This window comes from Amblyraja radiata, chromosome 3, assembly GCF_010909765.2.
Source record: "Amblyraja radiata isolate CabotCenter1 chromosome 3, sAmbRad1.1.pri, whole genome shotgun sequence".
NCBI lineage: Eukaryota > Metazoa > Chordata > Chondrichthyes > Rajiformes > Rajidae > Amblyraja > Amblyraja radiata.
Genome location: NC_045958.1, coordinates 15,249,852 through 15,394,030, shown reverse-complemented (window position 1 = coordinate 15,394,030; position 144,179 = coordinate 15,249,852). Strand labels below are relative to the sequence as shown.

At 42.9% G+C, this 144,179-nt stretch overlaps 1 protein-coding gene across 1 annotated transcript; it reads left to right on the top strand.

The window, feature by feature from the left end:
• Window positions 1-57,064: 57,064 nt before the first annotated feature.
• Window positions 57,065-128,530, top strand: st8sia4 (ST8 alpha-N-acetyl-neuraminide alpha-2,8-sialyltransferase 4). Its single transcript, XM_033017366.1, has 5 exons — window positions 57,065-57,385; window positions 58,768-58,899; window positions 84,425-84,682; window positions 94,719-95,012; window positions 127,426-128,530. Exons 1-5 carry the CDS (start codon window positions 57,276-57,278, stop codon window positions 127,706-127,708), a joined length of 1,077 nt encoding a protein of 358 aa, XP_032873257.1. The 5' UTR covers window positions 57,065-57,275; the 3' UTR covers window positions 127,709-128,530.
• The last annotated feature ends 15,649 nt before the right edge of the window (window positions 128,531-144,179 follow it).

Sequence of the window (144,179 nt, the reverse complement as noted above, 5' to 3'; positions counted from 1 at the left end):
ACAGCTGAAGCCACAGGTGTTTAAACCAGCTCTGGTCCAGAAGCGCATTCTGTCTAAGGAACCCCACTCTTACCTTGTCAATGCCGATGGTGTCCTGTACAGACGGAGCCGCCAGCATTTGCTGCTCGTAAACGAACCTCGACCACCTCCAACCGATCCATATGCTCCACCCCTGCCGTTTAAACCCTTTGCTGCTCCTGCTACCACTAGTCCTAGCATGCGCTCTCCGCCTCGGCCGGCTACCCCATCTAACAACGTTACCATTCCCGCATGCTCACCCCACCAGTCGCCTCAAGTGTCCCCAGCTGCTTTCTCCTTTTTGGGTTCACTGCCTCCCTCCCCCACTAACATTTCTAGTACGGAGGGAGAGGGGTTTGTCCGCACGCATGCGGGTCGTATTAGTAGACCGCCTGACAGATACAGCGAGTACGTTTAAATCCGTGTGTTTAACATTTGCCTAACAATCTCCTCTCTTTACGGGGAAGGATGTAGATTGGTTATTGCATGTGAACCAATCTGAATAGTGTAGCATCATTAACTCCACCTTACTGCACACTATATATTAACACCCATTTCCTACATTAATTAGTCTTGGAGCCGGTAGTGATGAACTAACAACCTGCTACTATATGTTATGATTAAAGATGAATTAAACTTCAGACCTGTGTACATTAAGTCATTTACAATGACCATGACACTTAATCACATTCTGCAAGGTTTTTTTGACAATTGAATTGAGTACAAAATTGATCACATGCCTTTCGTGTGAAATGGGACTGAATATACAATTCCCAGAATGTAATGTGCCTACGCACGAAGGCAGTAGACATGCAGCAGTGATATCAAGCCACGTTGAGCATTGTTGTTGGAACATTGGTGCATGAATACAAGACTATAGAACAACCTTGACGAGGAAAACACACTGGAATATAACAAAGTAAGCCTGCTCAAGGACTCAATATAAGGATGAGCATTACTGTACCGTTGCTTGGGAAACATTGCAGGAGATAACCATGGAGTCGGCTCATACACTGGACTAAATCTGTCAACGTTTTCTACGCAAAGAATTCTATCCTTTTGCAGGAATCCCCTTCGTAAGTGTCCAACTCTGCCACCACAATATTTAGTTCAGTGTCATTGAAGTCAAGTGCTTAGTTCTGTGTCTCCGTGCTTGATTTGCGTTCAGCTTAAGCCTTCCCACTTCTTTCAGTGGCAGATCCAGTTGCGAACCTCCACTGTAAGACCATCATTCATCATCGGACATCAATGATAGGCACATAATGCTGGAGTAGTCAACGGGACAGGCAGCTTCTCTGGAAAGAAGGAATGGGTCTATCTTTGGTTTAAACTAGCATCTGCAGTTCCTTCATACACCATAGGACATCATATTTACCAGTGAGCAATTTACACTAGAATCTGAAAATCGCATACAGTTGATGTTCATAATTTTCCCAAAAAGCTGCAAATCACACCGTCTGCCAAGCATATGCAATGTACCTGGAAATTACTCCCCCGAGGTCCAAAAAGAAACAAGAAGCAATTTTAACGCCCATTTTCTCACAAGGTACCATTTCTCAGCCTTATATTTAGACTTCCTGGTGGCGGCGCGACTCGTTGCAGCGGCTCCTACAGCCTGTCTGTCTTTTTTTTTTTTTTGTCTTGTTAAATGTAGTGTTTGGTGTTTTTTAAATACTGGTTTTTAAATGTGTATATGTGGGGGGCGGGGGGTGGGAGGGGGAAACCGTTTAAAATCTCTTCCCTGTCCGGGAGACCTGACTTTTTCCCTGTCGGGTCTCCGTTGTCGTTGGGGCCTAGCACCGTGGAGCGGCCTCCAGCCTGAACGACCCGGGGGCTCGGGAGACTGCGGACTACTCACCATCGTGGGGCTGGCCGGCCTCGGAACGTGGGGTGCGGTGGTGACTCGCTGCTGCGACTCGACTCCTGGGGCTCGGAGGCTCCAGCAACGCAGCCGCAGGTCCGGTGGACTGGGACATCGGGAGCTCGCTGGTCCGGGGGGAGAGAGAGACCGCTTCCCGGAGCTCCCGCAACGCGACTTCTCCAGCCCGTGTCGCGGGGTTTGGAACGACCCGGAGCGGGGTCATACATCACCCGGCACGGCTTCATGGCCGTGGGACATTACAGCGCCCGCCGGGGGCTCCAACTTCGAGACTTCTAGACCGGGAGCGGGGCCGTAAATCGCCCGGCACGGCCTAAAATGGCCGTGGGACTTATCATCGCCCGCCTGGGGCTTGGACATCGGGAGAGACATGGAGAGCAGGGGAGAGAAAAATACTTTTACCTTCCATCACAGTGGGTTCACTGTGATGGATGTTTGTGTGAACTTAATTGTGTGTATGTCTGTAGGACATTGTTTTTGTTTGTATGGCTGTGGAAACAAAATTTCGTTTGAGTCTCACTGGGGCTCAAATGACAATAAATTTGTATTGTATTGTATTGTATCTTATATTTCGACAGTTGGCTTTGTGCCCATTTTCATACCCATACCAAACATATAAAATTATAAAAGGACTGGACAAGCTACATGCAGGAAAAATGTTCCCAATGTTGGGCGAGTCCAGAACCAGGGGCCACAGTCTTAGAATAAAGGGGAAGCCATTTAAGACTGAGGTGAGAGTAAACTTTTCACCCAGAGAGTTGTGAGTTTGTGGAATTCCCTGCCACAGAGGGCAGTGGAAGCCAAGTCACTGGATGTATTTACGAGAGAGTTAGATAGAGCTCTAGGGGCTAGTGGAATCAAGGGATATGGGAGAAGGCAGGCACGGATTATTGATTGGGGACGATCAGCCATGATCACAATGAATGGCGGTGCTGGCTCGAAGGGCCGAATGGCCTCCTCCTGCATCAATTTTCTATGTTTCTAGGTTTCAATATTGTCCTGATTTAATTTCAATGCAAAGGAATATATATTAGGAGGCTCATCTGCCATCATTGGTTTTACAGAAGTTTAAGTTATTCTTGTTATTCTTATGTTTGGTAAATAATGAAGGTCCGATATTTGCGAAATATAGTGGAACGCAGGAGGGCCAGGTTTTATTTCTCATATTCCAATATTGCTCTAATATGTTTGTGGGATTAACATATCTCTGCTGTAGCACATTTGGTCAGACTCAGCTCAATCCACAATGTAAAAATATTTCCACACCTAATTCACAGGAAAGGAGAACAAATTGTTTCTGCAAGTCATGTTGCAATTTTCGTGTGAAAATGAATAAGGGACAATTCAATAGACATTAGACTATAGGTAATAGAAACATAGAAACATAGAAAATAGGTGCAGGAGTAGGCCATTCGGCCCTTCGAGCCTGCACCGCCATTCAATATGATCATGGCTGATCTTCCAACTCAGTATCCTGTACCTGCCTTCTCTCCATACCCCCTGATCCCTTTAGCCACAAGGGCCACATCTAACTCCCTCTTAAATTTAGCCAATGAACTGGCCTCAACTACCTTCTGTGGCAGAGAGTTCCAGAGATTCACCACTCTCTGTGTGAAAAATGTTTTTCTCATCTCGGTCCTAAAGGATTTCCCCCTTATCCTTAAACCGTGTCCCCTTGTCCTGGACTTCCCCAACATCGGGAACAATCTTCCTGCATCTAGCCTGTCCAACCCCTTAAGAATTTTGTAAGTTTCTATAAGATCCCCCCTCAATCTTCTAAATTCTAGCGAGTACAAGTCAAGTCTATCCAGTCTTTCTTCATATGAAAGTCCTGACATCCTAGGAATCAGTCTGGTGAACCTTCTCTGCATTCCCTCTATGGCAATAATGTCCTTCCTCAGATTTGGAGACCAAAACTGTACGCAACACTCCAGGTGTGGTCTCACCAAGACCCTGTACAACTGCAGTAGAACCTCCCTGCTCCTATACTCAAATCCTTTTGCTATGAATGCGAACATACCACTCGTTTTCTTCACTGCCTGCTGCACCTGCATGCCTACTTTCAATGACTGGTGTACCATGACACCCAGGTGCATCTCCCCTTTTCCTAATTGGCCACCATTTAGATAATAATCTACTTTCCTGTGTTTGCCACCAAAGTGGATAACCTCACATTTATCCACATTATACTGCATCTGCCATGCATTTGCCCACTGACCCAGCCTATCTAAGTCACCTTGCAGCCTCCTAGCATCCTCCTCACAGCTAACACTGCCCCCCAGCTTCGTGTCATCCGTAAACTTGGAGATGTTGCATTCAATTCCCTCATCCAAATCATTAATATATATTGTAAATAGCTGGAGTCCCAGCACTGAGCCTTGCGGTACCCCACTAGTCACTGCCCACCATTGTGAAAAGGACCCGTTTACTCCTACTCTTTGCTTCCTGTTTGTCAGTCAGTTCTCTATCCACATCAATACTGAACCCCCAATACCGTGTGCTTTAAGTTTGTATACTAATCTCTTATGTGGGTCCTTGTCGAAAGCCCTCTGAAAGTCCAGATACACCACATCCACTGGTTTTCCCCTATCCACGCTACTAGTTACATCCTCGAAAAATTCTATAAGATTCGTCGGACATGATTTACCTTTCGTAAATCCATGCTGACTTTGTCCAATGATTTCACCACTTTCCAAATGTGCTGCTATCCCATCTTTAATAACTGACTCTAGCAGTTTCCCCACTACCGATGTTATACTAACTGGTCTGTAATTCCCCGTTTTCTCTTTCCCTCCCTTTTTAAAAAGTGGAGTTACATTAGCTACCCTCCAATCCTCAGGAACTACTCCAGAATCTAAGGAGCTTTGAAAAATTATCACCAATGCATCCACTACTTCTGGGGCTACCTCCTTAAGTACTCTGGGATGCAGCCTATCTGGCCCTGGGGATTTATCGGCCTTTAATCCATTCAATTTACCTAACACCACTTCCCGGCTAACCTGGATTTCACTCAGTTCCTCCAACTCATTTGACCCGTGGTCCCCTGCTATTTCCGGCAGATTATTTATGTTTTCCTTAGTGAAGACAGAACCAAAGTAGTTATTCAATTGGTCTGCCATGTCCTTGTTCCCCATGACCAATTCACCTGTTTCTGACTGCAAGGGACCTACATTTGTTTTTAACTAATCTCTTTCTCTTCACATATCTATAAAAACATTTGCAGTCTGTTTTTATGTTCCCTGCCAGTTTTCTTTCATAATCTATTTTAACTTTCATAATTAAGCCCTTTGTCAGGTGCATCAGCCCTTCGAGCCAGCACCGCCATTCAACGTGATCATGGCAGATCATCCCCAATCAGTACCCCGTTCCTGCCTTCTCCCCGTGTCCCCTGACTCCGCTATCTTTAAGAGCCCTATCTAGCTCTGCCATGAAAGTATCCAGCGAACTGGCCTCCACTGCCCTCTGAGGCAGAAAATTCCACACTCACACACTCTGTGTGAAAAAGTGTTTTGATGCTGCATGATCAGATAAAAACTGGTGTGAGCATGCTGTTTTCAAAAGGAACCTGTTCAACATATTAAGACTGAAAAAAAGTATTTGGCGCAAGAAGTATTTGGACCTGCTGACATCCTCCGGCACTTTGTATTTTGCTCAAGATGCCAAATTCATGACCAGGACTTGATTTAATGTTCTCTTCAATGATATGGGAATAGGTAAGTAAGTTTTATTTTCATTTTGACCATTGTCCTCCCCAATCTTTACACATCGCCCAAGCCTTTCCACTCATCACTTTAATTTCATGTTTCATGTATTTTGTGTTTTTATGACGGTTGGCAGATCAATTTACCTCCCGGGATCAATAAAGTTCTATCGTATCGTATTGTTTAAATCGCATGAGCTCCAGATTTGATCTAAAATAATAATAATTCAATTTCTCTTCCCATAGACACTGAGTTTCCTGAAATTTCTGTTTTTATTCAAAGGGGCATCACTTTTTTACATACGCTTGCTGCTGGAGGTTTGAGGAATTGTAAATTACTGTACCTCCTGGGACATTTCTTCAAGACTTCCCAACATTTAATCAAAATATATCTAGAAATCCAATTAGGGCTTTATCATGAAATTGGGAGAATTGGGTCAATGTATCTCATTGTAAAACTTCTAACTTACCAGAAGTAAGGGGGCACTTGCTAATTGGCTGGGGGCATCAGTAAGCTTCGGGAGGAAGAGGAGAACACTTGGGCAGGAAGAGAAGAGAGGGACAGAAGGTCTAAGTGGACTCCTGTGGAGTGGAGTGGGTTGTCTTAAAGCAAGGGTTCCCAACCTGGGGTAAATTTCACCAACCCAGTGGGTAAATTTGTTGATTCTGGATTTGTACATTTTTTTTCTCAGTGAATGACTGTGTTTGGTTCTGGTATACTGTTTTGCAACATGTATTATTGTTTAACATTTTAAACAGCAAATACAGAGCTGTGTCGCAGTTGTTTGCGAACTGGACACGATATGCCGCAGATCCTTCTATGCATGACACTGTGGTTTAAAACAGCAGCTGTTCAAATCATCGAGAGTTTGTCAGGCTATCTCTATGTTGTGTCTACATGGCCTTGGTATTGTATTGTACACGTCCTTGGGATTGTATAGGATTTTAGACTGTGTTTTTTTTTTGTCGAGTTCCTCAATCTGTATAACCTTTGTACAGCTAAGTTTTAGGTAAATTGCTACAGCCAGGAAATTGTGGTTTTTGAACAGACTTTAAATTTAAAAAAAAGAGGGACACGATGGCGGTGTCCACGGGCTACATCGGAAACCTTGGCTCTTTCGACACAAGTAGAGAGCCGTTCAGCTCCTATATGAAGAGAGTGAACATGTTCTTCACGGCAAACTACATAATGGAGATTAGCGGTGAGGTTATGATTGAAACAAATAAGGCCGTTTGCGAGCACATGAAAGCTATTCTGCTCACGGAGATCGGTCCTGAAGTGTACGGCACACTCGTGGATCTCCTTGCGCCCATAAAGGCAAAAGACGTGCCATTCAATTACATTATGAAGAAGCTGGAGGAGCACTTCAACCCAAAGCCTCTGGAAATTGCAGAAAGCTATAAATTTGGCACTAGAAACCAGAAGCAGAATGAGACAATCAATGAGTACATTGTGGCCTTGAAAAACTTAACTGTGCACTGTAACTTTGGAACCTTTCTCGGACGTGCACTACGTGACATATTTGTTTGTGGTCTAGTGGATGAACAAATTCAGTCCAAACTCATGAACACTCCAGATCTCACATTCGAGAAAGCATGCAAGATTGCTACCACAATGGAGATGGCGTCAAAGAATGCTCATGGACTGCAGTGGCCGTTTACAGTCACAAGGCAGTGCCTATGGCCAAAACCACAAGGCGCTAAACCAAAACCAAAGTATGGCTGGGAGCCGAGTTCAGCCCGTTGTTGTCGTTGCAACGGTAATCACTTATCCCAATTTTGTCAGTTCAAAATGGCCAAGTGCTACAACTGCCAGAAGAAAGGCCATATCGCCTCAGCATGTCGGGCCAAGCTTAAAACAGGAAACCAACAATCTGCTGGAAACAAGCGACAACACCAGAAAATAATTCACAACTTGGAGATGAACCCAGATGTAAACGAACTTGGGTTGTACACCATTTATGCAACCAACATCGATAAGCCTCCAACCAGCCAAGTCAAGAACTTTCGAACTAAACTATTGATTAATGAACAGTTAATCGATATGTGTATTGACACGGCAGCAAATTGTTCGGTCATGAGCAAAGACCTGTACAAAACAAAGTTCCCACAGACACCATTGTTTGAGAGTAAGGTCAAGCTGAGAACCTACTCGGGCGAAGGTTTGGAGACATGTGGACAAATGAACTGTAAAGTTCAGCATAATGGTCAGTCAGTAAAGGGCCTGTCCCACGAGCATGCGACTGCATGTGGCAAGCGCGACCAAACCGGAAGCAGGGGCCGCGCGGAGGTCTACAGAAGACTACAAAAAGTAGTAAACACTGCCCAGTCCATCATCGGCTCTGACCTTCCTTCCATCGAGGGGATTTATCGCAGTCGCTGCCTCAAAAAGGCTGGCAGTATCATCAAAGACCCACACCATCCTGGCCACACACTCATCTCCCTGCTACCTTCACGTAGAAGGTACAGGAGCCTGAAGACTGCAACAACCAGGTTCAGGAATAGCTACTTCCCCTCAGCCATCAGGCTATTAAACCTGGCTCGGACAAAACTCTGATTATTAGCAACCACTTTCTGTTATTTGCACTACCAGTTTATTTATTCATGTGTGTATATATTTATATCATGGTATATGGAAACATTTATCTGTTTTGTAGTAAATGCCTACTATTTTCTGTGTGCTTAAGCAAAGCAACAATTTCATTGTCCTATACAGGGACACATGACAATAAACTCACTTGAACTTGAACTTGACTTGAGTGATCCCCGTACAGGGCCTGTCCCACCAGCATGCGGCTGCATGCGGCGAGCGTGACCAAACCGGAAGCGGGGGCCACGTGCAGGTCGAGTGATCCCGTACAAGTTGACGGGAAGTCCGCGGGAAGTTTGCGTGTGACATACGGCGTCAAGGCGCTGCGTACGGCGTCGAGACGTTGCGCACGCCCATCGAGGCGGTGCGTATGGCCTCAATGCGGCTGTGGGCCGGTAGGCCGTTGCTGCGCGGAATTTTTGGACAGTGTCAGTTTTTCGGAGCCCCGCGCGATGTCGGGACCAGCTCCGCACAACCCCATACGGCTCCGGCGATCGAAGTGGGACCGGCCCCGCAAGGCCTTACGGCTCAAGCGACCACGTTAGGTCGCGCTTGCCGCATGCAGTTGCATGCTCGTGGGACAGGCCCTTTACACTGCCCATCATAGTGGCCAGCTACAGAAATAAACCAACCCTCCTTGGAAAGGATTGGCTGAGTAGAATCGAGTTAGACTGGAAGAACATTTTCAGTGTCAATTTGTCCAAATCACATCTTGAAAACGTCATAAATAAACATGCAGAAATATTTGCCGACAGTTACACGGGAATAACAGGGTACTCTGCACACATTCGACTTAAGCAAGATGTGAAATCTGTGTATTGTCGACCAAGACCTGTACCATATGCACTAATGCAACAAGTGGAGGAAGAACTCGACAGGTTAGAGCGGAATGGAGTACTCGTGAAGACAGACCAGAGTAACTGGGCAACGCCAATTGTGGCCGTACCCAAGGCCAACAAAACTGTTCCACTATGCGCTGACTACAAAGTCACAATCAACCAAGCAGTTGACGATGAACAATATCCGTTACCAACCTTGCAACATCTGTACGCAGAACTTAGCGGAGCAAGTCTTCGGTAAACTGGATTTGTCTCACGCTTACGCCCAACTCAATGTCGACAAGGAAAGTCAGCGATACTTGATTATCAACAAACATGAAATCCTCCCCAAAAATCTTCCAGTCTGTCATAGACAAAATGTTACAAGGCATTCCGCACTTTGTGTGCAACCAGGATGACCTACTGATATTCACAGAGGGCACGGTAGAACATCTGGAAATCCTTGAGCAAGTTCTCACACGACTGAACTGCCACAATGTTAAACTACGACAAAGTAAATGTGCATTTGCGCAATTAGAGGTGGTATACCGTGGACTTAAAGTAGACGCCAACGGACTTCACCCTGTGAACGCGAAAGTGGAAGCAATAGTGGAAGCTCCAAAACCCAACAATGTGTCAGAGCTACCATCATTCCTTGGGATGGTACAGTTCTAAGCACGACTCCTTCCAGATTTAGCAACTGTGCTAAAGCCAGTACATCATCTGCTACAAAAAGATTTGAAATGGACGTGGGAAAAGGAACAGCAATGTGCATATGACATCTGCAAGGAAAACTTGACAAATGACAAACTCCTTGTTCACTACGACATGACACGCGAGATGAAACTTGCTGTGATGCTTCAAGTTATGGTGTAGGTGCAGTGTGCTGCCACGTAATGAATGATGGACAGGAAAAGCCTATTGCTTTTGCATCCCGCACCCTATCACCGAGTGAGCGCAATTATGCACAGATAGAAAAGGAAGCACTCAGCATCGTGTTCGGAATCAAGAAATTCCATCAGTTTCTTCTTGGCAGACCATTCACCCTAGTGACTGATCACAAGCCACTACTAGTGATACTGGGTCCCAAGTCAACTATACCTATCAAGGATGCAGCGCTGGGCAATTTTGTTATCCCAGTATGACTACAAGGTGGAGTACAGAAGCTCCAAGTGCAACGCAGTTGCAGATGCATTGTCCCGGTTGCCCCATGAGAACTCTGACGTGGGAAGTGAGAACTCAATCTACACACTGCGAGTTGTAGGTGAAGACTTTCCAGTGACTGCAACCGAAATTGCAGCAGAAACAGGGAAAGACACTGTGCTGAAGAGGGTCTATGAACAGACATTGAACGGTTGGACTGAAATCGATAGTGGATTGAACTCAGTTCTGAACTCAGAGCTGAAGCCTTTCCATAATCGACACCATGAATTATCATGTGAGCAGGGATGCATTAAGTGGGATTACAGATTGGTTGTACCAGAGTCTTTGAGAAACAATATTATGAACGAACTTCATGCTGAACATCCTGGCATAGTAAACATGAAGTCAATTGTCAGAGGTTTTGTGTATTGGCCTGGTATTGACAGTGACATCGAGTCACTGGTGAGCAAATGTAGCATCTGCTAAAATTGCCAGAGTAAACCACCATAAACACCACTGCAACCCTGGTCGTGGCCAAGTAGACCTTTTCAGAGAGTTCATGTAGATTTTTGTGGAAAGGGTAATGATCACTTTCTGGTGCTAGTAGATAGTCATTCTAAATGGATTGAGGTTAAGCCTATGGGGTCAAGCACTACTACTGAGTGTACCATAGATGAGTTGAGATCATGCTATGCTATGGTTTACCGGAATAACTTTTCTGATAACAGGCCTCAGTTTCATTCAGAACAGTTCAAAGAGTTCATGCAGCGGAATGGTGTAAAACACACACTTGTTCCCCCATACCATCCAGCCTCCAACTGGGTGACGGAAAGGTCTGTTAGAGTTGTCAAAGATGCTCTCAAGAAACAGGTTTTGCAGGGTAGTTCAAAGCTCAGCATGAAACATCGTTTGGCTAGTTTCTTGTTGAAGTACAGAACCACACAACACACAATGGGTTACTCACCTGCATAACTGTTGATGAAGAGAAGGCTAAGAATACGTCTAGTTCAACCCAATTGGCCTTGAGAGTTGAGCAAAAACAGATGTCAAACACGCCATTTTGAATCCCACAAAAAGAAGAGGAACATCCAGCCAGATGAGCAAGTTTGTGTTCTCAGTCCTCACAACAAGTCCGGTCGAGACAAATGCGATGTTGGGAAAATAGTGGAAGTGTGTGGAACAAAAATATACTTAGTTGAAGTTGGAGAAAGGATCAAAAGTGTTCATGTAGATGAAATGATTCCAGCCAAAGATGAACCAAAAACTGAGCATGAAGTCCTAATCCCTGAGTTTTTATCTGAAAGTGAGTTGGAAGAGACCACTGTGATTGAAACACAAAGTTCAGTTAGAACAGACAAAGAAACAGATTCCTCTGGTCAAAGTCAGGGTCCTAAAACAGAGCCAAACAAGCCTACAGTTGAGTCAACACCTGAACCTGTCACACCTGTTACTGTCAGACGATCAGGCAGGATCCGTAAACTAGTAATCAGGTTAGATTTATAAATTAAATAACTCACTGCACAAGTAAAACAAAAATGTGTAGATATGTAAAATAAATACAAGTATCACAACAACAAAATTGTAACTGAGTACCTAGATTTAATACTTAAAAAAAGGAGAGCAGTGCAATGTATTCATACATATTCATGTATATGTTAATGAGTTGGTGCTCAATATAAACAGGGAATGCTGGGTAATAAATCTCTCTCTCGTGATCCAGGCAACCAGTGTGTAAGTCTTGTTCTTCATTCTGCCATATAATAAGTGTCAAAGAAGTTTCACGTTTTGGCTGCTGCTATCAAAAACAACTAGTGGACTGGTGCGGCAAAAATAATCTAGAATTAAATGTCGACAAAACGAAGGAGATGGTTGTCGACTTCAGGAGGGCGCAGTCAAAGCATACACCCCTCAACATCAGTGGCACTACAGTGGAGAGAGTGGAGAGCATAAAGTTCCTCGGTGTGCAAATTACAGACAGCCTCACCTGGTCCAGGAACACCACTGGGACCGTCAAACGGGCACATCAGCGACTGCACTTCCTGAGGAAACTAAAACAGGCCTCACTCCCCACCAACATCCTCAGGACTTTCTACAGGGGTACGGTGGAGTCTGTACTCACGTACTGCATAAATACGTGGTACTCCACCTGCAACTGCTCGGACAGGAAGGCTCTGCAGAGGGTAGTGAGGGGAGCAGAGAGGATCATTGGCGTCTCCCTACCCTCGGTACAAGAACTGTTCCAGAGCCGCTGTCTGAAAAAAGCTCAGAGAATTGCTAAGGACAAACTGCACCCCCTCCACATACACCTGGATCTCCTGCCATCAGGTAAGAGATATCGAAGCATCAAAGCCTGGACTACAAGACTGCTAAACAGCTTCCTACCACAGGCTGTGAGGCTGCTAAACAGTCACTCTGTACTCACAGTCACTTGATTCTGTGGCTTGGCACGGACACTTTAATAACTGGCACTGGCCACTCAAATCAGCTGCCCCGGACATTTTATGATTGGTTTATTGTATTTTAACGTTGTGTTTTACCTGCTTTTAACTATTTATACTGTTCCATCAGGGACTGGATTGTTTTTAGTATTATGTGTGAAATGTTTTAAATTTCATGTGCGATGCTCCGCTATTCCCTGGGAAACGTCTTTTCATTTTGCACTGTACAACTGTTGCTTGCAAGATGACAATAAAGGTTGATTGATTGATTGATTGATTGAAATGCTTAATCCTTTTGTTTCATATCAGCCAGCTTGAATACCATGACTGTGTGTCATCTAGGTCATTCCAAGCCTTCACTGGAAAAGTTTGAAGGCTTCAGAAAAAATTAAACTAATCAATCCTTCTGAATAATTTACTATTTGTACAATGCCAGCTGGTTTGTTTAAATCATGATAATCATTAATTATCCTAACAATTGTGTCCATACTGCCAAACAGGTGTATCTTAATAGCACATCATCAATTTACTGTCTTCATTTACCTTTCAGTCAAAATAACTCCAAATGTCTATCGCATGTGAAAAATTAAAGGATTTAAATTGAAATCGCCAAATCTGCAGTTTGGGACCTATCTCTGATTTGGACCTGAACCTGTAATGTTGCTGGTGCTCAAATTATAACAAGAACATACTGAGCGTGGAAGTCAGATGCAAAATGACGATTTCTCCTCCAGGCAAGATTGAAAGTTTAGCAAAATAAATGCTGCAAATTGCTGATGCTTCTGATCTTTTGGCAAAGGCCCCTTAATATTACCACTTCTTAGTGCATTAATGGTAAATATTTAATCTGTGCAGTATAATAAAGAGTGTTAGCCAAGAAAACTTATTTTATGCAGTCACTACCTTTTCTGTTCAAACCCAGCAGTACTACTTTTGATAGAATGTTTCAAAGTGAACAATTGTATGGATTCAAACATTTTGAAAGTTCCTTATTAAACATTTTGAAAGTGCTTTTGAGCAAGATTGTTCATTGAACAAGATGTTGATCCTTAATTTGGTGGAATATCCATTTGCGTTTCACGGTGATTCCAGTGGGAAACCATCCACTGAAAATGTCGGCATTATTTTTTAAGAGTCCAAGTTATGGCATAAAATCGATAGAATTCCGGAAGAAATTAAAGCTTCGGAGTTGGAAATAAGTCTCCTTCTATGGATTTTGCTTTTAAACAGGAAAACTTTATCACACCAACCATCACTCTCCTGTTCACACACTAGTTCTATGTTGTCCTGCTTTCCCACATTAAGGGGAATTTACAGAGTCCAATTAACGTGGCTTTGTGGATGTGGCCATGTGGCTTTGGGATGTGGGAGGAAACCGGAGTATCCAAAGGAATGGTCACATGGAAAACATACAAATCTATATAGACAGCACCCAAGGTCAGGATTGAAGCCGGTTCTCTTGTGGGGGAATAGGACAGAAAAGTGGAAATGAGGCCAAACTGAAATTGGCGCCAGTCTTAGTGAATGGAAAGGCAGTCAAGTTGGGTTCTAAAGCTATGCCTGTTCCTATTTTTTAATTCTTACATATTATTCAGTGCAAACTCACCCACTGAGATGAAAGATGAGGATGGCAAGTTTCAGATAAATTACATTTTAATTCACTGAATTAAATTAATTCTTTATGGATATTTTCTATTAATTACAAGCATATCAATTTGCTTATTATTTTTATAAGAAAGATTGAAAGCATAACCTTTTTCAGTTGCTTTTAAATACCTGTGCAAATTGCTAAACATTCAGTTTGGTAGCCATTAAGCCCGAGGCCACAAGTTAACTAGCTGCAAAAGCTTTTTCTTCAGCCCAGGCTTGCTGTTTACAAGATGCACAGGCCTTTTTGCATCATTCGTGAATTTTTTTATCATTTATTCACAGGATGTGTATATATTTTGAATGTTGGTATTCATTTCATCTCTATTTCCCCTTGCACCAAGAAGGCAGCAAAAGTATATTGAAGAGTTAGAAGTCACATAGGGGCCAGACTGGTCGGAGGGTAAAGGACAAAGTGCTGGAGGAACTCAGTGGATCAGGCAGCATCTGTCAAGAGAAATGGGCAGACGACGTTTCAGGTCGAGACTCTTCTTCAGAATGAGGAAGTGTTCCGACCTGAAACGTTCTGTGTCCATTTCCCTCCACAGTTGCTGACTGACTGAAGAAGAGTCCTGATCTGAAACGTCTCCTGTGCATCTCTCCCCCACAAATGGTGCCTGATCTGCTGAATTCTTCCACCAATTTGATAATTGCTCATGGCCGCAGCATCTGCAGTCACTTGTATCTCTAGTCGGCATGGCAGATTTTCATTCCTGATTTACATTAATTAACCAGATGGGTTTTTACACCAAGTTTATCGTTTAAGAAAATATATTTATTTAATTATTTACCTATTCAATTATCCAATTATTCGAGTAATTATTTAATTATTTGAATTTCAATTCTCTAGTTTCCGCAAGGAGATTTGAACAAACAGTGAGTCCAGAAATCCAATAACCTAACTACAATATTACTGATGTTGCTGTGAGAAGATTAGCTCCAGTAAACTAGAGCTCACAATCAGGGAAATCAAAGGTCACTGCACCTTGACTTCCGTGAAATAGAAACATAGAAACATAGAAAATAGGTGCAGGAGTAGGCCATTCGGCCCTTCGAGCCTGCACCGCCATTCAATATGATTCAATATAATCATGGCTGATTCGGTATCTCAATTTAATGGTGACTTTCTGACCATCAGATAAAATCATTCTTATTCACTTGCATTGAACTCAGTTTAGTAGCAGCTGTCTATCATGCTTCCAAAATTCAGTTCCATCAGACTTTGATAGCGAATGCAATTAATAAATTCCACAAATAAATCTTTGATGACCTTTACTCCGAAGACCACTTGCTAGTGGGCTCCATAGACAGCACTGCCTTTAAATCAGAATAGCGTGACAACTTCTGGCACAAACTCCGGTTTGATAGTAGTACAGGTAGGATTTGGTCAGTTACATGGAGTTAAATACATCCACATGGCAGTAAATACGCACACTGAGAAAAAAGGCTACTTTTGGTAAATAAGCCAATGTAGTATTAACTGTGTTCACCATTCCCAAAATAAGTAGGAAGGAACTGCAGATGCTGGTTTAAATTGAAGATAGACCCGAAATGCTGGAGTAACAGTGGGGCAGGCAGCATCTCTGGAGAGAAGGAATGGGTGACGTTTCGGGTTGAGACTATTCTTCGAACTGATTTCCGTTATTTCAGCATTTTGTGTCTATCTTCTATTTCCAAAATTAGGGTCCATTGACTGCAGTGGAATTTCAAAGTTCACGTTACTGTATAGGCAAACTTTTTACAAATGACAGAGGATACATTTCTGCCCTTCTGACTTAGTAATTCAAACACAATGAGCGCAAGTTTAAAAAAAACCTATGCAAATAATTTCCAGTGTAAAGGCAATCTCAATTGTGATCAGAATCTTAAAGCGTCCCGAATGCTTTCCTTAAAGCACAGGTGAATGTGCATCAACCAATGGGACAGTAATGATTTCCTAACGAACCTCTTGAACAGAGGTGTAATCCAGACCCACATGTGTAGCAGTCTGAGCTTGCTGCCATAAACCAGTGCTTCAAGGGAACGTGGGGTTGTTTCCTCCTGTGTTACTGTGAAGCTCAAGTGAGCCTCTAGAACCTCATATGCTATGCCTTGGTTGGGCCCAAGGGTGGAAAACCCAGGGAGGCCAGAGGGGACACGTCCCCCCCATGTTTTGAGAGGTGGGCGACATCCCCGCCAGGTGAACCTGCCTGGACTTGCGGAAAATATGGCCAGCGCGGAGAAGCAGCGCTGGTATCCCGTCAGTCCAGACAGGGCTGTAGTTAACCCGGTGAGACAGGCAGAGTTGAGCTGCATTTAGCGCTGGATTGAACCTCCGAAGCCTCGCGCACGTGTGTGAGTGTGCGCATGCGCGCGCGGCCGCCAAAAAATTGTGTCCCCCGTCCCCTCCATGTTTTGATAGTGAGTTCCGTTCATGGTTGGGCCCATCAACTGTGGGAAAGATTCATGCTAGAAAAGATGAATTCCAGACTCCATGCCAGGGCATGTATTGTAGCCAGACTCTTCCATGATTCTGGACATCTCAAATGTGACTTTGTTGGACCAGATAAGGCCAAACATTTCCACTTGCATAAGCAAAATACTCAAATCACCCAAAAGATCAAGCACAATCTGTGGAACGGGAATCTGAGTTGACTTTCTGGTTGATAACCTGTAGTCAGAAGGGATGAAGAAGCCAGAATGACTCTGGGTGGGCAATTTCAATGTCTTTAGATGGTTGAAATCTGAAATGAGAAAAGATTGAGGAACTGATTCATTCCTTGCGAGGAAGTGGAATTTGACCAGATGCATGAAACCTCATGGAGTCTGGGGTCAAGTCTGGGAGCTTCCAGTCTGTCTCCTTCCTTATTATATGTCGCTGTGGTCTTGCCTCTTCTTCATTTGAATTAACAATGGGACAGGACGTAGCCAAGAATTGTGATGGAGGAGGCTTGGACATTGGCGGTGCTTTATTGATTCTGTGAATATGCATCGTCACAATTGGCTCATTAGTTGGCAGGACAGTGCTGTTAATTTAGACAGCTTAATTTTGGAGATTTTCATCAAGTCTGAATCTGACCCTGAGGGTGATGTTGTGCGCTTCATCTGGCTTAGAAAGTAGCAATATATAATTTGTATTGGCCTTCAGCAAAACACGGGTAGATTCCGTTGGAAATCTGAAAAACCATTCTCTTGTAAGCATGTTCTTTCAAATACTGAACACTCATTTAATAGACTTTTTGAAGTTAATAATGTACAAATTAGAAGCTACATGTATTGCATTTGGTAGCCACTGTATTCTCCACTGCACACACACCGTGTACACGCACACACAGTCTTTCCATCATTATACAAGGTACAGTGTATTGATAACACAATCCAAATTTAACTCAAGACGTACAGCTCTAGGAAAAGGTATCAGCTTTTAGCTGAGAACCAAGTTTTGAAAAGTATGAGATATTCAAATGGAAACGTCAATGAGGCCATTAAAATGCACAACAGTTGATTCTGTAAATGTGTAGCATAATAACTAGTATGTATTCGTGATATTTTGAAATTTCATTAAGTAATTATTTTTGACACTAGAAGTTTCTAGTTTTTAGAAGCATGAGGGGGGACCTCATTGAAACGTTCCCAAAAGTGAAAGGCCTGGATAAAGTGTATGTGGAGAGTATGTTTCCGCTAATGGGAGGGTCTAGGACTAGAGGCTTTCGCCTCAGAATAAAAGAAGCTACCTTTAGAAAGGAATCAGTCTGAAGAAGGATTTCGTCCCGAAACGTTGCCTTCAGTCTGAAGAAGGGTTTCGGCCTGAAACGTTGCCTATTTCCTTCGCTCCATAGATGCTGCTGCACCCGCTGAGTTTCTCCAGCATTTTTGTGTACTTTAGAAAGGAAGAATTTGTTTAGTCAGAGGATGGTGAATCTGTGGGATTCATTGCCACACACAGCTGTGGAGGACGTCAATGGATATTTTTAAGGTTAAGATTGATTAGTAAGGGTGTCAAAGGTTTTGGGGAGACGGCAGGAGAATGGGGTTGAGAGGGAAAGATAAACCAGCCATAATTGAATGGCGGAGTAGACTTAATGGGCCGAATGCCTAACTCTGCTCCTAGAACTTATGAACTTAATAAAAATTGTTGGGCTTAAAAATTATTTTGCATCAGGATAGCTGCATTGATTCAGCAGCATATGCAGGGCCGATGCTTATTATCGTGTAAAAGCCCGCAGCTACAAAATGGACCCTTGTATCTTGTAACCCGCATGGGGCCTTTTTCATGTTAGCTATATTGTGGGGTCCAGTGTAGCAGGCAGAAGTGAGGCTGGGGCGAGATTAGTGGAAAGTGACAGGGGAATGTGAGACACTAAAATTAAATCACCCAGTGTTAGATCAGACCATCAATGGTGGGTGGCAGATACAATAACAACATTTAAAAGACATTTGGACAAATACATGGATAGGAGTGGTCTAGAGGGATATGGGCCAGGCATCCGCAAATGGAACTAGATTAGATGGAGTATCTTGGTTACCATGTGGGGCCAAAGAGCCTGTTTCTATGAATCTATTCACAGAGGCTCAGAATGGAATTCTAATGACTTTACAATAGACTATTTTGTTTTGTACAACGTTTTTGTAATGTTTTAACGTTACACATAAAGGGTAAGGGTAAGCACCTTTCCGAATCAAAGACCCTGGGTGGACAGGTCCGTTTATGTTGCCTTGAATGCTCGCACCGCTGCCTACAACTCGGGCCTGGCATCCGGAAATATGGACGTCTACAAGGTAGAGTCCCACCGACTGCGAAGGGCGGTGAAGGACGCAAAAAGGAGGTACAGGGACAAGATGGAGTAACAGATGGAGCAGCAGGACACCAGACGCCTGTGGCAGGGGCTACGGACTATAACCAACTACCGGAGCAGCCCCCCCTCAACTGGAAGTGCCGGCACCTCCCTAGCTGATGACCTGAACTCTTTCTACGCTCGTTTTGAGACGATCATCACCCAGGCTTGCCGGCTAACGACAACACCGCCAGCGCGCTGGCTAACGAAGCTGAAGGGAGGTCCATCGCTGGGGATGGGTACACACTCTCGTTGTCCGAGCACGACGTGAGGAGGGCTCTGACACGTGTGAACACGAGGAAAGCTGCAGGCCCAAATGGCATCTCGGGGCGAGTACTTAAGTCTTGTGTTACGCAGCTAGCTCCAGTGCTCACGAAAATATCCAACCTCTCCCTGGCCAAGTCCATGGTCCATGGTCCCTGCCTGCTTCAAAAGATCCATCATTGGCCCTCATCTCGGTAGTCATGAAATGCTTTGAGAGGCTGGTGAAGAAACACATCTGCACCTTCCTCCCTCGCAACATGGACCCGCTACAATTCGCACACCACGGACGATGCGGTCTACCAGGTTCTGCACACCGCTCTCTCTCACCTTGACAGCCATAAAGGGGGCTATGTGAGGATGCTGTTCATAGACTTCAGTTCAGCCCTCGACACGATAGTCCCCACCAGACTTGCTGAGAAACTGCAATTGGGGCCCAAAACCCCCCTGTGTGCCTGGGTCCTGGACTTTCTCACCGCCAGGCCCCAGGTAGTCAAGATGGGAGGAAATACATCAAAGTCCCTCACCCTGAGCACAGAATCCCCCCAGGGTTGCGTCCTCAGCCCCCTACTGTACTCCCTGTACGCACATGACTGTGTGGCTAGGTTCAGCTCCAACTCAATAATCAAGTTTGCTGATGACAATGTGGTGGTGGGCCTGATCTCCGATAACGATGAGAAGGCCTCCAGAGTATGAGGAGGAGGTGCTCTGTGGCCAGGACAACAGCCTCCTCTTGAATGTCAAAAAAACCAAGGAGCTGATCGTGGACTTTAAGAGGGCACAACATCCGAGGACGTACACACCATTGAAGATAAATGGGAATACTGTGGATAGGGTGAGCTGCTTCAAATACCTGGGAGTCCACATCTCAGAGGATCTGACATGGACATCACACGCTGCAGCACTGGTGAGTAAGGCAAGGCAGCGACTTTACCACCTCAGGCAATTGAGGAAATTCAGAATGTCTCTGAGGATCCTCCAGTGCTTCTACTCAGCGGCTGTGGAAAGCATCTTGTCCGAAGACATTACAATCTGGTTTGGGAACTGCTCTGCCCAGGACAAGAAGGCTCTGCAGAGAGTAGTGCGTTTGGCCGAACGCACTATGGGAATTACACTCGCCCCCCCTGCAGGAACTATACATCAGAAGGTGCAGATCCAGAGCCAACAAGATCATAGGGGACCCCTTCCACCCCAGCAACAGACTGTTCCAGCTGCTATGATCAGGCAAACGCCTCCGTTGCCATGCTCTGAAAACAGAGAGGATAAGAAGGTGTTTCTTCCCAGAGGCCATTAGGACTGTAAACTCCTATCTCACCAGGGACTAACTTATCAAGTCAAGTTTATTCGTCACATACACATACGAGATGTGCAGTGAAATGAAAAGTGGCAATGCTCGCGGATTGTGCAAAAAAACAAACAAACTACAAACAGAATCACATATTCACATCTATATTACTAAATCTCTGATCTTGACCGCTTTTTGCCCACTGTGCTGCGATTTCCGAGGGAACGCCGCCACCTACGGCCATCATTTTTGGCCACCTCGCTCAGAGCCCCCCTCCGCCGTATGAGTGCTGAGGATTTTTTCCGTCGATGAAAAATGAGAGAGATATTAATGTTTTTACAAAATTCCCCATTCTCTCTGCTGCCCCCTGGAAGTGTCGTGCCTCACTCAGTCTCTGCCAGACCCAGGAAGTGATAGGGTCACGGCTCTCTGAGCTGCGACTAACACTGAACGCACGTCTACTCCACGGTGAGTCCCCTCGATGCGGCTGTAAAGTGGCTGCAGCCATTGTTAAGAAGTTGGTGTTCACAAAATGAATTTTGGTTGTCAGGTGGCTGCAGCCCAATTGTTTGCCTTGGCTTGGCTTTTAAAATCGTTGCAACAGTTGGATGCCTGGCCTGGCCTGCCCTGCCCTGCCCTGCCCTTTTTAATTTTTACCCTGGGTTTGTCTGCCTGCCACATTTTACCTTGCTACCCATTGTTTCTACCCTCATTTTACACCCCTCTGTCTCTACGCTCACACATTTAAGAAACCCTTTCCCTTTAACTCCATCCTCGACTATCCCATTTGACACCCCACCCCCCTTATTCAGTTTAAAACCACCCGTGTAGCAGTGGCAAACCTGCCTGCCAGAATGCTGGTCCCCTTTCGTCCCTTTTGTACAGTTCCCCCTTACTCCAAAACAGATCCCAGTGATCTAAGAATCTAAATCCCTGCCCCGTGCACCAGTTCCTCAGCCACACATTCAGGTCCTGTATCTCCCTGTTCCTGCTCTCGCCAGCACGAGGAACTGGAAACAAACCGGAGATAACAACCCTGGATGTCCTGCTTTTCAGCATTTTTCCGAGCTCTCTCGAGTCCTTTCTTTTTCTGAGCCTGCTGACAAAAAATGACCATGATGTTTTGGTCCAACAATGTCCTTTAGGGAAGAAACCTAGCCTGGCCCACATGTGGCCACATTTTCAAATCATTGTCCTTCACTTTTATTTGCCTGAGGGAAACTAAGTTGCATTAACTCATTTCAAAAACCAATACGGCCACATACTCTGATGGTTTCAAATGCTCCAACAACTTTTCAGGATAAATGGTTATGGGTAATCATAGGGCCATACTGCATGGAAACAAGCCCTTTGGCACAGCTTGCCCATGCCGACCATGATGCTCCAACTACACCAGTGCCACCTGCTCAAGTCTGGCCCATATAAACCTCTAATTCTTCCCTATCCATATATCTGTTTAAATGCCTTTTAAATGTTGTCATCAACAAAACAGATGAACATAAATACTTAAGAAAGAACTGCAGATGCTGGAAAAATCAAAGGGAGACAAAAATGCTGGAGGAACTCAGCGGGTGAGGCAGCATCTATGGTTAGAAGGATAGATGCTCCATAGATGCAGCCTCACCCGCTGAGTTCCTCCAGTATTTTTGTCTACCTATGAACATAAATGCGATCAGTAGCAGACTTGACTTTGCCTTTCCTGTGAATGAAGGAACACACTGAATATTTTATTTACATTTTCTCGTGCATGATAAACTCAAATAATGAACTTATTTCTGCAAAATATAAGTGATCTGAAAATCCTGGTTTTCAGTTCAGTGATGCATCTAGGAAGCCAATGGTGTTGCCTGCCGTGGGTCATTAATAAAAAGTTGGGGAAGAAACCACATTGAGAGATGAGAGGACTCTGCCAGTGAGAAATGATGAACCACTTCAATTTTATGTCGGCCTGATTTATCTTTTCCACCTTACTAATTTGCAGAATGTGCATTGATTAGCTGTTTGTGGTCTGGGGAGAAGTGAGCATCTTACACTGCAATCCTCGGCTCCTCAGAGGTCATTTGGGGGAGATTTTATTCAGCAAAGTGCTCGGCAATTGTGAAACATTCTCGGCAAAAATGCAGCACTTAAAGGTCATTAGCAAAATGGAACACAACCAGAAGAGACCGATGGGTTAGAGGGGATAGAAACAAAAGCAGTCAGAGAGTAACAAAGAGGGAATGGGAAAAAAAAGGTTAATCAATTTGTAGGTGAAAAGATAAAGAGCTTGCAGTGCCCAAGTCACTGGATGAGAACTCAAAGAAAGGGAGACAAAGGAAGAAAGATGCAATGGTAAAGTAGGCAAGAGTGCTTTAGAGTCACTGTGAAAAATATAAGGAGATAAATGTAAAGTAGCAAATACACAGAGTGTCGGTGAGAGAAGCTTAAAGGATCAAACAAGAGTATAAATACACCAATGTAGAATTCAATAAAATTCATCAATGATGCATGGAGCCTGTCTGAAATATAATGGGAAGCCCTTTCTGGTATGTGTTGTGACTTAACCCAATCAATCATCCAATCAATGGACCAGGTAACTGCATCATTTTAAAGATAGAAGCTTGACATTTTGAAGGGGTGTATACTTTGCACCAGCCAGAACAACAACTTAGTCTTCTGAGCCATTCTTGTTTGAGATTCTTTTGGGCCAGAGAATGTGTAATGGTATCTAGTTCAGTGAAGTAATGTATTATGTATGAAGAGGAAGATGAAGATAGCTTGCATAATTATATAAAAATGTTTCCAACATTAACCTTAATCAGGATGTCTGTACGACTAAGCTATCTGTAATTTGACCTGAAATGACTCATCGCATTTAGAAAAGCTTTAGGATGTGGGATGCACGAAGGAGAAATATCCCAGTGGTGCAGTACTTTTTCCATCTAGGTTGTTACAAGTATATTGGTGGAAAGAATTTTAACAGGCTGTAGAATAGTAACCTACAGCCTGGCATTTGGTCTGGGCTCTCGTCAGCAGCGGCCTCTGCAGTCCGTCTGTGTTTTTATTAATTTTTGTCTTGTTTTTATGTAGCTTTTATTTATTTTTTTGTTGGGGTATGTGTGTGTGTGGGGGGGGGGGGTGGGGGTGGGGTGGGGTAACTTTAAAATCTTTCCCCTGCACGGGAGACCCGACCTTTTCTTTGTCGGGTCTCCGTTGTCGTTGGGGCTGCAACGTGGAGCGGCCTCCAACAGGAATGACCTGGGGCTCCAGTTGCGGAGCTGCGGACTACTCACCGTCGCGGAGCTGGCCGAGTCCGGAGCGGGTGGAGCGGTGGTGGAGCGCTGCTGCCACCCGACCCCCGGAGTTTCGGAGGCTGCAACTGCGGGTCTGGCGGACGGCAACACCGGGAGCCCGCGGGTCCCTGGTGGGAGACCGCTTTTCGGGGCTTCCGCAGCGGCGACTTCTCCCGCCCGAGTTGCGGGGTTGAAGAGCACCTGGAGCGGGGACACTTACCATCGCCCCGCGCTGCTTGGAATGGCCGCGGGACTTTGCGAGCGCCCGCCGGGGGCTCTAACAACTAGACCCGGTGCGCGGCCTTGCATCACCCGGCGTGGCTTTAATGGCCGCGGGACAATCACCATCGCCAGTCGGGGGCTTTGACTTTGACTCTGACATCGGGGGGGGAGTGCAGTGGAGAGATAAGTTTTTTTGCCTTCCATCACAGCGATGTGATGGATGTTTGTGTAAACTGTGTTGTGTCTCGGGTCTTTTGTTTTGTAATGTATGGCTGCAGAAACGTCATTTCGTTTGGACCTCAAGGGGTCCAAATGACAAATAAATTGTATTGTATTGTATTGTATTGTATAATAACCGACATCTAGTCTCAATAAATTGCATTTGTTTAATCCCAGTTTGCTCTCCATTTGAAAAAGTTGTTGGAGGGAAAGATATGGGATGGCAATATTTTTTCCTGGCCTAGCGGGGTGAGGAGATTGTGGTGTTCAGATACTGTATCATTAATGCGAATGCCATTTGCCTATTCTTAACTTGAGGATGAATAACCGAGCGAGTGGGTACATCTAATATTTTGCTACTTGCCCATTTCACTTGTTTTGGAATCTGAGTATATTAAGAACGGATAGTTTAGTATAATGGTATAGATTATTCCAATTTTTAATCAATTTCAGTATCAACCACTGCAGATGTTGTACAATATTGTTAAAGTGTAAAATATCTTAATTGGAAATCATAAAATCTCAATGAGACTAATAATTAACTGAAAGGTTATGATTTGTAATGAATAAGAATTGTGAAGATAGACACAAAGTGCTGGAGTAACTCAGCGGGTCAGGCAGCATCTCTGGATAAATAGGATGGGCGACGATTCGGGTCGGGACCCTTCTTCAGACTGTCTGAGTTACTCCAGCACTTTGTGTCTATCTTCAGTATGTACCAGTATCTGCAGTTTCTTTCTACACATAATAAGTGTGTTTCTCTGTCTCAAGTTATTTCTCTTCAAAACACTTAATGATGACTCATGTCCAAAATTGATTCAGTTCATGATCCAGAAGTGTAATGTTTAGGCGAAAACCCATTACAATATCCCACATACACTGGGAATGCATCTTATTCAGTGTAAACAACCATTTATTGAGATATTCAATCAAATATCTAACAACCATGTCCTTGCTAGCAGTGATTCCTCTTCTTTTAATTACTCGGTGAAAGAAAATCAATTTTTTAGTCCTTTATTTATGTCTGTACAGCTGATGCATAGTGAACTCTTGGACAATGTTAATACGGAAAAGCAACAAAAATATATTCCTAAACTTCTCTGGCGCTAGTTAATAGTCTTCAACTGAATGCGTAAAAGTAACAAGCATGGCTAGATAAAATAAAAGCTTTAATAATGAGCCATTGTGCACCACACAATACATGACAGTATACAGTATGTGCATGTGTGCAATCTAAAGAGGAACAAACATTTTCAAACTAGAATCCTGAAAATGAGAGACTTGATAATAGACTTTTCAAATATTAACATACGTTCTCTTTACATACTTACGCTAAATCCTGTTATGTATTACATTTATGCGAGTTCTGACCCCTAGCAAATAAATATGTTAATGCTCCAGTTAAAGTAGAGGACATAAGAATCTGATATAAATGTATTAGCATTCGTATGTTAATATTCAAAACTAATAATTTCAGGCAATCCAAACATTAAAAAACAGGACTACATTTTGTTGAAAGATTATGTATATATGTGACTGAGAATTCATTGCTATATTCATCTGCAAACGGAGTCAACCCCTCATTTAACAGAACATTAAAAATGATGGTCATTTATTTAAATATTAGTTCATATTATTTCTATGGTTATAATTAATGTTCTAGTGCATTGTACAAAGGACCCAGGCATTGAAAGCTGATTAAGATGACACTGGTGTAGTCTTGATAATCAATCAGCGATCTGTTCCTTTGCCCATCGTAAATTAAGCTGCCGTCTCCATTAATGGATAGAAAGCTATGTAACTGTTAAACTGCACTTTTGTTCCAGGAATACAGCTTTTCCATTGACTAATGACCTCTATATAGGCCAATAATATTTCCGAAATTCAATAAAACATCTTCTAATAGACACTAAAAAACAGTAATTTAAATCTGTTGTTGACAGGCTAAAATTGATTCATATTCTATCAAATATGGACATAACCATCATCCGGACCTTTTAATTTAATGTGTTTATTTAATGATTAAAAGGAAACAATGACACTCTTTCACATAAATATGTCAACTGGGCAAGTTAAATTATATTGAGCAACTATTGGTGATCAATAAAATAAACAAATTTTGGCTTAATTTTATGTCCATAAAACTGAAGAACGTCAGTGAATGGAATGTCGTTCTGGTTACATCAACTTAGACTCCCACTTGTGAATTGAAATTGATATAAGTCACTGTCTGTCCCAAACATAAACCATCAAATGCTGTCCATCATCACCACCCAAAGCTCCTATCCCCGCCAATACCAACACCACAATTGCCACACACCTCTCTAGTTACACCCACTCCAACACTGCTCCCCCAAACTTCCTTTATCAGAGACCATTGCCCATTTATCTAGAATGAACTTTTTAATCTTTCAACCAAGTATTCATATCGCAGTCTTATACACTTGAAACAACCCATTACCTTTTTTTTCACACTTAAATAACACATTCATTTTAACCATCTTACTCTTTTGATAGTTTTAGCATTGTCTTCGAATGCGGAACTATTCAAGGTTTTAGGATGATTAATGCAAAATTGAATGACAATTAGCTATTAAAATAAGAATAAGAAATTGAAATTTATTAGAAAAATATGGAAATTCACAGCATTCATCAGTATCTGAAAGCAATTATTATCTTGAGTTAAGTCCCTTCATTGTCATAATTCTGGGAATGGAATTATGATTAAAAGTTTAACCTATTATTCTTTACAAGTTAGCTGGTTGTACATTTACGGGAGCTTCCATATAATTTCTTTATATAACCAAAGTATGATGGAGTCATTTTCTGAACATGCTAAATGGTAATAAAATGGTGCTCGGTATATGTTTTCAGCTCCAATTTCTACCACAAATGAAATAATCGAACAGCAGGGCAATTTTGGAAAAATGCAGATCCAGAAACCAATTTGCTCTCAAATTGGAGAATTAAAAGAACATTGTGCTTTTCCTTAGAACCGTTTTCAAAAACTTGCCAAAGGTTCAGATTCATTGCAATCTCAGTGCAAAAGAAAAGGTGCAGCTGTTCATTTTTCAATTCTGCTTTATTTGGCCACTGATATGGCCGATCAGTTTAGTCTTTTTTACTTTAGTTTAGTTTATTATTGTCATATGTTCCAAGGTGCCGCAAAAAGCTTTTTGTTGCATACTAACCAGTCAGCAAACAGACTATACGTGTTTACAATCAAGTGGTCTGCAGTGTACAGATACAGGATAAAAGGTATAACATTTAGTACAAGATAAAGTCCAATAAAGTCTGAGTAAAGATAGTTCGGTCTCCAATTAAGTTGATGGAACATCCAATGCTTTTAAAGCCTCTTGTGCATTAGGCTGTACAGAAGTGATGTGTGGAATCTGATTTTTAAAGAAACCTGCATGAGCCACTGTTGCAACTTAGTCAGTTAGTTAGTTTAGTGACAACATACTAAACAAACTATCTAACTAACTAAATTGCAAGAGTGGCTTATGCAAGTCTCTAAAAAAAACTTGTAACTAGTCCTAAATTGACAGAGAGGTTGCCAGGCCAATGAAGGAGCAAGCCTTTAGATACATGGGCAGAGACCAGGACATTGTCCCTGAGAAAATCAATAACAGGAAGGTCAAGAGGCTGTCCAGGAAACAACTGGGGTTGTTTGACATGAGATGATAGTGCAACTAACCTTAAGGATAACACATCATGTAACAGTGGAAGAAAACAAGTATCCTGACCACTTCAGATAAGTGAAGATGAGATCTCTATGATCTACATACCATAAACTTCAATGCCATGCCCACTAAGACATCAGATATTCTGTGCTTACTATTCAATGGGATTTGTTGTCTGAGAATACACAAGAAATTAAGAATAGGCTACTCAGCCCATGAAGCTTGTCCAACCATTCAAACATGGTTACAGTTGATTAATGCTGGCCTCATCTCCCCTTCTGTGCCAGTTCCATCATTATTTATTCCTCAATCTTTCACATATTTTATGTATCTCCACCTTAAATGTATCTAACGATCCAGCCATCACCACACCAGGTCAGAGAATTCCAGAGATTCACAAGGCTCTGAGGGAAGACATTTCTACATGCCGCAGATTTAAATGAACCTCTCATTATTTTGTAGCTCTGCCCCCTTGTCTGTGACTCTCCCACTAGTGGAAAACCTCAACGTCTACCTGTCAAGGCCACCATGGTAGAATAGAGGGCAGCTAAGAATTCAATGTAGCATCTGCTCTGAAAGTCATGACAGCACAAACTGCCTCTACGATGCACCTTAATGCATTAGCCTATATTTTTTGCTTGTCTGAGGAATGAGCTTTGAACATACTTCCTGGGTCCAAGGTGCAAACCCTGACATGTAGGAACGGAGCAGAAGAAAACACGAGTAGAATGCATAGATAGCTAAACAGGATTTGTGTGTTGAATAATCCTACTAAAATCTAGACAGGACAGCAGAATATTTACACATAACATGTAGCAGCTTTCTAGAGGAGTAAGTACTAAAAATATCCTTCAATTGGGCCCCAATAATGAATGCTAAATAAAATACTGAAGCATTTTTGACCATGTTCAGACCCAATGCCTAACAGAGGATCCATGTCAGCTGCCTTCAGAAATCCTTACCGATGCCAATCTCCACCCAGTTCAACTCACTCCATGTAATATCAAGAAATGGTTGACAGCACTGTTTCTGGGACCAGGCAACATTCCAGCTGCAGTGGAGAAAATATTCATTTCAGAACTGGCTGCACCTCTAGCTAAGCATTTCCAGTATATTTATAACTGGCATTCATCCAACAATGTGAAAATTGCCCAGTTGTGTCCTGTTCACAAGAGCAGGACAAAATCAATCTGGTTACCCACTGCTCAATCAGTGTACATTCAGTCATCTACAAAGTAACAGACGGCGTCATTAACAGTGCTATTAACTAGGTCTAACTCACCCAAACCCTCTTCAATGGTCCAGTTTAAGGTTCTGCTGGGATCACTTGATTCTTTACTTTATCGTAGCTGACATCCAGATGTGTACCAAAGGATTGAATCCCGTGGTGCGGTGAGACTGACTGACCTTGTCACCAGGTCAGCACTAAACTAAGTGTGACATCAAAGCATCTCAAAAAAATTTCAATTGATTAGTGGGTGTCAAATAACACACAATCATCCCAGACCTAGAATTCTCTGAGCATTTCTCAAGGCAAAATTCTAGGTCCATCCATTTTCATCAAAGACTTTCCTTCCATTATTTGGCCAGAAGTGAGGATTTTTGTTAATGATTGCACAATGTGCAGTGTCATTCACTGCTCCTCAGCAATAAGCCAGTTCGGTATTCCGAAAAACGCAAGGAATCATGGGATTTGTCAAAGGTCAAACGATATAAATAAAAATCAAAGGAAGCGCTGTAAATTCAGCGAGTATAGTTTGGATCCGATTATTTGTCTTTATTCAAGTTTGTATTTGTCAGGGGGCGGATCGAGGGGGCAGATGTGAGTGGGAGACCGGGGGGGGGGGGGGGGGTGAGACTGTACTGGCTCTCGGCAGCTGCACGCACACAGATCCGCTGCCAGGGTCGAACCCGTCTCCCCGGCTCCACAAGCACTGCCAAACCACCACTGGACCATCCCCGGTGCCCCCCCCCCCTCTCGAGACGTCCGGACCGACGGGACACCGGCCCCCAGACCCACAGCCAGCGCAGAGAAGCGCCAACTCCAGCCCAACCCACGCCAACTCTAGAGGAACCCGCTCCACGATGGGCCGCTATGGCGACAAGTGCCAGTTCGCCCACGGCCTGGCCGAGCTGCGCTCCCTCAGCCGCTACCCCAAATACAAGACGGAGCCATGCCGCACCTTCCACGCCATTGGCTTCTGCCCCTATGGTACTCGCTGCCACTTCATGCACAACCCCGAGGAAGAGCGAGGGCTACAGTCTCGCCTGCGCAAGAGGGCCAGCCTGGGCTCGGCTTCCTCCGGCCCGGCACTCGATTGTGCCACGCAGCGGGCGGCCTTCAGCGCTGACCTGGAGTTGGAGCTGGCCCGGACTCTGGGCTTGGGGCTGAGCAAGGGAGGGGGCGGAGGTTGCTGCTGCCGCCAGCATCACCAACAGCAGCAGCAGCTCCAGCAGGCGCCCAGCCTGCCCATGCTGGCAGGAGCCCGTCCGCAGATTCTCTCTCTGACCAGCAGCAGCGGTTCCGAGTCGCCCGTCCTGCAGGCTACACTCATGCAGGCAAGTGGAGGGTATTATATCTCAAGGTGAATGATTCACCAAACTCTGAACTCTGAGGAAGGGTTTCAGCCAGAAACGTTGCCTATTTCCTTCGCTCCATAGATGCTGTTGCACCTGCTGAGTATCTCCAGCATTTTTGTCTACCTTCGATTTTCCAGCAATTGCAGTTCCTTCTTAAACACTCTGAACTATTCTTTATTTATTTGGTAGGTCCAGTTATAGTCATAGAATGATACAGTGTGGAAACAGGCAGTTCGGCCCAACTCGCCTACACCGGCCAACAATGTCCCAGCTACCCTAGTCCCGCACTTGGTCCATAACCCTCCAAACCTGTCCTATCCATGTGCCTGTCCAACTATTTCTTAAACGATGGGATAGTCCCAGCCCCAACTACCTCCTCTGGCAGCTTGTTCCATACACCCACACTGTGGGAAAAAGTTACCCCTCGGATTCCTATTAAATCTTTTCTACTTCACCTTGAACCTATAGAAACATAGAAAATAGGTGCAGGAGTAGGCCATTCGGCCCTTCGAGCCTGCACCTCCATTCAATATGATCATGGCTGATCATCCAACTCAGTATCCCGTACCTGCCTTTGTCCTATGTCCTCTGGCCTTCGATTCCCCTACTTTGAGTAAAATACTCTGTGCATCTACCTGATCTATTCCTCTCATGATTTTATATACCTCTATAAGATCTCCCCTCATCTTCCTATGATCCATGAAAATGAGACACAACCTACTTAACCTCTCCCTATAGCTCACACTCTATGTTAGTTCTATGTATAGTTCTATGTTATCCCACTTTCACATCCACTCCCTACACATTATGGGCAATTTTACAATTAACCTCCAAACCCACACGTCTTTGAGAAGTGGGGGGGGGAAACTGAAGCACCCGCAGGAAACCTTTGTGGCAAAATGTCCCAACTCCAGACAGCACCCAAGGACAGGATTGAACCCGGCTTTATGGCGCTGTGAGGCAGCAGCTCTACCAGCTACACCACTGTGCCGTCCTATCACAGATTCTTAATTGTTACTGGGTCTAAATCCTGGAACTCCCCACACGCAGAACTGCACAAATGAAAAATTCCAAATGCTGTAAATTTGAAATAAAAACTGAAGGGAGCCAAGATCACCCAAGCAACTGTAGATTAGAGGCCCCCAACAGCGGGGGAACAAAGAAGGGAAGAGATTGAACTTTTTTTCGCCTTCCATCACAGTGAGGAATGTGGAGGAGTCACTGTGGTGGATGTTTATGTTAAAAAGTATTTTGTGTGTTCTGTTACTTTTTATTGGTATGACTGTATGAAAATTTAAATTCCTCGTATCGTGTAAAACATACTTGGCTAATAAAGTATTATTATGATTAAGATTACAAAATTGTTGGAAAGATTCAGCAGGTCAGGCAGCATCAGTGGATAGAGAAACAAAAGTAACTAGACTAAGTGGGATCCGTTGGGTCCCAGTCACACGGGAGACCTGGTCCCCCAACACAACCCATTCCCCAACGCAATATTCCACCACTCACCCGTTCCTCCAACGCAACCCCTTCCCCAACGCAATATTCCACCACTCACCCATAGCCCCTAACTGCGCAGGCATGGCTCAATTCCCATATCCCCCAGCACTCCCTCCCCCTCCTCTTCATGTGTGGGAGGGGAGGAGGGGAGGGAGTGTGTGTGGGGGAGGGGATGTGTGGGGAGGGAGTGTGTGTGGGCGGGGGGGGAGGATTTGTGGACGGGTGTGTGGGAGGGAGGGAATGTTTGGGCGGGAGGGTGTGTGGGCGAGGTGGGGGTTTTGGGGGGGGTGTGTCTGTGGCCAGGGGGGTTGTGGGGGGAGGGAAGGTGGTGTGGGGCGGTGGGGGTTGTGGTGGAAGGTGGTGTGTGGGCATGGTGGGTTGGGGGGGAGGGGAGGGAGGTGTGTGTGGCAAGGAGGTGAAGGTGGGGGGGAGAGGTTGTGAGAGGGAGGGTGGGTGTGGGGTGGGCGGGGAGGTGTATATGTGGGCAGGAGGGGTGAGGGAGGGGGTGGTGTGTGTACCGTTCGCGTACCGTGTTTGCGCAAATAGAAAAACCGCACAAACTGGAAGATAACAAGATCAGAGTTTTAGTTATGTATAGAAACACAGGTAGATACTTCAAGTCTAAGATCCTTAATCAGAACTGGGAGAGAAGCAATACACTTACTCTCTTTTTCCACAAATGCTGTCTGACCTACTGAGGTTTTGATAATTTTATGTTTTTATTTTAACTCTCTGAGAGTGGTTCAAAGAGGGACTTCCTCACCACTTCTCTATTATTGTTAGACATACAGTCAAAAAAGGCCCTTCTGCCCACCGACTGGCGATTCCTGCACACTGACACTATCCTACACACACTAGGAACAATTTACATTTATACCAAGCCAATTAACCTACAAACCTGTACGTCTTTGGAAGGAAGGAAACCGAAGATCTCGGAGAAAACCCACAAGGTCACGGGGAGAACATACAAACACTGTACAGACAGCACCCGTAGTTGGGATCGAACCCGGGTCTCCGGCGCTATAAGCGCTGTAAGTCAATAACTCTACCACTGCGCCACTGTGCAGCCCCATTCTTATCATTCTTTTCTCATAACACAAAGTTGTTATCTTTGGAACCACTGGAGCAAATCTCTAATGTATTCCTTTTTTCAGGTTAAGAGGCCAAATTAGTGTATACTTCCACATGACTGATCTCACCAAGGCTGTTTATAACAATAGTTGGACACCTTTAGTGTTGTAATCAAATTATCTCATTATAATCTCCAAATTCCTAATTTCAGCTGCATGATGGTTTTTATTAACATGAGTATAAGGATACCAATTTCCCTTTAGAACGTCAACATTAGTAAGCTCTTCTATTATTATTAATCCCGGATTTGGGAGCTGTATATTTTTTATAAACAAAGCAGGCATAAGATGAAATCAACCATCTAGATTTCAGAAAAGGATCAAAACATTGAAGTACTGTATATAAGTAGAAGTCGAGCATGCAGCGCATTGAGCCTGCCCCGTCATCTATATAACTAAAAGTCTCATCTTGATCACTTCCAGTCTGCGCTGTATATTGATTTTAGAAAAAACGTTAACATATATCGCTATGATTTTTGGCCATCTTACTCACAGTCCTCCTCCGCTGAGGCAGTCCTGGAGATTTTTCCGATCGATGAAAAATAAAAAAGTTATGAGTGTTTAAAAAATCTTGAGATCAGCTGATTGGTCCTTTCGCCTGTCAATCATCACGATGAAGGTAATACACCTTCGGGGGGGGGGGGTGGGCAGGACTGTAAAACCCCGGATGCCTGGACGTGAGTCAGTTACTCTGGATGATCGTGAGGGAGAGGACACAACTGTCATACTAAGCTGTGAATCAACTGAACTGTGTCTGCCATGTTCTTGCAATAAATGATTTGTTAGCCCTTAATGAAAATGCAATGAGTTGTTTGGCAATTTGGTGGCCTGCACTCTGCTTGAAATGCTGTGAAATTGAATTTGGTGGCCTGCACTCTGCTTCAAATGCTGTGGAATTGAATTTGGTGGCCTGCACTCTGCTTCAAATGCTGAGAAGTTGAATTTGGTGGCCTGCACTTCGCTTGAAATGCCATGAAATTGAATTTGGTGGCCTGCACTCTGCTTCAAATGCTGAGAAGTGGAATTTGGTGGCCTGCACTTTGCTTGAAATGCCATGAAATTGAATTTGGTGGCCTGCACTCTGCTTGAAATGCTGTGAAATTGAATTTGGTGGCATTCTGCTTGAAATGCTGTAAAATTGAATTTGGTGGCCTGCATTCTGCTTGAAATGCTATGAAATTGAATTTGGTGGCCTGCACTCTGCTTGAAATGGAATTTCAAGGAATAGCCGTGAGTGAACTGCCAGCCCACCAGCCCTGAGTGACTGATCTGCCAACCCACTAGCCCTGAGTAATGGGCTCTAACATCTACAGGTGCACAGTCGAGAGCATGCTGACCGGTTGCATCGTGGCTTGGTTCGGCAATTTGAGCGCCCTGGAGAGGAAAAGACTACAAAAAGTAGTAAACACTGCCCAGTCCATCATCGGCTCTGACCTTCCTTCCATTGAGGGGATTTATCGCAGTCGCTGCCTCAAAAAGGCTGGCAGTATCATCAAAGACCCACACCATCCTGGCCACACACTCATCTCCCTGCTACCTTCAGGTAGAAGGTACAGGAGCCTGAAGACTGCAACAACCAGGTTCAGGAATAGTTACTTCCCCTCAGCCATCAGGCTATTAAACCTGGCTCGGACAAAACTCTGATTATTACCAACCACTTTCTGTTATTTGCACTATCAGTTTATTTATTCATGTGTGTATATATTTATATCATGGTATATGGACACATTTATCTGTTTTGTAGTAAATGCCTACTATTTTCTGTGTGCTTAAGCAAAGCAAGAATTTCATTGTCCTATACAGGGACACATGACAATAAACTCACTTGAACTTGAACTTGAACTAACTGAGCTGCCAGCCCACCAGCCCTGAGTGACTGAGCTGCCAGCCCACCAGCCCTGAGTGACTGAGCTGCCAGCCCACCAGGCCTGAGTGACTGAGCTGCCAGCCCACCAGGCCTGAGTGACTGAGCTGCCAGACCAAGAATCCATTCAGCCCACAATGTCCATACTAGCCCTCTGAAAACTAGTCCCTTCAGCCCACAACACCCATACTAGCACTCCAAAAAGCCCCCCCCCCCTCCCCACTGGCCACCAATATTGGAATTGGTGTAGAGGTAGAATATTGCGTTGGGGGACCAGCCCTCCCATGTGAACAGCCCTCCCGGGGGACCAGCCCTCTCATGTCCCACTTAGTCTAGTTCAACATTATTACCTACCTACTCTCTACCTGAACCCCATTAAAACAATATCTGTTTCCTTCATAAAAATGTTCATTAATTTGTTCTTCATAGAACTCGGTTGAAATAAATTCCATAGGTCATCACCCTCTGAGCTAAAAATTCTCCTTATCTCAGACTTGAATGTTTATCCCATGTCTTGAAACTGTCATCCATTATTCTAAATACTTTAGAAAGGGGAAACATCCTCTCTGCACCGTCTGTACGGCATGGTTAAATGCTGGAGTAATTCATCGGGTCAGGTGACATTTTGGGTCAGGAGCTTTCTTCAGACTGGTTGTATTAGGGAATAGAAAGCTGGAAGAGAGGTATGGGTGGGACAAAGCCAGCCAAGTGATAAGTGGATACGGGTGAAGTTGGTCGATTGGCAGATGGGTGGACAAGGGCCAGAGATGATAAAGGAGACAAAAGGCTGTGAGATAAGGTCAAAAGAGTTGTTACATTTAAAGCCAGAGGAAAGAATGTAGGTGGCAGGTCCCCCTGTCCGGTGGGAGGAAGGGGAAAGGTGGGTGGGATAGTGGGAGAATGGGTGCACATCCATGTGGGGCCCAGGGAAGATGGGGATGGGGGTGAGTGAATGTTGAATAGTGACCTAACATTGGCGAATTCAATATTCATAGACCTAACGGCAAATGCTGTCACTTTCACAGCACAGAAAAACACTGTCAACCTCATTAATCCAAAAATCCTCCAGACCTTAGGGATTTTAGCTTGATTACAAATCCCATCAAGCTTATCAACTCCGAACAATCCAATATTTTCCTGTTGTAAAAGTAAATTATGTATTGTCTTACATCAAGTGGCTAGAACAATAAGTGAATTCCTATTAGCGGGGCTCCAACTATCACTAATTCAATGCCGTTATGCCATTATAATTCCTAGGAAACATGTTTCTGGGATTCTTTCAAATTCACTTAATGGAAAGAATTTCATTAGCTCTATCCGATTTGAACATTTATCCTTTTTATTCTAAACAAGCAATATTTGGCCAATGTACTTACACAGGAACAATGAATGCATTCCATATTAATTCATTCATAACATAATATATATGTCCTTAGCAACATGATAGCCTGCAATGTAAATTCCTATAAAAAAAAAAAAAATCCTTGCATCATGAAATATTGAACCGTCATCAGGAAGAACGATCATAATGGCGAAGAAAGGCAAATCTACTGATATTCCCACTTAATAATTTTTGAAATCCATCATGATTTAATGGCTCAATTATTTAGAAGCTAATTAACAATTGGAATGATTACATTATCTATTAAATCAACAATTCCATTTCAGTCGTAGAGTCATAGAACATTAAAAAGATCACAGGAATAACCCTTTGGCCTACAATGTTTATGCTGATCATGCTGCCAAGCTAATCTGATTTTATCGGCCTAATCATGATTCCTTCATATCCTTGTGCATATTGAAAAGCCTCTAAAACTATCGCATCTGCCTCCATCAGCATCTTTGGCAGCACGTTCCAAGCACTCACTGCCCTCTATGTAAAAAATCTGTCCCTTATGTCTCCATTACAGTTTGCCCCTCTCGCCTTCAAGCGATGCCCTCTAATCTTTGACTACCCTGTCTACCCTCTCTATGCCTCTCAGAATTGTATGTACTTCTATCTGGTCTACCCTCAACCTCTGGTGTTCCAGAGAAAACCAGTTTAACTTCTCCTTGTAGCTTGTACAACCTAATCCAGGCAGCATGTCAGTAAACGTTGTACACTCTCTCTCCAAGTCCCCACATTGTTCCTGTATTAGGGTGACCTTCATAGTGCTGTAGAGCACAGAAACAGATTCTTTAGCCGAACTTATCCATGCCAACTGGCCTAATTCTATGTTTAGGAAAGAACTGCAGATGGTGGAACAATGGAAGGTAGACAAAAAATGCTGGAGAAACTCAGCGGGTGAGGCAGCATCTATGGGGAGAAAGAATAGGCGACGTTTCGGGTCGAGACCCTTCTTCAGACTGATGTTGGGCGGGGGGGGGGGGGGGTGGGGGGGGGGGTTGGGAAAGAGAAAGGAAGTAGGCGGAGACAGTAGGACTTGTGGGAGATCTGGGAAGGGGAAGGGGAAGGAGGGAGAAAGCAAGGGCTATCTAAAATTAGAGGTCTATATATTTGCATTTGGCCCGTATCGCTCCAAATCCGCCCTATCCATATATCTGTCCAAATGCCTTTGCGTAACTCCTAATTGTACCTGCTTCTATAGTTTCCTCTGGCAACTCCATCAAGATATTGACTACACTCGGAGTGAAAATAGTTGCCCCTGACTGAGGTCCTTCTGAAATCTCTCCCCTCTGACCTTAAGCCTATACCCTCTAGTTTTAGAATCCTCTTCCTCAGGAAAAGGACTGTGAGTGTTCACATTATCCATGCCCCTCATGATCTTGTTCACCTCAGGCCCAGACTATCCAACCTCCCTACAACCCAAGCCTGCATCCCCAAGTAACATCTCTGTGAAACTCTCTTGTACCCATTCCAAGTTAATGATATCCTTCCTATATCTGGGTGAGGAGAACTTCACACAGTACTCCAAGTATGGTCTTACCCAGGACTTGTACAGCTGCACCGTGATGTCCAAATCTTTGTTTTCAATACCCTTCCTAATGAAGGTAACTGTTCCAAATCCTGTTAACTAATTGTCATCCAAATCATTAATGTATATAGCATAGAACAGGCACCAACCCTTGCATCACTCCACTTGTCACAGGCCTACAATTAGAAAAACAACCCTCCACAACTTTGACTCCTTCCATCAAGTCAATTTGTGCCAATATCTATTGCATCCGCTGATCTAGATGCCAGCTGATCTACATCGGTGAGACCAAGCGTAGGCTTGCCGATCGTTTCGCCGAATACCTCCGCTCGGTCCGCCTTAACCAACCTGACCTCCCGGTGGCTCAGCACTTCAACTCCCCCTCCCATTCCCAATCCGACCTCTCTGTCCTGGGTCTCCTCCATGGCCAGAGTGAGCACCACCGGAAATTGGAGGAGCAGCACCTCATATTCCGCTTGGGCAGTCAGCACCCTAGCGGCATAAACATTGAATTCTCCAATTTCCGGTAGCCTTTGCTGTCTCCTCCCCTTCTCAGCTCTCCCTCAGTCCTCGGGCTCCTTGGCTTCCTTTTTTCCTTTTTTCTCCCTGCCCCCCCCCCCCCCTCCATCAGTCTGAAGAAGGGTTCTCCCCCCCCCCCCTCCATCAGTCTGCGGAAGGGTTTCAGCCCGAAACGTTGCCTATTTCCTTCGCTCCATAGATGCTGCTGCACCCGCTGAGTTTCTCCAGCACTTTTGTCTAAGCAAATTTGGTATTCAATTGACTAGCAGACCTTGGATTCCATACAATCTAACCAGCCTGGCCGACGGGGGTGGAAGATTGCAACTTTCACATGGTCCACCCTGTTTCGACTAATGCAATCAACTTGACGTGCACAAACGGAAGATCAAATAGTACAAGTTGTCAAACAACTTTAGGCTGTGCACGCCACACGAAAGAATAAGCCTAGCCGATCATGCAGGACCTTGTCTAAGGCTTGGCTAAGGTCCAGATAGATAACATCCATTGCCCTGGCCTCATCAATCCTCTTGGTGACCTCTTCAAAATACTCTTTCAGATTTGTGCGACACAATTTCCTATGCACAAAGCAATGCTGACTATCTCTAGTCAGACCATGCCTATCCAAACGCTGGTAGATCCTGTCCATGTGAAACAACTCTCCTGCCACTGACGTCGGGGTCACCAGCATATCTTGTAGATTGTGTGTTGTAGATTTTGAATACATAGAGATGATCCTTAAAAGCATGACATTTCCAATAAACATATTTAAAGGCGGACTGAAAAGCAAGAAATTGACCATTGAGATGAAAAACGCTTGAAAAATGTGTAGATACAAAAATTTGAGAGCACATTCCACTTGACTTAGAAACAGCTTCTCCCTGTTATCGTTTGAACCATTCTTTCATAAGATAGGGTACAGTTCTGATTTTCCAAACCTGCTCCCTGCAAGACTTTTTCTATGAAACTGTTACACTACAGTACTGTGAAACTATTTTCTGCGTCTCTGGTATTTCTCTCTTTGCTCTACCTGTTGTATTTGTTTTTGGCTCGAATGTAGTCATGTTTAGTTTTAACATTATCCGATGCAAACAAAACCCTTCCACTGTATCGCTGTACATATATACGGCAATAATAAGCCTAAACCTACAATGCATTTTAGCCAGTACTTAAACAAGAATTGAAGCTTCAGTTTCAGTCTGCTATGACTGTTTCAACTAATAATAAATTTAAGAAAGCAATAGTTCACAGGGAACCTCACGCAATTTATAAATTTAAAACATAACCAGCTGAAACATTTAATACACATCCACTACAGCGCATTTAATGACAAAGGATTTTTACCTTCTGCTTTCAAGATCAGTCCAATTGGTGGTACGAATATTTCTGTGAATGTTTTGCAATTATATCCAGTGGGAACAGTGCCACAATGCCATCTTGCGCTACTTTAACATTCCCTAGTATTAGGGGGTATGAGACTCCTGCAGAAACATTAAGGATTTAAGAAAAGATTATACACTATGTCTTTAACTTGGGTCATGAAGTAAATGTGGCTTTTCAATGGAAATCTCTCTTAAATGACCCTTTACATTTTGGTAATCTTGCTCGATGATTCTGAAAGTTGAATTTGGATGGTGAATGGAAATGTCATCCTTGGACTGCAAGGAGACGATCTGAAAGGTATGTTATTGGAATGAAGTTACTGAAGCAGCATTTACTAACTGGCCGCAATATACCAGGAATTAGTGGCTACAGTATTTCCCATTGTACATTCATGTATGTTTTTCTATCAGTGATCTAGTTGTCTATTGAAAATTATCTTGTGGGTATAGTTCATGAAATATTAAATGGCTTCATAAACTGCACAATATCTGTAGACGTATTTGAATGAGGTCTGATGAGGAAAGCAAAGGCCTGCAAGGGAAATTTATTAGGATTTAAATTTCTTAAGCTGACTGCCCTGCATTGGTTCCTGATTGACCTCTGCTTCAACCAAACTATTCCTACTTGTATTCCAATCCTTTCATCCTGCACTCCTCTCCTATCTCTACAACGTTCCCTTATATTGTTCAAGAAACCTGCTTTCAACAAACGCTGCCCTTTTAGATGCCTACCTTGACCTTAACCATTACTTGTGGCCATCCTAAAATTCCCAAGCTGTGAAATTTCCTACGTAAATGTTTCTGCTTTATTCCCTCTCTCCTTTCCATCTGTGCCTACAGGCTGCATCTCTGGAGAGAAGGAATGGGTGACTGTCTGAAAAAGGGTCTCGACCCGAAGTGTCACCCATTCCTTCTCTCCAGAGATGCTGCCTGTCCCGCTGAGTTACTCCAGCTTTCTGTGTCTATCTTCAGTTTAAACCAGCATCTGCAGTTCCTTCCTAAACATGTTCCTTTTTACTTATGTTTTATCTTCCTTTGTGAGCTTTACAGATAAATGAAATCATTGGCATCTATCTATATAACTAAAAGTCTCATCTTGACCACTTCCTGTCTATGCTGTATATTGATTTTAGAAAAAACACTACCATATATTGCTATGATTTTTGGCTATCTTACAGCAGCCCTGAGGATTTTTCTGATCGATGAAAAATAAAAAAAGTTATGAATTTGTTAAAAAAATCTTGAGATCAGCTAATCAGTCCTCTCGCCTGTCAATCACCATGATGAAGGTAACGCCCGGGGGGGGGGGGGGGGGGGGGGGGGGGGGGGAGTCAGTCACTCTGGAAGATGGCGAGGGAGAGTCCATAAATTTGATTCTGCTGTGAGTCTACCCTTTATGTGGTTATGTGCTTTATGTGGTTAACCCTTCATGTGCTTGCAATAAATGATTTGTTAGCCAGCAATGTACTTGCAATGAATGATGCTTTGTTAACCCTTAATGTGCTTGCAATAAATGATTTGTTAGCCAGCAATGTGCTTGCAGTGAATGATTTGTTAACCCTTAATGTGCTTTCAATAAATGATTTGTTAGCCTGCAATGTGCTTGCAATAAATGATGATTTGTTAACCCTTAATGTGCTTGCAATAAATAATTTGTTAGCCCTTAATGAAATGTGTTGTTGGCCTGCCCTGTGCTTGAAATTGAAGTGGAAATGGAAATGGAATGAGTTGTTTGGCTTGCCCTATGCTTTTGCTTTTGCTTTCCTTTGCTTTGCTTGAGCTCACCTGAAATGAAAGCAAATGGATTGTATTGTTGGCTGGCCCCGACTGCCCTGTGCTTTTGCTTTCCCTTTCTTTGCTTGAGCTCACCTGAAATGAAAGCAAATGGATTGTATTGTTGGCTGGCCCCGACTACCCTGTGCTTTTGCTTTCCCTTTCTTTGCTTGAGCTCACCTGAAATGAAAGCAAATGGAGTGTGTTGTTGGCTGGCCCCGCGTGCTCTGTGCTTGACTTGAAATGGATTGACTTGACATGAAATGGATTGTTGGCTCTGCACTCACTGTGCTTGACTTACAACGCCCATGCTAGCGCTCCAGAACCACCCTGCCCCCCCGCCCCCCACTGGCACCTATATTGGAATTGGTGGAGAGGTGGAATATTGCGTTGGGGGACCTGCCCTCCCATGTGAACCTGGGACCCAACGGGTCCCACGTATTCTAGTTTATCATAAATTTGCTGGAAGATCATTGAACAAAGGAAGAATAGTTGAAATTCAACCCACACCAGGTGTACATTCTAACCATTTACTACTCTCTGTGCACAGACCAAAACATTTTAATACATGAATTATGATTGAAGTAGGCAGTTTTATAACTCATTGAAGGAGAAAATAATTCCAAACAATCGTGTGATAAATATAAATCACTTTAATTAAAGTTATTGCACATTGTACGAACCTGCATCATTGGTTTCAGTTGGTATTCATAATCCTTTATAAGAACGAGTCATAAAAGGCATCTGGTTCGAAAGGACTTTGGTGCCCGTCTAGCTGAAATCACCAGTGCAATGCTGCAGGAATGAATATATTGTAAACCCTGTCTAATTACTAGAAACAGGTACTTCAGAAATTTACTTGGGATATGAGCACTGACTTAGAAGACAACCAACATGACCGTCACAGGCCTGTATATTCAGATCACCCTTTTAGATAAATCCTACATGAATCCGACTTGTTATTTTACTTCGGTGTCACGTAAGTGACTACATGAAGAACCCCGCCAGGACGCATGCGTGTCATATCGCTACACGCATTGCAACGAGTCACAGCAGGGGGAACGGCGTTCCCCTTAGCGGCAGAATTTGAAAGCCGGGAACAGCAGGTAAGGAGACTCTGCGTTCCTTCCACTTACCTTACAGGTGGAGACAGGTGGAGGCTGCGAAAAAGCTGGCGGGTGAGAAACGCGGAGTTGCGGGCAGCCAGCAGCAGCAGCCAACGGCACGCTAATCTCCCGAAATGGGAACAGCTGTGCCCGACTTCGCTCCCGCACCGGCCACGGCCGGGCGGTAGAGCGAAGCAAAAAACTAACAGAGTCGTTGACTCCGATGAGTCCGACTCTGAATAGCCGCGAGCGGCCAGTGCCCGTGAGCATTGGGGCCGGTTGGAGCGGCTTCAGGAGCAGCCGCGAGCGGCCAGTGCCCATGCGCATTGGAGCCGGTTGGAGCGGCTGGGTGTGGGGAACAAGAGCAGCCGCGACGGCCAGTGCCCGTAAGCATTAGAGCCGGTTGGAGCGGCTGCAGGAACTGGAGCAGGAGCGGCTTCAGGAGCAGCCGCGACGACCAGTGCCCGTGAGCATTGGAGCCGGTTGGAGCGGCTGCAGGAACTGGAGCAGGAGCGGCTTCAGGAGCAGCCGCGACGACCAGTGCCCGTGAGCATTGGAGCCGGTTGGAGCGGCTGCAGGAACTGAAGCAGGAGCGACTTCAGGAGCAGCCGCGACGGCCAGTGCCCGTGAGCATTGGAGCCGGTTGGAGCGGCTGCAGGAACTGGAGCAGCCGCGAGTGGCCAGTGCCTGAGAGCATTGGAGCCAGTTGGAGCGGCTGTTGGAGCAAGTACTCCAAAGTGACAGGCTCTGGGAGATGGAGACTAGTCACAGTGGGCAGCTAGTAAGTCCTACAGCAGTAGCTCTTGTAGGGCTGCACAGTGTTTCTCCCTCATCAGAGGGGAGTACAGGGGGTCAATTCTGGGCCGACCCTGAAGAGGGGTGCAGAACATACCCCTAGTGCACATGGGGTGCAAGAAAACCTATTGGATATGGTGTCCCAGTTTATTCAACCCGACCCAACTGGCCAAAACCTGGAACCTAAAATAGCTACAAGTATCGACTACTTGTCATTCAACCAGCTATAAGGACAGGCATTATTGGACACCACAGCAAGACACTTACCACCATGGAACTGCAAAACACTGAATGTTCCCAGTGTCCACCAGTGTATTTGAAAACATGTCGGAGCCTCAATCAGAGTCAGCGACTTGAAACTACAGAAAGTTCTGAAAGTCCTAACAGCGGGAATTACGGGTTTCGCCCGCACAATAAACAAAAAAGACATGACACAAGATCACCAGGATGCACTGGCTTTATTTTGCAACTACCAATACGAGTAAACAGCATTAGGAAGAAGTGCCATCCAACCGGCTTTAGACCCTAATTTGCAGGCCTATGCAAACCTGGAACCTCCAAACCACCAATATTACTATTTGGAGGCAACTTATCAAAACAGGTAAAAGAACTTGACGAAGAGGGTAAAAGCCTGGGGCTCATTAAAGCAACGTCTAAAAACTACGTGGGCCAGAAAAAGCACCCCTACGCACCACCAGTCAGCCAAGACAAACTGGTGAAAGCTCAAAGGCCAGGAACACTCAACATCGGTCTTTTTAGGCCATGGCCCAGACCGGCCTTCCTGGGGAATGCGCTAACCCTCAACACCGACCCAACTACAGATCCAGACACCGGCACCTCAACGTCCACGGAGGATGCCGAAAAAGTAACAAACCTACCAATAGTAACCATGGAGGTAGGTGGGTCTGGTTCCTTACGAGGTTGGTGGGAGATTATAATTCTATCTGGATGCATGGAATAAATTAACTACTGACACTTATATTTTCAGAAGTATAGGGTTATACCATAGAATTTATACAAAAACATAATCCTCCAGTTCAGCATGTACCGAACCGAATGTTCGTGCTTACAGGCAAAGAAAAATCAAACGCGCATGCTGAACTACAGTGGCCATATAAAAAAGGAGTAATGGAGGAAACCCAACACGAATCACAGGAATTCGTGTCCAAAATCTTTATCATAAACAAGGTGGTGGTTGCCGCATCATCATAGATTTGACTAATTTGAATACTTTCGTACTATATATTCATTACTAGATGGAAACCTTTGTTACTGCTAAACAATTAATTTCCTGGTGTACTACATGGCAAGCATCGATTTAAAAGATGCTTACTATACAGTACCCATTAGAGGTGACCACAGATGTTATTTAACACAATGGATCATCTGGGGTTCACCCTTAACTCAGTTCACATGTCAGTGACTTTGCCGAAAGAAAAGGTTACAGCCTTAATGGAGGCTTGCAGCAAAATCATTGACATCACAAAACCATCCATCAGAATGGTAGCAAGAATAATTGGCATAATAGTGGCTGCGTTTCCAGCCACACAAATCGGACCTTTACATTATCAAAAATTACAGAGGGCTAAAATACGAGCACTCAAAAATTATGGTGGTCATTTTGACAGACCAATGAAGCTACCAACAGAGGCCATAATGGAACTAAAATGGTGGAAAGATAACGTTAGGCATTGTTCCAATCCAAACATTATCAGCTACCCGTCTATGGAACTACAAACTGATGCCAGTGCACTTGGATGGAGTGCTACCAATTCCATCTCCAGCTGTGGGGAAGATGGAATGCACAGGAGGCATCATTATCACAAACACTGGGCATAAACTACCTGGGAATGTTAAGTGCATTCCATGGCCTTAAGTCATATTGTTCTGGGTTATATCACCAGCATGTTAGACTACAAATTGACAACACCACCATGGTAGCATATATCAACCATATGGGTGGAAACAAATCGACATTATGTGACAATCTGGCCAACACAATTTGGCAATAGTGTATCCAGAGAGATATTTGGATATCAGCTACCTACTTACCAGGTAAACTAAATTTAGTGGCAGACAACAGGTCACGCAAATTCAATGAAAACACTGAATGGATGTTGGATAAAAATGTATTTGCTGAAATTACAGCACGGTATGGAACACCAGATATCGACATATTCGCTTCCAGGCTCACACCAGTTATCGAATTATGTTCATGGGAACCAGAACCTGGGGCAGTGGCAACAGATGCATTTTCGCTGCATTGGGGGATTGTTTATTTATGCATTCCCTCCTTTCTGCCTCATCAGTCGGGTATTTAGGAATATACAGCAAGACTCCGCGTCTGGTATTTTGATAGTACCCGATTGGCCTACTCAACCATGGGTCCCGGTGATACTCGACATTGTATTAGAACCATGCATCACCATCCATCATAGACCTAATTTACTGGTTCATCCCGCAACAAGGGGAAGTTACCCATGTCATAATTATATAAACCTATTAATTTGTAGAGTTTGAAGCACCTCTACTACACCTGGGACTGACGGACCGAACAGTGGATATTATTTCAGCGGCCCACAGACAGTCGACCAAAAAACAGTACTTGGTGTCTTCAAGAAATGGGAAGTACTGTCACAACAATAAACATCACCCACAGATCTATGAACATCCCGTCTGTTCTGGAATTCCTGGCAAGCCTCCATTACGATGAGAGGCTCAGTCATAGTGCCATCAACTGCGCCAGAAGTGCTCTGTCAACATACCTGTGGCAAGGAACAGAGCGGCATTCTGTTGGGACACACCCTGGTAACCAAACTCATGAGGGGCATTTTTAATGTTAGTCCCCCAAGAACCAGGTACTCCCAAATATGGGATGTGAGCATTTTACTGACCATGTTAAGAAACTGGTCTCCAGCTACAGCTCTGTCCCTACAGAAACTGACTATGAAAACAGTCATGCTGATGGCCTTGGTCACGGCACAAAGGGCCCAGCCACTACAGAAACTAAGGCTGGACAACATGACTATTTCATCTGGAAATTTAACTTTTCACATCAATGAATTAGTCAAACAGAACAGACAGGGGTCAGCAGGCCTAAAAACAGAATTCAGGGCCTACCCGACAGATGATCGTCTCTGTATTGTAACACACTTGCTATTATAGATGGAGTATACTAAGATCATCAGAGGGAAAGAAATGTCACTTTTAATCAGCTACAAACAGCCACTCAAAACAGTGACAGTCCAGACCATCTCTAGATGGCTGAAACAGGTCCTAATAAAGGCTGGAGTAGACGCTAGCATTTTAAAATCTCACTCCACCAGGGCTGCAGCTACATCGGCAGCTATGAAGTTGGATGTTCCTATGGACCAAATCCTCAAGACAGCAGGATGGTCAACGGAGAAAACTTTCCAACGATTTTATAACAAACCAGTCATTGAACCTGGAACATTTCCAGAAACAATTTTAAGTTCTGTAATATAATTTACCCCATAAATAGGGGCTATAATTTGGTGTTAATATATTTATCGTTGGGTTTTTCAATATCGTATTGATGTCTAATGATGTTAACTCTATTCTCCTCATAATCAAGGCAGATGTGATGCATGGACTCGTTTCCACGGCATGAAATCACAGAGCTTTAAAATCTTCACGTAGTCACTCACGTGACTCCGAAGTAAAATAGTAAGATTAAACGAGAACTTACCAGTTTGAAGTTTGATCGTTATTTTATGAGGAGTAACATTGAGGGATTACGTGCCCTCCGCTCCCACCCTTGATCATATACTCAACTGGTATCTCTTCTCTAATCTTACTATGTTTAGTCATTACAGTTATCTGTGATTTCACACCGCTGCTTTGAAGAATGACACGCATGCGTCCTGGCGGGGTTCTTCACGTAATCCCTCAACGTTACTCCTCATAAAATAACGATCAAACTTCAAACTGGTAAGTTCTCGTTTAATCTTACTATTCTCCCCTTATTCTCATGAACTCTCCTCAAGTTCTATAATTCACGTAATCACTGTTAACTCAGACTGTAGCAGCTCATTGCAAGTCAAGGCAGTAACACTCTAAACTATTCAGTGGTTGATTTGCTCACAATCCTCTAAAACATTCATTTACAGCCCCCTCTTCTGGAAGGGAGCACCCATCTGGCACTTTGGTTTTAGTCACTATGAAGGCACTGAATATCAGTGGTAGTTCAGGCAAAGACCCGTGGATAGGAGATACCAGAAGAATGTGCAAAAGTGATTAGTGAACCACGATATAGTTTTGCACCTGACTTGGAACTCCAGTAATATTTCACGCTGTGGCTTCCTCGATTTGTGCAATCACTGAATGACCAGATGACGTGGGGTTCGATCGTCGGGCACGGGGGAGCTGACATCCCCCCCCCCCCGATGCGGGAGCTGATCACCTCGTCGCAGAGGGCCCGCCGCCGGCTACGGGAGTCAACATCATCCCGTCAACGGAGGGTTCGAGGCCTCCGACCGCGGGAGAGCAAAGGGAAGAGATTGAACATTTTTTCGCCTTCCATCATAGTGAGGAATGTGGAAGAGTCACTGCGATGGATGTTTATGTTAAAATGTGTTTTGTGTGTTCTGTTGCTTTTTATTGGTGCGACTGACTTGGCAAAATAAATTCCTCCTAAATGTTGCAAAACAATAATTGGCTGATAAAGTATTATTGTGATTGTGATTGATAGACAGGTAGGAACGTTGGAACTGGGTCACTGTGAGGACTTTCTTATTACTTATTACAGTTGGGGAATGGGTGTCACAAAGAGGTCAACACATACCACTCATCCCTATTTATGATTAATGTTTGGGAGGTGACTTACTGATCTTCTGAATTGCTGGTGGCTTGGGAACTCCAGCACTGCTGTCAGAGGAGCAATTCTAGCATATTGAGTTAGTCAATGCACGTGAATGGGAGAATTTATTTATTCAAGATGTTGCAGTACCTGAAACCTATTTTGCAAAATGCCTGAATGACAGCAGTTTTTGTCTATTAATGTGGTGCAGGTCAATGAGTTTCCTTTAATGGGAAGAAAGCTTTGACACTTTGCTCCATTTGTTTTTTGACCAATTCTGTAAGCACTTTACAGCACTGTAAAGGTGGTTTGCAGTGAGTTCAAAGTGCTTTATGGGAATGGCAGTGGAGCAGGCTACATTGTATTTAACGAGACAAAGAATGTTCATCGTTTTTGGAGCTGCACTTGCAGAGACAACTAGAGAGCATTCTTCATCGCGTTTAAAACTGCAGAGAATTGCCTCACGACCCTAACATGAATTGTAGATGGTGGAATGGGTCTGCAAAGTGAGGAGTTGAATTCTCTCACAAGCTTTTAACATAGTTATAGTGCACAAGTGCCTGGTTGTTGTCATTTTCTGGTCAATAGTTCTTACCTGGCACAATATGAAAGGCATAGAGTGAATGTGGAAAGGATGTTTCCTATGTGAGAGTCTAGGACCAGCGGTCATAGCCTCAGAATTAAAGGGTGCTCTTTTAGAAAGGAGGGGAGAATGGACTTATTTAGTCAGAGGGTAGTTAATTTGAGGAACCCATTGCCGCAGAGAGCATTGGAGGCCGTCAGTGAATATTTTTAAAGCAGAGATAGAAAAATTATTGATTTGAACGGGTGTCAATAGTTATGGGGAGAAGGCAGGAAAATGGGATTAGGAGGCAGAGATCAGCCATGATTGAATGGCAGAGTAGACTCAATGGGCCGAATGGCCTAATTCTACTCCTATAACTTGTGAACAATAATAGTGTCGTCCAAAATGCTTAGAAATCTCTAGAACCACAGCTGGGCTTTGCTCCAGGTATGAAACACACCAAAAAAAGGATATTTTCTCTACTACAGTTGCAAGGCCTATGAAGTGGGCGCATGTGCGGGCTTTTCCAGAGTGGGCGCAAGTGTGGGGCTTTTCCAGCAACACCATATCATCCTATTTTAAACAACACCATATCATCCTATCGGAAATGGTCAGGTTGAGAGGTATAACGGAATAACGGAATCATTTGGAAAGCAGTGAAACTGACTTTAAAGAAATACCAGATCAGCAGTGGGAATGTGTTCTACCAGATGCATTACATTCCATCAGATCTCTACTGTCAACTGCTACCAATACTACTCCACACGAGCGGTTCTTTAACTTCAAACGCCGTTCTTCTAGTGGTACTTCTCTGCCATCATGGTTGATTAGCCCAGGGCCTATGTTGCTTCGTCGTTATGTCCGATCAATTTAGATTGAGCCTTTTGTTGATGAAGTTGAACTGACTGATGTCAACCCTTCTTATGCAACTATCAAGTATCGGGATGGACGTCAGTCAACTGTCTCACTTCGAGACCTTGCACCATGTCCATCTTCTCCATCAGCTCCGTCACTTCCTGATAACACTAATTGAGAACTTCCTCCATCAGCTCCGTCACTTCTTGATAACACTAATCGAGAACTTCCTCCAACACTCCCAACATGGAAAATTCTATAAGAAATTCTAAAATTGTAAATCTAACTAACAATATGAGTGAAGTTAATGACCAAGCAATGTATGTACAACCAGCTATTGAAACACCATTATCTCCTAAAGCTCCAGTGCTGCGACGGTCATCAAGATGTACTAAACCTCCTGACCGTCTCAACTTATAAATAGGAGGGGAGAATGAAGTGGGTGCATGTGCGGGACTTTTCCGGAGTGTGCGCATGTGCAGGGTATTTCGGGCGGGAAAGGCCTGCGGAATCAGCCATGTTTGCCAGACATTTCTGAGTTTATGTATTACAGAAATTAGTTGCTTAAAGCTTAAATAAAGTTAAGTAAATTATGAGTTGTGTAAAGTTTCATTTGCCTATTTTTGCTGTTACGATGTGATTTCTGTCTATAATTGTTATGTGTGTATATATATATATGAATTGATTTCACTTGGGAGATGTCAAATTTATATTGTACAATGACTGTAGCGAGCCTTGCATATCAACATGCTGCAGAGGAGCATAGATGACATTAACAGGGAAGTGACACCAAATAATTAATCCTACACAAGTTGGACAACCAATTATGATCCACACTTGGTTTTATACTAAAGTTGCTCTTAAAATAAAAATCAGCTAAGTGAGTAAAAACAAACACACGGTTTGAGTTTGACTACTTATTCCTTTACAACTTCTATTGCACTCAGTGGATCAGGCCACAAAGCCATACACAAAATCAAGTAACCATTTATTAAACCAGGGTTTTACCCAGAGCAGGCAGTTGGCATTTGCAGAATAAAACTAGTAGACCTTCAAATCTCTCATTACTCCCATAATCTAGCATATCTCCATTGTAAGTCAAATCAAGTCAACTTTTTTTGTCACGTACACATACAAGATGTGCAGTGAAATGAAAGTGGCAATGCCTGTGGATTGTGCAAAAACAACAGAACAGAATAGAACTGAACCAGTATTTACATTATAGAAAGTGATTTAATGCCACTCATGGTTCCCCGAGAAGGAAGTATCAAATATTTTTGGACTATTACAGGGTTCTTTGAATAATGAAATAAACTTAATAGAAATGGGAGCCTGGAATGGAACATGATGAACTTGTTATCAGAGAAATTTATCAAGAACTGCGCGCTCAGTATGCAACATTTAAACATGAATAACAGGTACAATTCAGGAGAAATTACAGGATTTGTATTGGAGGCAGTATGGTGCTAGAGTCAACTGTAAGTGAAAATAACAGTGAGAAGAATATATCATGCATCAACAATTTAAGGATAACAGGAAGGTGATAACATGTGTTAAAGGGGCAAAGGGAAATGGCAGCTTCAATTGTGTGCAAGGAAGTGAAGAATGAGATTGGAAAAAGGAAGACACAAGTTCCTCAGCTTCATTGTGAGAAAACAAATTAACCATACGAATTACTGTTAATTCATATCCATACTTTCCAAAATCTTCTCCACAATATTCTCCAGCTTTTTTTGTGACGTAATGACAGATGTGATTCGCATTTGCATCTGTCTTACAGCTGTACCTCATTAAGGTTCCATATCACGTCCTTCAACTTGAATTTGCTCCTGCAATTAATTAAATTTGAATCCATGCATCTGTCCAAAAAATAACATTTCCTAATCTTTCTTTTAGCTCTGATGTTTTAATCAGAGATTTGTTATTTCTTTCTCTTGATTTAATTACTTTGAATCCTTTTGTTTACACCTGTGATACTAAATCATAATTTCTGCCTCTTCTCACTCTTATTTACTTTCCCTTCACTGCCACACCCTCCCCCCCTCCAAATATCTACGTGCTAAATCCTAGTGATGGCCCTATTTAGACTTTACACTAGTTTTGTTTAGAGATACAGCGCGGAAACAGGCACATCGGTCCACCGAGTCTGCACCGACCAGTGATCCCCACACACGCTATTAGCAAACTACGGACAGTTTACAATTATACCAAGCCAATTAACTTACAAACCTGTACGTCTTTGGATTGTGGGAGGAAACCAGAGATCCCAGAGAAAGCCCATGCAAATCAAGGGGATAACGTATCAACTCCATGCAGACAGGACCCATTATTAGGATCAAACCCGGTTCTCTGGCATTGTAAGGCAGCAACTCTACCGCTGCACCACCATGCCACCCTACGACTTTGATTTTTCTGCCATTCAGATCGAATAAATCACATCATTTCTGTCCCTACCTGCCCCAGTTCTAGAGCCATTTTCCAAAGAAATTTTGAGGCAATCTGTGGAGAATTTAAAAATAGAAAATAACTTAATACTGCAACCTCCCTTTCCTCTCCATAATCCTTGAACATGCTGTCGCTTTCCATATCTTATTTGTTTAAGTGAGTTTTGATTTATCTGTCCTTGTGTGTATAAATGCCAATTTTAGTTTGATTAGTTTTGGTGAAATAATTCAACTAAAGGTGATTACAAACTAAGCTTAGGATATATTTTACTTTGTTAAAGGCTCTACATAAGTAAAGCATGCTGTTGGTCATCACCACAGTACTAGGTTCAACTTTTATGTAAGATTAAATCCAAAAACTTTTTTTCCTTGCTGAAAATGCATGAGGTTGCCACCTATAGCTATCTGTTCCTTTAGTTTTAATTCTGTGAGATTTTTGAATGTTTAATGTAGAAACTACTGCCAGAAGCTACCATGTCTAGACATCTTACTTTGATGCCACTGTTTCAGAATGATTTTTGTGAGGAAAGTATTACCTTTGTATATTCACACTTCATTTTTCAGAAGCCTACCCTTCACAAAGGTTATGTCACACTTGAAAATCACGCACAATTGTTTTAAGTTCTACAGAATATTTTGTGTGGTTCAGCATTTTTGAAAAGATGACATATGCTGCAGTCTGTTATCTATTCTGTGTTTATATTATTTTCTTGAGAACTCTGTAACCATACAAATTTTACAACAATTACCTTTCTGCCCATCGTGTTCATGTCATCCTAGTTTGCAGTCCATAGTCTTCATGATCACTTTCGAGAGCAAACCAAATACGTTTTCAATGTGTTGAGAGTATCTACTTCCACTTTTTGTGAGATCTATCTCTGTCTAGTTCTCTCTCCAAGTATTAAAAAAATCCCTACATCTCTTCTAATCCTTTTACATGATAATTTAAATCAGTGGTTCCCAATCTTTTTTAGTTCATGGCCCCCTTGGGCTCTTTAATTTTTCTGTGGCCCCCTCCTGACATTATTAGCAGAAAAAATGTGGCCCCCTTCATTGAACCTGTGGCCCCTAAATCCACAAATTTTTCTGTGCCCCCCCTGAAATTTGCCCTGAAATATGGCCCCAGGTTGGGAATCACTGATTTAAATGATGTTCCTTGGTTATTTCTACCAAGAAAGATAGCTTCTTTAGTTGTTGGAAACAACTCTATCCCAGTCCTTATAATTAAAAGAATTCAACCTGACAATATCCTTGCAAATCTCCAAACTTCTGAAGTATGATTAGGTCCTTTCAGCAGTTTGGTGTACACACATTCTCTAGCCTAAGGTGCCTGTGGATACCAGACCCAAAGCGTGTGCTTTGTTAGGTGTACAGTCCATTGCTGTTCTCAAGCATTTAGTGTTAAGAAAAAATGTCATTCTGACTTACTGTTTATGCCCTTGGGAAAAATAAATTCAAGATAAAAGAAAACTTCCTCTCATTTTGCTTCCATTTCTTTGAATGAAAATGTTAGCTTGGCACAGTACTAGTAAACCAGAGTTTCAAGTACTAATCCTGCCCCTAAAATATAAAATCTAATTTGCCATTCCCAGATATAGGTATCATCTAAACGCACACAGATAATGGACCTAACATAATTGTAATGAGCTTTGGCAAGTCCTCGGTACACAAAAATGCTGGAGAAACTCAGCGGGGGCAGCAGCATCTATGGAGCAAAGGAGATTCGGGCCGAAACCCTTCTTCAAACTGATAGAGGGTGGGGGGAGGTGGGGAGAAGAAAGGAACAAGGAGGGCTGAGGTAGGAAGGGGAGGAGACAGCAAGGGTTAACAGAATTGTGAGAATTCAATGTTCATGCCACCAGGATGCAGACTCCCCAAGCGGAATATGAGGTGCTGTTCCTCCAATTTCCGATGTTGCTCACTCTGGCCGTGGAGGAGGCCCAGGACAGAGAGGTCGGATACGGAATGGGAGGGGGAGTTGAAGTGCTGAGCCACCGGGAGCTCAGGTTGGTTATTGCGGACTGAGCAGAGGTGTTCGGCAAGTCCTCACCTGGAAAACTGAGTACTTTTTTGCTCTGCTTATCTGAAATAAATCATATTTACGACAGAGGACTTCAAACCAAGACCTACCAGAGTGATTCCTCAAATGTGAGGGAAAGTTTTATAGGCCAAGCCTCTATTCTCTGGAGTTTTGAAGACTTAAAGTTAAGCTGATTGAATCACACAATATACTTACGGGTCTCGATAGAAGCATGGTTTCTTTGGCTATGAATCGGGAACCAGATGTCACAGTACCAAAGGCTATTGTTTGCAAACAAAATACAGTGTCTTCACTCAGGGTACAGGAAATCTTTGAAATTCTGTAGACAAAAGGCTGTGGAGACGCGGTGATTGAGCATATTTAAAGCAAATATTTGCATATTTCTGGACATTGAAGGTATTAACGGATATGGGAATAGTGCAGGAACACAGCGTTTGAGACTTGAGGTTTAGCCATGATCAATGGTGGAGCAAACCTCAAGAGACCAAACACCTGTTCTTATCTCTCATTTTATAGGCCTTATGATAACAAGTGATGTTGCCTTCCTAAAATGACTGGCTGGGCGCTTAACAAAAAGGCAGTCAAAAGGTCCAAGATATTCCATTGACATTCCTGTGGGGGTAGGATCTGAGTGAACTATGGCTTTTTTTAAAAAAAAGAGGTGAGGTTTTAGAAAAGCTAGTTTGGTGAAACATTTAAAAAATGAATTAAAAACTCAAATGGTTCTTCTGGAAGCTCCAAGTCCAAATTCCATAGAACTTAGAAAAGTACAGGAACAGGCCCTTCGGCCCATGTCTGTGCCACCAATGATGCCAAGATAAACTAGTATCATCTACCTGCACATGACCCATATCACCCTATTTTGCTGGATTTACCTTACACTAAACGTTATTTCCTTATCATGTATATGCTGTAAATGGATTGATTGTAATCATGTATTGTCTTTCTGCCTACTGGTTAGCACACAACAAAAGCTTTTCGCTGTACCTCGGTACACGTGACAATAAACTAAAGTGCAAACATTCCCTGCATATCCATGTGCTTATCTAATAACCTCTTAAACGCCATTATCGTATTTGCCCCCAGCACCGATCCTGGCAATTTGTGTCCATGGTCCTGCCCTGTCCGTGATCCTGCCAAAGCTGCTAACTTTCAAACGAGAAATACAATAATGTGTCTGTAGGTATGTTACAATACTTACCTTCAGCGGCGCTGCAATTCTGCCACTGGCCGCGTGCGCGATTTTGGCGCCTTTGAGGAGTGGGTGCGGGGTTAACCCGCGTTTTTTTCCTACCTTGTCCTGGAATATATTTGGTTGGAATGCAAGCTTTTGCTGAAAAATCGTTCCGACAGGCGTTCTGTGTTTTTTTTTTTTAATTGCCCGACAAGTTCAGCGCTGAAGTAATTTTAAAATCAGCTTCTAAAGCCGTCAACGCCGACAACGGGGACGGATTTCAGGTACAGGACAGATAAAAGAAAGCCGTTTATTTTATGTATAAAAGTGCTCCTTACGATGCCTTTAATTCACATTTTAAGTTGCGAAACAGTGATTTTTTCCCCATACGAACCGGCAGTATTTTTCCTGCCGATATGGGGTATAAATTCACCGCAAACCGCAACGTTCCATATGATCGCGTTCCAGAAAAACCCACTCGCAAGATGAGTTAAGTGGCCATTAATTTACAGGTATTAAACATTAAATTCCTTCCATTTGGCCTATAAATCCATGACAATGAGATTTAAAAATTATGTTATATTGTGAATTCTTGTGTGAATGTTATTTGGACACTTAGGCTATTTCAAAATGGTAATCTATTCTTAAGAAATTGATAGATATTTAGATCTAGTAATTGAATGTTGTAATTAGCTACAATTAGGTAACTAACTAATGATATGCTTTAATTTCAAGTCATCTAAGTAAGATTGTTTCATATTTGTTTCAGAATGCTTCAATCTATAATAACTGAACATTTCTTTCAGTTCTCTTAATTTTTAAGAAAGTTATGGCCTTTTGACTGTCCTCAATCACAGCTTTTGTGTTAAGTCAATGGAAAAGCAATAGGGAACGAGATGCTAATTTCCGAGTATGAAAATGGCCATAACTTTTTTAATACTGAAGATATGAAAGTGAATTAGGTGTCAAATTAAACATATTTTTATGCTTTATCTGATGGGATAAATTGCAGACTTGATTTTTAAAATCTCAAAATTTTGTGACATTGTTGCTGTCTGGTGAGAAACCCAAAAATAAATATGAGGGGAATGTCCCAGATAGAAAGGTTGAGTTAGAGAACTAATTTCAAAGCAGGAAACCACTAAAACAGAAGATAACATCAGAAATAACATATGCTGTATTTACTTGTCCAGGCAGCGTCCCCACATACAAATAAACACTTGGGTTTGGGTTGATTTCTGCACTCAGTACTAACTGCTGCCACTTCCCCACCGCGGAGACAACCCACCCACGTCGCTTGTACAAATGGAAATCAACGGTGGGGGCGCACGGAATTGGCTTCTAGCAACATTTGCGATGCACCGCTCAGCTGAAAGTTTACTTTCAACTTTAACATTAACCCAGTTCTTTTTTACACAGATAAGAAAGCCGCCGCCTTTATCAAAATGCAACACCGCCTCCCTGCCCCCGGCTCCCCCTCTCTACCTGCCAGACACCCGCTCGCTATCTTAAAGCCACAAGGCTCCGTCACTCATTGCTGCTCGCCACACCGCAGTTTCCATTTCCTATTGGCGAAAATAAAACGATCGGGGCGAGGCCATGCATTGAGCGAGCTGCCATTGGCGCCAGGCCATGTCAGTCTTCCGGCACCGTGCTTAGTTCTTTCCCGCTGAGAGGTTGAACTGAGAGAGAAAGGGGAGCGGACGGTGAAGTGTCTGTCTCCATCTCACGGACAGAAACCTTTGCGCCTTACTTATTTCTCAGACTGGAAGGGAAGTCGACTGGGCTGATCTCCACATATAACGAGATAAACATATATATAAAACAATGCGCCTCCCTCGAAAATGTTGGACCTTATGCACCACCATAAGTATCATTGTGATATGTTTTAAAACAAAGGACATAACAAGATCGGAGCACCATCATACGCAACTGGGGTAATGTGCATTATTCCTATGTTAAATTAAAAAGTGGTGGCATATTTTTTTTAGGAGTTTGCAAATCTGTATTTGGAATAATTTCGATGTGTTGATGTTTAATTTTCTCCTGATGAAAGGCAATTGACATTTGTAATCCACAAGTGATTTTTGTTACCTTTTAGAGGTGCTTTGGAAATAGTTTTATGCACATTTTACAATCTAGCTAGTGGTAGTTTTATTGCATTATTGTGAAGATGTGACTTAAAGGCGTTTTTTTTCCCAAGTGTTGGAATTAACTGGAGAATGTTCGTGGAAGTGGATCGGTGGTAAAGGCATGTGTCTGATGCCCGACCCCAGATCAACCTACTCCCCACCACTCCTTACCCCTCCCCCGACAAACTCGCGTGAAAGAAACGGAGCAGAAATGTGTAGCGATGCTGAGACACGCTCTGTTTTCGCCTGTTAAAACCGAGCTGTGGTTTCTTTTCAGAAACTAAAACCCTCCAAATCACTGCCGTCTTTGTGTTGCGTTTTATTCAGTTGCCACCTCGCTCTGTTTTTCTCCAGTAGGTGGGATTACGCCTGCTCTTTACATGTGGTTTACACGCCAGTGTTTGGTATGGTACACACACTGACTGGATGGTTGTGATTTAAGTGATCTGTTCGGAGCTCCGAACACACATTGAGCCCAGCACTGAAGCAAACCACACCGGTTCTTTGTGCAATCAGTATGTCTCTTTCAATGGACTTTGGAAGGGCACAGATTGCAACTATTTCCGATTCCCCGGTTGATACTAGTTTGGAATCTCACCTCGGGGGTTCTATTTGTGAAACTGTCATTACGGTGTTAATGTTTGCTGATTCAATAACGGTGGCGCTTTGGATTGTCACCGATTAGTCTGCTTTTTATTTGCCGGTAGTGAGCTGCAGGCATCTCCGACCAAGAGATATCGCAGCTCTATCTTTTGCAGATTTGGTGGAAACAAAACATAAAAGAAGGATTTTTATTTTGGTTGCGAGTGCAGGTCATACATAGTTGGACGGTGCATGAGATGACACCGAGCTCTGGGGTCTGTCCTTCATTGGGGGTTGTACCTGTGGTGAAGGCTCAGGCGAGTGATCAGTCATAAGTCACAAGTTTAATCTGTGTTCCATCGCGTCCGTTTGCAAAGCTAGAAGATGCATTTATTTGTTTTGTAAACAGGAAAACCGCCGTATGTGCGCGGAACATAGGCTGAACCATTTGGTCTTTGTGAACACAGGATGGACAGTTGAGTAATTTCCTGCAACATGCACCATGTACCTTCGGTGCATCACGCGAGCTGCGGTTGATATATTGTTAAAGTAATGTCTGTGGCATGTCCTCCCCCCCCCCCCCCTGGGAAACTTAACTCTTTTAGGGATGGAGAAGCGAGTCCGACACGACTGATGGTCAACGCCTCCAATCCAGCAAATGGGAAGAATCTGCTTCCACGCTTCGAACACTCATTGAAGGGGTGGAAAAACAACGCGTCCCTCGTTATGAAGATCAGGTATAAAGTTTTATTTTAAAAACGATATCATCCTATGTTATCGATATTGTGCGCTTGTGCCTTGGGTATGCAAGCAAAGAATGTCACTGCCTTGTCACAAGTGACAATAAAGTATTCCATTCCATTCCTGGACTATAATTAACACAATAAAGCGATCAAATGTACTCGATATTCAGAATTTTCAGTAACTACTGGGAGTAAAGTGGGGATTTTGGTTTGTTTATTGAAGCAGAACAGATTGAGCCTCGCTGCATACAGTTCGTCAGTTCCTTACTGTGTTTTAAGGTCCCATTTTACACTCTTTAACGGATTCAGTATGATTGAGAATCCTAGACCTGTTTGCTCCCAACCCACCCACCTGGTCCGTCAAGAGGGAGCCAATGGTGCTTTATTGTCATATGTCCCGAAACGGAACAATGAAACTCTTACTTGCAGCAGCACGACAGACATGTAAAAATATTAGACACCATAGTAAACAACAAAAGGAAGTTCTGTATATAAAAATAAACATTCAAAATAACAACTCCATGGGTTTTGGGTAGGATTCTCTGGCTCTTCAAACTCGGGTAACTGGCATGGAAACGCAACAGCCTCAAGCCCTGGCACCTCTGAGAAAAAAACCTCACTGTTTTATCAACTTTGCAGCCATTTGGGATGATCACTGTTCAATGTAGAAAAATAACCTGAACTGAAATAAAGCATTTGCTGCACCTCATCTATCTGATCATCATACTTGCTCCTCCTCCAGACGCCTGACATTTAACTGCACATTTTAACTGGTGGGCAGCCCTGATATTATGATCTACATAATCGAGCACTAATGATAGAAATGTTTAATGAACCATGGGTATTCCTCAGACAATTGTTGATATTAATAGAGTCGTGCCTACAGGCCTGCAGTTCCTATGTAGCTAAACCTGTGAAGAAGACACAACAGTTTATATAATCAAAATCTGATACGGTAATGTGGTAGGTTTAACCAACTATTTGTCAGCTAAGAAGACAATAGATGCTGCTGCACCCGCTGAATTTTTCCAGCATTTTTGTCTACCTTCGATTTTCCCGCATCTGCAGTTCCTTCTTAAAAACTATTTGTCAGCTAAATTATCAACTTATTTACATGCCCATTGGATCATATGTAACATATTTCAGTGTGGACAGCCAGGCAGTAGTTGTGTGTGGAGCGACAATAGAAAATAGAAAATACAGGAGGTCAGGCAGAATCTGTCAGTCCAAAAGAATAAGGTAACTGCTTCCAATGAAAGGTCATTGACCTGAAACATTAATGAAACACAAAAAGTGCTGGAGTAACTCACTGAGCCAGGCAGCATCTATGGAGGGAATGAATAGGCAATAATTTGGGTCAGGACCCTTATTTAGATGGAATGTGGTAAGGGGGAGAAAGCTGGAAAAGAGGTGGAGGCAGGACAAAGTCTGGCCATTGATAAATGGATAGAGGCAAGAGGGGTTTGGCAGATGGGTGACCAAAGGCTAGAAATGAAAAGGAGACAAAAGATGTCAGATATGGAGAGAAGACGAATAGAGTGTAAAGCCGGTGGGCCAAGGACGGGTGGGTTGTGGGGGAGGTTGGTGCGCGTGGGGTTGGGGTGGGCCTGAAGGGGGTTGGGTGGGTTTGTGAGGGGGGGAGGGGGGAAGCTCTTTACAGATGTCGATTAGCTATTGTGTGATTCACGAATTTTCCATTTTTGCTTCACATTTCTAGCATCTGCGGGTTTTTGTTTTTGTAGTAGCACCAGAAGGTACATTGACTAAATTTAAGCTCAAGAAATACAGGCCGCTTTCTGAGCTGCACTGACTCATATTTGCGGCTGTTTATATGCATAAGATGGCGGATTTTGTTTTTAGTGTTATTACCTTAATGTTATGGTGTATTTCAGTTGCTCTTTGAGGAAGCCATGTGACAAAGTGAACCAGAAGGATTATTGACTTTACGGCTCATATCCTGCAGGAATATTGAATTTGTGACAGAATCTTGAGACATATTGAATTAGGGACAAGGGACAAGTAATTGGTGTAGATATTATTTTGACACTGAATTGGAGGAAGAATCTATTTCGTTGAGCTGGCAGTGAAATCTGAATATTTATGTCTGAATAAGAACATCTAACATAGAAACATAGAAAATAGGTGCAGGAGTAGGCCATTCGGCCCTTCGAGCCTGCACCGCCATTCAATATGATCATGGCTGATCATCCAGCTCAGTATCCTGTACCTGCCTTCTCTCCATACCCCCTGATCCCTTTAGCCACAAGGGCCACATCTCTCCCACTTAAATATAGCCAATGAACTGGCCTCAACTACCTTCTGTGGCAGAGAATTCCAGAGATTCACCACTCTGTGTGAAAAATGTTTTTCTCATCACGGTCCTAAAGGCTTTCCCCTTTATCCTTAAACTGTGACCCCTTGTCCTGGACTTCCCCAACATCGGGAACAATCTTGGGAACAATCCTGCATCTAGCCTGTCCAACCCCTTAAGAATTTCGTAAGTTTCTATAAGAGCCTCCCTCAATCTTCTAAATTTTAGCGAATACAAGCTGAGTCTATCCAGTCTTTCTTCATATGAAAGTCCTGACATCCCAGGAATCAGTCTGGTGAACCTTCTCTGTACTCCCTCTATGGCAAGAATGTATTTCCTCAGATTTGGAGACCAAAACTGTACACAATACTTCAGGTGTGGTCTCACCAAGACCCTGTACAACTGCAGTAGAACCTCCCTGCTCCTATACTCAAATCACCTATAACTTCTTATCAATTGCAACAAACATTGGCATTACAATGTTAATCTGTTTTTTCTTGTTTAGTTTCTTCTAGGTATAGTCATGTTTAGAACTCATTATTCTCTCCATCCCTCTCCTGACAAAGTATAGGTATATCTTGCTCCTTGGGTACTGCATTACTTTTTCAAAATGGCATTCGTAATGGTTGAGACTACAAATAAAGTTGACATATGATTGACTGTCAGATGGCTCTCGCCTATAAGAAAGTGAAAACCACAGAAATAGGAGCAGGTGTAGATCCATTTGGCCTTTTGAGCCATTCATCAAGATCATGGCTGATCATCTATCTCATTGCCCTTTTCAATAGACAATAGGTGCAGGAGTAGGCTATTCGGCCCTTCGAACCCGCACCGCCATTTAATGTGATCATGGTTGATCATCCCCAATCAGCACCCCATTCCTGCTTTCTCACCATATCTCCTGACTCCACTATCTTTAAGAGCCATATCTAGCTCTCTCTTGAAAGTATCCAGAGAACCGGCCTCCACCGCCCTCTGATGCAGAGAATTCCACAGTCTCACAACTCTCTGTGAGAAAAAGTGTTTCCTCGTCTCCATTCTAAATGGCTTACCCTTATTCTTAAACTGTGGCCCCTGGTTCTGGATTCCCCCAACATCGGGAAACATGTTTCCTGCCTATAGCGTCCAAACCCTTTATAATCTTATATGTTTCAATAAGATAACCTCTCATCCTTCTAAACCTCAGAGTATACAAGCCCAGCCGCTCCATTTTCTCAGCATATGACAGTTCCGCCATCCCGAGAATTAACCTTGTAAACCTACGCTGTACTAGCAATAGCAAGATGTCCTTACAATATTCCAGGTGTGGTCTCACTAGGACCTTATACAACTGCAGAAGGACCTCTTTGTTCCTATACTCAACTCCTCTTGTTCTAAAGGCCAACATGCCATTTGCTTTCTTCACTGCCTGCTGTACCCGCATGCTTACTTTCATTGACTGATGAACAAGGAACCCCAGATCTCGTTGTACTTCCCCTTTTCCCAACGACACAATTTAGATAGTAATCTGCCGTTCTGTTTTTGCTACCAAAGTGGATAACCTCACATTTGTTCACATTAAACTGCATCTGCCATGCCTCTGCCCACTCACCCAACTTGTCCAAGTCGCCCTGACTGTCCAACATTATCCCACTACCTCTTCATTCTATTAATATCCCGAAATCTATTAATCCCTGTTTTGAGTGATATAGCCTCTGCAGTTGTCCATGGTGGAGAATTCTATAGATTCACTACCTTCTTCATTAGTTCATACATTCTAGAAGCAGAATTAGGCCATTTGGCCCTATAAGTATATGCTGCCATTCAATCATGGCTTATCTATCGTTCCCTCTCAACCCCATTCTCTGGCCTTCTCCTCATAACCCCTGACACCCTTACTATCTGTCAATCTCTACCTTAAAAATCTCTATTAATCTACCTCAACAGCCATCTGTGGCAATGAATTCCACAGATTCACCACCTTCTGACTAAATAAATTTCCCCTCATCTCATTTCTAAAGGTACTCCTTTTATTCTGGGGCTATAGCCTCTGGCTATAGACTCTCCCACCAGTGGAAACGCCCTCTCCACATTCACTCTATCCAGGTCATTCACAATTCAATTTTCAATGAGGTTCCCCCCTCATCCTAACTTCCAGCGAGCACAGGCCCACTGCCGCCAAACACTGATCATATGTAAATGCAATAATTCCTGGGATCATCTCGTAAAAATCCCACCATCCCAAAAACCAGTTTAATGGATCTTTGCTGCAGTTTCTCGATGACACATATGTTCTTTTTTAGATAAGCAAAAGAAGCCTGTAGAAATTAAATTTGTACTCACAATTTTACACACTCCTGTACTTAAATCCTATTGTAATAAAGCCTAACTCGTCCCTAATTGTATTTCATTTACCCCTCTGACCATTTGCATCCCTAATCATTTGTTGCATCTGCTTCTTGCCATTCAGAGATTTAATCCACAACAACATCCAGGTCCATTTGAACACTAATGTTACCTAATCCCCACCATTTCAGAAAAAAACTCAGTCTTTCCCTTTTGTGCACCTAGGTGAATAGTTTGACATTTTTCCACATTATATTGTATGTACCATGTTCTTGCTCACACATTCAATTTGTGTACATTTCCTTGCATACATTTTTACATCTTCCTCCCTTCCCGCAAACTACATACTGTTGTACTTTTGTTTGTATCATCAGCAAACTTGGCAATATGACTTTTTGTCCTCGGATAAATCCTCGATACATCTTGTGATTAGTTTCTGCCTGGGCACTGATCCCTGTGGTGACCCACAGGTCACAGACTGTCAGGCTGAGGGGAAAAATAAACATTTATTCAGACTCTTTGCTTGCTGTTCAATAATAAGTTCTCAATCAATATTACTCCTGACCATATATGCTCTCGCCTTGTTGACTATATTCCAGTTGTGGACTATATCGAAAGCCTATTAAAATCCAAATATTCTGCATCCACTGGTCCCTGTTTAACCATTTTACTGGTCACATCCACAAAGAACAGTAGATGAATCAAACATGATTCTCCTTGCAGAAATCCACGTTGACTTCGTTCAATCCTATCAATCTTTTAAAGTTGTCTAGGAAGGAACTGCCAATGCTGGTTTATAGTTAAGATAGACAGACACATGTGCTGGAGTAGCTCAGTGGATGAAGCAGCATCTCTGGGAAAAAAAGGATGGGTAAAGTTTTGGGTCGGAACCCTGCTTCTGTCTGAAGAAGGAGTCAGACCCTAAACATCGCCCAATCTTTTTAAATAGTTCTGCTTCTACGTACTTCAATCTTGATTCAAGCATTTTTCCATTTTCGTATAACTCTTCTTAGACTAGTTACTCCCCTTTTTCCTTTCTTCTATCTAAAATAAAGGTGAACCATTTGCTACACTCCAACTGACATGAATATTTCCAGAATCAATAGAATTTTATGAAATCACATGTAAAGTATTAACTACTTACACCTCTTTTCAAACTCTGATGTAATCATTGATATGGTATTTAGTCTCAAATTAAACCATCATTATGTCATACCCATGGACATGCACTTTCCAAATAGGATTGGAAGGGGGAGCAGAAGAGGTGAATTACAGTGCGATTGTCGAATGGAATTTCTTTATTTATCCTTGCTTCATCCCAGTTAATTGCAACCAATAACGTGGTTACATAACTATACATAACTAACGTGGATCATACTCACCTGCCTGTACGAATCCATATTAGGCAAGCCATCAACATTTGGTTTCTAGTGACTTCTTTGGAAAGTGCACCTATGTGAATGCCATGCATTGAAGGGGTCATGTATAAATGGCAAATTCCTAACCTGTGTTCAGGATGATGATCACAGCATTGTGCTCATGCAACAGGATTGATAAGGAGACACAAGGAACTGCAGATGCTGAAATATTGAGCAAAACACAAAGTGGTGGAGTAACTCATTGGGTCAGGCAGTATTTGTGGAGGGAATGGTCAGGTGATGCTTTGGGTCGGGACCCTTCTTCAGGCTGGCAAACAAGATATGAGGATGATAACCAGCCTCAAACGTTCATCAACTCCACTCTGATTCTCCTCACATCCACCTACAGCAGTAATTTACAGCAGCCAATTAACCTACCAACGTGGAGGGAATTAGAGCATTCAGGAGAAACTATAGAGAGAGCATGTAAACATGCAGACGGCTCTGAAGGTCACGGACAACCTTGGTTGCTTAAGTGGTGAGGCTGCACCTCTAGCTGTTCCACCACAGTGCTCCCCTATCCATCCTTTCCATCAGCCTGTATACATCTTCCTGACGTTTGTTATTATTGTCTTCACAGTTTACTCTGTCTCGAGTTTTGTGTCATTCATACATTTGGAAATTACATATCAATGTATAGGACATTTATTTATTTGATAAAAAACTGTGTTTATGGTACTGATCCTGAGAGAATCCCACAGTACACTTGGATTCAGTCAAAAACATCCTTGCACTAGATATAAATATGAACTACATGAATTACATTCTCCTTAGCAAGCCTCTTAGTAACATTCATAACACAATAGAATCATAGAGTGTGGAAACAGGCCCATCGGCCTAGCTTGCCCATACCGACCAACATGTCCCATCTACATTAGTCCCACCTGCCTGCGTTTGCCCCTTATCTATCTAAACCTATCCTATCCATAGACCCATCTAAATGTTGCAATAGTACCTGCCTCAACAACCTTCTTTGGCAGCTCATTCCATATACCCACCACTCTTTGTGAAAATGTTACCACTCAGGTTCCTATTAAATTTTTCCTACCTCAACTTAAACATATGTCCTCTGGTTCTCGATTCCCCTACTCTGAGCAAGAGACTCTGTGCATTTACACGATCTATTCCTATCACAATTTTGTACCTTTCTATAAGATCACCCCTCATCCTCCTGCGCTTCAAGAAATCAAGTCGTAGACTACTCAACCACTTCCAATAGCTCAAGCACTTGAATCCTTACTGAGTTGGATGATCAGCCATGATCATATTGAATGGCGGTGCAGGCTCGAAGGGCCGAATGGCCTACTCCTGCACCTAATTTCTATGTTTCTATCCTTTAAATCTTCTTTGTTAGACAACATCTTTCCTATAACATGGTGCCCAAAACTGAACACAATACTCTAGATGTGGTTTGACCAACATCTTATATAACTGCAACATGACCCCCCTAACTTCTATGTTAAAATAATTTCAAACAATTAACAAGCTTATTTCACAAGTGCTTTTACAATTGATTATTCAAAGAAAGCTAGAGGGGAGAAAATCTTAGACACAATTTATCTTCAACAAATCCATGCTAGCTTTTTTCAAGTAAAAATGACCGCTGGTTCGATCGTTGAAGAGTATGTTTAAAACTTAGGTCAAATTGAATGGTCTGCAGTTACTGTGTTTATTGGCCCCTTTTTGAAGGATGGAAAAGGTGCAGTTCCCAAGCATCACTCCTGAACCAGTAGAGATTTGGTAGATTATGGCCAGGGACTCACCAACTCTCAGTCAATAATCTCAGACGTGGCACATCTGGACCTGGTAATTTATTCACTTTGCATTCTGTTAGCCTCTACAGTGCCTCCTCTATCAGTTGTTTAGCTGTTCAAAAATCTAAGTTTATCTTCCTTTGTTGAGACTCCAGTAACAAGATATTTTTCAGTGAAACCCATACAATGCACATTTACTGCCTCGAGCAGTCTCTTTGCCTCTGGGCGAAATTGTCTTCTTGGTTTCTGATGCCTCTACTTCTCCTTGCAACCTTATTCTGTTCAAATACCCTCTGAAGTGTTTTAAATAATTTGATTTTAATAAAAATTTTGAGACCAGTTGTTTCTCACGCTCTCTCTTCCTCCTTTACTTCCTGGCTGAACTTTCTTAAATAGACAATAGGTGGAGGAGTAGGCCATTCGGCCCTTCGAGCCAGCACCGCCATTCAATATGATCATGGGTGATCATCCATAATCAGTACCCCGTTCCTGCCTTCTCCCCATATCCCCTGACTCCATTATCTTTAAGAGCTCTAACTAACTCTCTCTTGAAAGCATCCAGAGAATTGGCCTCCACTGCCTTCTGAGGCAGAGAATTCCACTGATTCACAACTCTCTGAGTGAAAAGGTTTCTCCTCATATCTGTTCTAAATGGCCTACCCCTAATTCTTAAACTGGCCCCTGGTTCTGGATTCCCCCAACATCAGGAACATGTTTCCTGCCTCTAGCACGTCCTATCCCTTAATAATCTTATATGTTTCAATAAAAAAACCTCTCATCCTTCTAAATTCCAGAGTAAACAAGCCCAGCCACTCCATTCTATCAACATATGACAGTCCCACCGTCCCGGGAATTAACCTCGTGAACCTACGCTGCACTCCATCAATAGCAAGAATGTCCTTCCTCAAATTTGGAGACCAAAACTGTACACAATACTCCTGGTGTGGTCTCACTTGGGCCCTGTACAACTGCAGAAGGACCTCTTTGCTCCTATACTCAACTGCTCTCGTTATGAAGGCAAACATGCATTAGCTTTCTTCACTGTCTGCTGTACCTGCAAGCTTACTTTCAGTGACTGATGAACAAGGATCCCCAGATCCCGTTGTACTTCCCCTTTTCCCAACTTGACACCATTCAGATAATAATCTGCCTTCCTGTTTTTGCCACCAAAGTGGATAACCTCACATTTATCCACATTAAACTGCATCTGCTATGCATCTGCCCACTCGCCCAACCTGTCGAAGTCACCCTGCATCCTCATAGCATCCTCCCCACACTTCACACTGCCACCTAGCTATGTGTCATCTGCAAATTTGCTAATGTTACTTTAATCCCTTCACCTAAATCATTAATGTATATTGTAAATAGCTGTGGTCCCAGCACCGAGCCTTGCGGTACCCCACTAATTATTGCCTGCTATTCTGAAAGGGACCCGTTAATCCCTACTCTTTGTTTCCTGTCTGCCAACCATATAACCATATAACCATATAACAATTACAGCACGGAAACAGGCCATCTCGACCCCTCTAGTCCGTGCCGAACACATAATCTCCCCATGTCCCATATACCTGCGCTCAGACCATAACCCTCCATTCCTTTCCCATCCATATAACTATCCAATTTATTTTTAAATGATAAAAACGAACCTGCCTCCACCACCTTCACTGGAAGCTCATTCCACACAGCTACCACTCTCTGAGTAAAGAAGTTCCCCCTCATGTTACCCCTAAACTTCAGTCCCTTAATTCTCAAGTCATGTCCCCTTGTTTGAATCTTCCCTACTCTCAGTGGGAAAAGCTTTTCCACGTCAACTCTGTCTATCCCTCTCATCATTTTAAAAACCTCTATCAAGTCCCCCCTTAACCTTCTGCGCTCCAAAGAATAAAGCCCTAACTTGTTCAACCTTTCTCTGTAACTTAGATGCTGAAACCCAGGCAACATTCTAGTAAATCTCCTCTGTACTCTCTCTATTTTGTTGACATCCTTCCTATAATTAGGCGACCAAAATTGTACACCATACTCCAGAATTGGCCTCACCAATGCCTTGTACAATTTTAACATTACATCCCAACTTCTATACTCAATGCTCTGATTTATAAAGGCCAGCACACCAAAAGCTTTCTTTACCACCCTATCTACATGAGATTCCACTTTCATGGAACTGTGCACAGTTATTCCCAGATCCCTCTGTTCACCTACATTCTTCAATTCCCTACCATTTACCATGTACGTCCTATTTTGATTTGTCCTGCCAAGATGTGGCACCTCACACTTATCAGCATTAAACTCCATCTGCCATCTTTCAGCCCACTCTTCCAGAAACCAATTTTCTATCCATGTCAGTACCCTACCCCCCCCCCCCCCCCCCCCCCCCCCCCCCAATACCATGTGCTCTAATTTTGCCCAATAATCTCCTATGTGGGACATCAAATGCTTTTTGAAATACAGGTGCACTACATCCACTGGCTCTCCCTTGTCAAGCATGATTTCTCCTTCGTAAATCCATGCTTCCTTGGACCGATCCTGTTACAGCTATCCAAATGTGCCACTATTTCATCTTTTATAATTGACTCCAGCATCTTCCCCACCATCGATATCAGGCTAAGTGGTCTATAATTCCCTGTTTTCTCTCTCTCACCTTTCTTAAAAAGTGAAATAACATTAGCTACTCTCCAATCCACAGGAACTGAACCTGAATCTATAGAACATGGAAAATGATCACCAATGCGTGCACGATTTCTAGAGCCACTTCCATAAGTACCCTGGGATGCAGACCATCAGGCCCTGGGGATTTATCAACCTTCAGTCCCATCAGTCTACCCAACATCATTTCCTGCCTAATGTGAATTTCCCTCTGTTCCTCCGTCACCCTAGGTCCTAGGGTGTGTTTGTGTCTTCCTTAGTGAAGACAGATCCCAAGTACCTGTTCAACTCGTCTGCCATTTCCTTGTTCGCCATAAATCAGCCTTGGTCTGGTTTGTTTTAACCATTAGGCATTATTATGTTCGATTTTGTTCTGTTCTCGTATACTCACTATATTTTTCGTCCAATTTGAAAATTTGATTGATAAAGGTATATTTTTTTAATCTCAGTTTTGGTTGTTGCTATATTGTATAGATACTTAAATATATGCTCCAAACACATATGGAATATCAATAGTCAAATGAAAATCATATACAATTCTAAAATTTTCACATGGGTTTCTACACTAACTAAGGGCCTGTCCCACTTAGGCGAGTTTTCAGCAGACTGCCAGCGACTGTCAAGTTCGCGGCACACGCCTGAAAAACCGGGAACTAGAACGGCGACTGTCAGAGTGGAACACACACACAAACACATCGCAAAGGCGGGGGCCAGGGAAAGCGGGGGAGCGCTGTCTGAAATTCACACGGTGCAAAGCCAAGGTGATACAGATACACACCGCGATGAGCAGGAAGGTTAAGACGGCTAGCACAGTGTACGGTAAGTCCTTTAAAAGAGGGGAGAAGGGTGGAGAAGGAGTGGAGACACTTTTAAGAAGCCAGACAACTTTTAATAAGCTAGACTAGAAAGGCCGAGATGGCCTGTTTCCGTGCTGTAATTGATTTATGGTTATAAGCCAGGGATACACAGCTGTGAAGTTCGGCGGACATTTAACATTACCAGTCGGTTATCCTCGATTCTGAAAACACGTGCTTACGTTTGTTTTCCCCCCAATGAGCCAATTAAAATGCCCGGTCAGCAAAGGCAATTAACTAAGACTACCTCGACTACCCATAACTACATGGCGACCCCACTACAACTGCACCTACGACCACAGGATTATCGATTTTCTCCATGGCGACCAATTTTCGGTCGTAGAAAAATGTTCAACATGTTGAAAAATTTGCAGCGGCCATACTGAGGCAGCGACTAGTTCCCAGAATGCGGGAACTCCTCGCGGCCATGAAGGAGACTCACCAGAGACCACCAGCGATCATGAGGCGAGCGCAGAGTCTCCTGCGCACTCGCCTAAAATGTCACCTAAGTGGGACAGGCCCTTAACTATTGCACTGCATTAAGATGCTTCTACTCCTCATGGCATTAAACTAATTTGCTATATTCAAACTAGAATATTTATTTGCTTTTCAGTTGTGGTTTTGAGCAGTATAATTGTTAGATATTGTTTCCCCCAACCTCAACCACTGAAAAATATGTAGGACATGCTCCAATAAAATGTTGCATTATGTTCACAACAAAAATATTACTTAAAGGAGAGAATCATGTTAGCCAATTGCACAATGTCTGTGGCCAAATATAACTACTGTGGTCTCATTTTTACTGTGTTCAATTGTGCATTTCTGTTAAGACCTGACATTTTGGAACTAAATGGCTGATGTTTTCTTTCAATTGCCCTCTTCTTACGGGACAATGCTGAGGAAGTTCGTGTTGATGCTATTTCCAGTGTCGAAGGGCATTGTAAGACAGGATATATTTTTTCCTCTTTTGAAGTTTCACTACACCTCACAATTGACTGCATTTTGTATCAATGAAGAATTAGGGGAAGTAGTTTACAATAAGCCCATGTAAAGAGGAAAGCCTTCATAATAATGTAGCTTATCCATTCAGTCTGAATCCTTGAGCAAGTCTCATAGCCTTGGTAGCTGTGAAATATGAATAAAAAACACTTTTGAGATAAGGGAAATCAAAGTAAATGACGGGCACCGCACAGCAGCAGCCGCGACAGCAGCAGCCGCGACAGCAGCAGCCGCGACAGCAGCAGCCGCGACAGCAGCAGCCGCGACAGCAGCAGCCGCGACAGCAGCAGCCGCGACAGCAGCAGCCGCGACAGCGGCTCCACCGCCTCCTCCTCCCGCACCCCGCCCACCCTGATAGCGGCCACTGCTTCGCAATTCCACTAACGGCGATAACCGCTTTCAAAACAAACCGCCTCACACGCCAAGGAAGAGGGAGGGAGAGGGAGGCCTCCTTCCGCTGTCTGAAGCACTGCACCAAAGATCCTATAGCTATAGGATCTTTGAGCTGCACTGCTCAGCCCCGCACCTTGCTGTTGGCTGGCGATGGAGGGGGAGCGGTGGCAAGGAGATCCCAACTGCTTCCCCCTTTGGCGGTGGACAGGGACGGCCAAGGCAGCGGGGCGATGTTGTCCAAGGAGCGCTGACCTTCCTTCCTCCCCACCTCGCCCCCTCTCTCTCTCTCTTGTACGCCCCTCTCCACCCCTCTTATCCTGAGACCCCCTCCTCTCCATCCCGCACTGATCCCCATTCCCGCCTCTATTCAGTCCTCACTGACATCCCCTGTGCTCCCATCCCCATCTGCCCCCCCCCCCCAATCTATTCATCCTGCGCTGATCACCCTATCCACCTTGCATTGATTCTCCTGTCACCCCCCATCCATCTTACACTGGTCCCCCAATTCACCCTGTACTGACCCCCTTCCCATCCATCCTGCTCCAACCATTCATCCTGCACTGCTCCCCCATCCATCCTGTACTGACCCACCCTCCATTTATCCTGCACCGATCCCCCCCCCCCCCTCCCATCCATCCTGTAGTGATCTTCCCATTCATCTTTTACGGATCTTTCCCATTCATCCTGTACTTATCGCCCTTCGCTCCAATTTCCTTCGCTGCATAGATGCTGCCTCACCAGCTGAGTTTCTCCAGCATTTTTGTCTACCCCCATTCATCCTGTACTGATCCCTCCCCATTCATCCTGTACTGATCCCCCCCCATTCATCCTGTACTGATCCCCCCCCATTCATCCCGTACTGATCCCCGCCATTCAACACCACTGACATCCCCCCGTGCTCTCCCCTCACAATTTTACATACTCCAACCAACACGTACTAATTCACCTGCCTCAATCCATCCATTCCACACCGATTACCTTCTCAACCGCCTCGCCATCTATCCACCCCACACTGATTCACACACACCCTCTTCCCTGTCCCTATAGTGCTGGAAATGTCTTCAGAGCGAACATTGACTATGGTTGATAACGGAATGCAATCAAATGTGTTTTAATTCCTAATGTTATTATTTATTTTAGTCCATAAAGATGGATTAATTAAATTGTAAACACGTGAAACATTAAAACCGCAGTGTTCGATTGTCACTGCTACCTTCATTGTCACTGCTACATGTTGTTACAGAATTCATTTTAGCGGCAAATCATTGCTCTTAATATGGAGTATCAGTACTGTAGTTATTTAATCAGCAACATTCACAACTATAAGTTGGATTTATCCAGGTTTTACTTCTACAGTCGGCCATATACATCACAAATTTGGTCAGGTGATATTTCAGTTGAAATTTTAACGTTAATTCTGAAGTGGGAATGATGGAAACAGCGTTTAATCAATAATTTTTTTTAAATCTGGTGCATACAAACTGGGTATCTTCATTGCTGTTCACAACATGTACATCTAATCAGAATGTCCGGTAATGTGGTGTTTTGACACCTTTAAACATATTACCAAAAGAACATTTGCTGCAGTTATGTCCTTTGGCCATCTCTTGGCTGTTAGTGTAATGTTTAACTTGTCAGATGGGTATAGTCGGTTTTAACAGCTATTTATAAAATGCCTTTAGAAATTTCCATGCAACCTGTATATTTTGTTATGGATAAATTATGTGGGAAGCGAGAGTGTTTCTCATACGCTGAATAATCCAACCACATTATTGTTTGGAAGTGGAAAGAACTAATAGAAATTGCATTAACTGCAATGTGTAAAAAGAGTTGAGATACTGTATTATAATTTTGCTGCATGTCATTGTGGTATATATCATGTCTTGATTGGTGAATATGTTTAGTTTGTGACTATTTGAAGCAGAAATAATATGTGAATGCTTCATTGAGCATAATTCCGACTGGTAACAACGCACTTCGAGCAAATTATCGCACGCGTCATGCAAACCGTCTTAAATTGACCACCTAAACTGTCATTTGGCAACATAAAAAGCTGCCTATGTTGCCTGGCTGGCAACAGGGGAAAAAAATTAAGTGAAAATACAAACAATGATGCATACACTTCTACAATGGTCATGGTATTAAATCCATTTTATCAATTCTGTTCCATCCAAAATTAAAATTAGGGTTTTCACCACCAGGACCACTAATGATCTCCATTATCTTGCAAAAATGGACATGTGTTCCTATTTGAGTTTTGGACACTTTGTAACTGAGCCCGATCCCACTCTCAGAAAATATTTATGCAAGATTTATTTCCAGTGGATGTCACTAGATGTCAAACAGTTGGAAATCCAGGGTGATTTCTTTAACTCTGCAGTAAAGACTAACACATGAGTACACTCCATGAGATCAATTAGAAGCATAAAATAGGATCAAAACTGAAACAGTGCATTCATGTATCATACTATGAAGTACAGTGAAAGAACTTATGTTTCCAGTTTATTCACATTGCTTATGTACACAAAAGTAAATTTTGCGTATAACTGGAATTAAAATCATAATTTCACTAATCCCCGTAATAGGTTCATAGAGAGGAAACAATGCGGAGACAGGCCTTTCGCCCCAACTTCTCCATGCCAACCAAGATGACCATCTAAGCTAGTCCCATTTACCCATGTTTGACCCATACCCTTTTAAACCTTTTCCACTCATGCACCTGTCCAAATGTATTTTAAATGGTGTTATTGTACTTACCTCAACCACTTCCTCTAGCACTTCATTCCATCCATCACCAACACATGTGTGACAAAGTTGCCCATCCGTTTCATATTAAAACTTTCCTCTCTCACCTTAAACCTATGCCCTTGAGTTCTTGATTCCACAACCCTGGGGATACAAAAATCTGAGTATTCACCCTACCTATCACCCTCATGATTGTATACACCTCTAGAATATCAACCCTCAGTCTCCTAAGGTGCAAAGAATAAAGTCGTAGCCTGCCCAACCTCTCCCTATTGCTTAATCCCTTGACTCGTAAACATCTCTGCACTCTTTCCAGCTTAATGGCACCTTTCCTATAGCACCGTAAGCAAAACTGACCACAGTACTCCAAGTGCTGCCTCACCAACGCTTTGCGCCACTGTAAGATAATGTCCCGACTTCTATACTCAGAGTTCTGCCTTATGAAGCCAGCATACCAAATGCCTTCTCCATCACCCAATCTACATGTGACAGTACTGTCAGGGAACCATGTACTCAGTCACTCTGTTCTACCGCACATCCTAGGGCTCTACCATTCTCTGTGAAAGTTTACATGGGTTTGACTTCCCAAAATGTAACACCTTGCACCACGCTTTAATTAAACGTTGACATTCCTCAGTTCACTTACCCAGCTGATCAAGATCCCTCTGTAATTCATAATAGCCATCTTCAATCTCTATGATACCACCTATTTTTGTGTCATCTGGAAAATTACTAAACGATGCCTTGTACATTCTCAGCCAATTGTTAATATATATGACAAGTTGGGACCAATTCCTGAGGCACACCACTAATTACAGGCATTCAAACTGCCCATCACCATCACCCTCTAGTTACCATCAAACCAAATATGTATCCATTCAGCTGGCTCTCCCTGGATGCCTTGCAATCAAACCTTCCAGACCGCCTACCATGCAGAACCCTGTAAAAAAAATTATTGCTGAAGTCCATGTCGACACATCTACCAACGTGCCCACATCAACCATCTAGGTTACTTCGAAAAACTCAATCAGATTCATGAAATGTGATCTCCTATGTACAAAACCATGCTGACAGACCCTAATCAGCGCATCTTATCACATGCATCTTATCCCTCAGAATCCGCTCCAGTAATTTACCTACCACAGATGTTAGGCTTGCTGGTCTATAGTTCCTAGTTTTTTCTTTGCAGCCTTTCATTCATAAATAAAGGCACCACATTGGCATAACCATGGGACTTAACACGTGACTAACAATGATGAATATATCTCAGCCAGGTTCTCACAATTTCTTCTCCAGCTCCCCATAGTGTTCTTGGATATACATGATTATACCCCAAAGATGTATCTATCATTGTGTATTTTAAGATATCCAACAGTTGCTCCACCTCACTGCAGCCTATCCCCATTAATCATGAGGAGTTCCCTTGTCCTCTGCTGTGAAAACAGAGGAGAAATATTTACTGAGGACCTCATCCATCTCTTGCGGCTCCAAATATAAATGTCCACTTTGATCTTTGAGGTGCCTTGTTCTCTCTTGAGTTACAGAATTTCCCTTAAAATAAAAGTTTAATCTTTAAGCTTCTCTACCAAAGCTATCTCATGTTCCGTTTTTGCCCTAATGATTTCCTTCTTAAGTATATTCCTGTATCTGTTATACTATTCCAGGTATTCATAGTTTCATATGGTTGTGCCTGACCCATGCCTCCTTTATCTGCCGAGTGCCTCAATATCTCTCGTCATTCAGGGCTCCCTAGTCCTGCCAGCCTTGCCTTTCACTTTAACAGGAACATGAAAGCTGGACTATTGTGTGCAATTTTGGTCTCCTAATTTGAGGAAGGACATTATTGCTATTGAGGGAGTGTATCCCAGGTAATTCCTGGGATGGCATGGCTGGCATATGATGAAAGAATGGGTCGACTGGGCTTGTATTCACTGGAATTTAGAATAGGCTGTGGGCCGAGCATCAAAAATGTGTCTAGAAATAGGATTTCGTGACCCAAGTCACCAAACTACATGAAATTTTCACATATTGTGTAAAAAAATTTATATAAATCACCCCTGAAACTCGATCTGAAGAAGACTTGTACATTTTTATTAAATTAGAGAAAAAACTGAAAATTTTCGGGTAATGTTTAGTCCAATCAAAGCACGTTTAACATTGAGTTGTCTGCCAGTTGGCCAATCACGCGCTTTGTTTCAGGCTAGCACACAAAATGGCTGAGGGGGCTTCACAGATGCCTGTTTTACTGGAGATTCCGATGTGTTATTCTGTGGAATAAATGTCGTGGAAACTTGCAGCAGGTAATTGTATTTAGTGGGAAAAGCATTAAAAAGGCTGAAGAAAGTGCTGCTAAGTTGATGGAAGTGTTGAAAGTGATGGAAGTCTTGAAAGCAAAGTCCCTGCTGAGGTCCTGGAACACAAAGATTAAGAACCAGGAACCAACTCTAACTAAAAGGTAAGATCTAACGTCTGAATTTATGAAAATCTATCTGTATGGAGTTTAATTAATTTAATTGCACCCTTTTATAATGTGAATACATTCATTCATTCACTTACTTCATTCATTCACTTACTTCATTCATTCATGAAGTTGAGGGCCTAAACTATATGTCTCCATAACACAATCAATTAAACATTGTCACTAATGCCAGCTTGTTGTCGAGTAATAAGTCTTTAACAGCTAATCTCGGAGCTGCCTGCGATAACTTACCGGGAAAAAGTGCTCCGATCGCGGAACATAGGTACTCGCGGTAAAGTGAAGCCACGGTCTCAATTAATAAGCGGCCGATTCGCGAACGCGGAGCCGCGGAACATCATTGCGGGCAGGCGGGGGGGGGGGGGGGTGAGGCTGTACATAGTGCCGTCTGTAGCGGTCGTTTTCAGACCCCGACAACGGGAAGAAAACGGAGGGATATCGATCGCTATTTATAGGCTTCCATTGCAGTGGAATTCCATTCCGTTTTTTTCCCGTTGTCGGGGTCTGAAAACGACCGCTATAGACGGCACTATGTACAGCCTCCCCCCACCCGCCCGCGGAGATGATCCGCGGCTCCGCGTTCGCGAATCGGCCGCTTATTAATTGAGACCGTGGCTTCACTTTACCGCGAGTACCTATGTCCCGCGATCGGAGCACTTTTTCCCGGTAAGTTTTCGCAGGCAGCTCCGAGATTAGCTGTTAAAGACTTATTACTCTACAACAGGCTGGCATTAGTGACAATGTTTAATTGACTGTGTTATGGAAACATATAGTTTAGGCCCTCAACTTCATGAATGAATGAAGTAAGTGAATGAATGAAGTAAGTGAATGAATGAATTTATTCACATTATAAAAGTGCAATTAAATTAATTAAACTCCATACAGATAGATTTTCATAAATTCAGACTTTAGATCTTACCTTTTAGTTAGAGTTGGTTCCTGGCTCTTAATCTTTGTGTTCCCGGACCTCAGCAGGGACTTTGCTTTCAAGACTTCCATCACTTTCAACACTTCCATCAACTTAGCAGCACTTTCTTCGGCCTTTTTAATGCTTTCCCCACTAAATACAATTACCTGCTGCAAGTTTCCACGACATTTATTCCACAGAATAACACATCGGGTCTCCAGTAAAACAGGCATCTGTGAAGCCCCCTCAGCCATTTTGTGTGCTAGCCTGAAACAAAGCGCGTGATTGGCCAACTGGCAGACAACTCAATGTTAAACGTGCTTTGATTGGACTAAAAATTACCTGAAAATTTTCCGGTTTTTCTCTAATTTAATAAAAATGTGCAAGTCTTCTTCAGATCGAGTTTCAGGGGTGATTTATATAATTTTTTTTACACAATATGTGAAAATTTCATGTAGTTTGGTGACTTGGGTCACGAAACTGCAGAATAAAGCTCCTCGGCCCACAGCCTAGAAGGATGAGAGGGATTTTTAAAGAAACATATAAAATTCTTAAAGGATTGGACAGGCTAGATGCAGGAAAAATGTTCCTGATGTTGGGGGAGTCCAGAACCAGGGTCACAGTTTATGAATAAGGGGTAGGCCATTTAGGACTGAGATGAGGAAAATCACCCAAGTTGTGAATCTGTGGGATTCTCTGCCACAGAAGGCAGTGGAGGACAATTCACTGGATGTTTTCAAGAAAGTTCGATTTAGCTCGGGGCTAAAGGAATCAAGGGATATGGGGGGAGAAGCAGGAACGGGGTACAGATTTTAGATGATCAGCCATGATCATTTTGAATGGCGGTGCTGGGTCGAAGGGCCAAATGGCCTACTCCTGCACCTATTTTTCTGTTTCTAAGCCTTGAATTCTTGCTATCTCATGTTTAAAAGTCTCTGTTTATGCCTTTAATATGCATTTGTTTATTTTAAAGAAAAACGTTCTGTTAAAATCATTATTCCAGTTGAAAAATAAAAAAAATTGGATAATACTCAATGATTTTGTCAATTGGCTATTTTCTCCTTATGGGAGGAATTAGCTTCTCATAATTGCTTACATTCTGAATGTAAGGTGATACACGAACAAGCTAATGGCAATTTAGGTAGAAGGAACAGGATTATAAAGACAACCATGATTTTTGAGCGATACCAACCTGAGACGGCTGATAAAGTATGTTTTCCTGATGTAACTGTTTTCTCTTATGATGTTATTATTTTTCACTCCTTGATTCAACCTGAGCCAAAGTGCCTTTATTTATTTTGTGGATCATTTAGAATTATACTTCAGATCAGAATTATTCTTTTTAGTATTAATGACATTGAAAGTTTCATAATTAAAGGAAATAGTGAGCAGCATGGCAGATGCAGTATAATGTGGATAAAGGTGAGGTTATCCACTTTGGTGGCAAAAACAGGAAAGTTGACTATTATCTGAATGGTGGCCGATTAGTAAAAGGGGAGATGCAACGAGACCTGGGTGTCATGGTACACCAGTCATTGAAAGTAGGCATCCAGGTGCAGCAGGCAGTGAAGAAAGCGAATGGTATGTTAGCATTCATAGCAAAAGGATTTGAGTAGAGGAGCAGGGAGGTTCTACTGCTGTTGTACGGGGTCTTGGTGAGACCACACCTGGAGTACTGCGTACAGTTTTGGTTTCCTAATCTGAGGAAAGACATTCTTGCCATAGAGGGAGTACAGAGAAGGTTCACCAGACTGATTCCTGGGATGTCAGGACTTTCATATGAAGAAAGACTGGATAGACTCGTCTTGTATTCGCTAGAATTTAGAAGACTGAGGGGGGATCTTATATAAACTTACAAAATTCTTAAGGGGTTGGACAGGCTAGATGCAGGAAGATTGTTCCCGATGTTGGGGAAGTCCAGAACAAGGGGTCACAGTTTAAGGATAAGGGGGAAATCTTTTAGGACCGAGAAGAGAAAAACATTTTTCACACAGAGAGTGGTGAATCTCTGGAATTCTCTGCCACAGAAGGTAGTTGAGGCCAGTTAATTGGCTATATTTAAGAGGGAGTTAGATGTGGCCCTTGTGGCTAAAGGTATCAGGAGGTATGGAGAGAAGGCAGGTATGGGATACTGAGTTGAATGATCAGCCATGATCATATTGAATGGCGGTGCAGGCTCGAAGGGCCGAATGGCCTACTCCTGCACCTATTTTCTATGTTTCTATGTAATTCGGGAAGCAGCGATAAATATATACTGTAAGAGTACAGGTTCCTTCCCATCAACTAACATATGGGATTACCGTAATAGCAGTCCTGTGGTTTCCTTTCCTTCACATTAGTACTGCAATACTGCAGGCATATTAAATTCAGAGAAAACGTAATTAAGAAAGATTTGAATGCAGTGATTTTTCAAAATCATTTACCGCTCCTGTTATGTGAGGTACATGAGAATAACGTGGGAAGCAAAAACTGTATTTAAAAAAAAATGGCAAGATGCTAATAAGTATAAAATAAGCAGGATGTGTGAAGTGGTGCCATGACCATTCATTCCAACCAGCATTAGCTAACAAGACTAATAGAAGAAAGGCGCCAAGAGGCTTTGAGGCAATTAAGAAATAAGTGAAGATGTTGAAGCATGCGCAGCAACAAGAGTGCACTGAATTTTAATATTAGATACATCTTAATGTTTTTGCCTGAGATTTTTAAAGTAATTTTCCAATCATTCAATACCAAATAGCTCATTTGAAATGCAAAGTTTAGCAGTAAATTCTTTAATTTAGATTTGTGAACATTTACATTAACATTCTAATAACGTGGTGTAACTAAGATGCATATTTTTGTGGATATTATTTTTTTGTTTACTTTCCTGTCTCCTTCTGCATCTCAGTGGCCTAGGGCAGTGACCCATGGCTAATAGGGAAGGAAAGAAGAACACTTTATAATCCTGCCTTTCATTTTCATGTGCAAAATTCAAGATGACTTCTTTAGTGGGATTATTGAGATTGGACACATGAGACTGGGCGATTGGCACTGATTTTAGCAACAGTTTAATGTGTATTGTTGCAACTGCATTGGTGATGTTTTCTCACTGAATTTCACAGACGTTGAAATGGCAAGTGGTATTTGTATTTACTCATTTAAAAATTAGTATCTACACCTTCCATGCATGTACAGGTATTGTCAAATGTGAAAGTCCCAAATTTACTGATATGGTGGGAAAGGCAAATCTTGTATGTTGATTCTACTGTAATGTCCCAGTGTTTACACTAATTAATTGGCACTTGGTGCCTGGTGTAGGGTTTGTACCATCTTTGGTTTAATTGGAATTTAATCAGGAAGTCAAAGGTAGGGATCTTTTTTTTCTGTGTTTTTACGTTTCAGCTTTTTTTAAATTTTCCATTAAAAAATAATATTGACATCATTTTGAAAAGAGATTTTAAATGCTTCTAGTTGTCAGAAACATTCAGAGCCATGCTGAAACTCTCACCACTGGTTACTGGCAAAGCTCAGGGATATTTTGGGTCAGAGCTTCTTCAATGCGCTATCAGAGGACCTGACATCATTTGTCCATCTTTCTGGTCCCCAGAATATTTAATGCTAACAATACATCTGTATCAGGCAGGTACAGATATGGAGTGGTTATTGGCAGTGATTGCAGGTAATAGTTTATGACAGCATGATTTGGACAGTACCAGTGAATATGTCTGCAACACTCACAGTATATTTTGGAATGATTTCAACTCTTTATATTGTGCCTATCTGCATGGTCATCATTTGGATGCACCAACTATTTTCATGGTCCATGCTAGTAATCTATTCTTGCAAACAATCAGCTCATAGATACCGATATATGTGGGAAAGTCAAATCTGTCAGTTGATCCTGCTAAAATGCCCCAGTGTTTACACTGCGTAATTGGCACTTGGCAATGTTGGGGGATTTCACTACTCCTCCATTGAGCTACACTGTCAACCAATTTCTAAAGAGAAGTGAAACAGTCTCCGAGGGGAAGTAAAGGGAACACAGAAGAAGCAGACAGTGGAATTTTGTAAAACATTTTGCAAGACGATGACAGAAATGCGGCAAATATTTTTGATGTGATTTTCTTTAAAACAAGTTTTAAGATGTCTCTATAATTCCTGTTGAAGCATTATTGCTTTTTTTGGAAGAAAATATGTCAGAAATTACCAAATGTTAAATAATAATATTTACTGAATCATTACATATGCTATTTATCAACAAAGTAATTGGTGTCCAAGGAATTTACCAGATTGTCAATAATACTTCAAAATAGCCCAGAGATAAATTCGAACACAAAGCTTTGACGCGGAAGAAACTCCTTAACTTTCCAAGAGTTGTGCTTTATTTATTGGATCAATTATGATAATGTGTTTTTCATTGCGAAGTGTTTTCACAATGTACAAACTATTGTAAAGACGAGCAATTTTTAGATCTTTCAAGGTCAGGAGGTTCACTTTCACACTTCACATTTCAGTCTTGTTTTACATTCACTGAGTTTTACAAAGATAGTTTTTGTGCGACATTACCGCATAGCTATTTTTGCAATGAAGGAAATATTTTATTCCTTTTGCTCAAAGTTAGATACATAGAAACATAGAAACATAGAAATTAGGTGCAGGAGAAGGCCATTCGGCCCGTCGAGCCTGCACCGCCATTCAATATGATCATGGCTGATCATCCAACTCAGTATCCCGTACCTGCCTTCTCTCCATACCTCCTGATCCCTTTTGCCACAAGGGCCACATCTCTCCCTCTTAAATATAGCCAATGAACTGGCCTTGACTACCCTCTGTGGCAGAGAGTTCCAGAGATTCACCACTCTCTGTGTGAAAAATGTTCTTCTCATCTCGGTTTTAAAGGATTTCCCCCTTATCCTTAAGCTGTGACCCCTTGTCCTGGACTTCCCCAACATCGGGAGCAATCTTCCTGCATCTAGCCTGTCCAACCCCTTAAGAATTTTATAAGTTTCTATAAGATCCCCTCTCAATCTCCTAAATTCTAGAGAGTATAAACCAAGTCTATCCAGTCTTTCTTCATAAAACAGTCCTGACATCCCAGTAAAACATAGTAAAAAAGGTGCAGGAGGAGACCATTCGGCCCTTTGAGCCAACACCGCCATTCAATGTGAGCATGGCTGATCATCCACAATCAGTACCCCGTTCCTGCCTTCTCCCCATATCCCTTGATTCTGCTAGCCCTAAGAGTTCTCGCCAACTCTCTTTTGAATGCATCCAGTGAATCGGCCACCACCGTGTTCTGAGGCAGAGAATTCCACAAATTCACAATCTCTGGGTGAATAAGTTTTTCCTCATCTCAGTTCTAAATGGCCTATCCCTTATTCTTAAACTGTGGCCCCTGGTTTTGCACTCCCTCAACATCTGGAACTTGTTCAAGAAGGAACTGCAGATGCTGGAAAATCGAAGGTACACAAAAATGCTGGAGAAACTCAGCGGGTGCAGCAGCATCGGGAACTTGTTTCCTGCATCTAGCGTGTCCAAACCTTAATAATTTTATATGTTTCTATAAGATCCCCTCTCATTCTTCTAAATTCCAGTGAATACAAGCCCAGTCGCTCCATTCTTTCATCATATGACAGTCCCGCCATCCCATGAATTAATCTCGTGAACCTACACTGCATTCCCTCAATAGCAAGAATGGCCTTCCTCAAAGATAATTTAGATCCTCTCAGGGGCTGAATTTACAATTTTTTTTGATTTCTTCTAATTTAATGCCATTTTTCAACTTCTGGTCATAGTCATCTGGCATGGACACAGGCCCTCAGGCCCAACTTGCCCATGCCGACCAAGATATCTCATTTACACTAATCCCACTTGTCTGCTTTTAGCTCCTATCCCTCTAAATCTTTCCTATCCATGTACTTGTCCAAATGTTTTTTAAATGCTGTTATAGTATTGAAAATATTGTTAAGGTAGGTAAATTATAATATATAATAGGTAAAATGATGTTATAGGTAAATTGTATAAGTAAATTGTATTCTTTTATAATTTTTTGTCGGCCATTTTTCACTCTCTTTTTGAATACTCTATAATTTAGAATCAACTTAAAAAAAAAAACAATTTGAAAGAACAGATCTCATTTATTTTTTCCATTCGTGTACCTCATTTTATTTTAAATAACACTTCTTTGACCTGAATTTTTCCAAAAAATATCGAAACTCTATCCATTTTTATAAACCTCGAATGAAGTTCTACACCCACCATGGTTCAGTTCAAAACATTAAAGTTGGCTTTATTTAAGAGGTAGACAAAAAATGCTGGGGAAACTCAGCAGGTGAGGCAGCATCTATGGAGAGAAGGAATTGGCGATGTTTCGGGTCGAGACCCTTCTTCAGACAGTTGGCTTGCTCTCTCTACTCCAGTTTATTCAGATCTCTTACCACTGGCCTAGTAACTGCATTTTTTCCATCCAAAATAGTTATTGTTGTTGTGGAGTTTAGGAACCCACATGGCCTGACTATTTGTACTTTTGCTTTGGCCTCTTTGGCAGATAATGAAATAAAATTATGTAAATAGAATTTCCAGTAATGCAATTCCAATATTCTGTTAAATTAGGCATTTTCAATTTTTTATCATGTTGCCTTATTCTAGTAAATGTAGAAAGCATACTTTCTGATTAATTTATATTTTTTACTCTGTGTTACTTCTTCCAATGCAGGAAGGATATTCTTCGATTTTTAGATGCAGAGAGAGACATATCTGTCGTGAAAAGCAGTTTGAAGCCAGGAGATATAATTCATTATGTGCTGGACAGGCGTCGAACCCTCAATATCTCGCACAATTTGCACAGTCTTCTTCCGGAAGTGTCACCGATGAAGAACAAGCGATTCAATACTTGTGCGGTTGTAGGGAATTCTGGAATTCTTCTTGGAAGTGGATGTGGAAAAGAGATTGACAGTCATGAGTTCGTAATAAGGTAGGACCTTCTGAAGATGGATATTAATATCTATCCAGTTAGCAATAATTTCGTGATTTCTTAAAGCATAGAACAATGGACATTTGCCTGCAGATAATCAATTGTGTAAGAAAGGTGAGTTAAAGATAATCTCTTCATGTAATTTCTATTTTCTCTGAATGTAAAGTACTTTTTTGAGCTATGAGCAGGAATCTTGAAAATTAATTGATGAATGGTAGGGCATTAGCTTATGGTCCAAATTAATTACAGGGCAAAGAGACTTGCAAATGCTGGTCACATTGACTGTGTTGCATATTAAACCTTGATCCTAATTCTGTCATTTTGGAGGGAGCTTCAATTCATTTGGCTGTAAATTTAGAGGCATGGACAACAGTCACATGGACAGCAATCTCGAAAATAATACAATTTAGAAAAAATATCAAACATTTTTGCGTGTTTATTTTTAAAAAAAAATGTTTTTTTATTAGAATTTAAAATTTTGTACTATTGAGTATTGAAGGTGAAAAGATTGAAAAGAGATCAGTAGAATGTAAAGAATGTCTTAGATTTTTGAATTATGAAAAGTAGTAGTGGGAAGTAAATCTCAAAAAGACAAGGAGATTTTTGAAACTAGAGGGAATCTACAGAGTGTGTAAGAAAGAACTGCAGATGCTGGTAAAATCGAAGGTAGACACAAAATGCTGGAGTAACTCAGCGTGTGAGGCAGCATCTATGGAGAGAAGGAATGGGCGACATTTCGGGTCAAGACCCTTCTTCAGACTGATGTCAGGGGAGGGGGTGGGACAAAGATAGAATGTAGGCAGAGACAGTAAGACTAGAGGGAGAACTGGGAAGGGGAAGGAGAGAGAAAGCAAGGGCTATCTGAAGTTAGTGGTCAATGTTCATACCGCTGGGGTGTAAACTACCCAAGTGAAAAATGAGGTGCTGTTGCTACAAGTTGGGCTGAGCCTCACTCTGACAATGGAGGAAGCCCAGGAGAGAAAGGTCAGATTGGGAATGGGAGGGGGAGTTGAAGTGCTGGGCCACCAGGAGATCAGGTAGGTTAAGACGGACTGAGCGGAGGTGTTCAGCGAAACGATCGCCGAGCCTGCGCTTGGTCTTGCCGATGTAGCGCAGATGCAGCGTAGATGGAGAAATTGGGAGTAGGGGATAGAGTGGAAGCAGGTTGGGAGGAAGTGTAGTGAAGATAGCTATGGAAGTCAGTAGGTTTGTAGTAGATGTCGGTCAATAGTCTGTTTCCTGTAATGGAGACGGTGAGATCTAGAAACGGTAGGGAGATGTCGGAGATGGTCCAAGTGAATTTGAGTGCAGGATGGAAATTAGTGGTGAAGTTGATGAAGTCAGTGAGTTCTGCATGGGTGCAGGAGGTAGAACCAATGCAGTCGTCAATGTAGCGGAGGTAGAGTTCGAGGATGGGGCCAGTGTACGCCTGGAACAGGGATTGTTCGACGTACCCTACAAAGAGGCGGGCATAGCTGGGGCCCATGCGAGTGCCCATAACTACACCTGGGATCTGGAGGAAGTGGGAGGAGTCGAAGGAGAAGTTGTTGAGGGTAAGAACCAGCTCTGCCAGGCGGGGGAGAGTATTGGTGGATGGAAATTGGCTGGTTCCTCGGTTGAGGAAGAAACATAGGCCTTTAAGACCCTCCTGGTGGGAGATGGACGTGTAGAGTGACTGGACATCCATAGTAAAGATGAGGGAGTGGGGACCTGGAAAACGGAAGTCATTGAGGAGACAATGAGCGTGTGAGGTGTCTTGGACATAGGTAGGGAGGGATTGGACCAGAGGGAAAAGGATGGAGTTGAGATATGTGAGAATTAATTTGGTGGGGCATGAACAAGCAGAAACTATGGGTCTGCCAGGACAGTTCTGTTTGTGAATTTTGGGGAGAAGATAAAATCGAGTCGTGCAGGGCTGGAGAACGATAAGGTTGGAGGCTTTAGAGGGCAGAGAGCCGGAAGCTATCTTGACTATACTTCTTCCCACCCTGCTTCCTGTAAAGACTCTATCTTCCCCCCCCCCCCTACTCCTAATTCCTCCGTCTATGCCCAGGCTGAGGTGTTCCATACCAGGGCATCGGAGATGGCCGCATTCTTTAGGGAACGGGAGTTGCCCCATTCCATTATAGATGAGGATCTCCTCGATATCCCGCAGCTCTGCTCTTACTCCCCCTCCCCCCATTCGTAACAAGGACAGAGACCTTCCACCCCATCAGCTGTAGTATGCAGTGTATAATCCTCCAATATTTTCGTCACCTCCAATGGGATCCCACTACACGCTATATCTTCCCGTCTCCACCCCTTTTTGGTTTCCGCAAAGACCGTTCCCTCCGTAACCCCCTGGTCAAATCGTCCCTTCCCACCCAAACTATCCCCTCCCCAGGTACTTTCCCCTGCAACCGCAGGAGATGCAACACCTGTCCCTTTACCTCACCCCTCAACTCCATCCAAGGACCTAAACAGTCTTTCCAGGTGAGGCAGAGGTTTACTTGTACCTCCCTCAATCTCATCTACTGTATCCGCTGTTCCAGGTGTCAACTTCTCTACATCGACGAGACCAAGCGCAGGCTCGTTTCGCTGAACACCTCCGCTCAGTCCGTCTTAACCTTCCTGATCTCCCGGTGGCTCAGTACTTCAACTCCCCCTCCCATTCCCAATCTGACCTTTCTGTCCTGAGCTTCCCCCATTGTCAGAGTGAGGCTCAGCGCAAATAGTAGCAACAGCACCTCATATTTCGTTTGGGTAGTTTACACCCCAGCAGTATAAACATTGACTTATCCAACTTCAGTTAGCCCTTGCCTTCTCTCTCCATCCCCTTCCTCTTCCCAGTTCTCCCACTAGTCTTACTGTCTCCGCTTACATTATAGCTTTGTCCCGCCCCCTCCCCTGACATCAGTCCGAAGAAGGGTCTCGACCCGAAACGTCGCCCATTCCTTCTCTCCATAGATGCTGCCTCAACCGCTGAGTTACTCCAGCATTTTGTGTCCACAAGGGAATCTACAGAGTTGGTGTCACCTAACTGGAGGGAGAGTAGCAGGCATGAGAGAGAGAGATATATATATATATATATATATATATATATATATATATATATATATATATATATATATATATATATATATATATATATATATATATATATATATATATATATATATATATATACATAAGTTAAACGCTGTGCTGATTGCAATTTAGAAAGCAATTATTTCACTCTTGGGGAAACGATAACACGATAAAATCTGGTTGATTTAATTAGGAAATAATAATGTGAATAACAAAGTGGTAATGCAAGGAAGCATATTGATATCATATTCAACCATACTGAGTGCTGTCCTAATTTCATTTTGTCAAAAATGAGCAAAAGCTAAGTAAAAAGATTGTTTCTTTCCATTAAAGCTTGATTATATTCACATGGATTAATAACGTCAACTCACAAAGTGAGAAATAAGTATTTTAAAATAAAAACCAAAAACACCATAATTGTCCAGCAGGTCAGACCCCAACTGTGGGAAGATAAACAGAGCTAACGTCTCAGATTGAAGACTTCTCAACTGAAGTTTGTTAGGGTACAGGGAGTCTCCTTTCTAGTACTGATGAAGGGTCTTTAGCATGAAACAATAGCCCTCCTTCTCTTCCCACAGCTGGAGTCTGACAATGAGTATCTACAGCATTTTTTTGTTTTTATTTCAGATTACTGGCTTCTGTAGGGTTTTTTTGATTTAGAAATAAAGGGGCAAGCGTGGTGGTGCAACGGTAGAGTTGCTGCCTTATAGCAGCAGAGACCCGGGTTCGATCCTGACTACGGGTACTGTCTGTGCGGAGTTTGTACGTTCCCCCCGTAACCTGCGTGGGTTTTCCCCGGCTGCTCCAGTTTCCTCCCACATTCCAAAGACGTATAGTTTAGGCTTCGGTAAAAATTGTAAATTGTCCCAAATGTGTAGGATAGCGTTATACCCCTGTCCCACTTAAGAAACCTGAACGGAAACCTCTGGAGACTTTGTGCCCCACCCAAGGTTTCCGTGCGGTTCCCGGAGGTTTTTGTCAGTCTCCCTACCTGCTTCCACTACCTGCAACCTCCGGCAACCACCTGCAACCTCCGGGAACCGCACGGAAACCTTGGGTGGGGCGCAAAGTCTCCAGAGGTTTCCGTTCAGGTTTCCTAAGTGGGACAGGGGCATTTGTGTATGAGGATCGCTGTTCTTTGTAGACTCGGTGGGCCGAAGGTCCTGTTTCCATGCTGTATCCCAAAACTAAAACTAAAAAATGAAATAAGTACTTTACCTCAGTTTACACTTGGTGATAATGAACAAAATTAAGTTCCGAGATTTCACTTCAGATCTGTTCAAATGTAAGATGAGAGAGTTTGGGAAATGAGGCAAATAAACGTGTGCACATTGTAAACAGTATTTGGTACATTCTCTGGGAGGAGGAAGTATTAAAAAAAATCAAAAATAAAATGTAAAAAGATTTGAATGCAGCAAGCTGATGGCTGCTCTGAGCTATTTTGACAGTGAATGAGCAGCCACAGGTGTTTACGTTTTTCAAGAGGACTATGAGTGCTGAATGCATGAGGTTTATTTTCTAGGGTGGATCTGAGAATAGCACATCGAGCAAATGTTGATATTTAATGCTCTGATCAATACTCAAATGAAAATAATGTTTTTATAGCTTTTTTTGGAGCTCGCTCTGACCCAATATTATCTCTCTCACTGTAAAAGCAGCAGGATGTATTTGCAACATGCTACCCATGCATAAAGCCATATATTAAAGAAACAGCCTGGTTTTCAGTTCAATTGATTTTAATGGAGAGGAAACATCAGGCGGTTTTTATAATGGGCAGTTGATCATCTCTCTTATGTGACTACCTAGAGGGATTGTCCCTGTTTAAATCTGTTCTATTCTTTAATCTTCACAGTATCACTTATATGCACGGTTACTTCAGATGATGTAAAGTTCAAATCAAAGACCTGAAAGGTAGCAGAAAGGATAAAAACAAATGAGAATATTTTAAAATCGATTAGACATTAGGGGATGTAAACTGCATAGCGCGACAAAAAGGGGGCAAGGTTCACAATGCACATTAACCCAAATCCATTTCATACTACACAGGGAGTATGGCAACTACATGCTGAAAGCTTATTTATCTGATTGTTGTATGCAGCCAGCACTAACGATGCTGTTCATCGCTCACAAGGCAATCTGTAAATCATGAGCGAGTCAAAGTAACATTTCAACATGTGTGCTATTTTCTTCGTTTCATTTTCAACACCGCCAGCTTTAGTTTCTATGGGGCCAACAATACTACCAAGCACCCCTTTCCTCAAAATATAAGGAGCTGTAAAGATTATTTTGATGGTTTTGATATCCGTTGAAGGTTTATATTTGTCCCATCCTCCCGAGCTTTATATCTCTTGGGTCATATGGAACATGGAAGTGAAACAACATGGAAATCTTTGGCCCTTGGTGACCATGATGTCTCATCTAATCTAGTTTCACCTGTCTGCATTTGGCTTCTATCCCTCTAAACCTTTCCTAATCATGAACCTGTCCAAGTATCTATTAAATGCTTTTGTAGTACCTGCCTCAACTACCTCCTTTGGCAGCTCATTCCATATATACACCCCCTCTGAATGAAAAGGTTACCTTTCAGGTTCCTATTGAATCTTGCCCCTCTCACCTTACATCTATGGTTCTTGAACCCCTACCCTGGTTAAAAGACTCTGTGCACTCTATTCCCTTTATGATTTTATACACCTCAATAAGATCAACCTTCAGCCTCCTGCACTCCAACAACCATTCCTTATTGCTTAGACCCTCGAGTCCCAGCAGTATCCTCATCAAAGTCCTCATATTGATGTATATCATGAACCATCTGAAAGTATTTTAAAAACTTTTCAAATGCTACCAAAGTGTGGAGATGATCTCCAAAATGGTTGCTCTATCTCATTTTATCATATCGTAAGTAATAAGAGCAGAATTAGACCATTCGGCCCAACAAGTCTACTCCGTCATTCAATCATGGCTGATCTATCTCTCCATCCTAACCCCATTCTCCTGCCTTCTCCCCATAACCTCTGACATGAAGCAGCATGGCATTCATATATACTGCTGCCAATAAATGTGTGGATGGTACATCCATGTTTGCATCCATCTTATTAAATAATAGCCAGTGTTGCCCATTGATTTATCATGTAGCTCAAATACAAATGACGCAGTTGCCTGTCACTGAATGCTGCTAATGCACAGGGTATTGACTTGCATGATAAAGTGGGTATAATCACACACCAGTGGGATGTTGAGGGAGGAGAATTCCTTCTGGTTGTGGGTCTCCAAGTTAACATGATAAAAGGCGAAGCCATTCAGAGGATATTATACTCCACTCCCCGAGAGCTACCTGGTGGGGGCTGCCATAACTGAAGGGGGGACCCGGCTGGGGGGCCACTGGGAACGATGGAGGGACCCGACTTGGGGGCCACTGGGAACAAAGGAGGGACCGGGCGGGATGGAACAATATAGTATCACTGAATTGAATAATTGCATCTCGAAGGAGACGTTTTCTCTGAAAACCTCAGAAAGGTAATATGATCCTTCCTGATTCTGTTTTTCTTTCCTCCTTCTCTTATATTCAGCAGCTTGTTCCCTTCATGCCCACTAATGACCATGCCTGTGAACAACTGATTTGTGCAGGGCCTTGCAGAAAATGCAAAGGCTTTCAGCAACTGGGATATCGTGCCCTCTGTTCTCAAGCAACCTTAAAGAATGATAGAAAGCACTAAACCTTTGAAAAATCAAATCAGCAACCAGTACAACTCAACCATTAACTAACTTGCAAGTATTGCTGTTATCTCTAACTAGTGCTGGTCCTTCCTGTTGCTATACACGTTTTCTGCTGTGTGACATTAAGCAAAGGCTTCAACTGCAAAATGGAACACTAATTTAGCGACACTGGCATCAGATAGGAATTGCAAATTGATTGATATCATAGTTTGCCCACCCTGCAATCATTAGTGTTACACACTAACACGACAATTAATCCATATTTATCTATAGCAACTAATCAGTGACGACCACAAAACAGTAGGTCACAATTTCATGCTTTTAAGAAAACAATATTTTCTTTCAAACTGCAACTGTCCAATGGTGTTCTGATGTTACCATCACTGAAGATATGAAACGTTTACAGAGGCATTTTTGTATAAATCAAACAACTGCACAAATTTAAAAAAAGGACAGTTTACTCTAAACTTGTTTCCAGTTTGTTGATTCCAACCAAGACAGTTGCATTCCCTATTTTCTGTCAGAAAGAACAAGTATTATCTGAGGTAATTAACTGTAATGAAACAAGGTAAATACAGGCTGAAATGAAAAGAAGTGAATAATAGGTACACAAAAAAGCTGGAGAAACTCAGCGGGTGCAGCAGCATCTACGGAGTGAAGGAAATAGGCAACGTTTCGGGCCGAAACCCTTCTTCAGACTGATAGGGGGTGGCGGGGAGAAGGAAGGAAAAAGGAGGAGCCCGAGGGCTGAGGGATGGGAGGAGACAGCCCGAGGGCTGAGGAAGGGGAGGCGACAGCAAGGGCTAACAAAATTGGGAGAATTCAATGTTCATGCCCGCAGGATGCAGACTCCCCAAGCGGAATATAAGGTGCTGTTCCTCCAATTTCCGGTGTTGCTCACTCTGGCCATGGATCCGGTGTTGCTCGAGGGACTCAACATACAGGCTTCTTCCTAATGAGGAATAAATCTAGATTGAGCAGTTCCATTCCATAAACTGGAGCAGGCTAGGTGTGTGGAATAAACTTTTGATGTTCCTAAGTTTAATTATTTTCTTATTTTAGGTACAAGGAAACCCATGTAGACTTAAGGCTCATTTGATAAATTTTGAAGAATTTGATACTTCAACAAAGCAATCAATAAGGTTCCATTATGTGAGCAATTATATTTTGCTGTTCCAAATATAAACATGCTAATTAAGTTTATAATAATCTCCCCAGCCATCATGTGCCTAGTTGTCTAATTTAATAATGTCCAGTCTGAGAAATTGATCGAAACCTTTAGTCTTTCTGCACTATCTCCATTTGCTTTCAAGAGAGAGCTAGATAGGGCTCTTAAAGATAGCGGAGTCAAGGGATATGGGGAGAAGGCAGGAACGGGTTACTGATTAGGGATGATCAGCCATGATCACATTGAATGGCGGTGCTGGCTCGAAGGGCCACATGGCCTACTCCTGCACCTATCGTCTATTTGATCTCCAGCTGCTTTACACGGTATTTTCAAATGTTGAAACCAAGCCATTTAAGACCATGTGTGGGAAAGATCTGAAGATGCTGGTTTAAATGGAAAATTGGTACAAAACGCTGGAGTAACTCAGTGGGATAGACAGTATCTCTGGAGAGAAGGAATGGGTGACGTTTCGGGTCGAGACCCTTCTTTAAACTGATTCTCCAGTCTGAGGAATGGTCTCGACCCAAAATGTCACCCATTCCTTCTCTCCAGAGATATTGCCTGTCCCGCTGAGCTACTCCAGCATTTTGTGTCTATCTTCCGTTTAAGAACATATTAAGGTGACCCTTGAAGTAAGAAGGTGAGGTGTGCAGAGACAGAGAGGGGTGAGGGACAAATTCCAGGACCAAGGACCGGGGCATCTGAAGGTAAATGTGGCAAAATTAAATTCAGGGATGGAGAGGTTGGAAGTGGAGAAATTAGAGGAACTGATAACATGAGGATTGTTGGGCTGATGGAGATCGGAGAAGAAAACAGGGCATAGTTTGGCTGAAGTCATTGCATGATCGCATGCACTAAAGTTAGCAGGATGCTGTGAGTTAGAACTGGGGATAGCAGAGTTTTGGATTAGCTCCAGTTTACGGAGTGTGGAGTGTAGAGTGAAGGAAAACGATTTGCAACATGTGAGAATGAAGAGGTGTTGGCTAATAAGAACAAGGATAAGAGCCGCTGATAAACTGTGGCAGAAGCTGAGGAAAGCAGTTTACTTTTGGTGAGGTAGAAATGGAGTGTATTTGTAACAGTGTAAATATGTGGTTGAGGTTTGTGGCAGAGATTGATGGCTGTGGTATTGGATTTCCCAATTTTTAGTTCACTAGACATTATACTTATCTGATGCAGATATATAGAAATCAAAACAGTACAGCACAGTTCAGGAACGGGCCGAACATGTACCAAACATGATCCATACCCCTCCATTCCCTGCATATCAACATGCCTATCTAAAATCCTCTAAAATGCCACTATAGCGTCTGCCTCCACCACTACTCCTGACAGTATGTTCAATGCACCCACCACCTACTGTACCATTTTTAAACCACTCAAGCAGAATATATGGGGCAATTCCTCTGGTTTATGTGTGACCTCACTCTGGCAATGGAGGAGGCCCAGGACAGAGAGATCGGTAAGGGAATGTGAATGGTAATTAAAATGGTTAGCAAACACTTGGTCTACCAAGGCCTACTGGATCTCCAGTTGCTGACCATTTAAAACCAACACCTTGCTCTGTGGGTCGTGCTGCCTATTTTCCATGCATCGGCAGAATATCAAATATCCAGCAAAAAAATTACAGGAATGTGTAAACGATATGCCTGTAGACTTGGCTTAGATAGATTACTAATAAATATGTTAAATATGATATATCACATCGGAAAAAATATTATTCATTTGAGTTATTTTTCATTATTTATATTATTGGAAATTATTTATGAATTTCACTGATGTCACTCAGAAAGAATACAGATACAGAACAAACCAATTATTTTGTTAAACACAAAAATGCTGGAATAACTCATCAGGCAGAGTCTGTGGAGGAAATGGATAGGTGACATTTCAGGTTAGAACTGAGGAAGGGTCCCGACCCAAAATGTTGCTTATAGATTCATGGAAGGGTCCAAACCCAAAACGTCGCCTGGCAATCCCCTCTCCACAGATGATGCCTGACCCATTGATTTTTTTCCAGCAGTTTTTTTTTTTTAAATTCCAGCATTTGCAGGTTCTTCCATCAACCAATTATTTTGTTTATTGTAGGTGTAATCTTGCGCCCCTTCTGGAATATGCCAATGATGTTGGACTCAAATCTGATTTTGTCACGATGAATCCGTCAGTTGTGCAAAGAGCGTTTGGGAGTCTTCAGACTGAGACAGACAGAGCGAGATTTGTCGACAGGCTGGCAGTGTTGAATGACAGTGTTCTGTGGATCCCTGCGTTCATGGTGAAAGGAGGAGAGAAGCACGTGGAGTGTGTGAATCAGCTGATCCTGAAGAACAGACTGAGCATACAGACAGCTTATCCATCCCTTCGACTCATACATGCTGTCCGTGGGTAAGTGCTTCTTCATATCTCAAGCTATCTTGATGTTTTCAAGAGCGAGTTCTTAGGGCTGACGGAATCAAGGGATATGGGGGGGAAAGCAGGGACAGGGATAGACACATAAAAGCTGGAGTAACTCAGCGGGACAGGCAGCATCTCTGGAGAGAAGGAATGGGTGACGTTTCGTGTTGAGATGGGTCTCGACCCGAAACGTCACCCATTACTTCTCTCCAGAGACGCTGCCTGTCCCGCTGAGTTACTCCAGCTTTTTGTGTCTCTCTTTGGTTTATACCAGCGTCTGCAGTTCCTTCTTACACAAGCAGGAACAGGGTACTGATTCTGGATGATCGGCCATGATCATGCTGGCTCGAAAGGCCGAATGGTCTACTCCTGCACCTATTTTCTATGTTTCTACATTTATCTTAACATTAAATCTTTGACCTTGAAACAGATGGCCTCTGACTGTTGGCCTTTGATTTTTGGCCTTGGAATTTAAATAGTTATATGTATGATCTCAAAAAAAAGTTAAAAGAAAAAAGACTTCTAAATACCACCATATTTAAAAACAAATGAAAATACATTTGTTTGGATTAATGTAGATTATGTGAAATGTTATGCAGAAGGCCTGCCTGACTGTCTCATCCACTAACTATGTTATTTGAATCTAAAGGGACCCTACCAAATGTGATTACAGAAAAGTAGGTGATAATAGTGTAAATCTAACTGAAACCATCGTTGCTTTGGACAGTGTGCAAAAATTAGTCCACTTTCTCTACAAAATAGTAGTTCACAAAAAGCCTATGATTGATAATATCATTTAAACTTTCTACACTTGAAATCTTTCTCAGCCGTAAACTCATTTATCAACCACATTCCAAGGCAGTAGAAGTGCAAGATTACCTCTAAAAAGTTAATAGCTGTTCACCTCGCTGCCATCCATTTTGTCTGCTTCTATGAAGATATATGTGCAAGTAATGGACCTCGATCTGTAAATAATTGTTATTGAGATTTTTAAAATGCTGCATAAGTCACAAATGTTACACCATTTTAAAGAATACATGAATCAGACTATTTCTGGAGGATAATTAGTCGCGGTACAAGTGACGTGCTGCTTATTTTCAGGAACCCCATTCAGTGAGTGAGACTTACATCTTGCAGATGACTTATCAAACAATTGTTTGTCTATTCAGTGACAAGTTGTCTTGGAACATTTTGCCCTATTACTCATATCAAGATAAACGCAAGTATTTAGGTTTCACAACCCTTTCTGTTCCTGATATTACTTTATGTACCCAGCAGTTCTTTTATGTTTGATCTTCTAAAGAAAAGGTCAGTTTCACACTATTTTCAACTGAATAACCTGGTACGAGTGACTAAATTTCCCCAAACTTCCTTAAATCTGATGAAGGAAGTTACCACGTAAGAACTAATATCTTTTCTTAACTCCTTACTGGCACATTTTACTCTTTAAAGCTGCTGAGTGGGAGTAGGTTTCCTTCATTAACTTCATTGTTTTATACGAATGCCGTGGAAGTTCATGAAATTTGAGGAGAACGATTTCTAGTCAAAACTTATGGGCCTGTCCCACAGGCAGGCTGCAGTCACCACATGTTCGCGGGTGGTTGCCGGGGAGTTGCCTTCATGGTCATGAGGAGTTCCTGCGTTCTGGGAACTAGTCGCGGCCTCATTATGGTCGCCGCAAATTTTACAACATGTTGAAAAAATTAGTGGTGACCATAATTAAGCTGCCATGGAGAGTAGCGAGAATTCTTGTGCCATAGGTGGGTCGCCAGGAGGTCCTAGTGGGTTGCCAGGAGGTCGAAGGTTCTCGTAGGTTGTAGCAGGTGCTGACCGGTGAATTTCATTGGCTCATTGGGAAAAAATAACGTAAGCAGTAGTTTTCAGAACCATGGATAACCAACCGATAATGTTAAATGTCCGCCGAGCTTCACAGCCGTGTATTTCTAGCTTCTTAAAAGTTGTCTCCACTCCTTTTCGAACCGTAGGGGGACTTGAAGTTGTCTCCACTCCACTTGAACCCGAGGGGGACCAATATCCTGGCGGGGAAATTTGCAAAGGCTACAGCAGAGACTTTAAACTAGAACGGTTGGGGGGAGGGACTCAAATAGAGAAAGCTAGTAGACAGTGCGTGAGGCAGGAGGCAGAGAAGGGAAGCACTCAGACCCAACATGTAGGGGGGAAAGAAGAAGAAAAATAATAAACAGAGAATAAGAGGTGGTGGGGTTCTTAAATGTGTGAGCAGAGAGAGACAGAGGGGTGTAAAATGAGGGTAGAAGCAATAGGTAGCAAGGTGAAAAGTAAAAGTGGCAGGCAGACAAATCCAGGGCAAAAATCAAAAAGGGCCACTTTTCGACATAATTGTATAATGGGTAAGAGCGTTGTAAAAACAAGCCTGAAAGCTTTGTGTCTCACTGCAAGGAGCATTCGTAATAAGGTGGATGAGTTGAATGTGCAGATAGCTATTAATAATTATGATATAGTTGGGATCACGGAGACATGGCTCCAGGGTGACCAAGGCTGGGAGCTGAACATCCAGGGATATTCAATATTCAGGAGGGATAGAGAGAAAGGAAAAGGAGGTGGGGTAGCGTTGATGGTTAGAGAGGAGATTAACGCAATGGAAAGGAAGGACATTAGCTTGGATGATGTGGAATCGATATGGGTCGAGCTGCGAAACACTAAGGGGCAGAAAACGCTAGTGGGTGTTGTGTACAGGCCACCTAACAGTAGTAGTGGAGTTGGGGATGGCATCAAACAGGAAATTAGAAATGCGTGCAACAAAGGTAAAACAGTTATAATGGGTGACTTCAATCTACATATAGATTGGGTGAATCAAATTGGCAGGGGTGCTGAGGAAGAGGATTTCTTGGAATGTATTCGGGATAATTTTCTAAACCAACATGTAGAGGAACCAACGAGAGTAATGAGGAAGGGTTAGTTAGCAGTCTTCTTGTGCATGGCCCCTTGGGCAAGAATGACCATAATATGCTAGCCAATTTTGCTAGCTGTCTCCTCCCCTTCCTTAACCCTCTAGCTGTCTCCTCCCACCCTCCCATCCGCCCGCCCTCGGGCACCTCCTCCTCCTCCCCTTTTCCTTCTTCTTCCCCCCCCCCCCCACCCCCCATCAGTCTGAAGAAGGGTTTTGGCCCGAAACGTCGCCTATTTCATTCGCTCCATAGATGCTGCTGCACCCGCTGAGTTTCCCCAGCAATTTTGTGTACCTATGACCATAATATGGTTGAGTTCTTCATTAGGATGGAGAGTGACATTGTTAATTCAGAAACAAGGATTCTGAACTTAAAGAAAGGTAACTTTGAGGGTATGAGACGTGAGTTGGCCAAGATTGACTGGCAATTGATTCTTAAAGGGTTGACGGTGGATATGCAATGGAAGGCATTTAAAGACTGCATGGATGAACTACAACAATTGTTCATCCCAGTTTGGCAAAAGAATAAATCAGGGAAGGTAGTGCATCCGTGGATAACAAGGAAAATCAGATATAGTGTCAAAACAAAAGATGAAGCATACAAATTAGCCAGAAAAAGCAGCCTACCAGAGGACTGGGAGAAATTCAGAGTCCAGCAGAGGAGGACAAAGGGCTTAATTAAGAAAATGGAAAATAGATTATGAAAGAAAACTGGCAGGGAAAATGAAAACTGACTGCAAAGGTTTTTATAGATATGTGAAGAGAAAGAGATTAGTTAAAACAAATATAGGTCCCTTGCAGTCAGAAACAGGTGAATTGATCATGGGGAACAAGGACATGGCAGACCAATTGAATTGCTACTTTGGTTCCGTCTTCACTAAGGAAGACATAAATATTCTGCCGGAAATAGCAGGGGACCGCAGGTTAAATGAGATGGAGGAACTGAGTGAAATCCAGGTTAGCTGGGAAGTGGTGTTAGGTAATTTGAATGGATTAAAGGCCGATAAATCCCCAGGGCCAGATAGGCTGCATCCCAGAGTATTAAGGAAGTAGCCCCAGGAATAGTGGATGCATTAGTGATAATTTTCCAAAACTCTTTAGATTCTGGAGTAGTTCCTGAGGATTGGAGGGTAGCTAATGTAACCCCGCTTTAAAAAAAAGGAGGGAGAGAGAAAACGGCGAATTACAGACCAGTTAGTCTAACATCGGTAGTGGGGAAACTGCTAGAGTCAGTTATTAAAGGTGGGATAGCTGCATATTTGGAAAGTGGTTAAATCATTGGACAAAGTCAGCATGGTTTTGCGAAAGGTAAATCATGTCTGACGAATCTTATAGAATTTTTTGAGGATGTAACTAGTAGAATAGATAAGGGAGAACCAGTGGATGTGTTATATCTGGGCTTTCAGAAGGCTTTTGACAAGGTCCCACATAAGAGATTAGTATACAAACTTAAAGCACATGGTATTGGGGGTTCAGTATTGATGTGGATAGAGAACTGGCTGGCAAACAGGAAGCAAAGAGTAGGAGTAAACGGGTCCTTTTCAGAATGGCAGGCAGTGACTAGTGGGGTACCGCAAGGCTCAGTGCTGGGACCCCAGCTATTTACAATATATATTAATGATTTGGATGAGGGAATTGAATGCAACATCTCCAAGTTGCTGGGGGGCAGTGTTAGCTGTGAGGAGGATGCTAGGAGGCTGCAAGGTGACTTGGATAGGTTGGGTGAGTGGGGCAAATGCATGGCAGATGCAGTATAATGTGGATAAATGTGAGGTTATCCACTTTGGTGGTAAAAACAGGAAAGTAGACTATTATCCAAATGGTGGCCGATTAGGAAAAGGGGAGATGCAACGAGACCTGGGTGTCATGGTACACCAGTCATTGAAAGTAGGCAGGTGGAGCAGGCAGTGAAGAAAGTGAATGGTATGTTAGCATTCATAGCAAAAGGATTTGAGTATAGGAGCAGGGAGGTTCTACTGCAGTTGTACAGGATCTTGGTGAGACCACACCTGGAGTATAGCGTACAATTTTGGTCTCCAAATCTGAGGAAAGACATTCTTGTCATCGAGGGAGTACAGAGAAGGTTATCCAGACTGATTCCTGGGATGTCAGGACTTTCATATGAAGAAAAACTGGATAGACTCGGCTTGTACTCGCTAGAATTTAGAAGATTGAGGGGGGATCTTATAGAAACTTACAAAATTCTTGAGGGGTTGGACAGGCTAGATGCAGGAAGATTATTCCCGATGTTGGGTAAGTCCAGGACAAGGGGTCACAGTTTAAGGATAAAGGGGAAATCCTTTAGGACCGAGATGAGAAAAAAAATGTTTCACACAGAGAGTGGTGAATCTCTGGAATTCTCTGCCACAGAAGGTAGTTGAGGCCAGTTCATTGGCTTTGTTTAAGAAGGTTACATGTGGCCCTTGTGGCTAAAGGGATCAGGGGGTATGGAGAGAAGGCAGGAACGGGATACTGAGTTGGATGATCAGCCATGATCATATTGAATGGCGGTGCAGGCTCGAAGGGCCGAATGGCCTACTCCTGCACCTATTTTCTATGTTTCTCCCTCCTTCTCCCCCCTCTTACCGCCCCCCCCTCCTTTTAAAGGACTTACCGTACACTGTGCTTTATTCGTCCTAATTACAGCGCCAACCTTCCTGTTCATCGCGGTGTGTGTCTGTAACACCTTGGCTTTGCACTGTGTGAATTTCACTCAGACAGCGCTCCCCCCGCTTGCCCTGTCCCCCCCGCCTGCATAACGGGCTGGTGAAGGAAGCGATGTGTGTGTGTGTGCCACCAGCAGTCGCCTGCAAAATCTCCTAATTGGGACAGGCCCATTACACTCCTGGGCTACTTGTAAAATATTAATCAATTAACAGATTCCTGTCAACAGAGTATACTTAGTCTATTTGTGAGGATGCATCTGCAGTTTTATTAAAGATGAATGAGTTGGTTGCAATAAAAATGCCAAGTACTCTGGCTCCACCACAATGATATTGGGAAACATAAATATTTGAATATGTTATGTACTAATCATAGATAATATTTTATTTGTTGGTGTGTGCTGTGAATGACTCATTATGATCAGTGTATATGATATATTGCTATCTTCAGCCTGCTTCCTAGCATTACAAGTCCAAATCTTGAGCATCTCCAGACTGGTTTTGTCTGGTATAAAAACAGTTGAAAATCCTTCTCAAATTTGAAAGATTTTCTCTTTGTCATATTTATCATTTGTAAAAAAATACTTGGGACTAATGGAACCAAATATTTCTAGTCATGAAACTAACTGTAAGATGTAGTTAGGTTTTGGGTAAGGAACAAGAAAGAATAGGACAATATGCAAATCAACTATACAAAGAGGATCGTAAAATATTTATAGTGGAAAGAGTTTAAATCCCTCCCTACCTATGTTCAAGACACCTCACACGCTCTTCGTCCACTCCATGACTTCCGCTTTCCAGGCCTCCATTCTCTCATCTTCACCATGGATGTCCACTCACTCTACACCTCCATCCCCCATCAGGAGGGTCTTAAAGCCCTCTGTTTCTTCCTCGACTGCAGAACCAACCAATGCCCGTCTACTGGTACTCTCCTCCGCTTAGCGAAGCTGGTCCTTACCCTTAACAACTTTTCATTTGACTCCTCCCATTTCCTCCAAATACAAGGCGTAGCTATCGGCACGTGCATGGGCCCCAGCTATGCCTGCCTCTTTGTAGGGTACGTCGAACAATCTTTGTTCGAGGCGTACCAGGGCCCTATCCCCAAACTCTACCTCCGCTACATCAACAACTGTATTGGTGCCACCTCCTGTACCCACACACAACTCACTGACTTCATCCATTTCACCACTAACTTCCATCCGGCACTCAAATACACCTGGACCATTTCCGACACTTCCCTACCATTTCTAGAACTCACTATCTCCATCGCAGGTGATGGACTACTGACCGACATCCACTATAAACCCACAGACTCCCATGGCTATCTGGACTACACTTCTTCCCACCCTGCTTCCTGCTTCCTGCTTAATTCCATCCCCTACTCCCAATTCCTCCGTCTACACCGCATCTGCACCCAGGATGAGGGCATTGGAGATGTCCTCATTCTTCAGGGAACGGGGGTTCCTCTCTTCGACTATAGATGAGGCTCTCACCAGGAACTCTTCTATATCCCGTAACTCTGCTCTTACTCCCCATCCCCCCACTCGTAACAAGGGCAGAGTCCCCCTTGTCCTCACCTTCCACCCCACCAGCCGTCACATACAACAAATAATCCTCCGACATTTTCACCACCTCCTACGGGATCCCACCACTGGCCACATCTTCCCATCTCCTCCCCTGTCTGCTTTCCGCAGAGACCGCTCCCTCCGTAACTTCCTGGTCAATTTGTCCCTTCCCACCCAAACCACCCCCTCTCCTGGTACGTTCCCTTGCAACCGCAGGAAATGCTACAATTGTCGCTTTACCTCCCCCTTTGACTCCATTCAAGGACCCAAGCGGTCTTTCCAGGTGCGGCAGAGGTTCACCTGCACCTCCTCCAACCTCATCTATTGCATCCGCTGCTCTGGGTGTCAGCTGCTCTACATCGGTGAGACCAAGCGCAGGCTTGGCGATCGCTTCGCCCAACACCTCTGCTCTGTTCGCAATAACCAACCTGATCTCCCGTTGACTCCGCCTCCCATTCTGTATCAGACCTTTCTGTCCTGGGTCTCCTCCATGGCCAGAGTGAGGCCCACCGTAAATTGGAGGAGCAGCACCTCATATTTCACTTGGGAAGTTTACACCCCAGTGGTATGAACATTGACTTCTCTAATTTCAGGTAGTCCGTGCTTTCTCCTCCCCTTCTCAGCTCTCCCTCAGCCCACTGTCTCTGCCTCTTCCTTTCTTCTTCCCGCCCCCCCCCCCCCCCCCCCCCCGCCCTCTCACATCAGTGTGAAGAACGGTCTCGACACAAAACGTTGCCTATTTCCTTCGCTCCATAGATGCTGCCCGACCCGCTGAGTTTCTCCAGCATTTTCGTCTACCTATAATGGAAAGAGTAATGGGTTTTAAGAGGAAGACTTTGCAAACTTGTATAATTAAACACTGTTCAAAAGAGAGAAATCTTTTACCCTTGATTCTGTATTGAAATGTATTTTATAGCTGGGAAGTGGAAAAGTTGGCAAGAGCAGCTTTGCTGTTCTTAGTTGGTAATAATGCAACTGGATCAATTGCCAAACCACTTCATAAAGTTGATGCTGTGGAACAAGCTTCAAAAATTAGCAAACTCGTTTAAGATACTGGATTTACTTCCTTAAAGGTGGTTTAGTGAGCATGTTGTGTTTTTACAATAATTCAAGTAATTTCTGGGTGTCATTTGTTAGTCTTCAGATCTTTTTTCAAACAAATTTGTAGGCAGCGCAATGGTGCAGCGACAGCATCACAGCGCCAGAGACCCAAGTTCAATCCTGACCTCGGGAGTTGTCAGTGTGGAGTTTTAATTCTTTCCCTGTGACCCGGTGGGATTCCTCCCAGTGCTCCGGTTTCCACCCAAATCTCAAGGATGCGTCTGTTTGTAGGTTAATTGTCCTCTAAATTGCCCCTCGTGTGTATGGAAAGGGTGTGAAATTGGGATAACAAAGAACTGGTGAGAACCAGCGATCGATGGTCAGCGTGGACTGTTTTCACAGTGGATCTTTCAATCAAAATCTCAAATTGCTCTTGGAGATTTGAACTTCAATATTCTCTTGATTATAAATCTCGACCTCTCGATTACCTTTATGTTATTTGTGTGATTAGGAAGGCCAGCATTTCTTCCCTTTCCCCAATTGGTCTCAAGAAGACCGTGGTGAGTTGCCATCTTGCAGTCCTTGTTATTGCACTCGCACAGTGTTACTGCCTAGGATGTTTGGAAATGTCTCCCCAGTGTTATTGAATGAATGGTGATAGATGTCCAGCTTGGTGTATGATGGAGAGAAGCCCACTGAAGGAGCCGTTCCTGTTGTCCATGGCCATCTTGAAGGTGTACTTCATCAGTTTGGGAAGTGCTGAGGAAGCAGCCTTCAACACATGGTACAAATCACAGCCACTGAGCCAGTGATGGAGGGAATAGATAGACATAAAATGCTGGAGTAACTCAGTGGGAATGGCGGCATCTCTGGATAGAAGGAATGGGTGACGCTTCGGGTCGAGAACCTTCTTCAGACTGAAGTCTGGGTAGAAGGAGATATATAGATACAGATGTGTAAGGTATAAAAACGGTAGAAAAGGGATAGAAATCAAGGAAAATGTAGAATAGACCATTGTTAGCTGGGAGAAGGTAACAGCAAAGCAAACAGAGGTAAAATGTAGTCGGAGACAGTTAGACTGGTCGGAGAACTGGGAAGTGAAGGGAATAAATGTATATAATGATGGATGGAGCTTTTGGATATTACGAGATAGGTCACTTGACACAGAGTAAGCAGCCTCTGACTCATCATCTATCGGCTGTGATATTTATGTGGCTGATCCATTTGAGTTTCTAATCCGTGATGATATTCGGGGTGTGGAGGGTGGGGTCTGAGCAATGATGACGCCATTGTATGTCAAGTACAGTAGTTAGCCTTTTGCTGTTGTAGATGACCCTTGCCTGTCTTTTTCGCTGTGAATGTCACTTGCAGTTTGCCCGCAAATGCATGAACGGTGTCTAGGTCATACTGCATGCAGGCAGGGGCTGCTTAATTTTCTAAGAGGCTGTGACTACAATTGTGGGGTGGGGGGAGTTTCGGGGCAGACGAACCTAGGGGTTACTTTTTATACAAAGGGTGCTGGGTGTATGGAACAAGCTGCCGGAGGAGGTCGCTGAGGCAGGTACTATCGCATCATTTAAGAAGCATTTAGACAGGTACATGGATAGGACAGATTTAGAGGGATTTGGGCCAAATGCAGGAGGTGGGATTTGTGTAAATGGGGCATGGTGGTTGGCAAGGGCAAGTTGGGCCAAAGGGCCTGTTTCTGATGTATCTGCACTCCTTGTATTTTGGTATGTAGCAGTAAACACAGCCAGACTACTCTTTAGTTTCCTAACTTTTGTTTGCTCTGCTTTCCAAGCTCTCCCCTTAATTGTCTGCCTTACATTGTCTGTTTGCTTTTCTCTTTCTCTATCTATGCTCAGCTTCTTGTCCATCTCCCAATACGTTTCAACCCTCAACAACATGAGGAAATCTGCCAATAAGGTCCCAGTTCTTTTGAGGTGCAACCGATGTGACCTGTACAGCTCCCACCTTGCCTAGAAATTACCCACATGGCTCAATAAATTAAGGCGCTCCCATTGGTATCATATCTCCAGCCATGGATTCATCTACATTATCTTCCTATTTCAATCCTCACCAAAGTGTAACATAGCCAGTAATCCAGCAATAAGTCAAGAGAGCTTTATTGTCATGTGTCCCAGATAGGACAATGAAATTCTTGCTTGCTGCAGCACAACAGAATATGTAAACATAATACAGACCAGGAGATAAAAGTTCATTGTTTCTATATACCATAGACTATATATATACACACAATAAATAAACAGATAAAATGCAATAGTAATAATAGACTGTTATTGTTCAGAGCGTGTTTGATATTGTGTTTAATAGCCTGATGGATGTGGGGAAGAAGCTGTTCATGAACCTGTATGTTCCAGATTTCAAGGTCCTGTACCTTCTTCCCGATGGCAACGGAGAGATGAGTGTGTGGCCAGGATGAGACCCTTCTCCTTCATCTATTTTTATCCTTCCTAAAATTCACCTTCAGAATCTCATCTAATTTCCTGACTTTGACACTGGCACTAATAAGCTTAACATAACTGAAACATAGAAACATAGAAATTAGGTGCAGGAGTAGGCCATTCGGCCCTTCGAGCCTGCACCGCCATTCAATATGATCATAGCTGATCATCCAACTCAGTATCCTGTACCTGCCTTCTCTCCATACCCCCTGATCCCTTTAGCCACAAGGGCCACATATAACTCCCTCTTAAATATAGCCAATGAACTGGCCTCAGCTACCTTCTGTGGCAGAGAATTCCAGAGATTCACCACTCTCTGTGTGAAAAATGTTTTTCTCATCTCGGTCATAAAAGATTTCCCCCTTATCCTTAAACTGTGACCCCCTTCTTCTGGACTTCCCCAACATTGGGAACAATCTTCCTGCATCTAGCCTGTCCAACCCCTTAAGAATTTTGTAAGTTTCTATAAGATCCCCCCTCAATCTTCTAAATTCTAGCGAGTGCAAGCCGAGTCTATCCAGTCTTTCTTCATATGAAAGTCCTGACATCCCAGGAATCAGTCTGGTGAACCTTCTCATACTCCCTCTATGGCAAGAAGGGTCTCGACCCACGAAGTCACCCATTCCTTCTCTCCAGAGATGCTGCCAGTTACTCCAGCTTTTTGTGTCTATCTTAACTTATAACACAATCTAACTCAGGGTTAATCTATGGACAATACTGTTTCACTAAAGTGTGATTTAAAAAATATAGACCATCGTGACAAGCGTTAACTGAGAAAGTAGTACATTACTATCTTTTCTCTTCATACAGAAAGTCCTTGTACGCATGGAGATGGAAATCTACTTTCAATAGCACCGATGTATAATACAAACTGGCCATTGTACTCCACTTTCAAAACTTTCAAAGGAAAGACATTTCAGAAGCAGAATGCATCACAAGGTTGCCACCATATGTGTGCATTTTGTGTAAGTGACAGAGGATGAATTTCTTAGCAACAAGCTCAGTAAACATAAGAGTTTCATCCCAAAGATAGACACAAAAAGCTGGACTGGACAGGCAGTATCTCTGGAGAGAAGGAATGGGTTACTCCAGCTTTTTGTGTCTACCTTCATTTAAGCCAGCATCTGCAGTTCCTTCCTACACACAGAGTCTCATCCCAGTTCCTTTCACTAGTTCACAAGTATCTCAAAGGACACCAAGAAACGAAAGGCAAGTCACACAGCACATCCATTTTCAACAGTATTTGCAAAAACCAAAGATTATTTTTTCAACTAAAAAAAAAACTGAAAGGCAATAACTCTTAATTTAAGAACACATTCAAGCTCTAATCATAGCACTATTATGGTAACAGAGTCCAGCTTCATGTAAGAAATGGCCACTATAGGCAAACAAAAACACAAAAATAACACCCTGCAGGTTTATAATGGATGTTGAGATCAAACAGCTTTCACTGTGCCTGCTGCTAATTTATTATTATTGATCACAGCGAAGTGGTAGCAGCTGAAGCTGTTTGCTTATGGCAAATGAACAGGCAACTTGCATTTACATAGCACCGTTAAAATAGTAAAATATTCCATAGTTCTTCACAAGAGTTTTATCGGTCAAGATTGGGCACTCTGTCCCATAAGGAGATATTAGAACAGGTGACAAAGAGTCATTTAAGGGAGAAAAAAAAACAACATTCTGGATCAACTCGGTGGATCAGGCAGGATCTGTGTATCTATCTGTGGAGGGAATGGGCAAATGGCATTTTGGGTCAGGACCCTTCAATGATGAACTGGGGGGGGGGGGGGGGGGAAGCTGGAGAAGAGAGGTGGGGATAGGGCAAGGCCTGGAAAGTGATAGGTGGATACAGGTAAGGACTGGTGATTGGCAGATGGTGCAGTGAGTGACAAAGGCTGGAGGTGAAAAGGAGTCAAAGGGGTGGTAGGTAGCGGAAGAAGAGATGGGAAATATAAAGCTGGCAGGAGGAATATGGAGGGAGGAGAAAGAGGAGATAAAAGGGAGAAGGGAGATGAGCATGCAGAGGAGAGGAAAGGAGCAGGGTGGCGAGAGTGGAAGAACTGTGTGCGCTCCAAGATGAGGGGGTTGGGGCAGGAGAAAGAGAGGGAGGAAGGGAGGAGGGTATTATTTTACATTAAGGAAATCAGTGTTCATACGGTCGGGTAGTAAGCTACCCAAGCATGAGCTGTTCTTCCAGATTGTGTGTGGCTTCACAGTAGGCCTAGGTGCAGAAAAGTCCGTATGGGAATGAGAATGCTCTTTAAGGGATGTCTTAAAAGAAATGGGAGAGGAGGAGAAAATTATACAGGAAGATCCATAGTTTATGGATTGGGCAGCTGTAAGGTATAGCCATCAATGGGAAGAAAATCAATGCTCCAAGAATTGAGGGAAGGCAGATAGAAGTCATGGTACCCGGTGGCTAAATGGTGGCCGATTAGGAAAAGGGGAGATGCAACGAGACCTGGGTGTCATGGTACACCAGTCATTGAAAGTGGGCATGCAGGTTCAGCAGGCAGTGAAGAAAGCGAATGGTATGTTAGCATTCATAACAAAAGGATTTGAGTATAGGAGCAGGGAGGTTCTACTACAGTTGTACAGGGTATTGGTGAGACCACACCTGGAGTATTGCGTACAGTTTTGGTCTCCAAATCTGAGGAAAGACATTCTTGCCATAGAGGGAGTGCAGAGAAGGTTCACCAGACTAATTCCTGGGATGTCAGGACTTTCATATGAAGAAAGACTGGATAGACTCGGCTTGTACTCGCTAGAATTTAGAAGATTAATGGGGGATCTTATAGAAACTTACAAAATTCTTAAGGGGTTGGACAGGCTAGATGCAGGAAGATTGTTCCCGATGTTGGGAAAGTCCAGGACAAGGGGGTCATAGTTTAAGGATAAAGGGGAAATCCTTTAGGACCGAAATGAGAAAAACATTTTTCACACAGAGAGTGGTGAATCTGTGAAATTCTCTGTCACAGAAGGTAGTTGAGGCCAGTTCATTGGCTATATTTAAGAGAGAGTTAGATGTGGCCCTTGTGGCTAAAGGGATCAGGGGGTATGGAGAGAAGGCAGGTACAGGATACTGAGTTGGATGATCAGCCATGATCATATTGAATGGCGGTGCAGGCTCGAAGGGCCGAATGGCCTACTCCTGCACCTAGTTTCTATGTTTCTATGTTTACTATAGAGAAAAGATCAAGGGGGAATTTGAACATCACTATCTGGTCAGTGTTATCTAAGTCGAGCACTGTCCAAAGCAGTGGATTTCATTTGAGGCATTGCTAGACCAGTATGAGTCAGTGATCATAGAACTGAAGACTGAAGGGGACCTTTCTGAGTATATATTGAACCTTGTGTTGAATGGTCACAACTAACCAGAAGGTGCCAAGTGGAACAGTGGCTCTGAATGTTTTTAGATGGAGGTTAAAGAACCAAGTTTCTTTTCACAGCAAGTGCCACTGTTCTGCCTGCTGTGCTCAGGAAGAACAGATGTTGTTTGTTGTCACATATTCAGAAAATAATACGTGATTGAGATGGGCAACCTGCCGTGTGTAGGAGTGGTGGGGATGAGGGCAGAGATGCAGGAAATGGAACGGACACCGTTGAGAGGCCTATCAAGCAAGAAGGAGAAACCACGGTGAGAAAAATGAAGACGTGTCAGAAGTATTGGTGTAGATCATGACATTGTCACAGCAGATGTGCCAGAGAAAGTGAAATTATCAGAATGAAGTGGTGTGCTTAAGCGAGTAGCAGGAAATATAGAAATGTAGAAGATTGCGGATCGGGTAGATGCACAGTCTCTTGGCCAGAGTAGCTGAATCAAGGACCAGAGGACATAGGTTTAAGGCAAAGGGGAAAAGATTTAATAGGAACCTGAGGGGTAACTTTTTCACACAAAGGGTGGTGGGTGTATGGAACAAGCTGCCAGAGGAGGTAGTTGAGGCTGGGACTATCCCAACCTTTAAGAAACAGTTAGATAGGTACATAGATAGGACAGGTTTGGAGCGATATGGACCAAATCCAGGCAGGTGGGACAAGTGTAGCTGGGACATGTTGGCCGGGGTGGGCAAGTTGGGCTGAAGGGCCTGTTTCTACACTATATCACTCTATGACTCTATAGACACAAAATGCTGGAGTAACTCAGCGGGTCAGGCAGCATCTCTGGATAAAAGGAATAGGTGATGCTTCAGGTCGAGACTCTTCTTCGGACTGAGAGGTGCAATATAGTCAAGGTAGTTATGGGATTCCATTTGGCTGTTGTGATTACCAGAGCTAAACAGTCTTCTGAAACTGAGCTAGGGAAGTCCAGTTAACGATGAACCATAAGAAAGTGAAAGCAGTAAATTTTGTAACTAAACTTCCTAATTTAGACAGAGCAGGAAAGCACCTGCACAGACATTAATGTACATCTGAAAGGAGTGGGGGGTGGGGGCCTGAGTAGAACTGAAAAAGACCTGTTCCATGTATTTATTTTTAATTTTTTTAAATTTTATTTATTAGAAGTAGTGTACATTACAGTGATATAAGCCAAAAATAACATAATACATTTCTTGTACCACTTCTTGTTTTAAACTTTACAAAGCAGGAAAGTAAAGAGAGTTAGATAGGATAGTAAGTGCATGAGAGAGTGATCAAGAGAGACCCTTAGAAACATAAAACACGAAAGAGAGTTAAGAAGAAAGCCAAAGAAAATGAAAGAGAAAAATAGAGAACAGAAGATATAAGAAAGTAAAGTAAGATAAAAGGGATATACCTACTTCGTATCTTTACACACCCCTCACCAGGTCATGAAACCATTTATTTTCCAAGTTATGTTGCACCCTGTTCCATGTATTGAACAAAAATCATGCACCATATGGATCTGTATGGGTTCCTTGTGTTCTGTCTTTTTGGAGGAAGCAAGTGGAGTTGAAGTAGAAGTTGTTCAATGCGAAGTGTGTAGGAAGGAAATGCAGATGCTGGTTTAAACCGAAGATAGACACAATATGGTGGAGTAACTCAACGGGACAGGCAGCATCTCTGGTCTATTCCTTCTTTCCATCCTGACCCACTGAGATACTCCAGCATTTTCTGTCTATCTTGTTGAATGTGAAAGCAGGTTCAGGCAGGTAAAGGAGGTTAGCAGTGGAAGGGGACTGCTTGGGTCTTTGTTAAAGGAGGAAGTGAAAGTCACTTAAGCCGACAACATGTAGGTGGAGGTGTAGAGCGATTGGATATCCATGGGTAAAAGAGCCTTCTGCTCCATAGACTGGAAAGCATTAAAATGCTAGAAGACATCAGGAATGTCACATGTGTAGATGGGAAGGTGGTGAGGAGAGGGCAGCAGCTGTTTGGAACACAATGGACTGATGTTCACTAAGACACAAACTGCTGGAATAACTCGGTGAGTCAGGCAGCATCTGTGGAAGAAATGGATCTGCGACATTTCTGGCCAAGAGTCTAAGGAAGGGTTCTGGCCCAAAACGTCACCCATCCATTCCCTCCACGGTTGCTGTGTAGTGAGGAACTGCAGATGCTGGTTTATACCTAAGATTGACACAAAATGCTGGAGTAACTCAGCGGGTCAGACAGTACCTCTGGGGAAAAGGATAAAGGTGACGTTTCAGGTTGGGATCCTTCTTCTGACACTTTATTTACCCTTCACAGATGCGGCCTGACCTGTTGAGATACTCCAGTGCTTTGTATTTTTTATCAAGATTCCAGCATCTGCAGTTCATTGTGACAGTATTTTCTGCAGTGTTTTGTTCCAGTGTTCATAAATGAGCTTGATATGTGGCTGAAAGGAAATAGTTTGCTGGGCTATGAGGAGATGCCAGGGGAGTGGCATTGCTCTTACATAGAGCTGGTACAGATTAAATGGGCTGAATGATGTCATGTTATAACCATGCTGGGATTCCATGATTCACTAGCCTGGTTGCTCAGCGAATACTGCAAAATAAACATTCGCAGAAAAACAAAAAGATCACTTGCCAACAAATAACAATATAAGTCATACCAGAAAGTTGTTACCAGATGGAAATTTAGGGATAGAGTCCTGTACAAACATTATTTCATCTGTCTCGTTGGAGTCCCTTGATCAGAAGTTTAGGATGTTTCTACAAGCAAAAGACTGGCTGCACGATGTACAATGAGCATTTCATTCTTGAGTATTTGGAACCTCTGCACTACCGCTAATATAACATGCCTGATGTTAATATTGTCCATGTGTGGACTCCAGTGAACTTAGTTATGCCCCTGTCCCACTTAGGAAACCTGAACGGAAACCTCCGGTGACCTTGCACCCCATCCAAGATTTCCGTGAGGTTCCCGGAGGTTTTAGTCACTCTCAGGGCCGGATTTAGATGAAGCTGGTCCACTTGTGAGGCCCCCTCCACGTTGGTTTTCAGCGCTGGCGGCGAGGCTGCGACTGGACAGCCATGGCGGCCAAATCTCCCACAATTCAAAGCGAGGGAGAAAGTGCCCAGCGCCGACCAGTTGCCGTTGCAGTGCGCATGCGCAGGGCGGCCGATGATGTGCTGGCCGTGGTTGTGCGCATGTGCAGGGGGGAGGATGTGCAGGCCACAGCAATGCGCATGTGCAAGGCGGCCTGCCGTGCCGGCGGATGAGGAGCGAGCGGAGCACGGCGGCCCGGACACGGATAGCGGGGGGAGATGGAGATAGAGAGGGGGCCCCGCCCAGAGTTGAACGGTAGGTGTCCTGCCTTGGACGGAGGCCCCCCCTAGACCTCGAGGCCCTAAGCGTAAGCTTGTCTAGCTTATAGGTAAATCCGGCCCTGGTCACTCTCCCTAATGGTCGAACATGGTTTCCGCGCAGTCGAGGCTTATTCTATGTTCCTGCGATTATTTCAACAAATTCAAAACCGGCCTCGACTAAAAATAGGTTGCCATTTGGTCGAAGCCAGTGGAGTGGGGTCGTTATTCACTTACAGGCAGTCGAAGGCAATCTCCTTCGCTGACCGGCCATTTGATTGGCTCATTGGAGTTTTCAGCAAAGATCCTATAGAATCTTTGGTTTTCAGGACCTACAAGATCCGCCGGAAGGTAAAATGCCCGATAACTTTATTAAACTTCTTAAAACTGTCTCCACTCTTTCTTCCCCCTTCTCTCCCCCTTCTCTCCCCCTTCTCTCCCCCTTCTCTCCCCCTTCTCTCCCCCTTCTCTCCCCCTTCTCTCTTCTTCTCTCTTCTTCTCTCTCTCCCCTTCTCTCTTCTCTCTCTCCCCTTCCCTCTCCCCTTCCCTCTCTCCTTCTCTCCCCTTCCCTCTCTCCTTCTCTCCTCCCTCCCTCCTCCCTCCCTCTCTCCTTCTCTCCCCTTCCCTCTCTCCTTCTCTCCCCTCTCCCCTTCTTTCTCCCCTTCCCTCTCCCCTCCTCCGCTGTCCCTGGCCCCCATTTCGCGAGTGTGTGTGTGTGTGTCCGGTCGGTAGCAAAGATCCTGTAGGATCTTTGGTCAGTAGATGCAGCTCACGCTTCGGTCGAGGCTTTCCAAGCAAGTGACCAAACCTCTGGCACCTCGTGGAAACCTTGGATGGGGCGCAAGGTCACCAGAGGTTTCCGTTCAGGTTTCCTAAGTGGGACAGGGGCATTACACTCTGACATCCATGAACAGGTGGCAGTAACTTGCTGCTGCTATATGCAGAAAAATCAGTGAAGAGATGAGCATTTGAGGTATTTACAAACTATTCCCATTGTATGCAAAACCCTTAAAACAACATGTTGCAAGAGGTGTCACATTTAATGGATCACTGAGTCATAACTGCAGTTTAACGATATCTCACACTTAAAAGATATGAACAAAATTGTGATTACCGTAGATAATTATTTCATAAAATGGTACCTTTATTTATGATAGTTCAACTTTTAATTTTTACTTAGTTGTATGTCCTGATCTTTGTTTTGCTCTCTGTAAAAACTGCTTTTTAAAAATCAGTTAAGAATTTGTAGTTTTGGTCCACTGGTTTGCCTTTTTTTTCAATGTGATTAACTGTTCAGTTAGCATGATGATATTACTGTCGCTAGCTGCCAAGCAGCAGCAAGTCCAGGGGAAAAGGGAAGCTTCCACGAGGAAATCTCTCATTGTGGTTCGCTTTCTCTAAGGTCAGATGGAGCATTGCCATTTATCATGACGTCAAAATCCATCTGTGCTTTTCTTCTTGCTTAACCAGCTTCCGATCAAGAATTCCCCTAAAATTACTTTGTCGTGGAACTTTACCAGAAACACGTTTGAATTTGAATCACCCCACACTGGAGTTGTTGCTGTAGTTTAGTTGTATTCTCACTTCCTCAAAGGAGATGGAGCAGGTGGTTTCTTCTGTTGAGTGCATGCAGAATGAAGCTAAATAGGTTATTGCTCACCAGATAATTCTTGTATTTAATTCCGTTGCCTTGATAAAACTGGTGCATGGGAAAGATTGTTCTGTAATACGGTGAACTAGTATACTCTTCGGCTTGACTTTAGAAACATAGAGAAACATAGAAAATAGGTGCAGGAGGAGGCCATTCAGCCCTTCGAGCCAGCACCGCCATTCATTGCGATCATGGTTGATCGTCCCCTATCAATAACCCGTGCCTGCCCTCTCCCCACATCCCTTGACTCCACTAGCCCCTAGAGCTCTAACTAACTCTCTTTTAAATCCATCCAGTGACTTGGCCTCCACTGCCATCTGTGGCAGGGAATTCCATAAATTCACAACTCTCTGGGTGAAAAAGTTTTTTCTCACCTCAGTCTTAAATGACCTCCCCTTTATTCTAAGACTGTGGCCCCTGGTTGTGGACTCGCCCAACATTGGGAACATTTTTCCTGCATCTAGCTTGTCCAGTCCTTTTATAATTTTATATGTTTCTATAAGATCCCCCTCATCCTTCTAAACTCCAGTGACTTTGGTTCTCGGGAAATCGTTGGAAACAAAAATAGACTTAAATTGACAACACAAACATGAACAAAGAATGATGAAAGTGCTTGGTTTCTGAACATCAGTTCTGATGAAGGGTCCTTGACCTGAAATGTTAACCTTGTGTCTATCCTCACTGATGATACTGTGTTTACGAAATTCTCTAATATGTCTCCGATTATCAGCATCTGCAGTAATTGGCTCCAATTGTATTTACCTCCAGCTGACATTATAAGAACATAAGAATTAGAAGCAAGAGTAGGGTATCTGGCCCATCAAACCTGCTCCACCATTCATGAATATCATAGCCAACCTTTTACCTCAACTCCATTTGCTAACACTGGCTCTAAATCTCTTAGGAACACTATCCAGAAAACTATGTCTGTCTTTTTTTTATTTTTTGTCTAGTTAAATGTAGTGTTGGTGTTTTTTTAATACTGGTTTTAAATGTGTATATGTGGGGCGCGGGGGGGGGGGGAAACTGTTTAAAATCTCTTCCCTGTCCGGAGACCCGACCTTTTCCCTGTCGGGTCTCTGTTGTCGTTGGGGCCTAGCGCCGTGGAGCGGCCTCCAACCTGAACGACCCGGGGGCTCTGGAGACTGCGGAGCTGCGGAGCTGCGGACTACTCACCATCCGGCCTCGGAGTGTGGGGAGCGGTGGTGACTCGCTGCTGCGACTCGACTCCTGGGGCTCGGAGGCTCCAGCAACGCAGCCTCAGGTCCGGTGGACTGGGACATCGGGAGCTCGCGGGTCCGGGGGGAGAGACTGCTTCCCGGAGCTCCCGCAACGCGACTTCTCCAGCCCGTGTCGCGTGGTTGGAATGACCCGGAGCGGGGACGTACATCGCCCGGCACGGCTTCATGGCCGTGGGACATTCCAGCGCCCGCCGGGGGCTCCAACACTGTGACTTTTAGACCGGGAGCGGGGCCGTAAATCGCCCGGCACGGCCTAAAATGGCCGTGGGACTTAGCATCACCCGCCTGGGGCTTGGACATCGGGAGAGAAATGGAGAACAGGGGAGAGAAAAGACTTTGCCTTCCATCACAGTGGGTCCACTGTGATGGATGTTTGTGTGAATTAAATTGTGTGTATGTCTGTAGGAAATTGTCTTTGTTTGTATGGCTGTGGAAACGGAATTTCGTTTGAGCCTCACTGAGGCTCAAATGACAATAAATGGTATTGTTTGTATTGTATACATCTCTCTTTTCAACCAACTTCATGATTGGGTACCATAGTCCCCCAGAGTAATGTCCAAGGAGTCACTGCCCCTTAAGCAAATGTTTCACCTTATCATTAGTCTTAAATGGCCTCTCCCTTGCTCCTCCCTCACCCACCCTGTTTAGCCCAACAAGAATTATGCAAGTTGCAAAGAGATCTCATATTCTTCTAAACTCAGGAGAATACAGATATAGTGTACTCAATCTCTCCTGACATGAAAAATCAGCCATACTGAAAAGCAGCCTTGTCAATGAATTACACTCCCTCTATTGCAATCATAACCTTTTTCCAGGTACGAGGACTAAAAAAACACACAGTACTCCAGATGTGCTTTTACCAAGGTCATATACGATTGGCATAAGACAACTTTATTCCGGTGTCAAATCCTCTCATAATAAAATCCCGCATACCATTTTTCATCCTAATCACTGTTGCGGCCAAAGCTGAGCTTTTCATTGACTTTTGCATAGCATCATTGCCATTTTTCTGCTTCTGATCATTTCTGCTTTTCTGCTGAGTGCACCGAAGCAGGTCTCATGTTCTTCAACAAGACTTTCCACACTTTACAAGTACTGAACAAGACCATGAAGAGCATGAATAAATTGAACGCTCACAGTATTTTTCCTTTGGGTGGATGATTCTAAAACAAGAGCCTATATTTAGTGTAAGGGGAAAGTTTTAAGAGGGACCTCAGTGGCAATAGTTTCACTCAGATGAAATGCACTGCCAGAAAAATGCTGTTGAAGGGGATACTATTACAACTTCAAAAAATATTTGGACAGGTATACGGAAGGGTTTACGGGGTTATGGGCCAAATGCAGGCAAAAGGGACTAGCTCAGAATGTCAGCATGGACAAGGTAGGCAGAAAGGCATGATTCCTTACTGTATATCAAGACTCTATCTGCCATGTACACCACTCATGCCCCACTCATTAATTAATCCCACTCGTTGTCACCGCTTGTTCAGAACCTGGTTATTTTCTAGGTATCCACCCAGCCAGTCTTTACTTCATAGGTATATCGAGTCGTGGATGAGTTGGGCAGAAGGGCCTGCATCTGTGTGTTATACAGGCCCTTCAGCCCAACTCGTGCTTGCCGGCTAAGATGCCCCATGTAAACCAGTCACATTTACCTGCATTTGGCCTTTATCCCCCTAAACCTTTCCTATGCATGTACCCGTGCAAGTGACTTTTAAACATGGATGGATAGAACAGGTTTTAAATGGATAGGATAGGTTTGGAGGGATATGGACCAAATGCTGGCAGGTGGGACTAGTGTAGCTGGGTCATGTTGGCCGGTGTGGGCAAGTTGGGCCAAAGGGCCTGTTTCCACACTATGACTCTATGACTAAATGCCGTTATAGTATCTGACTCACCTGGCAGCTCCTTCCATATACCCACCACCAACTGAGTGGAAAAAGTTGCCCATAGGTTTGTATTAAATCTTGTCCCTGTCACCTTTAACATATGTCCTCTTGTTTTTGATTCCCCAACCCTGGATAAAAGCCTCTGTGCGTTCACTCTATCTATTCCCCTCTTGACTTTATACATCTCTATAAGATCAACCCTCAGTCTCGTGCATATATACATTTGTACAAAATTTGAAATCTGGAATTTATCCCTGCAATGTTTTTATACGGTTAAATCATTATTTCAGGTGGAAGTCACGTTAACAATTTGAATTTTCCATAGTTCTCCTATGGCCTTGGAGTCTACAGAGCTTATTGGTGAACATGTTATATCACGACTTAGCACTACAAACTGACACCTTGTATCTTGAGGATATCACTCGCTGGGCCACTAATTTGGATATTACCAGCTCTTGCATTTTACTTTAGAGGGTGATATGTGACAAGCCGCATGCTCCATAGGGTTGACCTTGATGCTTTGTGAAATGTAGCTTCTATCATAACTATTATCGAATGTCACTGGAGTGTGCAGCTGAGCACTCAGAGGATACTGGCCGATGCCATTTGCACAGGATCAAACTTAAATGCTAAAAGAGTTCACATGAATGTAACAATGACCGAGTATTCCTTGTGTAAGAAAGAACTGCCGATGCTGGTTTACACCGAAAATAGACACAAAATGCCGGAGTAACTTAGCGGGTCAGGCAGCACCTCTGGAATGGAATAGGAGATGTTTTGGGTCAAGACCCTTCATCAGATCTGATCTTCATACGTCACCTACTCCTTTTCTCCAGAGATGCTGCTTGACCTGCTGAGTTACTCCAGCATTATGTGTCTATCTACTGAGTATTCGTTGGCACTTTTAGTGCCGTAACAGTTCTTCCTTATTCCTTTCCAGATTCTTTACATAACTTTTAGAAACATAGAAAATAGGTGCAGGAGTTGGCCGTTCGGCCCTTCGAGCCAGCACCATCATTCAATATGATCATAGCTAATTATCCAGAACCAGTTCCTGCTTTCTCCCCATATCCCTTGATTTAGCTAGCCCTAAAATCTATATCTAACTCTCTCTTGAATACATCCAGTGAATAGGCCTCCACTACCTTCTATGGCAGCGAATTCAACAGATTCACAACTCTCTGGCTGTAAACGTTTTTCCTCATCTCAGTCCTAAATGGCCTACCCCTTATTTTTAAACTGACCCCTGGTTCTGGACTCCTCCAACATGGGAAAAAAATTTCCTGCAGCTAGCATGTCTAATCCCTTAAGTATTTTATATGTTACTCTAAGATCATAGAAACATAGAAAATAGGTGCAGGAGTAGGCCATTCTGCCCTTCGAGTCTGCACCGCCATTCAATAATAACATGGCTGATCATCCAACTCAGTATCCTGTACCTGCCTTTTCTCCATTCCCCCTGATCCCTTTAGCCACAAGGGCCACATCTAACTCCCTCTTAAATATAGCCAATGAACTGGCCTCAACTACCTTCTGTGGCAGAGAGTTCCAGAGATTCACCACTCTCTGTGTGAAAAATGTTTTTCTCATCTCGGTCCTAAAAGATTTTCCCTTTATCCTTAAACTGTGACCCTTGTCCTGGACTTCCCAAACATCGGAACAATCTTCCTGCATCTAGCCTGTCCAACCTCTTAAGAATTTTGTGAGTTTCTATAAGATCCCCCCTCAATCTTCTAAATTCTAGCGAGTACAAGCCGAGTCTATCCAGTCTTTCTTCATATGAAAGTCCTGACATCCCAGGAATCAGTCTGGTGAACCTTCTCTGTACTCCCTCTATGGCAAGAATGTCTTTCCTCAGATTTGGAGGAAAGATCAGATCCCGCTTCATCCTTCTACATTCCAGTGAATACAAGTCCAGTCGATTTTTTGCAAGTCGAACGTTTACACTCTTGTCAATCTCTTTGCAGATGATGTGAACTTCTGACTTTGCGGTGTGGCCCTTTTTAGTTGAGGAGCTTTTGCCACAGCTGTAATATCTGTGCTAAGACGTCAGAGTAGAATAATAGAATTTCCCCAGAGGTCACCACAAAAATTCAGTGAGACATTCCTAACGGGAAGTGGCTTCCTCTTTTTGGGAATCATCCTTGACTTTCTGCACTGATTTATAGTAAATATCCAGCCAAGTTGCAGGAAGAATTGGGCTAGGCAGCAATTACTCTGTCTCCTTTTAAGTAAACACCATTTCACATGGACCATAGCTTCACACTCCACTTGCTTCTCTTTCTCGATTCAAAAATTTGTGTGGAAGCAGACAATTATGTAGAATTATGTGCCGCTATAACTTAGAATATCTTAGTCACTACAATTTAAAATATCAGTTTAAAATCTGAATTTTAGTTGGAAACATAAAAAAAGTCAGAGACCACGAAATAAAGAAGAGAAATGTTGGAAAAATGCATTGTGCTTGAGCTGTGAACTGCCTGGCAATGGACCAGCTACTGGAATGTGGGACTTAGTCATGCAGTTCCTGGGGTGAGCGGGGGAAACATGATGGACCATCTCCTGTGCCATAACATCACCATGATTCCTTGATGCAGATGTTGAACAAAGTGATGACTTGTGATGTATTTTCCGCATCATTCAGATACTGTTCAATTTATTCTAATTTTAGGTATTTGTGGGGCCCCATCCAAAATTAACATGAGTCCTCATTTCAATATAGGAAAGGTTCAACTTTAGATCTCTGACCTAATCGTGGTCCTGCTGGATATGATGCACTTTACTAACATGCTGTTCTCCTGTCTGGGATGCCAAAACAAGGGTGGCACGGTGGTGCAGCTGATACTGCTGCTGCCTCACATCGCCAGAGACCCAGATTCGATATTGACCTCAGCTGCTGTCTGAGTTTGCACACTCTCCCTGTGACTGCGTGGGGTGAAGGGCCTCTTTCCATGTTGTATCTATAAACTAAACTAAAATACCCTGAATTATTATTTTTTATAAGCTAGCGCTATAATATGTAAAAGGAAAATATGCAACATTTATTTTTAGAATCAGAAATGTGGGAGCCAGATTTGTTGTTTTACAGAATTATCTTCCAAAACTAAAACCCTTCAGCAATCAGAAATCCAATAAATCATTTGCTTTAATCATGTCTGGGACATGCATAAAGGTTCAACGGATGCCACGTCTCTTAGTAGATCAATGCAGGATATTTTTCATTTGTTAACAGTGATGCCCAATCAAAAGTCCCTTTCATCCATCAGAGAATATTTCCCTTTTTCTTCAAGAAAGGAGATCAAGTGCGCTGATTTTAGAGTTCCTGAACTGCAGATCATTTTGTGAATTTTAAGTTGCCCATTCTAGTGCAGGGACTAATGACAGAATGCATAAATTAATAAAGGCCGTCCTTCTATAATTGTGAATCAATGTGAGCTCAGGGTTGTTATAAGAATGCTTTGGATTGATACAAAAATGATTACTTGCAATAACTCAGATTCATTTAGTGTTAAGTGGAGATATGATCAACAGCAGCCCAGACAGACTAAACATTGATTGTCTGCTTCATTGTTCTTAATGAAAGATGAGTGGCAGATTTAGAAAAATATATATTTCCCTTCAAGCTCCATTAAAGCCATTACAATTTAACATCAGCAAAGCACTCGTGGAATCATTGGGCTGGCAATTATTCCGCTAGCAAAACTTTGTGGCAGTGGGAAGTGAGGGGAGGAGTTGCTGAAATCAATACGCTAGGAAATTATGTGCTGGCCCACTATCCAATATGATGTACTAGGAAACCTTTCAGACCTTTGAGTCTGTGCCAGTTGACAAAACAATCCTATTCCTCTCATTAGATTTCTCTGCAACCTATTCTCCCCACATTTCTATCAGTGCTCCCCACATTCAACCACCCACTTGCACCTCGGGGGATTTATTTATCAGAACTCAGAGTGATTGGAGTCCATAATGTAACTCTTTGGAGTGGCGGCACTGCCTTGGCAGCTGTGGCTCGCCTGCAGTCCGTCTTCTTTCTTTTTTTGTTGTTTTCTTGTCCTGTTTTAGCTGGTTAATTTGAGTTATTAGGTTGTGTATGTGTGGGGGGGGGGTGGGAGAAATGTGTTTTAGTCTCTTCCTTCGGGGGGGATGCGACTTTTCTTGTCGTATCCCCCGTCTCCGTCTCCGTCTGCGCTGAGGCCTAATGGCGGAGCTGGCGGCCTCCAACTGTGACCGACCTCGAGGCTCCGGAGGCAGAGCCAGCCGGGACTTACCAGCGCGAGGCTGGCCGACTTCGGGGCTGTGGCGGGTTCCGGCGGTGGCCCGACTCGGGGCTGAGGCGGTGTTCCGGCGGCGGCGGCCCGACTTCGGAGGTTCGGCCGCGGGCCCAGTAGACAACATCGTCGGGAGCTCGCAGGTCACAGGTTGGTGACCTGTTTTTCCGGAGCTCCCGCGTCAACAGCTTCGTCCGCTGGACTGGAGGGTGGCAGCTTCGGCAGCTTCGACCACCCCGGGCCGCAGAGATTGAACCGGCCCGTTCGCAGAGCACGGTTGATGGGACTTACTTACCATCACCTGGTGGGGGTCACAACATCGGAGGCCTGGATCGCCTCAGCGCAGAGGGAGAACAAGGAGGAAAAAGACAAAGACTTAAGATTGTTGCCTTCCATCACAGTGAGGAGGTGTCTGGTGAACTCACTGTGGTTGATGTTAAATTTGTGTTTATTGTGTGTTTTGTTATTTTATTATATGTATGACTGCAAGGCAACAAAATTTCGTTCAGACCAAAAGGTCTGAATGACAATAAAGTTTCCAAGATACTGTAGAACTAACTGTAAGCTGCCCAAACTAACTGCAAAAGGAATACACATGGATGCTAAAATGAACATTTGCAATGCCATTTCCAATGTCATGAAGCATCTTCCTTATTGCTTCTCAGATGCTTGGCACAATGTTTATTTCTTCGAAATCTCTTGTCGGACCAGTGGAGTCTAATTCAGCCAACACTTCTACTGCTGCCTGCAGAATTCAATGACGAGTGTGTAGTCATCATTAACCATGCTATGGATTTGCTGGGTGTATCACACGGTTTAAGCATCTGATATGGAGGGGATATGGATGGAGGAATAGATACAATGTTAAGTCATGTGGATGAGTCACAGAAGAACAAGAAGAGAAAATATATTCCAGACCGTAATCATTTTTGGGCACCTTCATATTGCCATTAGGGGAGGTTCCTTTTACAGAGACAAATTGCTTTCCTAAAGTAACTAAATCACACTTTTTCTACTTCCTGTAATAGCCATTCTTTAGGTTTAGGTTTATTATTGTAATTTGTACCGAGGTACATAGACATAGATACATAGACAATAGGCACAGGAGGAGGCCAATCGGCCATTCGAGCCAGCACCACCATTCAATGTGATTATGGCTGATCATCCACAATCAGTATCCCGTTCCAGTCTTCTCCCCATACCCCTTGATTCCGCTAGCTCTAAGAGCTCTATCTAACTCGTTTGAATGCATCCAGTGAATCGGCCTCAACTGCTTTCTGAGGAAGAGAATTCCACAAATTCATAACTCTCTGTGTGAAAAAGCTTTTCCTCATCTCAGTTCTAAATGGCCTACCCCTTATTCTTAAACTGTGGCCTTTGATTCTGGACTCCCCCAACATCGGGAACATGTTTCCTGCATCTAGAGTGTCCAATCCCTTAATAATTTTATATATTTCTACAAGATAGCCTCTCATCCTTCTAAATTGCATTGAATATAAGCCCAGTCGATCCATTCTTTCATCATATGACCATCCCGCCATCCCGGGAATTAACCTCGTGAAGCTACGCTGCACTCCCTCAATGGCAAGAATGTTCTTCCTCAAATTAGGAGCGGTAAAAGCTTTGTTTGCATGCTAATCAATAAATCAGATACTACTGTACATAAATACAATCAAGCCAAACTGCAGTACAATTGAAGATAGACACAAAATGCTGGAGTAACTCAGCAGGTCAGGCAGCATCTCTGGAGAAAAAGAATAGGTGACGTTTCGGGTCGAGATGCTTCTTCAGACTGACAGTCAGGGGAGAGGGAAAGGTAGGAGAAGGGGACGATAAAGAAAGCAGAATATAGTTCGCAACATCATAGCGCACCAGGTCCAGAGTCGAAGTCCAATATACACAGTGGTGTAGGATAGTACCTTAGCTTATGGAAGGACCATTCAGAAGCCTGATAACAAAAAGGGAAAAAGATATTCCTGGGTCTGATGGTGTGCGCTTTCATGCAGAGAGAAGAAAAACTAAAAAAAAGTAGGCTTGATTTGGAAGCACGGAATGTTCTCACTGGCCATTATTGTCAAAGCATTAGTTTAAAATACTATTTATTATACCCATTGATTTCATTATCACTTATTATTTCAGATTCCTTCCAAATAGGTTGAGGATATTGAAAACTATTTGTCACAATGGGTTTTATTTCATAGAATGTTGCAGAATGTCAGAGTGAGTCAAACAGATCTGACTGTGATGATTAAACGGACAAGTTTCCATGACTCCAAGATATGTTTATCTTACCATTTTGTTTGACATCCTTAACTTCAAAATATGTTCTCATTACCAATTTGTTCACTGCTATTATCCAGGTCAAAACATTAAAAAACAATTTCACAAGGCATCAGCGGCTTTTGGCTAAATGTGTGTAAATGGGACTAGTATAGATAGAGACTAGTATGATGGTCTTCATAAACTAGGTGGGATAAATTGACCTGTTACTCTCTCTGGCTCTGCTGCTGGGATAGAGTCCAAGGTAGCATTAGAACATCCTAGCCACTAATCTTCTCCATATGCTCAATGCTGTCAGCAGAGACACCAAATAAACTCTATATTCTTATGCTTTCAGTACTGTATATTTTAATTGTGTCTTTGCTAACTTAATTCCAAAAGCAATTTCTCTTCAATTACTTTATCATCTAATTCAGTCTTCCAATTAATCTTCAGTGATCCCTTTACCCAGCGTTGACGTCATTTTTTTAAAAGTCTGACACTAATTGTAATTGTGCTTAATTCTCTTCAGTAAATCACATCCTGTATTATGATCAAGTATCTAAACATTGAGACCTAATGGTTTAATTACTTTTTCTAATGAGTAAATAATAGATTTGTTCATTTCTAATTATATAGTTCTTATATGATAGTAATCTATCTAACTATATTTTAACTGTGGCTTTTGGTAGACATCAAGGACTTACAGTGAAATTTGCTCTGTCCTGTTCTTATCAACTAAGTTCTTGAAGGCAGAAACAGCATTTTTTTGCGTTGTAAACCGCTTCACTGTGTTTATCTCAAAAATAATTATCTCATAATAACGCTTGAAATCATCTTAAACACTTCCCACCTTAGGATAAAAAAAAGTTAATCACCAAAGCTTCTACAACAGTTAAACAGAATATATAAATTAGTGATTCCATATAATGATATGAACTGGAAAAGAACTGCATGATCAGATTTTGCAGCTAGTTTACACCCACGCTTAATTAAAGGTTAACGGGGTGTGTGGGTGAAACCATTCTAATTTAAATCCCATCAACAAGACCTTTTCTGATTTTTTTTTCCTTCACTTTTGTGTTCAAATTCAGTTTGTCCAGGGGTGGCTTAAGAATTAAGGGCCTGTCCCACTTGGCGATTTTTTTCGGCGACTGCCGGCGTCATTGAGTGAAGTATCATATCAGATTCAGATTCAGATTCAAACTTTATTGTCATTGTGCAGTGTACAGTACAGAGACAACGAAATGCAGTTAGCATCTCGCCAGAAGAGCGAACATAGAATATGAGCAATAAATATATATACGTACATACTGTCGTCGTAGTGCAAGGGGGGGGGGTGACTGGCAATCACCGAGGTACAGAGTTAAGTAATGTAACAGCCGCAGGGAAGAAGCTGTTCCTGGACCTGCTGGTCCGGCAACGGAGAGACCTGTAGCGCCTCCCGGATGGTAGGAGGGTAAACAGACTGTGGATGGGGTGAGAGCAGTCCTTGACGATGCTGAGCGCCCTTCGCAGACATCGCTAGCTTTGGACAGACTCAATGGAGGGGAGTGAGGAACCGGTGATACGTTGGGCAATTTTCACCACCCTCTGCAGTGCTTTCCGGTCGGAGATTTACTAGAATGCTGCCTGGGTTTCAGCAACTAAGTTACAGAGAAAGGTTGAACAAGTTAGGGCTTTATTCTTTGGAGCGCAGAAGGTTAAGGGGGGACTTGATAGAGGTCTTTAAAATGATGAGAGGGATAGACAGAGTTGACGTGGATAAGCTTTTCCCACTGAGAGTAGGGAAGATTCAAACAAGGGGACATGACTTGAGAATTAAGGGACAGAAGTTTAGGGGTAACATGAGGGGGAACTTCTTTACTCAGAGAGTGGTGGCTGTGTGGAATGAGCTTCCAGTGAAGGTGGTGGAGGCAGGTTCGTTTTTATCATTTAAAAATAAATTGGATAGTTATATGGACGGGAAAGGAATGGAGGGTTATGGTCTGAGCGCAGGTATATGGGACTAGGGGAGAATACGTGTTCGGCACGGACTAGAAGGGTCGAGATGGCCTGTTTCCGTGCTGTAATTGTTATATGGTTATATATGGTTATATGGAGACAGAGCAGTTGCCATACCATACTGTGATACAGTTGGTAAGGATGCTCTCAATGGTGCAGCGGTAGAAGTTCACCAGAATCTGAGGAGACAGATGGACCTTCTTTAGTCTCCTCAGGAAGAAGAGACACTGGTGAGCCTTCTTGACCAGATTTGAGGTATTGTGGGTCCAAGAGAGGTCATCGGAGATGTTGACCCCCAGAAACCTGAAGCTGGAAACACGTTCCACCTCCGTCCCGTTAATATGGATGGGGGTGTGCGTGCCGCCCCATAGACCATCTGAAGTTCTGAAGTCATATCACCGAAAAATACACATCATGATGACGTGTGACGCGGCGTGATGGCGTATGATGGAGCGGTGACGCGGCGTGATGGCGTATGATGGAGCGGTGACGCGGCGTGATGGCGTATGACGCGCAGTGTTTTTTCAAATGTTGCAACCACTTTTTTGTCGCCGTTGGATTTTGAAATGTTCAAAATCTTTTGGCGACACTGATATGAACCAGCAAAATCGCCAAATGGGACAGGCCCTTTACGCTCCAGTTTTACCACAGCCATTGCCAGAGAACGTAGTCCCTCAACAAGTAACGTTATCCATATGTGACCTGTAAAATTGATTGTCGAGTTGGGGTTAGAGGCGGAATATCGAGGCTGCCTTTTCTGCAGCTTCTTAAGAATCAGCCAAAAAGAGATGGACTTGCAGGTTTTCAATCTGGAGGACCTGAAGTGTTCCTCAGGGCTGCACAATAATACCGTAGTTGCTATCCGTCTGGGCTCACTCACTTCTTTCCTCGGACCTTCCTGCACACTCGCGGGCCTAGAACTAGAGGAAACTATTCTTGTGATCCAGGACCAGCCAGTTGTCTTGCAACATCATACAGATGACCAAGCAGTGGACCCCTGATGTAAATAAGACTGGACGTACATAATCGCAGGTGGTGTAGGCAGCTTCCTTACAGGCAATGCCAGTAAATCTAGAAACCAGAATCTTCTAAGATTCTTCTTTAATTTAGTTTCGTTTAGAGATACGGCGCAGAAACAGGCCCTTTGGACCACTGAGTCCGCACCGACCAGTGATCCCCGCACATTAACACTATCCTACACACATTAGGGACAATTTGCATTTATGCTAAGCCAATTAAACTAGAAACCTGTACGTCTTTGGAGTGTGGGAGGAAACCAAAGATCTTGGAGAAAACCCACGTGGTCACGGGGAGGAGATACAAATTCCGTACAGACAGCTCCCGTGGTCAGGATCGAACCCGGGTTGTGAGGCAGCAACTCGACCTGTGTGCCACCATGCCGCCCTTCCCGCTACCTCTCGCTACCGGTTGTTCTATAAAGCCAGGCAATATCTGGTAGGATTTAGATTGAAGAAGGGTTTCGGCCCGAAATGTTACCTATTTCTTTCGCTCCATAGCTGTTGCAGCACCCACTGAGTTTCTCCAGCATTTTTGTGTACTTTAGATTGTGTTGTGTTATGTTTTGTGATCATCCTATTTGGCTGGGTAGATTTATGTCCCTCACCCATGCACAATATTTAATATATAATAGCTACGTTCCTTCCGACATCTGGGGAAATAGTAAACAATGAATGCTATTGCAAACTTCAACTTTTGACGTCTCTGTATATTTTCTTGCAGATACTGGCTGACAAACAAGGTTTATATCAAACGACCAAGCACAGGCCTACTGATGTACACCCTTGCAACTCGGTTTTGTGATGAGATCCACCTTTATGGATACTGGCCCTTCCCAAAAGATACAAAAGGTGTCCTGGTTAAATACCACTACTACGACAATTTAAAATACAGATACTTTTCTCATGCTGGGCCACACCGAATGCCACTGGAGTTCAAAACGTTAAAATCTTTACATGACAAAGGAGCTTTGAAGTTAACGACAGGGAAGTGCATCCAACCCTAGAAGTCACAGCTCTGAAGAAAGTTGGTGCGATGTTTGCACATTGTACATTTTTTGTGAAAAGATAATTCCTCGACGATAATTGCAGCAATGCTGTGAAATGCTCAATGCCCAACTATGTTTACAGCTTCAGATTGAAATATAGTCTCACTGCTTGGAGCAAAGAGCAAGCAATGATGTGTTAACAATGATTGAATATTGATTGACAGAATGGTTCAGGTCTGTGAGATCTGTCATTGCTAGCGGGGCCCTGCATTCATTGGAGCCTCAGATGGCCTGAGAACAAAATGGGTCTTGGTGTTAACTAGAGGTCAGTATTATTAGTCTTGAGCAGCTGTCTCAGCAAGCAGTCAATGCCAAAGTGCTACACGTGTATAATAATTGTTACTGAGCCACAGTTTGAAGAGACATCTTTCTTACCTACCTATGTGAATCAGCTGAGGGTACCATCTGCTGTAAGAATTACAAGGGCACGAGTGGACTAAAAGACTGATAGCACCGCTGCCCATCGTCGTCAGTAGATTTATAGCTCAAAGAATGTGAAGAAGCTGTCTTATGTAATGTGCTGAATGTGAACTGTAACTTGTTAAAGGTGCCCTTTCTGCTGGTACCAAAGATCTTTATATACTGATCCTGTTATAAGTCACTTGCATTTGCTAAATTTACTTGGGCAAAATGTTTTGTGCGATTCCTACGTTTGGTTTCAGTAGGAGAAACAAGGAGATAAAATAAGGTAAAGTGAATGAAGTAAAAAGCACAAGTCTTATTTAAGCAAAAGCACAGGTTACCAGATCCTTAAAGCATCCTTGAAGTTAATAGTTAAAATAAATTAAATTGACACATTTAAAAAGTTCAGTTAAAAAAAAGGTCTCCACCCAAATATTCTGAATCATATTATGATTTTAAGTTTGACTTTTTTTTGCAAACCACAAATAGATTGTCAGCACTATTTCTTCTTTCTGTACATTGTGGTGCCATTGTGCCCAAATCATATATTTTACCACTTACTGTAAAGTTTCTGCTTATTTTTTTAATGTTTTGTTTGTGCAGTTTTTGAAGGAGGTTTGTGTTAGGATTTTTAACAATTTGCAACTCTTCTTAAATCCCACTTTCCAGTGTTGAAGTAGCTCACCTGATTACACTATTAAAAGAGGCATGGGTATAGTGAAGATCTACTTACAACACCAGGAGTTCGGGAGAGTGATTCAGGATCTTGCATTTCTGTTACTGTGGGATTAATATAAAGTGAACATGAGGATATGAACTACTTCAAAACTAATATGCAGCCTATGAAACCAAGTTATGATCAAACAACAGATAAAAACAGTTTAGTATTTGGTTCCTCAGAGATGCTCCCAATTAGTTTTATTCCCCGCTTTAGGACGTTTTCATCAAACCTAAACAGAATAATTTATGTTTATATCTTAAATAAGGCACCAGATTCTTGCTCCCACCCTGAGACCAGAATGTACACTTAAACTCATTTAGATTTTCAAATGGTCATGTAAGTAGGTCCCAAGAAATTAATGTTATAATTTCACACAAAATGATCACGCTCACTATCTCAATGAAGGTGGCATTTTCTTTGACCACCAATTCTTTAACTCAGAACTGCAGGATGGTGCCACAACATCTACACATTCTTAACCAGATAAGGAAGAAATCTTTTCTCTTCTGTTTCCTGCTGACCCACTTTTGGCACACATCATCTAAAGTGGGTGGTAACCCACTTTATTATCTAAATGTTGATAATATTTAGATTAAATATAAAGGGCCCATCCAACTTCTTAAAATAACATCTCAACTAAGCCTTTGCAGAAATATAAAAGCAGGAATCTGCAGGTGCCAGAAATCTGATGGAAGATCACTGACCTTGAATGTTAATCTTGTTTCTCTCTTCACATATGCTGTACTGTTTCCTGAATACTTCTGGCATACATTGTTTTTATGACCCTTTACAGGGCTGGCTGCTTTATTTGCTGAGGTGCAGTGTTGGCTTACAATCTTAAGGGCCTGTCCCACTTTCACGACTTAATTCAAAACCTCTACCGAGTTTAAAGGACAAAAAAAAAACCAAGACCGTGGTGATCTACGAACTCCTACGACCTTCCACGACTATGTTCATGAACTCCTACGCGTATGTCTACGAATTCCCACGACTATTTCGATGCTCTCCTTACGAGTAAAAAGTTGCAATTTCTTTCATCCCGGCCATTTTCTTACTCGTGGACATTTTTTATCGGGCTGGAAAAAATGTCCCGTTTACCAGATGCCACGAGTACCTACGGCTAGCATAACGAGCCGCTACGATATATCTACGGACTCCTACGGACTCGTTATGAACATTCTGCGAGTTTGAATCAAGGGGAAAACTCGGGAGAATTTGTGAATTACCTCGTGAAAGTGGGACAGGCCCTTTAGACTCCCAGCTCCTGTCACAGCAATTGCAGTGGAAACCTTACAAACTTTCCACTCATCTTTCCCATTTCAGACTCATATCAACCCATCACCACCACCACCACCCCACCCCCACCTCCTCTTTGTTTTTTTCCAAGCAACTTGGCACAATATGTTCAACTACTAGTCTTTTTTATTTTTGCAGGGCCAATTGGTTCTCAATGCCCACCACGGGTCTTTTCAACCCTTATAGAGAAGGCAATGGGATGCACAGGGAGGTTCTCTGCTTTTGCTGCTGTCTTGTTTGCATCACCTTGCTGACTGAGCACTTGTACTTTCACCCGATAGACACCACCTTCCAACCACTTTACTGTCTCTTTAATCCCAGGGTATTCATCCATTTGAGCACGGAAGCAGAGATAGGAAAATAATAGTGAGGAGTATGAGGACAAGTCACCCAGAGTCACCCAAGGACAATAGCAGAGAGTAGTTCCGAAACTGACTCCGCACGTCATTACAACTGGCATGAGATGAGAGACATCTGACGTGCACGTCTTCTGTACGGGCAGCCAACCACTTCCAGTGATCCTGTCTCGAGAGCAAACGAGAATAGAAAATAAAAACACAGGCTTCATGTGGAAGGCAGTTTAAAGAAAGAACAGGTTGAGTAAAGTAAAATGGAATGTACACTTACACATTACTGATAGAGCCAAACAGAGAAGTACACACTTAACATAGCTGATTTATTTACTTTGATCATGATTGGAGCAGTCGGGAATGGACAAGAGTGGTTAGACAGGATTTGACCTGCTAAGATAGTAAATTGGAGCCCTCACCAAGTTTGCCACCACACCACTCCGAATAAAACAACTCAGTAAAGCCTTCCAAAAACAAAGTTTGCAGGATATACCCAGCAGGTAGTGCAGCATCTGTGAAGCGAGAAATAGAATCGACACTTCAGGTTGCTATGGTAGAGCAGTGTTTTCATGGAACATTGAATCATTTTAATTTGAGGAGAAAGTGTGTAATGCTAACCATTGACCTTATTTTGCAGCAGATATTGCATTGTGCTTTTAATGCTTCTCTAAGTAATTATTGTTTCCCTCCTTGCTCCATCTCGTGGTGCTGCTGCAGTTCCAGCAAGCACATGTCCATAGGGAATTGTTTTTTTTGCTTCTGAGAAGTCCTGACCACAAGTAGTGAGTTTGGTGATGGGAAACAGAAGGTGGGAGTTGTCTCATAATCTGGCAGCATAAGAGCAGACAATGGGAAGAGCAGTTAGCAATAAATGCAAATGTGCAAAAGCAAAAATTAATTCCTGCAGATATCATCCTTCAAAAATTCCTCCTATCCGGAACCTCAGCTAATTAGGCCGTTTTGGCCCGTGTATTACCACAGTGCCAGATCAGAATAAAAGCAGGGAACCTGGAGCTGAGATGCCAGTGACTGATGACAATGAGGTCAATGACAATCTGGGAAGGAGTAGAAAGAGGGGTCTAAAATCACCGAGAAATTTGTGTAGAAATATATAAGGGCCGAGAATGGACTGAAAAGAGATTTCACATTCCAATATTATACAAATTCCATCAATATTCCTGAACACAGGAAATTCACCTGCACTAAGGCCCGATCTTTATTCTGAGATTTGTGTCAGTTTTGCAATTGAAATTAACCCAGTCGATCAAACACAAAAATAGCTTCATACCAATCCTCTGAGATTTCTCAACTAAGGCTGTTGTGATCCCAAAAGCTAGGCTCACATCCAAGTGTGTTTCTGTCAGACGTAGATTCATGTACCTGGATGGATTGAATGGTGCACCTCAATGAGAATATTGAGATGAGCCAGAATACTATTACCTATGAGAGAAAATGTCAGAATGGCTGAATGTGGTCAATTTATAACATTTTAGACTAAGCAACATTCTCATCGATCTTATTCTTGGAATTAGTTAGTCACACAGTGAGATTTATGTTACTTGAAAATATTAAGTTCCATTTCGTCCAGTTAAAAACAAATACCCATCTTATCCCACAAATGAATGGTGCCTTCCTCAAGACACACAATTGGCCTGGGATTCATTTTAGGCTGCAAAGAAACGACGAAGTGTGTGTGTCACGGCATCCAGCTGTGAGGAATCCTTCATCATTGCAGGCTGATGTCCTGTTTTAATCATGAGTTCTGGAGTCTTTACCGCACTGTCTTTACAAATCTGTGGGTAAGTAAATAGAGTTTATTTATTCAAGTATATTTTCACACAAACTTTCCAATTTTTTGTCATGGGGATTTGAGGAAGAATTTCATGGGTTGTGGATAGAAATCAGCAATGGTGGAACAGCCCCCCTTTATTCATCCACCGATTTTCTTTTTTCAAACATGGATCTGCAGGCAGCGATTTTCTACCTGACAGAGGCAATTGTACTGGTTGGCTTCAAGCGGGACCATAATTCCATGAATAGATGTGCCATCCAGCACCATTCCCAAGTTGTTTTTACTCTGAAAGACGCTGGTATGAAGCATAGAAATGACACAGGTCCAGAGAGAGAATCAGAACCAAATCTCAGTTTGCCCTCTGCTGCAGTTCATACGCCTGCCATTGAATAGGGAACTGCACAACATCTCTGATTTCTTGCAGATGCAACTCAAGAAAAGAAACAGGAATTAAAGGCTAAGACAAGAGAAAATAAGATTATGCTTATAGCAGTGAAGTTTAAGGAGATATATGACAGTTGTTCAAAGTGAGGATTTGACAGTAATTAAGGAGCAAAAGATATCTGGAGGACAAAAGGTAATTGGCAAAATAAACAGAGACAGTATAAAGAAAAAGTGTTTATGTAGCAAGCTGCCACAATTCAGTAAGGCAATTGAACTTGAAGTGGAATATATTGCCAGACTGCTGGAAAAAAACAGGGATGGGGTTCAAATTGGTAATTCTTTCAAACAGCTCTCACAAGACATAATGTGACTGTCCTGGTTGGATTGGGCATGCTTTCTTCTCCCCACCCCACCACACAATTAGTCTGAAGAAGGGTCCTAACCCAAAGCGTTACCTAACCATGTTCTTTAGAGTTACTCCAGCACTTTGCCTATTTTCTTAGATTCACTATTGCCCCTTTGTGTTATCATTTTCACCAGCTCATGGGAAATAGTAAGAATGCATCTCCATAATGCTTTATCATCATAATATTTTGATAAGCAGTTATGGAGTTGGTTTCAAAGACTCACTGAGGGCAAGGACATTATTTTTGAATTATTTTTTTTGTTACTGGCTAGCTGAATATATGCCGTTTCCCAAGATAATCAGAGAAGCCCTGTGCTTTTGAATAATGCTGGGATTATTGAATGTTATCCACCATAGTGGCACCTTTTAATTTTGATTAGTCAGTCCTAAAGAATTCCAGATTTTCTAATCTAAACCTGATTATTACAATTTGACTGAAAAAAATAAAGTTACTTGAATTATGTAACAGTCTTTTAAGGGCAGTGAAAATTAGTGTCAGCCCTGATGGAGTAAATATTCATGTTTCTCATCTGTACAATCATATTTGTTACATTACGAGGAAAGCACTAGATTTTGTGTGCAAATTATAATCATGAAGATACTTAGACTGGTATTACTGTGTGTACATGGTAGAATGTTTCAGTGCATAATATGCTGTCTTTATGAAAAATTGAAACTCAAACAAGATTCGATGATACATTTTCCGAACAAGAAACAACCATAATATGAATATTATAAAATCAATTTAAACACACTTTCTCTGGATGATACAGGAACAATTAAACATAAAGATTTTTGAATGTAAATGTCTGGTCGTTTCATACTGGTTCTGTTTTCAGCTTGTGTATGGTTACCCATCTTCTCAGTGCCTATTTTCTTCTTCTCCCTGTGTTTCATGTAGGGCAGAGTTGAAAAGGCTTTTTTTTTGCCTAAAGCTTCAGGCGTGTTCTTGAATAGTTGAACCAGGGAGGTTATTCTCTCTTGAAAACAGGGCAACACCTCCACTGCATCGTTATTTCGATTTTTCTTTCCTACCCTATGCTTGAAAATGGCAACAAGGCCAACATGATGGCCAATCAGGAGATGATCCAAAACCCCTCTCCTACACATATTATTTTGACTTCCTAAGGAAACACAAGACAATTGATTGTGGGCACTAACGACCCTGGATTCTCCCGAGAGAGTACTGTGCCTGTGATACATCTGTCCATTTATAATCCATTGGAGGAATTTTAAGATTTATTCGTCTGAGGGGCAACTTAGTGGTGGCAATTAAACCAGGAAAATGCTAGATATTGGAGGTGACCTTAAAATGGGATAATAGTTTCTCTCGTAAGCTGAGATTTGTAACTATTTGACACATATTAATGAGACTCCACTTCCACTCTCATACCAACCCTGGGGAGAGCTCTAAAGGGATTGCAGTATTTCAAATTAGCATGTTATAAATCCAGCCTCTTACCACGTATGCATTTTTTTTTTTTGCTTTAGTTAGGGGAGCCTGGACTTAATGGTACTTTTATTACTTCTTCACAAGTTACTCAGTGTGAGATATAAATACAATTCTGGCTTACATGTAGAGATGGGATTTGAGATGGGAAGCTGCATTCACAGCAACCTAGATGTGTTTAATGATAAAACTGCATATACAAGCACATCAGAGCCTAGATAGTGAAAATGGAGCAAGACACTTTGAGAATTAAAAAGACACAAAGTGCTGGAGTAACTCAGCGGTCAGACATCATCTCTCAAGAACGTGGACAGGCGACATTTCACCAGTCTGAAGAAGAGTCTTGACCCGAAACGCACCTATCCATGTTCTTCAGAGATGCTGCCTGGCCCGCTGACTTACACCTGCACTTGCTGTCCGTTTTTGTAAACTAGCAGCTGTAGTTTCTACAGGACGCTTCTAGACTGTGGTTTTGTCCATCTCCATCAGATGTTTTGAAAGTATGAATTATTAGCACCAAAACTGCTGTGGGCAAAGCTAATGCGGTTGTGTCATCCAACAGGATGTGAGCAAATAATACTAAGCACACAATTATTTTTTTTCATTGGTTTATTATCGTGATCAACTTCTTCATTTTGCCAAGAGTTTGAATTTTGACCAATTTGTAGAATTACAAATTTGTAAATTGTAGGAAAAGAGCAAAATTAATGTTCTGTATATTTTGTGGAGGTGCTGCCCTTAGTGACAACACTGTAATATAGATCTCTGTACCTCGAGAGAAAGGAGGACATGTTTCTTGATGGCAGGGTTTGTAAATATAAACGACCTTTGATGTGAAAAAAAACAGCATTTTTTGGAAACAACTGAACTGTGTTGATCCAGCGGATTCTGTTATTTTATTGCAAAGTATTTCTTGTATTTTCTGTTTTGCTGTCTCAGAGTTGCAGAATACACTCGTTTGGTTTAATCCTTGACCATAACCTATTCTGGGGTCATCTGTGCAGGATTCCTGACGCACACCTCACGCAAATATTTACCACTATGGAATGGGAAGCCATTCCTCATTAACACACAAGTAAGGTGTAATCACTTCCTCACTTACTTTGATGACCAGAATGTATGCATTCTCCTGCTTGTGAACTATTTTTTTTAAATACAGTTCTAGCATAAACTTCCTGCTTTTACATTTTACGCCTTGAACATAGATACATAGATACATAGAAAATAGGTGCAGGAGTAGGCCATTCGGCCCTTCGAGCCTGCACCGCCATTCAATATGATCAGGGCTGATCATCCAACTCAGTATCCCGTACCTGCCTTCTCTCCATACCCCCTGATCCCTTTAGCCACAAGGGCCACATCTAACTCCCTCTTAAATATAGCCAATGAACTGGCCTCAACTACCCTCTGTGGCAGAGAGTTCCAGAGATTCACCACTCTCTGTGTGAAAAAGTTTCTTCTCATCTCGGTCCTAAAGGATTTCCCCCTTATCCTTAAGCTGTGAACCCTTGTCCTGGACTTCCCCAACATCGGGAACAATCTTCCTGCATCTAGCCTGTCCAACCCCATAAGAATTTTGTACGTTTCTATAAGATCCCCTCTCAATCTCCTAAATTCTAGCGAGTATAAGCCAAGTCTATCCAGTCTTTCTTCACATGAAAGTCCTGACATCCCAGGAATCAGTCTGGTGAACCTTCTCTGCACTCCCTCTATGGCTATAATGTCCTTCCTCAGATTTGGAGACCAAAACTGTACGCAATACTCCAGTTGTGGTCTCACCAAGACCCTGTACAACTGCAGTAGAACCTCCCTGCTCCTATACTCAAATCCTTTTGCTATGAAAGCTAACATACCATTCGCTTTCTTCGATAAAGGAAAGGGTGTTAAAGGCTCATAGTCTTCTAATTCACCTTAGAGCATGCAACAGTACAGCCTAGAAATAGGCCCTTTTGACCATAATGTCCGTGCCAAACATGATGCCAAGTTAAACTAATCTTCTCCGTCTGCACAAAATACATATACCTTCATACCCTGCATGTCTACAGTGGAGTTTAAACCTCATAACTGCCACGATTGTATCTGCCTCCTCTGCCACTCCTGGCAGCATAAGAAACTTGCACCCCATGCCAGAGTTATTCACATTAACATATTAGGTATTGCCAAATTCACATGTGGTTCAAAACATTGCAGTTTGGAATTGCAAAGGGCCTGTATCCGCACTGTACCGCTAAACTAAACTAAGTGCAATTTGAACATTCGTTACAATTTCTTTTGTAAAATATATAGAACACTGGTGGGTAAGATCAAGCAAATTACACCAGCTAATGTCAGTCAGTCAGTATTAGTGTTTTTATCTCCCAGGTTGACTTTTCAAGTAAAGGGGCTGTCCCACTGTGGCGATCTAATTGGCGAGTTTAGAAGAGTTGGCCCTTGACTCGTACTCGCAGCATGGTCGACACGAGGTCCATAACCATATAACCATATAACAATTACAGCACGGAAACAGGCCATCTCGACCCCTCTAGTCCGTGCCGAACACATAATCTCCCCTAGTCCCATATACCTGCGCTCAGACCATAACCCTCCATTCCTTTCCCATCCATATAACTATCCAATTTATTTTTAAATGATAAAAACGAACCTGCCTCCACCACCTTCACTGGAAGCTCATTCCACACAGCTACCACTCTCTGAGTAAAGAAGTTCTGGGAGGTCCTGGGAGGTCTTTGTAACTCTCCTTCATGCTCGAGAGTAGTCCCCGCGTACTCGAGGCCGCAGCTAGGTCGCGGCGTATTTTTCAACATGCTGAAAAATTCCAGCAAATTAGAAAAAGGTCGCAATGGAAAAAAATCGATATTTTTTTTTACTCGTAGGTTTAGTCGAAGTAGGTCGTTGTAGGTCGGCATGTTATTCGTAAGTAATCGAGGGTAGTCGAAGGTAGTCGTAGATAGTCGTCAACATAGTTGAAGGGAGGTTGAAGGAGGTCGTCTTCACTCTCCACTATTCGGGGTCCAATTTTCCCGGAGCTAGTCAAAGCTAGTCTTCTACATAGTTGAAGGAGGTCTTCAACATGACACTTTTTCAAACTCTCCTAAACTCTTCTAAACTCGCCAATTAGGTCGCCGCAGTGGGACAGCCCCTTAAGAAGCTTCTGCTCCTTAACTGCTACATTACAGTATCATTCTATCAGAGATTTTTTCTTTATTCAACCATCCAACTGTCTCATCTCTTCTGCTGTCAAAAAAACCTGTTTTCCCTCTATTCTCATTTATGACAGTCATGGACATGCAATGTTAACTGTTTCTCTTTGCACAGATGTTACCTCATCTGTTGAGCATTTTTGATCTTATTTTAAAAGTACTATTTTTTCAACTTATTCCTACATTTTCTATTTTCGATATAGTCTAATAACATTTTTTTAAATGGATGACAATAACATTATCACTTCAGGTCACATGATGCCCATGTCTGAAGAAGGGTTTCGGCCCGAAACATCGCCTATTTTCTTCGCTCCATAGATGCTGCCGCACCCGCTGAGTTTCTCCAGCAATTTTGTCTACCTTGACCATGTTAATATTTCCAGGTAATATGATTTTATCGTCAATACCTGGAAATATTATGATCCACATTTATATCCAAAAACCTCACATGCGAATTATCAGCATGCTTAGAATCTGTTGTATTAAAAGCATACTGAAAACAATCTGGTTTCAATGCATGAAATCAACATAAATGAAATGCCAGCTACATCAACTTTATTTACTGCATGTGTGTTGAGGATTGACACTTCAGACTTAATTTCGAATAATTCAAGTCACTAGTCATCACCTGTTGCCGAGGAACTCAAAACTATTGTATAAATCTTACTTGGAAAATGTACTTACGGTCTACTATTATTCCAGAATTGATTGAAGGACTCTTCACTCAGGTACAAAAATAACAGAGGTGATGACAGCTCTCCCATGGCAATGGAAGCTGGAAACAGCAACCAATATTCCAAACTGATAAAAATAATAATGAATGTAGTCAATGTGTTTATCTCATGTGGATTATCTGCTGGTTCTGCTTATATTTAACTTCCTCTACCAGGTTTTGAACAATTTAATCTGCAGAAATCTATGCAAGCAGCATCCTGTCAAGCAACCATCAGGCATCGATGGTATCAGCTGAGCCCCAACAACTTTTCCTCAACAAAGTGTTTGCTCAAGAATATATTGAACGTAAGTAGTTGTGGAGGAATGCAATGAGGAAAGCAAAATTCAATATCCTCCCACATACTTCCTGTCAGAAGCATAACTGTTGACACTGTTAAAATGCAAGGTAATATCAATGTTGAAATGTTTAGTTCTGGCTGTCAAGGTTCATTTGCTCATCGGTGCACAACATTACACGTTGTCAGTGAACCAGCAGACACTGACTTGGAAGCTCCAACTCCATTTACAATCTACAGAATGTTACACCAGCTCTCGAAAATTACTATAAAATAACAAAGTCAGCAGATCAGCAGCCAGAAATAACTGATTTGACTTTTATTAATCAAAAGCATCTGTGTTCATAAACCACACAAAATTGTAAGTCATATGCCAGAGATCAGCAGTTGTACATATAACATATAACCATATAACAATTACAGCATGGAACCAGGCCATCTCGGCCCTTCTAGTCCGTGCCAAACACTTATTCGTATGAGACAGTTGGGTCTTATTTTATGTCTTACCTCAAGAATGCACAATTTTTGAGCGAAACACAAACTGCTGGAGAAACTCAGTGGGTCAATCAGCATTTTTGAAAGTAAACAGAAAGACAACATTTTGGGTCGGGACCCTTCAATGCACTTTTAGAAAGGAGGTGAGGAGGAACTTCATTAGTCAGAGGGTAGTTAATCTGTGGAACTCATTGCCAAAGAGGGCTGTGGAGGACAAGTCAGTGGATATCTTTAAGGCAGAGATAGACAAATTCTTGATTAGAGTGCATGTCAAGGGTTATGGGGAGAAGGCAGGAAAATCAGGAGGCAGAGTTCAACCCTGAATGAATTGCGTAGTAGACTTGATTGGTTGAATGGCCTAATTCTACTATAACTTGTGAATGCAGAATTCTTGCAACACTGCATTACATTTTGAGCTAAATTGGTATACGCTTTAAACACATTTCAATCAATTTCCCCCGTGGTTATATTGGTGCTGTTATCTATCATTGAACAGAAATGCTGCAAGATGATCTTACATGGTTAACCTCTGGCACCTTTGCATTTTGAGCATTCAGAATATCAGAAAACAAACAAATGTTAGTATATTGCCAATGATGTCTTCCACTCAACTGCACTGTGGTGCTTTTCTGTTTGTGTGGTCAGTGAGGAAGAACAGAGATGATATTTTAACATTAAATACTGATAACCAGTTGTAACACATCATAGTTTCTCTTACTAAAACATGCAGATTCAGGAATTGGAGTGCTCTCTTTCCAGTGATGCTGGTGATACAAATATTCTTGACCCCCTCCAATTCACAACTAGAGTAAAGAATGGAATAAGGAAAGTTACAAAAACAAAGTGTGTCAATCTGTATCAAAATGGTTATCAAAAACTACAGAAGGCTCTCAATCAGCTGAGTAACTGATCTGAGGAATAGTTCATAAGGTCACAATTGATAGGAGCAGAATTAAGCCATTCGGCCCATCAAGTCTACGCCATTCAATCATGGCTGATCTATCGTTCCCTCCTAATCCCATTCTCCTGCCTTCTCCCCATAATCTCTTGACACCCGTACTAATCAAGAATCTATCTATCTCTGCTGTAAAATGGCCACAGCCTTTTGTGTCAAAGAATTCCACAGATTCATCACCTCTGAAATTCCTCCTCATCTCCTTCCTAAAGGAATGCCCTTTAATTATGAGGCTATGACCTCTAGTCCTAGGCTCTCCCACTAGTGGAAACATCCTCTCCACATCCACTCTATCCAAACCTTTCAGTATTTGATAGGTGTCAATGAAGTAAGTAAGTAAGTTTATTGGCCTAGTATTCACATACAAGGAATTTGCCTTGGTGCTCCGCCCACAAGTAACAACATGACATACAGTGACAGTTACGAATGACTCAGAAAACACTAAACATTAATAATAATAAAACATTAATGATAAAACACCATTGATCAAGCATGTGAACCAACAAAATACCAGATCACAGAAACATAGAAAATAGGTGCAGGAGTAGGCCATTCGGCCCTTCGAGCCTGCACCGCCATTCAATATGATCATGGCTGATCATGCAACTCAGTATCCTGTACCTGCTTTCTCTCCATACCCCCTGATCCCTTTAGCCACAAGGACCACATTTAACTCCCTCTTAAATATAGCCAATGAACTGGCCTCAACTACATTCTGTGTAAAAAATGTTTTTCTCATCTCAGTCCTAAAAGATTTCCCCCTTATCCTTAAACTGTGACCCCTTGTTCTGGACTTCCCCAACATCGGGAACAATCTTCCTGCATCAATACAATACAAATTTATTGTCATTTGAGCCCCAGTGAGACTCAAACGAAATTTTGTTTCCACAGCCATACAAACAAAAACAATGTCCTACAGACATACACACAATTAAGTTCACACAAACATCCATCACAGTGAACCCACTGTGTTGGAAGGCAAAGTCTTTTCTCTCCCCTGCTCTCAATTTCTCTCCCGATGTCCAAGCCCCAGGCGGGTGATGCTAAGTCCCACGGCCATTTTAGGCCGCACGGGGCGATTTACGGCCCCGCTCCCGGTCTGAAAGTACAAGGTCGGAGCCCCAGCGTGCGACGGTGAGTCCCACGGCCATGAAGCCGCGCCAGGTGATGTACGGTCCCGGTCCGGGTCGTTCCAACCCCGCGACACGGGCTGGAGAAGTCGCGTTGCGGGAGCTCCGGGAAGCGGTCTCTCTCTCCCCCCGGACCCGCGAGCTCCCGATGTCCCAGTCCACCGGACCTGCGGCTGCATTGCTGGAGCCTCCGAGCCCCAGGAGTCGAGTCGCAGCAGCGAGTCACCACCGCTCCCCACGCACCGAGGCCGGCCAGCCCCACGATGGTGAGTAGTCCGCAGATCCGCAGTCTCCCGAGCCCCCGGGTCGTTCAGGTTGGAGGCCGCTCCACGGTGCTAGGCCCCAACGACAGCGGAGACCCGACAGGGAAAAGGTCGGGTCTCCCGAACAGGGAAGAGATTTAAAACGGTTTCCCCCTCCCCCCCCCCGCCCCCCACATATACACATTTAAAACCAAGCTTAAAAAAACACAAACACTACATTTAACTAGACAAAAATAAAAAAAAGACAGACAGGCTGTAGGAGCCGCTGCAACGAGTCGCGCCGCCACCAGGAACTTTATCTAGCCTGTCCAACCCCTTAAGAATTTTGTAAGTTTCTATAAGATCCCCCCTTGAGAAGGTGTACCTTCTCTGTACTCCCTCTATGGCAAGAATGTCTTTCCTCAGATTAGGAGACCCAAACTGTACGCAATACTCCAGGTGTGGTCTTACCAAGACACTGTACAACTGCAGCAGAACCTCCCTGCTCCTATACTCAAATCCTTTTGCTATGAATGCTAACATACCATTCGCTTTCTTCACTGCCTGCTGCACCTGCATGCTTACTTTCAATGACTGGTGTACTATGACACCCAGGTCTCGTTGCATCTCCCCTTTTCCTAATCGGCCACCATTCAGATAATAGTTTGCTTTATAGTAGCTTATTATCCTACCATTGTGTCTTTGGGATGTGAAGGAAATCCAAGCAGTCATAGGGAGAAAGTCCAAACTCAGCACTTGGTGTCAGTATCAAACCGAGCTCTGTGATCTGTGAGGATAAACTACTGTGCCCTCGTGTCTGACAGTGTGAGATGGGCGACAATGTTAGCACAATCGAATGGCTCGATTATTGCGCACCCCCTATGCATTTACGAAAGGTATATACAATGTTGCTAGGGTTACTCTGCATTATTCCTCTGCGATGTTCCTTCTTAATGTAGGTTAATGGCAAAATTAATGTAGATAGGCATGCATCAGAGAGAACAAGTTACAGGAGTGCAGAGAAAAAAGGAAAGTGGTAATGAGCCTAATGGGATTGCTCCCTGAGAAATGGCAGGAAATCGAATTGCTCTTAGTAAAATGTAATGCTACGTATTGTAAGACAATGGTATTAAAGGAGATAGGGCATTAAGACATTTACTGCAGAAATAATTTAAAGACTTCTGATATTTTTTTACTTAATTTATTGTCATGGCTGACACATCATGAGACAATGCCAGCCTTTTCTGAAGTTCCTTCCCTCTGTTTGACATTCCTTTACGTGAGGATTGCTTTGTATGGAGGACCTTGCTGCATAAATCTGACAACTTTGCTTTCCAGTTTTGCTCTGTGTTTTTTTCCCATATAGTAGAAGTTCAAATTGATGGTAATCCGCAGCCCCTCTCTGATTCTCGGCAGTCCTATTGTTGGCCCTCAAACTTCACCAGAGAAAGCATTCTATTGAAGCACATAGCATCTTGTTTTGGCAACTGCTCTGCCCAAGACCGCAGAGTTGTGAATGCAGCCCAGTCCATCATACAGCCCGGCGTTCCCCTCATAGACACCAACAGCGCTTCATGCTGCCTTAGAAAAACAGCCAACATTATCAAGGGTAACTTACACGATGATCATTCCTCTTCTCCCGTCGAGCAAAAGATACAAAAACGTGAAAGCACATGCCACCCAATTCAGGAACAGCATCTTCCCCGCTGTTATCGGAATATTCATAATCTAAGAGACTATTTCCGTTCTCCAGCCTACCACTTTGCAGCCCTTGCACTTATTTTGATCTGCACTTTCTTTGTAGCTGCTGAACTCTGTTTATTTTTCTCTTTTGACTACCTATTATATTTGTGCTTGGCTTGATTGTAATCATGTATGGTGTGATTGACTGGATAACATGCAAAACAAAGTTTCCATGTACAATGTAGGAAGCCTTATATGCATCAGGGAAGTAGCACAGAACTGGGACAATTCCCTATTTATTGACGTCAGCGTGAGTAGTTGTAAAATAATATTGAGAAAACTACTGAAGAATTTCTGAAGGCAGTTGACATTTGAGGAAGTTTCCACAACACAAGCAGGGAACAGAAAAGGACAAAATAAGCAGAAACAAACAAAAATACAGATTATTAATATTAGATGTTTATTAATGTTAAAATGTTGCATCCATTAATATTTTCTGATTTTTTTCCCCACGATACTAAGAACATTTTTTGTTGATTTAACCTGTTAGGAAAGTACAAATGTATACATTTGGAGTAGGCCAGCCATCCCCAAATTATTCAATCAGGTCATCAAACATTTGATGGCCACCCCACCCCTACCTTCCTGTTTACAAGCAGTAACATTCCACTTCCACACCCATTAAGAAAGCGTCATCCCACTCACCTCCAGGAATCCTTTGCCTATGACCTCTCAAAGTGGAGAAGGAGCATTGAACATGTTGAACGTGAAGAGGACTGAGAGCACATAGAAACTCAGCGTAAATGGCGGAAGGAGAAGAGCACCACCTACCACTCTGTCTCATCAGGCACTTCCAGCTACTAATGACCTAGAAGAGTTTGTACTTTGCAAATGGACCCCATCGGTCTCCTCA

Bases quoted from the DNA above. Each gene is read 5' to 3' on its own strand.
- st8sia4 (XM_033017366.1), top strand. From the start codon at position 57,276: ATGCGCCTCCCTCGAAAATGTTGGACCTTATGCACCACCATAAGTATC. The intron at 57,386-58,767 runs GTAATGTGCATT...TAACTCTTTTAG, and splicing joins CACCATCATACGCAACTGGG to GGATGGAGAAGCGAGTCCGA. The intron at 58,900-84,424 runs GTATAAAGTTTT...CTTCCAATGCAG, and splicing joins TCCCTCGTTATGAAGATCAG to GAAGGATATTCTTCGATTTT.